We start from the raw sequence: 136,350 nt of genomic DNA, 5'->3' as shown, positions 1-136,350 counted from the left end.
GTTCCGTGGATATTCTCTAATACATTGTCTTGGAGGATAAAACTTTGAGTTCCGTGGATATTCTCTAATACATTGTCTTGGAGGATAAAACTTAGAAAACCAAAAGAAAAAAAATAAAACCATCCAATTGAAAAGAACTATGGAATAATCTTTCAGATAAAACCATACTGTAATAAAGGATGAAATCGACGTGGAGCTGTCAACCAGAGAAGGGCCAGGTTGGTGAAGAAGAGAAGGTAAGATAGAAAAAGAAAGAGAGTAAGATAACAGTGAAGATTCTACAGTACTTCTCACCAGATATTAATTAGATGCACTCTTCACTGTGCTTATCCCAAGACTGATCCTCCTGGTGCATGTGACGCTGGCTGCAAATTAATCTGCCATTAAGAAGAGAAAACAGCATATCATCACTGTGTTACGTCCTTATCTTACAGCTGCTGGCTGGGAAGGTGAGGCTCTCAAGATTTTCGCCAAGCAAAGCCCTGCAGGCCTGCAGCACCTGTCACATGCATGATGCGCATGTTGCTACGACTGTTATATGGCCTAACACCGACGATCCAATCTAATGCGTAGCACGGCGTTACTTGCTTTCCTACAAACCTATACAACCCCGAATTCACGGAGGAGATCGATGATGAATTGATGATCCAGCGGCAAAGCCCGCGTCTGGGCGCAGCGCAGCTAGCGGCCGGCGCGCGCGCGCGCGAGCTGGTCTCGCGTCACGCCCGATCCACTCATCCACCTGTGGATTTCCCGGCCTTTTGAGCGGGCGGGCGCGTGATTCAGGTGGGCGTGCGGGCCTGCAGGTTTTGTTGCCGTTGATTAGGCTGGCCGTCCGCGCGCGCGCGCTGTGGCCAACGGAGCCAGACCGAATTAGCAGATAGAGATAGTACTGTAGTAGCTAGATTGGTGGTGAGTGCATCGTGCGGGCGAGTCGGTAGGTTTCAGACAGCCGGTAGTGCGCGGGCGCACGAGCGAAGGGAAGAAGGGGAGACAGCGCGATAGATGGATACACCACGTGCGCCGGCCGCAACGACGGTGCGAGCGGCGTAAGACGGCAGCAATATGAATATCAAATCAATCATACAGGTGGCAGCAGGCCCAGCATGTACGGTACAGATAGTAAAGCCTGGTTCAGTTTCTAACTTTTTCTTTAAATTTTTAACTTTTTTATTACATTAAAATTTTTCTACACACATAAACTTCTAACTTTTCCGTCACATCGTTTCAATTTCAATCAAACTTCTAATTTTAGCGTGAACTAAACACACCCTAAACTAAATATACACCCGTGGGTTGCAACGAAATTTTACAAAATGAGACCTTATAATCGTTCCGTTCTTACACCATTTCATATAAGATAATACTTTTACATTAATTTAATAGTATTTTTACCATCCTCGAGGAGGTGGCAAATCCGACCTTCGATTTAGTAGGGGCAAGACAGAGATGGAAAAAAGCCTGTTCCAGGTTGATCTAGCTAGCGCCATTCTGTTCCTGTCCTTACCCGATGTCTTCTGTTCACACCTCCGCAATCTCTCATTGCTCCTCCTTTTGATTTGGCGACGAGGTTTTTTGCCAGCGGTTTTCCATGCCGTCTCACCTTTGCTTGCGCCGGAGAGGCCCCTGTAGATGCATCCCATTTTCCTCTCATTTGCGCCCTTTGATTCATGGGGTACATGGTCTTTCCCCCCTGGTCCTCTTGTCCTGGAGGTGACGGTAGTGAGATGGCCCGGCGGCCAACGCGATTCCACGGCCTAGCGCTCTCTCCGTCTTCAACTCCTTTTTGGCCCCTTCTTCCCTTCTAAACCCACCACCAGGCATCCCCCATCTCAACTTCCCCGGCAGACGGCAAAGAAACATGCTGAGGATGCTGAATTCACTATCTCATCTTGTTAAGGTAACTTCTTCACGTGAGGTAAGGGAGAAAAAAGAAGTGGAAAGAAAATTGAGTGTTGAGGATTCAAAGTTCAAACATAACACCAGCACCCATAAATCCGGCTAAGAATTAAAGTTGAAACCACTGAGCTACCGCCCCCGGCTGAAGCGGACTAGGGAGGAGGGACGAGGGGGTGGCGGCGTCGGGAGCGGCTAGATCTCTTGCCTCCCAAGCTTGGGGTGGATGAATCATGTCCCCTGCTAGCGCACGCCGGACGGCGTCGAAGCCACCAAATCTTGCGCTTCCTATGGCTGGCTTTCTTTTGCATTTTTCGTTCTTCCTGCGAGATGGCAAGAAGGACCAAGAAGTAGAATGATACTATATGTGAAAGTATATTTTTGCACTAAATCTTAAGAAAGGAGAGGCGGTACCTGGTGGGGAGCGCTGCTATACCAGTCGGTACCAAATTTCGCCAACCGTTCGATCTCGAGGGATCAACGGCTCATATTTGGTACCTCGTGGTACCTCTATCCTCTTAAGGACTATAAAATTTCTCTTAATCTAATGTTCGAGGTTAGCTTAACATATATGTTATAAAATCATTTCCTAATATCAATCAAAGATACCATATGTGTACCAGTTCTATTTTCCAGTGGTTAGCTTGATATACAATTCACTGACCCTATTTTTTATGGCTCCACATAGGAGTGATGGTGGGTGGTTGGCATAACCACAAATTTTAAAGTACCTCAACTATAGATAGTGGGCAACATGTACCAGCATGTATAGATATGGTAGACACGATATAGGCAAGATAGATAGTGCAGCTGGTTATTGGCTCCAAAATTATCCATATCAAATACTCCCTCCGTTTCAAAATGTTTGACGCCGTTGACTTTTTAGCACATGTTTGATTCTTTTCCTATCATTTGATTCATTGCTAAATATATTTTTATGTAGGCATATAATTTTACATATTTCACAAAAGTTTTTGAATAAGACGAACAGTCAAACATGTGCTAAAAAGTCAACGGTGTCAAACATTTCGAAACGGAGGGAGTATATGAATAGGTAATTTTTACAATAGCTATTGGATTACTGCACACAGATTACTAAAATCCTATCATTTAACTTTTTAGTATGATCAAATTGTGGCGCATCACTTCAACCAACCTTTTATCTCAACCACCAATCCGATAACTATACAAGCCTACAAATCAATCATGCTATCATCTACACATGTTGCATGTAAACGGTACTGTCCCTTTTTTTTCCCTACCGGGCTCCTATATATATATAAGCCCACTTTACCCTCTCTTTTCCATTCTCTTTTATGTAGGATTTATCGACTTAAAAGCTGACTCAGCCTTATTGTCTCTGCTTGTATAGATATGGACCACTACTACAAAACATCAAATAGGTGTCGGCACTATAGATGCCGGAAGTGTTAAAACCGGCACCTATATGCCTTTTCCCACCTCCGCGGTGCAAAACACAAAAAAACCGACATATTTAAGTGATTATAGGTGTCGGTTCTTAAAAAAACCGACAATTAATTATAGGTGTTGTTTTTTTAAAAGAACCGACACCTAACATTTTAAAAACCGAGCCGTGAGCCGAGCCGCCGAGCGGATAAAGTCACCCTTATCCATTTCCGCTCTCTTCTTCTCTCGCTTTCTTCGCACCCTCGGCGGCGGCCCGGAGGAGGGGAGGCAGAGGCAGCGGCGGCAGGAGGGGACTCGACGACAGCTCATGTGTTCTTATGTGTTTTGTGTTCTTGTGTATGACTTGTGTGTTCATCTCATGTTCTTAATGTTCATGTTTCATGTGAAATTGCTCGATGCATCGAGCCGGTCTTTTTTATTTTTTTTGCGTTCCTGAGATCTCAAAGGTGCCGGTTTTAGAACCGGCACCGATGCCGCCTCCGTGGTGCTGGTTGAGAAAACCAGCACCTAAGACCGGTTTTCAACCGGCACCGATTAGCTTTTCTGTTGTAATGGACGGTGCTCGATCGGTCAGCAGTCGAAAATGCGTGCAGCGTTTCATGTTGCACACTTGCACGGACGGATCGACAGACCAATTGATGAGCGACGCACCGCGTGCGCGGACATGCGAATCCAACAATTTCAGGGCGGGCTGATCGACTACTACATTATTCTCCCTGGGTGCCTGCATCGTCCAGTATTTACGCACTCTGGTATAGGGAAATATCTTGTTCGAGAAAACTATCCCTGCATATCTGCCCTTGAGTTAATCATATTACTTATGAACCGAGGCAATATATGTCTTCTAGGTTAATTTTTTGATACATCGCTCAAAATAACATTGCAAACTTAAATAGAGGGATATATGAACCTATCTGCCAAACGAAAGTAATATTTGGGTTTAAATTCCTCTGCTTAGCATGCGTGCTGGTAGATCGTGCGCACGTGTGTATGGACACGAGTGTGACATCTTCCCTTTGAGTACAACAAAATTTTGACCTATTCATTTATCTCAACCAATAACAATTCTCTCTCATTTAGTTTCTCTATATACCTCCTCATTTCAATCAATCATAACCATATCTATTTAACTTCATCTCTCTTTCTATTTATCCTATAAAAATTCTATAAATATTTATATTTTACCAGGGAGTACTGTAAAGAAAACTAGCGTACGGATATATCAACTCATGTTATCGCAAGGACGAATAAGATCACTGCCTGATCTCCCGGAAATGATTATGTCTAGCACTTGTCAATGTATGGCGTCAGATTCAGGTAAGGCTACATTGACGGAGTCAAATTAAGATACCCAAATCAATTCGGATGGGAAATGGAACTTTTAGCTGACCCATTCCTTTTATATGCCCACGTATGCACATGTTTGCTGTCACGTATGTACATGTTTTTTTAGGGCTACATACGTTTGCTGTCACGTATGTACATGTTTTTTTAGCAAGTCCCGCTCCAATGCTTTCTACTTGAAGTAGAAAGTAATCTGAGCCGTTGATCATATTTAATTGTAGGGTTGTGATTTATTTCTACTCCCACCAAAATTAGTGGTAGTAGAAATATGGAAGGATATATTCGTCCAGAGATAATAATTCGTGTAGGGGTATTATTGTAATTTATCAGTATCTAACTCATCTTCGGCGACGTCACCGCCGTCTTCCAGCACTGCGACATCATCATGCGCCTTCCCTCCACGGCCAGCAGAACACCATCACCGCCCAATCCCGCGCCACCGGCTTCTCGTTCCAGTACTGCAGCATCTACGCCGACGATGACCTCCTCCGCGGCGCCCCTGCCGGCAGCAGCATGGAGACCTACCTCAGCCAGCCGTGGCAGCCGATCCCGAACAGCCCGCCGTTCTCCGACATCGTAAAACTGATGGCTGGTTCCTCCGACACAGTGGCAAGAACTTGCCATGAAGCTCAAGAACACCCTCTCAACCTCTTCAGAGGCATCTATGCTAATCAAGCACATGACGTACTCCATCACCAACGCATCGCACGTCAATGTGATCCTGCCATCGTCGCTGGCGAAGCCAAACTCCTCTTGAGACATGGCGAGGAGCTCGCCGAAGACCATCATGCCAAGGTACACCAATGGCACCTCGAACCGCGCCCCGTCGGCGGTGTACACCGCGCTGTGGCCCTTGCCGGCGAGAGACGACGACGCCGTGCTGCAGCAATCGCCGGTGGTGCCTGCCGTGCCCGTCCACCGAACCTGTTGCGATGCGAACCGAACAAAACATCCCATACTAAAATTACCCCTAAACTATATTAGGAGATTACTTACCTGCCCTTTAAAATAAACGGTTGAGATTAATTCTACTTCTAGTAGAATACTGCAAGTAGAGAGCACCGGAGCGTCACCCTTTTTTAGCTGACCTATTGCTTTTATTTTTATATGCCCACCATTCCTTTTTCCCATCAATTATGCCAGCACCTGACCCAATAAAAACATGTAGTACGTGAATCAATAAAAACATGTACATACGTGACAGCAAACCTGTCGTCCTCGTGCCGTTGTGCATCCTCCTGACGGAGTACACCCTACTGACAAATCAATCGACCCACTCGACCACTCCTGGTGCATGTGCCACCGCTACCGACTTTATACTATCTATACCCCTAATAAAAAAAAATACACGAGGTTTCCAATTTTTCTTTCCATCCAATTTTTCTAAGGCTTCTGGGTTTCTGTCTGTTGTTTTTTTCACCCGTTTTTCTTTTCGATCAGTTTTTTTTTCACAGGTGGAAGGGTTATTTTTTGTGTACACTTGGTAAGGCTTCCGTTTTTTTTACATCGCTGTTTTTTTTCCGATCTCATCTGATCCAATCTGCTGCGCCTGCAGCAGGTGCCGGGCTGAATGTGTTGTTGCCACGTCGATCTATATCACCGTGTGTTTTCTTCTCCAATTGACTGAAAAATCGATTATATTTCTCCACTCCTCCCTCATCGTTTTTCACGTGACTTTTCCTTTCAATTCGATTTTATTTTGCTTGATTTAATCTATGTTTAACAGTCGGCGAGCTTCCCCGATTCGCTCCTATTTTGAGAAAAACATGAGGAGGAGATTGAGTAGATTAAAAACCATCAATCAATTTTGGGAGATCAACAACAATCCGGCCAGATTTGAGGGGAGGATTAGCTCCGCATCATACGGGCACCGAACTGTCTTCCGGATGTTGAAGACGGCAGTCTATGTGAGCTGGTCCTGCGGCTCCACTCTTTGGCCGGGCTGAAGAGAGACAAGCCGAGCGAAGGGAGGTAGCGGGCTTGGCTGGGACTGAAAAGGAAAAAGGAATGAGCTTTCGGCCCAAAACGGAATAATTTTTATTAACTTTTTCGATTATAATGTATAGCGATCCCAATGTTTCAATTTAGTACTCAGCTCCTAATAGTTGTTGAATCACAAAAAAAAATGCCTTTATCCGTTGCAACGTACAAACTTTTTTTTTCTAGTCTCAGTTGATTTTTACAATGCATATTTTAATTTTAAAGTTTTCAAGATTAAAACTTTACTTTGATTTTATTAAAAATGGTTTTGATAATCAAGAAACTAATATTGTGTGTAAGCACTTAAAAAATCTAATTAAATTACTCTGTATTATCGATATACGCTAAATGTACTTGTAATTGCTTCAGTTGTTAGTCAAAATCTGCAAAGTTAAAAAATAATTTTAAAATAAAATATACACTATGTAAAAAGTCAAACTAAGGAGAAAACACATATATACATATGTGTAATAGGGTTAGTCTTCACCTATATGTACAACGCAGTTCTTTCCGGAAATGCTACTAGGCGAGTGATCGCCCAGAGCGATCAATTCCCCTCCTCCCCCTCCACCTGGTTTCCTTTTTTGGCACCGTATTACTTTCTTATTTTAGTAAATTTATGCACCTAAAGTTTATACACCTCAAGTTTACACATCTAAAGTTTAGAGACCAAAAGTTTATAAGTCAAAAGTTTATATATATCCGATTCAAATTTGAATTTGAATTCAAATTTTTTTATATATAATATTTCTATACATCTAAAGTTTATACACCTAAAGTTTATAGACCTAAAGTTTATATATCCGATTCAAATTTGAATTTGAATTATATCTGATTCAAATTTGAATTTGAATTCAAATATCCGATTCAAATTTAAATTTGAATTCAAATATTTTTCAGATATAGTATTCCTATACATCTAAAGTTTATACACCTAAAGTTTGACCTAAAGTTTATCTACCCGATTCAAATTTGAATTTGAATTCAAATAATTCAAATATTTTCTATATATAGTATTTCTATACATCTAAAGTTTATACACCTAAAGTTTATAGATCCAAAGTTTATAAGTCAAAAGTTTATATACCCGATTCAAATTTGAATTTGAATTCAAATTTTTTATATATAAATTTTTCTAACTTTTTTTTTAAATTTTTTTTGTGGTGTACTGTGATAGGAAGAGAAGAAGGGGAGGAGGAAGGGGAGAAGTGGGAGGAGTGCCTATAGGAGCGGGGGGCCCGGGACCGATCGCTGGGCGATCGCCCTGGCGATCGATCGCCCCGTTAGCCCCCCCCCCCAGTTCTTCCTCCACCTCACCTCTGCTCTCCTTCTCTCTATGTAGAGATCTCACTACAAGATAATTGAGCTATCGCCACCAATTTGTTACAACGAAAAATAATTCGTGGCAATATATTGTACTATCGCAATGATAATTTTTCTGTGGCAAATAACTATACTTTGTTGCAACGATTTACAATCATTGTTTTATTCAGTATTTTTGTTGCAATAGGAAATGAGCTATCACCACAAAAATATTATTATTGCAAAAAACGTGTTCTATCACCACAAATTTAATTTTTGTGGTAATTTGCATAGTACATGGTACTTTTCACGTTTCTATTGCCATGATCAACAAATTCGTTGCAATAAAAATTTTATCATCTCATAATTTAACTTATTCTTTTCATATGGACATGGATTAGGACAAATTTTATATGAAATTTATACCTCTCGATGAGATCTACAACTTAAATTTTTCATTTGAAATATTTTAAATACTCAAATTAATGATTCAAATCTCAGTTAAGCAATCTCAAATGGAATTATATACATTTTTAAACAAAAGTGATGCGTAGGTGAGTTGGTCTGGAGAGCACACGTGAGGAAGAGATCTTGGGTTCGAATCCTAGCCATGACAAGATATCAAAAGAAAATAGTTAGGATGATAAATTAATACTGAAACATTTAATATGATACGTAGAACTAATGTCACACATAGAGTGGTGGCAATAGTTATTTATCGCAACGATGTGAAGTGTTGCAATATATATTTTTTGCCACATCCATTTTATGGCAATAACAAAATTTATTACAACTAAATAAAAATTGTTGCAATAACCTATTACCACGCTATTTATTACCACGGCTAACAACGATTTTAAGATTATGGCAACATGTATCTATTGCAGTAATTTTAGCATTGATACTACGATTTTTTTCGTGGCAATAAATTATTTTTCTAGTAGTGTCTATGTGTTTGTGTGTTTGAGGGGAGGGAGGCACCTCTGTTCCTGGTCTCATATGTACTCCGTACTCCTCCCTATAACAAGAAAATGAAGAAAGAAAGAAAAGAAAAGAAAAGAAAAGAGAAAAGCATCAACTCACATCAATTTCAGTACCGTCCATCTAATTTCAGGTAAATGTACGTATCAATCTTTCGTGACAGGCCTGTTTTGCTTTCTCAGATCCTTGGCAAAGATCGACAGAACTCAGAGCCAACTTGTTGTCAATTGTCATGAAATAGCATGATGAATAAAAGGACGTATCGAAACCTAAGGATAGCTATATATGCGGGTTTATTGCACACGTCCACTTGAAAACCCAATTGGGTGTAGTACATATATATGTAACCACTATACCACATGTCTAAACCTTTTATGATTTGATTTTGGTCGACACACCATATCGGTCATGCACTGTATCAGATGTACTGCCTCCATTTCATATTATAAGTCGTTTTAACTTTGATAAAAAATCAAACTATTTTAAATTTGATCAAGTTTATTGACAAATATATTAATATTTATAATATCAAAGTAGTTTTATTAAACCTATAATTAAACATATTTTTATATTATATTTGTCTTATGTTGAATATGTTATTATTTTCTCTATAAACTCGGTTAAATTTAGAGCAGTTTAACTTTGATTAAAGTCAGACTTATAATCTAAAATGGAGGGAGTACTTGAACGGATTCCGTGTGACTTGATTCAGAGAACGACTCGGTTGACTCCCTGTACAGATGATAGATCATATACTATCCCGTACCACAAATAGGAAGAGCTACTTCCTATGTCGTAAAATGACCTAACTTTTGGCTATGTTTAGATTTATAATTGTCAGAAATTGGTTTTCTTTCACGAAAGGTGCACGTATGGACTGCTCTAGCATAATAATTATAATATACTATCCATTCAAAAATAATCAAATGGAGATGTTTCGAACAACGTACATCATATACAGGGGTTCTTTGAATTGGCACAACTCCGGTTTAAAATTTTTGGAGCTGGGTAGTTCTAACTTCACAAATTCATGGATCTAGATCCACAATTACGTTAATACCATTTGGATAAATTATTTTGTTCCATTTTAGATGAAATTTAAAATGTAAAAGCAATATAATTTAACATACAAACTTCAAATCTACAGTGGATTTGAGATCTGGGAGCTGTAACAAACAAGACCATAGTACGTGTGCCCAATTCATGCTTCCTAGATCAACAGAAAACTACACTAACAATTAGTAGACCAAAAGAGCTAAAATTATTTTATGACTAAATGTTGCTAATGGAAACCTAACAGTGATGATATTTGTGGGATAAAGGCGGTTGTATGATGGCAATTATAGGAAGTTAGGTTCGTCGATGGTAATGGCATTTCTTCGATTTTCTCTTGTTTCAATACCTACCTGGTGGTATAACATGGTTATTATTTTCTACTTTGAAAATTATTAAGTTAACAAAAATATAAATTGATCACCCAAGCCAAGTATATATAACTTGATGCTTAATGATTCCTAATTTTGTAATTAATAAATTAAGAAAATATAGTTGAAACACCAAAAAAATACAACTTAATATTTATTAATTTCAAGTTTAAGAATTTTAAAATCATAAAAGAGCAACTGTAATAAGACTCTAAACATAGTACAACTCGCTTAAGTAAGCCACCACAACGAGTCCTCTTTTATATTTTCTGACTTACAATTTTAAAAATATTAAGTTAAAAAATACTACCTCCGTAGTAAAATATAACAATCTTTTAGCTTCAAATATAGAGAAGGGTATGTTCAGATTTATTACCAAAAGAGCTAAAATTATTTTAGGACATAAAGATAAGAAAATATGCATATATAAATGAGGCTCTACTCCGAGTTGCGGCTCAAATTAAATGCAAGCATTCCGTACCTGCAGATGTTCTACAATCGATCTAAATGACCTAGCTAGGCTTTGAATTATTCTCACTGTAAAATAAATCTCGGGGCAAATTATTGTGTTGTTGCGTCTAGAAATAAAGTTAGTTTACAGTAAAAATTCAGATACAAACTTCTTTTAATTTTTTAATGATAAATAGATAATTAAATAACCATACGCGTACGTGTATAGTCAATTTTTTTTTACTTTCGTATGTATAATTATTTTTTTAATTTTATTCCAATCCTATTGCTCGCAGATTAGCGCCCATTCTCATGCATGATTAATTAGGGGTCTGAGATGGTTACATGAACTACTGTTAACAAAACAGATCGATATATATATATATATATATATATATATATATATATATATATATATATATATATATATATATATATATATATATATCATCCTCGTCGAAGCTGTTAATAGTGGCTTGTGACGTTCCAGCGCGCGAGTTGCAACTAATACTACTGTAGCCAGAGCCGTGTGTCGGCCACATTTCCCAGCATATCACATCTACCGGCCGGCCGGTCTCATCGCGGCGACAATATTTAGCTCATCACGTACACACACATACGTAGTATATATCACGCTTGATTGACGAGAAAGCTGGTAATATATACACTTCTTATTTGCCGATTGATCACGTAACAAATTAATTATGTAAGTATACGTAGTTCTGAATTACATCGTACTAATCAACTTATTAAAAACTTAATTAACTTGGTGTGCGACGGGTCTCGATCTCTACCAACATCTGGTTGATCAATACATGAATTACCGGCGATAAGCCACTAATTAACGACTTAACTAGGTCACCAAAAGGTTGCAAGCTATCCATCAGAGAGCTAGTTTCTCACACACACACACACACACATATATTACTCCCGAATTGTTCCTAAATACTACGTGCTCTTCCATTTCAAAATATAAGTACTTTTATTCAAAATATATACCACAAATATAAACATTTCTATAATATTGATTCAATCGAATGCATGGAAATAGAAGCATTTTAAAGTTTCAACGAATCAGAAGCTAATTAGGAAGGGAAAATCAGTAATTCAAAATTTTAAAATTTGATCAACGATGTGATCACTGAAGAAATCTTCCCTCTTAGCATCAATCTTTGCTTAACAGCACAAAAATATATATATATTAAAACGAAGGGACTATTTATATTTAAACTTTGACCACACCTATTTTAGAATAATATGATAATATATTCAGTATATATAATCAAAACAATTTAATTAAATTCATTAAAATGTTATATTTTAAAGTTTTTTAGCTGTTAAAATTAACACAACACTTATATATCTCAAGTAAATAGTAACGAAAGTAACCTAGTGGACAGGCCAATAAGGCAAATGAAGGTTTTTGTGAAGGGTCGTTGCAGGTACGTGCATGACTGATTGCATTTGGTAATGAGAGCCCCCATCAAAATAAACATTTCATTAGTATATACGCACACGGTGTTCACGAATTAATCATGCCACCAACAACCGGCCATCTCAGCTAATCTAGACGGTACATGCATGCGACGACACACATCTACTACCGGTGATCCTATATGGAGTATTACAATTGGCTGCGCTCCCTCCGTCCTAAAATAAACCAACATCGTACGGAATATGATATATCCTAGTATGATAAATTTGAAAATCTGAATACAAGTATATTTAGATTTATCGTATTAGGATGTGTCAGTACAATGTTGATTTATTTTGGAACGGAGCGCGGAGTCCATATGCTAATACTGAGTAATTAATTGGATAAGTACGGGCACGTTGTCGATCTCTTTTCCTAAAAGGGTTACAATTGAAAAAAATAAATAACTCAAGAAAAACCAGAAAATTCAACATCTAGCTCGAAAATTATTGGCCCCCTGTAGTTGAGGTCAAAAATTACCCAGAAAGACGCGTACGGCGAATTGATTGGACATGGTCGGAGCTAAGATAAAAACGTGCATGACTGAGACTAATTAGTATATAATATAAGTAAATGAATCACACCACTGCTTAATTTAATCAATTAACGTTTACTGTCTTTGCCAGAGAGACATATACTACTACACTAAATAAAATATAGTAATTAAAGAGACACAATAGAAAGGAAAAAAAAAAGGCAGCATGCAGCCAACTAAAATACTTGCTCATCATCGATCAATCCACGATAACAGTCTTAATGGGATCGATCTATGGTATCCGGGCGGAAGCAAATGATTTCTACACTTGCTGCCTTCTGTTTTCCTCCAGAAGAAAAATTAAATTACTATGACGTCGACGGACGAAACAGGTGACTGGCTAGCTAACACGGCCGGCTCACGCATGATGGTAGACTTTTTTTAGAGGAACCTTTTGATTTTCGATTCTTTCCGTTCTGATCTTAGTTCTGACTATTCTTTCCTTTCCCATTAATTTCCACAATTCACTTCAGCATATCGGTCGTACGAATGACATGTGTACAGTACAACCATTTAACGCACATGTCAGTTGTTGTCCTTAATTTAATTTGTGTAACAAAGATGTACTCCCTCCGGTTCCGTATTTTCTGTAATTAAATTGTTTTATAGATTGGACGAAAATTTCTGTCACACGCAACATTTTACCGAGTTTATCCTTATAGTTAATGTTGTTGTGGTTACTAACGTGGGAGAAACACCGAGTAATATACTGCCTTTTCCCGAAAAAAAAAACTGGGAGAAACACCGAGTTTAAAGATATTTAATATGGGTGTAACAAGAAGTAGTAAACCCCTAATTTAATTCATTTTTCAATAATAAAAATGGATTACATCTCATACTTCTGTCATAAAACACACAACCACCTAATTTAATTAATTAATTGTTGGTAAATGATATTATGTCTAAAACGATATTTCATCCATCCCAAAATATAAGGCACAACCATAACTAACGTAAAGACCCAGAAATTATTATTATTACCTTTTCATTTGGATCACTCGGATAAATTCAATCTATGCATGCATTTAATTAGAATAGAGATATTAAGAGCAGAGGATTTAAAAAACAAATTAAAAGGAGGGAGATGTGCTAATTAATGCATCCATGATGTGTGGCTTATTATAAAACATAGAAAAAAATGGTTTTGTTTTAAGATGGAGGAAACAATAAATATTATATTTTAGGATGCATATAGTATTAGATATGGAACTGGAGAAAGTCAGGGTGTGTTTAGTTTCTGAAAAAGTTGAAAGTTTAAAGAAAGTTGGGAGTTTAAAAAAAATTAAAAGTTTATGTTTGTAGGAAAATTTTTGATGTGATTTGATGTGATGGAAAGTTAGGAATACGAGGGAAACTAAACACGGCCTCAGTTAATATCTATCGTTCTTGTAGAAAAACAAAAGGACACAGTGAATAAAAAACATAAAGGTGCACGATATGTATGCTTTGGTGTACACACACCTCTCAGCTAGTACTACAATTGAAGAATCCCATGTAGAGCATTTTAAATTGGTATAATTATATATACTGCCACCCATCTCATCGATCAGTCCATCATCTAAAATCAAATTAACAAATGATGTACACATGCGTGTCCATATATTAAATTAATACAAGATAAAGTTGGGGGCTAGTACAATATTGCATCCCATATTTTGACACTGAGCAGAACATTGTGCTTCCTCCTTCTCAAAATATAAAATTTTTTTGAATATATGTGAATCTTACTCATACAATGAATTTAGACAAACGTTCGATCTGCCCAGATTCGTTGTGCTAGGAAGTGACACATCCGTTCAAAATCCCTTAAATTTTAGAACAGAGTGAGTATTGGCTCTGTTGTTTCCTATTACAATTGATTATAGATTATCACGGGACTCTTCCCAAATTTTCTAAACCTTGTGATTTTTAAATATTCTACTATAAATTGATTATAAAATCACTACTACAAAACCACATATCAATGTCGGTTGGGAAAACCGGCACAATGAAAGCGAAACTGATTTCTCCGTCGACACCATTGTCAATCTTAAAAACCGGCACCAATATGGAATCAACGAGCCAAAAAAAAAAGCCGGCTCCTCGAGCTGACGTGGGAGCCGATACTTCGAGCCGATGAACTCCACATGAATCCACATGATGAACAAGAACAACACATCAATTCTCATCAATAAATCTCAGATGAACTCACATCGACACATTAATAGATCTCACATCAATTTCAAGAACACATCTCACATGAACAACAAATGAACTGCAATAAGAATAAATAACAAATCACAAAGAGAGAGGGAGGGGGAGAGATGGATCCGCCGACTGTCGACACCGTCGCACCTCCTGCCGCCGCCATCCAACCGCCTCCCGCAGTTGAGGGGCGCGGGCCGCCTACCTCCCGCCGTCTCCCTCCGCAGGCAGCCTGCCTCCCTTACCACCTCCTTCACCATCTCCTGCCATGTCACCGAGAGAGAGAAGAAAGAGAGAGGAGAAGAAAGAGATAAGGAGAGAGATGGAGCGGATGGATGGATAAGAACGGCTCAGTGCGGTCTCGGGCTCTCGGCTCGGCTCAAGTTGTGTGGGGCCCACCAACTATTAAAGGTGCTAGTTTTTGACATATTAAAGGTGCTGGTTTTTATTTAGAACCGACACATATAATTACTTAAAGGTGCCTTTTTTTGCGATTTCAACCCGCAGAGGTAGGAAAATGCCTATAGGTGCTGGTTTTAGCACTTCCGGCACCTATAGTGGCGACATTTATTTGATGTTTTGTAGTAGTGAATGTAACAATCATTATCGATCAAAACATAATTTGTAAGAATGTTTCAACTATATAATAATTAATTTTTTTGTACACTCAAAATATTATTACAAAATCAGATGAAAAGAATTAGGCTTACTAGCTAGAACTAAAGGTCAATTAAATACGTATATAGCATGTGGTTTTTAAGAAGAAAGATAAATCTAACCAAACATGCTTCTATGTATGCATGTAAGTAAAACAATTTCGAGAAGATCACGAAGGCAGCAACCCGCGCGAACAGTTGATGTTATGTCTACCCTGTCTTTAGTCAATCCAGTTGAAAGTTACTCCATCGATCGATAAACATATAGAGGCTATTTTGACTTGACTTGCAGATAGGTTAATTAATTAAGACATCATTGAGATTGAGGAAAGTAATTAAGATTGGAGAATATTTTTTGTGCATGTTCTAGTTAGTAACAGGCCGGTAGTGTTTTCTACTTTTCATTTGTTGCTCTGATCATGTGTATGTAAACAGCAAAATTTGACATATTCCGTTAGATAAGGATAAAGTGCAAAGCGAGATTGACGGCGCGATTGTGGCGTCTGAAATTGGAAGATTGCATCGGCCAGGGCTGGTGAAGTTGTATCGGCTGAAATATTTCGGCAGCATGAATATGGAGATAGCTGGTAATGGCCAGAAGTTGGGTTCTTGTTGGACTCGGTTAGGAAAGTTCGTTGATATTGTAAAGGAGAGACCGAGTTCAAGAGAGACATGTTGTGGTGGTTCATTTATTAATTAGGTAGAGTCCCTTTTTTTTTAAGTTTTAGGAAAGTGTCTTATAGTCCGATTGGAATTGTAATTTTTGCTTTATCCTTGGGGAATTTGAGTCGTGTTTGATAAGAACTAGTATATGCTCATGGGTATAAATAGTACACCTAGCTAGGGTATTCGTAAACAACAACAATTCAATAATCACTTTTTGGCGCATCACCACCATATTTTTACAAGGTTTTCTTCTCGATGAGTTCTTGTCTTCAAGTTGGCTCCGTCGGTTTAGTTCGATCTTTCGCAAGAGGTGAGTTCCATCTATAATTGCTTGTATCGGTGGGGCTAGGGCTTCCATCGGTTAAGTTCAATACAAGCGCTAATTTATCATATACATTATTCAATCTAAGTTCAATAATATTATTTATCCTTATCGGCTGCTTTGATCATCTGAATAAGTCGATACTGTCTAAATCACTCTTGTTAGTTTAGATTGTTTAGACCTTATAATTTCCATTATAGTTTCGTGTTGCATAAATTGGGTTTGACCGACTAAGTTACAGTTGAAATTGTAAGAACTAACTTGCTCTTTGATTGCCGATAGGGACTCGAGGTTATAGCTGATCTTACCTGATATAACTGTTTTGCTTTAAGACTACATGTTGTCTTCTCTTTAACTTTTTTTTAATAAAAATAGTAACTTCTTTAATATGAAATTGTATGAAGAAAACTTAACATCGAAATTATAGAATTCGCTGAGATCTACAACATTGTTGTTGATAATGTTCTTTTTCATTTGAGAACAATACATGCTTTAATATGTGTTTGAATTTCTCAATTCTATTGAATAATATATATATATATATATATATATATATATATATATATATATATATATATATAAAAGTTAAACGACTTTTGATGGAGACAATCTCTATATAAAAATTGTAGATATTGACAGGACATTTATTTTCTTAGTTGACAATACTTTTGTTTGAAAATGTTTACATGCCCAAATGTGCATATACCATTAGACGATGCAAATCGGAATGCTCAGATTCACCGGTTGGATTTAAACAAATCGGACATTTAGGAATGCTCCACACCCCCTAGCCTAACCGTAGTCCTCTCCCAGCACCTTCACAACCTCTTCTCTCCTAACGCTGTCATCCATCTCCTGTGCTAGCGTTGCCGGCGCCCCATTCTTCCCATGTCCTGGAGCCACCTCCACCTCCTCTCCCTACCACAAGCCGAAATGTCTCGGCGGTGGCCAGATCCGACGTACCCAGACCTCCAGGTACCCGGATCTGGTGGTGTGGAAGTAGGAGATCCGCGGCCCTTCTGTGGCAATGGCCATTCCTTTGTTTTCCAAAGGCAGTGGCGGTTCTAACGGATTTGCATCAGCTGCGTACGTTGAGCTCGAGAGGGGAGGGGATGGAACGGGAGTGGCGCTGACGGTAGCTGCAACAGGAGATAACTAAGTATTTTCTCTCTATCCTCTTTCTGCTCTCCCTCTTTCTCTCTAAGCCTTCTCTCTCTCTGATCTAGTTGTCGTGGGAGTGGTGGAGGAGGGAGCTAGGCCAGCCGGTCTCCGGTGGGAGTGGATCTGGGAGCTACCGATCTAGAGGAGGCACTGAAGGCCGATGTCACCGACTCTCTCTCTCTCTCTCTCTCTCTCTGCCGATGTCACCGACACTGTGTGTGTGTTTGAACAAGTTAATTAGTTCTGGATGTTTGTTGCAAAGTTGAATAGCCATGTGAGATATATAGATATTTTATTTGCATAATTGAATTGCAATATCACTTACCAGCAATTGCAAGTTTTGTTTTGAATCTGTGGGATATTTGTATGAATGTTGTGTGTGGGTACGAATGGATGTATACAAATGGGTATGAATATTGTGTATTTGTATGAACAATAGTATCAATTTGCCCTAATCAATTGCAGGTTCTTCTACATTTTCTTTTATGGAATCACTACTACTGCCGATTCAAGAACCGGCAATGATAGCGGTCGGGCATTATTTCCCCTTGCCTATTGCCAGATTGAAAATTGGCAGTGATGCCAGTTTGGAGAGATACAAGTGGGCAATCCTGCTAGCTGAATAAAAACCTGCTTAATATATATAGTTCATTTCTCATATGATAGTGCAAAATTTAGAAGAAAAAATTAATTAGAATTGAGATAAGATGGAAAAGACCCACCTTCCCGTCCCACCTCTAAATCCTTGTGTCACGAACACACGATACATAGCCATGTGGCTGTTCGATCGTTTCATTATGGCATAATATTATTCGCAGGCGTTCTTGGAATTAGTTGTGTGGCAGTTTGAGCTATATCATACTAATTAACTTTTCCTCAAATGCAAGTTAATTACGTTTGAGCTATATATATGTAGTTAAAAAAAGAGAGGAGAAAGAAGATAACTCTCTTGGCCCGGTCGGCCGGTCGTAATTAAGAATGCAAAACAAACTTCCAATTCCTCTCTGATTAACGTCGGTGTGAAACAATCTAAAAATTTCGGCGCTTCATATTTAAAACGGGCAGTAGTTACGGTTCAAAAAAAGCCATACTGGGTTGTTAATGACTTGAGATACAGTCACTTTAATCTAGTGTATGTTCTTGGAGCACGTGTTTTATTTCCTATGTTGCTTTCATGACCTAGCACTAGTAGCTCAATTTTAATTTTGTTATTCAACACTTCAATAATGATCCGCAAAGGCCAGCAGGCAAATTGTCTCTCCTTCCTCCTTATCCTCTCGCTTTTATAAATTAAGGGCTAAGTGAGCTAGCACCGTTCATCTCATCACGGTGCACATATAGCACAGCAAAACGTGTGCGTGTGCGTGTGCATGTGCGAGTGCATGACGTGCTAGCTACTAGCTAAGTACTAGCTAGCCAGTCAGCTCCGACGATGAGCAGCTGCTTCAACGGCGGCGCCGGCTGGCCGGAGCCGGTGGTGCGCGTGCAGGCCGTGTCGGACTCGTGCGGCGCGACGATCCCCGAGCGGTACGTCAAGGCGCCGTCCGAGCGGCCGTCGTCGCTGGACGGCGGCGGCGGCCTGAACAATATCCCGGTGGTGGACATGTCAATGCCGGACGGGGAGGAGACCGCCCGCGCCGTGGCGGCGGCTTGCCGGGAGTGGGGTTTCTTCCAGGCGGTGAACCACGGCGTGCGCCCCGAGCTGCTGCGCCGGGCGCGCGCGGCGTGGCGCGGGTTCTTCGCGCGGCCCGCGGAGGCCCGCGAGGCGTACGCCAACTCGCCGGCGACGTACGAGGGGTACGGCAGCCGCCTCGGCACGGCCAAGGGCGGGCCCCTCGACTGGGGCGACTACTACTTCCTCCACCTCCTCCCGGCGGCGCTCAAGAGCCACGACAAGTGGCCGACGTCGTCCGTCCCCGCGGGCGGCGGCGGCCTGCGGGAGGCGACGGAGGAGTACGCGGAGGAGGTGGTGCGGCTGTGCAGGAGGGTGATGAGGCTACTGTCGAGGGGGCTCGGGCTGGACGACGGGAGGCTGCAGGCGGCGTTCGGCGGGGTCGGCGGCGAGGGCGCGTGCTTGAGGGTCAACTTCTACCCGCGCTGCCCGCAGCCGGAGCTGACGCTCGGCGTCGCGTCCCACTCCGACCCCGGCGGCATGACCATGCTGCTCGTCGACGACCACGTCAGGGGCCTCCAGGTGAAGAACGCCGGCCACTGGATCACCGTCGACCCTGTTCCCGACGCCTTCATCGTCAACATCGGCGACCAGATACAGGTATATATATAAAGCTTAATTACTATACTCCCTCGGTACTCTCTCTCCATCTAAAAATATAATATAAGTGATTTTGGAGGATGTGACACATAAACTGTTTAGATTCGTAGTATCAGTATGTGTCACATTCCACTAAAATCATTTATATTTTTGGACGGATAAAATATTTCACGTTGGTTTCATTTTTGAACAAACAAATTAAAAAGAACTGGAGGTATATATTTATACATATATTTCAGTTTCACCGTGTATATATAACCGCCGCAATTTGTATATGCATCAAAAGAGAACAGCCGGAGAACGTAAGGTGCAGCCGTGGTTGCACCATACCGTATAAGTGCAAACTGCAAAGCAGTGATGAAGCATGGACGATAGAAGAAAGAAAGGCAGAGAAAGAAAGAATGAAAAGGAAAAAAAGAGAGCAAGAGAAACTGTTCTCAGATGTCGACACGTGTCTCTGGCTCTTCGTTGTGTGCGGTGGTACAAGAGACCGTCGCCACAACTTAAACAAAGGAGTCGTCGGCAAATCCTATCGTTTGGTACGGTCCAGGACAAATTGAAGACGAGAAATAATTAAACCATGTTTTTAACATGTGTCGTTTATTTTTAGGATTTTATTTGCACATCCAAGATCTCTTACAAAAACGGTATGAAAGCTAATTAACAGTACAAAAAAAATAGTCATATTATTTTTTTAAAAAAAATATTATTACACATATATTTCATGATGAATAAGTTAACTCATTTTAGCCTTGAATATTTCAAAAGTTGGGTTCTAAGGGCACGTTCTACCTGGATGATTGTATATATTTTAATTTAGACAGAAGAAAATTACTCAAAGAAATGTATTTATGAATTAAATATCATAAAGCTAACAAGTAGTTTAGAAAATGCTATCTAATCAATGCTGATTGTATGTAGCAAGCTTTGGAGACATTTATTTTTGGAAACATGGCACAAATAATCCATACCTATATTACTAGCTGTTTAGAATTTACACTAAGCATATATATTCTGTGTACTCAGTAAATAGCATGAGTGCCACTTGTGGTGTGTATTCTTAAAAACTACATTACATATTGATTACATATATATGTTAAGGACAGAGGGAAAACTTATAAATCGACTAGCTAATTATTACTGAAGTCTTGCAAAATGTTATGAGAAAGAAGTTGCATGTTGTTTTTGTTTTCCTTTTTGAGGTTTCTTCCCTCTAGCTAGTGTAAGGCTTTTTGGAAACTAATTTCTCCGAAACTTTCAAGGATATTCCATCGCACAATAATTACCAACTAATTAAGGTTGCTTAGCTAAGAGTGATTTCGATAAGCAAAATGCTTTCCATTAGCTAAGTGAGCCATTTAATTTGTAGTGGACATCGAGGAAACATGCATTTTTTTTAAAAGGAACACAGCAGCGGAGGCCTGCTGTTAAATGGAGGAAACATGCATGTTGTGCATATGGGATGGGATCGATGAGACAGTAAGAAGCCAGGGCAGATTAAGCCATAGCATGAAATTACCTACAATTAATCAGCATTTCTGAACACTAGTATATACTCCATCCTTTTTTAATATATGACATCATTGATTTTTTGAGATATGTTTGACCATTCGTTTTATTAAAAAAATATAATTATTATTTATTTTATTATGACTTGATTTATCATCGAATGTTCTTTAAGCATCATTTAATTTTTTTTATATTTGTGTAAAAAATTTGAATAATACAAACGATCAAACGTTTGTCAAAAAGTCAACTACGTTATATATTAAAAAAATGGAGGGAATATATCTGGTACGGAAAAGACGATATCATTGTTTTAAATAGTTTACTAATATTTTTTTAAAGTACGCATACAGTGTTCATCTGATATCCATGCGATAATCACAGTAAAATTTGATTAGCGTAATTATTTTCTAATAAGGAAATAATTAATATATCTAGCTAGACTAGTCTAGATACACAGCACATTTATTATATTTCCATATTAATTATTATAGATGTATTATGGGTATAGGCATCAGCTAGCTTAGTGAAAAAAATACGGTTGAATCATATCACATGTTTCCATCCATTCATATAATTTTTCGACAAGAAATGAACCCCACGTGCAGTACTATGTGCCTTTCTGGAATAAATTAAGAGGATATATGATGCATGTTAGAAAAGTCTAGCTAGGTGCCGGTCGCTCCATCTCAAATTAATTAAGGATTTCTTTTTCCCATTCCTAATCTTAGCCAGCTAGTGTTAATTTGACCGTAGCTTGTGTTCACTGTCTAGAGACGTATTCTCTCGGTCTATCTCTAATAGAACTTGCACTTGATGTGTAAGTGCTATTACTGCTGAAGTTACTGATCATTATCAAGTAGGCACCTTAGGTGTTGCGGCCAATCATTCACAAAAGTGACATATATATATGCCGCAAACTTTCCGTCAATGTTGGGTCTGTCCATAGCCTCAATTAATTATATATATTTAGAAATACAATATATATATTCTCTTTCTTAGCTAACAATTATATTTTCTCATTAACAGTTCTGTATATATATACCTATGTCACTCAACGTGCTCCACCTAAGCTGGGCCATCTATGGCATTAAACAACATTTCACGTACGTGTGACAAATCTGAGGTGGCACTAGAACTAAGAAGGAAAGAGACACGGGATAGATCTTTTATGAGATCTGGCTTTGACACGAAATCCAACCACGAAAACTGTACCCCTAAATAAGCATTAGGGCATATGTGTAATTCTAATTTTTAATTGATTGAAATGGTAATTTTGTTAGAAATAATATGAAATCTACTAGATAAGTTACTAATTAATTAATTAACTATCTTAGGCTGAGTTTGAAACACCGGTTTGTATGAAATTTTTGGCATCCCAGGAAACGCTGTAACTCATTAACGCATGATTAATCAAGTATTTATTACTATAAATTTTTAAAAGTATATTTATTTGTTTTTCTAAAAGAAACTTTCATATGAAAGCTTTTGCACGAAAAATATTATTTAGCAGTTTAAAAATGTGCTAGTAGAGAATGAGGAAGTAATTGTTTAGAGAACTCTGCCTTACATTAGATGACATAGATAAAATACTCTAGTTTACAGACTTAGTTTATGTATAGGAGTAGCTCATGATTTAATGATTACCATTTTTTTGGTGTAACAGTTAATGCAAGAATCTATATGTATTTTCGTGGCCAGCAGAGAGAGACAAAGCACAATCAGCGCAGAACGGTCTATTATTAATTATTGGCTCAATTTAAGCATATGTGCATAGTACCCTTGATGCTGCAGCAGTATGCATTTTGTCGAGCTGCACATGCAGTTAATTCACTGTTACAATAATTGACTACTACAGGGAATATGCACATGTTGATTAATTAGCGAATAATGCGCGGATGCAGGTGCTGAGCAACGCGGTGTACAAGAGCGTGGAGCACCGGGTGACGGTGAGCGCGGCGGAGGAGCGGCTGTCGCTGGCCTTCTTCTACAACCCGCGGAGCGACCTGCCGCTGGCGCCCATGCCGGAGCTGGTGGCGCCGCCGGCCCGCCCGGCGCTCTACCCGCCGATGACCTTCGACGAGTACCGCGAGCACATCCGGCGGTGCGGCCTCAGCGGCAAGGCGCAGCTCCAGTCTCAGCAGATGGCAACCGCCATCTGCGGCGCCCCTCCCGCCGCTACTGCGTTTTCTTCTTCTTCCTCCTCAGCGAGCAGTCTAGCTCGCTAGCTAGCTATTCCCTTTGTGCCAAAAAAATAGCCTATATAAGAATGGAATATAACTTAGGACAATGAATATGAACATATTTATTTCGAGATTCGTTGTTATAGGTTATGTCCTATCCTATTTAGGTTAGCTTTTTGGTACAAAGGGAGTAGTTGGCTTCAACTTGCAAGCTCCGATATCCATCCAGAAGGAACATGTTTTTGTGGATAGCGTGCGTTGGCGACCTGTAGATATTATTACTCTCTCCATCTCAAAATATAACAACTTGTCCTCAGGATTTGTCCCAAAATATAATAACTTCTCCACCAACATTTTCTTCCCAACCAATCATAACCCTCCACCATTCACTTTTCCCACCTACCTCCACTACTCATCTAATCACAACCCTCCACCATCCACTTCTACCTACTTTCTTAATAACCGTGTCGAACTCTAAAACTTCTTGTATTTTGGGATGGAGGGAGTAATAAATAATTGATGTTTATTCTACTTTGTGAAGATCATGGTGCAGAGTGAGACGACGTGGTGTATAGTACATAAACTCGTCTCACGCGCCTAAATTGTCACCACATGCATGACAAAGTTACTCGCCTACGTACATATATTATTAAAAAAAGGAACAATCACGTTGTCATATACTTCCACCTTCCATCCAACATAAATTAATCAATCTAATTCGGGATGTGACACATCTAATACTACGAATCTAAATTTGTACTACTAAATGTGTCACATTCCGCATTACGTTGATTTATTTTGAGACGAAAGAACTACGTTAACTGAGCAATTTACTAATTACATACAAGTGATGTTATGTATGGATAGCCTATCTACATGTATCCAAGTCTTTACAAAACATTGAATCATCAGAATAGATATTGCAAACAAAATATCATAAAACTATAGATTTAATACCAAATTATTCATGTAACTATAGACTTAAGATATAGTGTCACAAAGCTACAATCAATTTAATGAAGTTATTACAAAACTAAAAATTAAACGTCAATTTAATCACAAAACTAATGTTACAACCCTAGCAGAACAATAGTACTATAAACTCTAAAGTCTGTAGTTTTATGATACTAAATTCATCCTAAAATATAAGTGATCTTAGCAATATGAATGCATAAATCCCTTATATTTTTTGATAGAGATAGTTACTAGGATCTAAATCTATAGTTTCTAGATATCTAAATAGTGTCGTGGTAAATTTGATGCTAAATTTATTATTTTATTTTGAGATGCATTATTTTCGATCTATAGTTCTATGATGATTTGATCAAAACATCTATAGTTTTGTAAAATTTACTCAACAAAATTTTACCAATAGTGAAAAAAGTAAATGCGGAAAGTGTGGAGTAGTACCATATTTTTAACTTTTTATATTAAATATATGAAAAATTGAGCACTCCAACAGCTTGCTTTTAAAAATAAAAAGAAGAGATATATTTGGTAAGTTAATTAGCGCACTATACACAGCTAGCCGCCATAGACAATTTCGCATGGTTTATGATGTGACTACAATGATTCGCCAGATGAAGGAAGGTGTGGCCGAGAGGTCTAGATGTAGAATAATTTTGGAGCGTTTTTTTCTAAATTAATTTTTTTGGGAAAAAAAAGTATCCCTGCGGTGCGTACTGTGCAGGACAGATACAGGAGTACAGTGGAAATTTGGAACAGCTTGAGCCAATGTGCCTTTGTAGGGCTTTTGTCCTTGTTCCAGGATGTTTGATCGATCGATATTGCCACCCTGCTTTCCATTATTGTGGGAATACAAAGACAAGAGTACATGGGTCATGGGAAAGAAAAAGACTTGTCCACCGTGCAGTTCTAGTCCTTTGGCCCGGTGGCCGTGCAACTTCGTGGGGGCCGCGGTATCTTCCTACTGTTGGCCGCATTTGATAGAGCACCGTCAGAGTGTCAATACTACGGTCCATCACAAATTAATGTTATGGCAAACAGTTCGCGAAAGAAAATGTTTGGGTGCCACATTGGATGTTTGACCGGATATCGGAAGAAGTTTTCGGATACGATTGAAAAAATTAATTTCATAACTCGCCTGGAAACCGTGAGACGAATCTTTTGAGCCTCATTAAGCCGTCATTAGCACATGTAGGTTACTGTAGCCCTTATGGCTAATCATGGACTAATTAGGCTTAAAAGATTCGTCCCGTGATTTCCATACTAACTGTGTAATTTGTTTTTATTTTTATTTATATTTAATGCTTCATACACGTATCTAAAGATTCGATGTGATATTTTTGAGAAAAAAAAATTGGGAACTAAACTAGGCATATGTATGTTCTGGTCCTTCACATTGACATAGAAAGGTCTTTCCCTCTACAAGTGGTGCTCTAGTTTCTTTTTTCCTATGTTGTCATCTGTGACGTCTATAATAGATGGTCTATTTATAAGCAGTATAATATGTGACACGGTCTTGATACATTCATAGTTATCAATATATATGACGCACTAGAATATATTTATGTGTAGCAGTAGTAGTTTTATAGCAAAACATATGGCAATAACAAGAATGATATCGTTGTGAGCCTGTGAAAGTTTGAGTAGTTTATAAGGTTTGTCGTCTCTTAATACTCCTGTTGTCATTGCCTGTGAAAATCTGGCTCATGTGACATCGATTTTAATGGTACAAATTAATTCAAATGCTTATATAAACACACGAATATTCATTCAAATAAATAAAAATGATGCACCCCTCCTGTCTTTATTTCCAAGCCATTCTCAATTATAAAATCAAGGAATGTTCTGTACGTATTTAATGGGTGCAAAGCTATTTAATTCGGACTTGTTTTCTTTTACTAGTAACAAGAGGTTGCAAGCCAAATGAGACCGGCAATCTTCATGTGTCGCGCATACCTGTGCCGTCGTTTTCGGTGGACGCGTCCGAACAGCGTATCTCGCTATGCGCGTCGCTTCTCGTGTGACGGTGATATGTTGGTGCAGGTGGCAACGCGTGCTTGATGGGTGATGGATAGCAATACAAGACATGTTCACTTTGATAAAAAAAACCTTATTAAATTTGGTAACTTGCTAAAATTTTGACATGATTTTTTATATAGTTATCAAAATTTGACAGCAAACTAAATATAGTCACTTTTTTTGCCATTTTTTAGCCAAACGGCGCAGTTGCTAACGAAAAATATTTTATGAATAATACTTTTATAAATATGTTCTTAACAATTTAAAAGTAAATGTTAAAAAACAAAATACGATAAAAAAACCATAAAATCAACACCAAATTTAAGGATGAAAATTTAAATTTTAGCTGACAAGCATATGCGTAAGCGAAAAGATAGCCGTTCTATGATCTTGAGTTCTAATTAACATGCGTGACACGTATGAGATGAACAACCAATTGTCCAAACAACCATGCATCCAATTAGTAGAAGCAAGAGTAAGCTGCAGAGACCATAGAATCTTAGTCTCATTTATTTTTAACCTTTGTCCATCAACCTACTGTAAAACATGTGTTGTTCCAGCCATTTTAATTTAATTATCTTTACTACTATAATATAAAAACGAAGTCGTTCTCCTTAAAATTTCTTTCCTCTGCATGATCTAGTGTTTTATCCCCAATTCACACTCTCATAGCACATCCCAATTATATGAACATAGTTACAATGTACTGCCATGTCTGTCCAAGCGGAGGAAAAAGACGGCTAAAAAAAGCATCGGCTTGAGCCGGCTGGATTTTTTTTTTATGCGAAGCCTTTTTCTGTGCTGGGTATTTTAGCGAGGGACGCAAAAGGACCTATATGCAAAAGAAGTTTCCTGAAGGACCAGGAGGAAGTTTTGCCAATCTCATAATCTGATGCCTTGCAACGCAAGTATCAAACATCGGATGGCCCATGTTCGCTTGATGATGTGGCACAATAGTTCTCCATTTTCGGTTTCACTTTTCATTCATTTAGATTTGTCTTTTCATCTTTGTCAACTTCGTTGATTCATCCTCATGCCTCTACTAACCATCTGGTAAACCACCCCAAACAAAAATATTGCTTGCCTCAACTCGATCCCTCTTCTCACCCCCTCTCCGATGTGTTTTGTTCACGCCAAAATTAGAAGTTTGGTTGAAATTGAAACGATGTGATGGAAAAGTTGAAAGTTTATGTGTGTAGGAAAATTTTGATGTGATAGAAAAGTTGGAAGTTGGCACTACTAGAAAAAGCATTTTTGCAGGCGGACAAAACTAATTTTCACAGGTGGGAGAGAGGTCCGCCTGCACCACAACGACTGCGAAAATCATCCATCTTCGCAGTCGGGGCAATGGCCCGCTTGCGAAAATAGAAGAAACGATCAAAAAAAAAATCGCCGGCCCGCGCCGGGAGCCGCCGCCGCCGCTGCCGGCCTTCCGCCTCCCTCCTCCGGCTAGATCTGGGAGGGAGGGGGGAGGGGAGCCACCGCCGCCGCCTAGCCCGCGCCGTCGCCGCTCCATGCCGTCGGCGCCGCCGCCGGCATCCTCCCTCCCTCCTGCGGTCAGATCTGGGAGGGAGCGGGGGAGAGGAGCCGCCGCCGCCGCCCGGCCCGCGCCGTCATCGCCGCCGCCGGCCTCCCCCCTCCCTCCTTAGGCCAGATCTGGGAGGGAGGGGGAGGGGAGCCGCCGCCGCCGCCTAGCTCGCACCGTCGCCGCTCCACGCTGTCATCGCCGCCGCCGGCCTCCTCGGCCGCGCTGCCTCGCCTCCCTCCTCCGTCGCCCTCCTCGGCGCCGCCCTCCTCCGTCGCCTCCTCGGCCGCGCCACCTCGCCTCCTCGGCGCTGCCGCCCTTCGCCGCCACCGGGGAGAGTAGAAGTGAGGGGAGGGGAGAGGAGGAGAGGAGAGGGGAGGGGCCGGTGGTGAGGAGAGGTGAGGAGGAGAGGTGTGGAGGGGAGGACTGAGGACTTAGAAAAAATTGCCGCCCGCGTGTATTTATATTCAAGTCTATTTTCGCAGTCGGACCAGTTAAGCGGCGCCTGCGCCTGCGAAAAAGGCGCCGCTTAAGTGGTCCGCAGGCGGACATCAAATTTCACCCCGATTTATATTTTCGTAGGCGGTCATTTGGCTCTAAGGGTCATGTCCGCCTGCGAAAATGAGACCCTCCCATCAGAAAAAATACTTTTTCTAGTAGTATGGAAGAAAATTGGAACTAAACTCGCCCTATTAATGCTAAAGAAGAAGGAGAATGATTGAAGCTATACTACTAAATTACCACCATTATTATTTTATTAGTCCTTCTCATTTCGAATTTTTTTTACCCCTTCTCATTTCAAATTAAATACACAAGTTTAAAATTCTTGGCTCACCCTGATTATTAGTCGATCGAAAATTCGTGGAATCTCAATATTTATACACATGTAAAGCAGATATGTTATATCTTCTCGATTATTTGAACAAAGAAACCTCCTGGGACAAGAGCCACATAGATAGCCATAACATGGCAGGTTACCGTGGATCATACTCTAAGGCTACGTTCTTTAGCAGGGGTTCCCAACTCTCCACCATCGTTTTCCGCGCGTACGCTTTTTAACCTGCTAAACGGTGCGTTTTTTAAAAAAAATTTTTATACGAACGTTGTTTTAAAAAAAATATATATTAATCTATTTTTTAAAAAATTAGCAAATATTTAATTAATCTTGCGTTAATCACTGCTATATTTTTTGTGCCAGGACCCGGGACCCGAACACAGCCTAAGTTGTAGCGACAAGTCTAATGATACGGTACAGGATGGCATGCATAGCCCTCGGACCTCATTTCTTTGTTACTCCTTTCGTCCCGTAAAAAATAAATCTAAAACTGGATGTGATATATTCTAGTACAATAAATCTGAATAGTGATATGTCCAGATTCACAATGCTAGAATGTGTCATATCCCCTACTACATTGGTTTTTTATGGGAAGGGAAAGAGGGAGTGCATGCCAAAATCAGGCACGTGGGCGAACAGCGACGCCTGTGTTCCTATGCTTCTCAGGGATACCGGTCAGCTGCCTTTCCTTTTCTGTTACCGAAATTCGCTTATCTCCTCTTTGGTCGTCTCGTCGTGATCATACTAGAAATCAATATAATTAATTGAAATGGGACATAATCACGATGAATATAGACAATCTTTTATTTAGATTTATCGTAGTAGATTGTGTTACATCTGGAATTCCGAAGGGAGTAGCTAGGCTCGACTTCTGTCTGAAAATTCTTTCCTAGCTTAATTACTCGACGGCTGCAATTCGAGTGACGAAGAATGCGTTTTTATACCCTAATTAACATCTAGGTGGTGTTTGAATCTGCTGTAGATGAATATAAAGATTAAATGTTTCACGCAAACCGAGATATTAATAACGTGTGATTAATTGAATTTTAATTATTATAAAATTAAAAAATAGATTAGTCTTATATTTTAGAACAACTTTCATATAGAAAGTTTTCACACGAAACGTACCGTTTAGTAGTTTAAAAAACGTGCCACGAGAAAAAAATGAACCTGGTGACGCAACTATGCAGATGGTCCATGGATGGCGGCACCACTAATATTTGGACAAATTTATCACGTTGGTGTGTATATGTTGCAATCCGAGTCGTCCATTTCGATAGTGACATGTTTCCCTACCACTCGATATCTATATTTTTTTCAACGGAATCATCTCGAGAGTCCTAAACACGTGTTGGAAAAAAACGACCAGAGTAAGTACGTGCTCATGGCGAGCTAGTGACCTAGTGTAGTGCTGACGGTCATACCATTTACTCTAGTGGATATGGAGGACAGGAGAAGCTAGGTTGGTCGAAGGTCACCATTATCTAAAAAAGGTTGGTCCATAAGACATGAACCAACAAAAAAGAATCATCAGGGACTTGAAATTGATGTTCTGAGATCATACAAACGAGATTATCCCTCATGTTACACAAAGCTGTTGATGAGTTGGTCTGAAATTAAATTGCATTGGGATATTAATTGCATATTCTGATATTCCTTTGTATCTGGCTTGTATGTTTACTAATAATCTCTTTGTTTATGAAAACTAGCTGGATCCAAATAATCTCTTTATTTATGAAAACTAGCTTGGTGGACCGTGCATTGAGCGGCTAGCACCCATATAAAATTATATATTTTTAATATGATTTTACTTAAAATTTATTAAATAGTTATCTCGATGTCTTAGGATTTTGCAAGACCAAACCTTATCATCCTCGTGTTTCTAATTTTATAGTTTTTAAAAGTCACACCAGTTGCTACCCCTTACTTCTGTCATATTATTCTTTATTAAGTTTTTTGAGTTTATCGTCCCGTTAGGCTTCTTTTTTATAATTTCTAGAAGACCCGTCAAAAGCTGTCATTATACTCCTCTACAACCGTCCACTGAATCTTCTCTTTATTGTCATTGCCATTTTAAAAATCGAACATAATTATCGTTTAGGTTCATTTTTTTTACTTTCTAGAAGTTCCGCCAAAACGTCAGCGACTTTGTCACCGTACTCCTCTAGGAAAAAGTACGAATTACCCCTGAACAATTGCGGTCGGCCGAATTACCCCCGTAAACACGAAAATCAGTCATTGCTCACCCTGAACTTTCAATACCGGAAGAATTAGTGAATTACCCCCCTCGATCCAATTCAGAGCAGTTTTGTCCTACGTGGTGTACGCGTGGCAATCCAGTCAGCATTTTCTTTCTAAAAAAAATTGTGGGACCCACCTGTCATACCTCTCCTTCCTCTCTCTCTATCTTCACTCTCTCTCTCTCTCACTCTCTCTCTCTGTGCACGGTGACGGGGAGCCGGGAGCGCGAGCGGCGCGTGGGGGCGGACTGGCAGTGGGCGGTGGGCGGCGGCGCGAGCGGCGGAGGACGGCGGTGGGCTGGCGGCGAGCGGCGCGCGGGGGCGGACTGGCGGTGGGCGACGGCGTGAGCTGCGGCGGCGGGCGCGAGCGGCTGGACGGGTTGGTGATGTCCCACACCAGCAGCGACTTGTCGCAGGGAGGAGGAGACGATGAAGGGCGAGTTGTCGATCGGCGCCGCGATCGCCGTCACCATGTCATTGCGGCCGCGCAAGACGCCCGCCAGGGTGAGCGACTCCTGGCCCGCCATCGTCACCGCGGGGGTGGAGAACCGGGACTCTCGACGGCAGATGGCGGCGCGGCGGCGGTGGCGGCGGCGGAAGGGAGGCTAGGAGAGGAGGTGGCGGAGGGGAGAAGCCAGTGCACCCCTGCACGCCGCTAGCGCCGCCTCCCACCGCTAGTCCGACCCCGCGCGCCGCTCGCCGCCAGTCCGCCCCCGCGCGCCGCTCATGCCACCGCCCACCGCCAGTCCACCCTCGCGCCGCCGCTCGCCGCCAGTCCACCGCTGTTCTCCACCGCTCGCGCCGCCGCACACCGCCAGTCCGTCCCCGCGCCGCTCACGCTCCCCGTCACCGTGACAGAGAGAGAGAGTGAAGATAGAAAGAGAAGAAGAGAGGAAGGAGAGGTATGACAGGTGGGTCCCACTATTTTTTTTAGAAAGAAAATGCTGACCGGATTGCTGCGCGTACGCCACGTAGGACAAAACCGCTGCGAATTGGATCGAGGGGGTAATTCATCCGCTATTGAAAGTTCAGGGTGAGCAATGACTGGTTTTCGGGTTTAGGGGGGTAATTCGGCCGACCGCAATTGTTCAGGGGGATAATTCGTACTTTTTCCTACTCCTCTATAGCTCGCCCACTGCCGCCCTTCTTTACTGTTATTGAGATTTTAAAATCAAACATGTTTATCATTAAGGTTTTTTTTTACTTTTTAGAAGCCTGAACCTTTAAAAATTGAACCTTATAGTTTTTAGAGTTTATTATCTCGTTAGGTATCATGTTTTTTATAATTTTTAGAAATCTTGTCAAACGCTACCACTATACTCCTCTACGATCCGTCCGCCGCATACTTTTTATTGTCATTGGGATTATAAAAATCGAACATAATTATCGTTGGAATTCACAAATTCATTTTTTTACTTTCTAGAAGACCCACCAACCATCGGCGGCTCTGCCATTGTACTTCTATACGACCCTCCTGTTGCCTCCAATTTTTATTGTAATTGAGATTTTAAAAATCAAATATGATTATCATTGGGGTTTATTTTTTTACTTTCTACAAGTCCCCGCCAACCGCCTTGACCAATTGCTTCACGACCTGCCTGCCGTCCTTCCTTTTAATCGTCATTAGGATTCTATTTGGAGTTTTATTAATAGTTTTTAGATGTCTCATTAACTGCCACCACTCTGCTCCTTTACAGGCCTGTTACTCATGTAATCTCGTCATATGTTTCAGATGGTCTTTTCTTTCAATAGTCTTTTTTATCACCATTTGTAGTTATTTATAAATTGTATTCCTAGTTGAAATATTATTTTTCTTTTTTCTAATTTCAGAATTTATTTTATTTTTCGTATTGTCTTCTTCTGATATTTTTATTTTTTATTTCATTTTCAGTTGTTTCAAAATTGTATTCCTACTTTAACTCTTTTTTTAATTTACCTAATTTCGGATTTTTATTTTATTTTTTATTTAGAATTTTAATTAATCTACTATTAGGTTCTTATATGTACTCTTATTTTAATATTGCTTATTTTTAATTCCGAATTTCAGTTATTTTTAAATTGTATTTCTACTCGTACTCTTCTTTTTTCTTTCTCTAATTTTGAAATTTATTTTTTATTCCAAATTTTAATTAATCACGTATTGGGTTCCTATATAGACTCCTCTTTCAATATTGCATATTTTTAATTCCGAATTTAAGCTATTTTTATATTGTATTTCTACTTGAACTCTTCTTTTCTTTTTCTCCGATTAATGTGGGAATTTCTATCATCCACAACGACTCCTCTTTCAATATTGCATATTTTTAATTCTGGATTTCAACTATTTTTAGATTGTATTTCTACTTGGACTTTTTTTCTTTTTCTCCGATTAATGTGGGAATTTGAAAATTTCTATCATCCACAGCGAACGTGGTGCCTCCTTTAAAGACTGTTTTAATAATATAATAGATAGATAGATAGATATATTGGTAGAGATATATATATGAATGAGAAGGGCCCAACTCGTCTAGTTAGCCCAGTGAAATTCCTAGGCTTATATTAGGCCCACCAGAAATTCATGAAACTTCGATATCTGTTGGGTCCTCAGCATGTTTCAACATCTTTTCTTAGGCAACAACGACCGGTTCTGAAATGGAGTATAACACATGCAGAACTTTTTTTTTTAGAACAGTAGAACAGAACTTGCTACCGTCTACTTGTCTACCATCACGAACTACCTTGCTACTGGTATCTATATTTATCTATCATCACATTTTTCACGCAAGCACATGAATTCAACGAATTCAATTCAATTATAAGAGAACAAGGCAAGAGGATGGGAGAATATTTGGGACTTGGCAGCATATTCCACTGCAACATTGGTCGGATACTCGGATGCATGTCCTGATGTTACATGATCATCACTTGACTACCCGCAGCAGAAGCAGGATCTGGAGGAAGATGTAGGACACCCCACCCACGGTGGCATACTGCAGCTTGCTCTCCCCCTCCACGTCGGCGAAGTCGCCGTCGACGCACTTGCTGAACCCTCCGGCGAGCCACGCCAGGTTCTTGTACCCGTCGTCGTACAGCATCCTCACCGCGATCAACGACCTGTGTTTGAGGAGGAGGAGATAGAGGAGATTGGGAAGATACGTAAAACGAGGTGAGCCATTAGTACATGATTAATTGAGTATTAATTATTTTAAACTTTAAAAATGGATTAATATGATTTTTTAAAACAACTTTCCTATAGAATTTTTTTACAAAAAACACACCGTTTAGTAGTTCGGAAAGCAGCCCTAGTTCGGATGCATGCAACCGATCCAGAAGCTTAATTGCCACGTTGTATTACACACTAAACAGATAAAAATTCTCAGTAGCTTCAGTGTGATTAGATTAATTACCGGAGGCCTTCGCCGCAGGCGACGAGCAGCTTGGCGTCCTTGCCTTCGCCGGCGGCGGCGGCGACGTCGTCGAGGAAGCGGTCGTTCATCTTGGTGAAGGACTGGCCGGTCCAGAGGCCGATGTAGCCGAAGTGGACCCACTTCTTGAGCAGCGTGACGGGGCCCGTGTCGTCGTCCCCGACGAACAGCGGCGCGTGCGCCGAGCCCCGCACGGCGGCGCGCGCGCGCTCCCACTCCGGCCGGACGTCCAGCAGCCGGAACCCCTCCGCGGACATCGCCCCCGCCGCCTCCCTCGCCCGCACCGCCCGCACCGCGCCCGACCGCACCAGCTCCTCCGCGCCTCCTGCCCACGGCGCCGCCGCCTGCGCCCTCACCCGCGCGCGCCGCGAGCCACCGCCGCCGATGGCGCCGTACCATGGCGCCGCCGCGGCTCCCATCGCCATGGCTCAGCTCAGCTGCTTACCACGGATGATACAAACAACTCCGTATTCCCCCTTATCCACGCGATATTTCAGGTTCAATCCACGCCGTTGGTGCAGCCGGATTACAGCGTCCCTGGCCGTAGGATCTCATATTTCGCAGATGAGGTGTGATTAGTAGAGATGGAACTGTAAAAGATGGAACTGATTCTCCGATCTACATAGAGACCAAAACAAGTTCTTAAATCTAATCAAACCATAATCTAATATTCTAATCTTGCTAGAAAAATGTCCACCGATCTGCAGATCAAAGCAGTCCAAATCTATCTTGCTAGTCCAAAATTCTGGTCACCGATGTCCAAATAATCTGTTTTTTCCTAGAAAAACAGGTAGTCCAAAATTCTGATCTTGCTAGAAAATATCATCATACTACGTATACAACACACATAAGTAAAAATCTAATCTTGCTACTAGAGAAATAGATCATCATGCTAAGTATACAACACACATGAGCGAGTGATATGCCTACTGAATTTGCTAGACGAACTCGAACCGCATGAGGAGCTTGACGCTCTTGAACTTGAGCCCCTTGTGGTCGAAGAGCGGCACGGTGCGGATCCCCGGCCGCAGCTCCGACACCGGGAGCGCCGTCTGCCCGCCGAAGTCGTCCTCGCTCACGTCGTACTCGTGCACCTCCACGCGGAGCAGCGCGATCTCCGGGACGGTCAGCGGGAACACGAACTCCTCCTCCCACACGGGAACCCAGCTGTCCTCCACGGCTTTCGTCTTCTGCATCACCGAGTCCGACGGAACCCCGGCAATGCCCACCTGTTATGATGATGGAACGATGGACTAGTCAATAAGAACGTCGTAGAACTCATGGAGCTCTACAATTTTGATATAAAGTTTGTCTTCATCTCACTCCATATGTAAAAGTTATACATATATACATGTTTTTTCAAAGCTCCGTTTTGCATTTGCAAATTTGTTGGCGTTTGGCATCAGCGTAAAATTCGATGTACCTTTGCGTAGAAGTCTGGAGGGGAATACGTGTCGAAGTATGTCTGCTTGAAGTCGCTCTGCCAACCTTCGCCCATGTATACTTTGACCTGGTAGACAAACAGGCAAGCTGTAAGTAGCTCGATTCCTGAATTTCAGAGATGAAAATGAAAGGAAGAAACATATGCCACAAACCTACCTTGAGTGTTTTCTTCACAGGTAAATCTGCTTTCGGGTCAAAAACATTTCCATCTGGACAAGTTTGCATCATGAAATCTGGCTTCTTCACATAACCGCAGCCACCGTTGGCCTTGTAGAATCCGTGCATTAGCCAAAGAGATCTTCCATACCCCTGCGAAGAAAAATGTATCAGGCATTCAGGCCAATATGATGTAGCAGAGGAGTGTCATGTTAGAAATGTACCTGCATATTAAATGCCACCATTTGTGCACCATGCACCCAACCAAGAAACGGATTATAGTTCGAAGAATTGAAGCGAGTGCCCTTTGGGTATATTCTCAGAAGATTTTTATGTGTAAAGCTGCTTTGAATAAACAGAATGAAGTTAAGGTCAATGGACATAGAGAGCTCTGGTGCAATGATAGAAAATACTTTGCTACGAAATTCAGTATATTTGCTAAACGAACCTCACGATGTTACGACCATGATGCGCTGCCACTTTTGCAAGTTCCTGCTCACTCAAACTGAGGCGTCTAACTTTATCTGGATCACCCTTTAAGGCATCAACTACAGCACCCTTTGGCTTTCCTGCCTTAATAGTAATAAGGTGTTTATACTCTAGTGGGTGATGCTGGCACATTTTCTTCTCATCATCTTCTTCCACATCTCTTTGGGTGTATAGTATATCATTCTCATGCTGCTAGGGAATAAAGCCAATACAACAGTGATGGACATACACCATATGCTAAGAAACAAGAAACAACAAATGTTAAAACCAGTAGAACCTTGTCGGCGGTTTGCATCTCATCCTGAATATCTGGGACTTCTGTTCCCCAGACAGCTTCTTCATTTTGTCCTTTGCTAAACTGAGGCTCAATGTCTCTGTCTTTCATAGTACCACCTTTTGATTCAAGGTACTCCTTTGGGGGTTTTGTTGAGAGGATGACACGTCCCCTCAGTGCTTCGGGTGAAGGAAATTCTTGAAGATGTTTTGACTCGGGATAATATAGGGTATCTCCAAATACTTCAAGAACCATCTAAAGAAAATTTCATAACTAGCTACAACAGAATCAACTGCACCAAATTATTGATCATACGAGGAAAATGCAATTACCTTAGCTACTTTCGCCTGAAGATCAGATGTAAGGTGGTCTTCTAATGTTATAATAACAGGGTAGGGAGACGCAACAAAGGCATATTCTTTGATGGATTTCAAGCATTTGATAAGTGATACTGGGGCAGTCAGTGTCCTACCAAAGAAGCAAATAGTTTGGAATAAGGTCATAGCATATCGAATGGCCTCCAGTGCAGAACAAAAATGTCTTCAAGTGAGCAATTCTCATGCATACCTTCCATGGAGAATATCAACATCATCTTTAGAAGAATTTGGCCACATGTCCAGTTCAATTACACGGACGCCTATTTGCAGTGCCTTAATGATGGGAATATCACTGCAGTCACTGCTAAGTTGATTGCCCGTCAGATACGAGTTGTGTCCAGTGTATATGAAGTAGTGCGATAATGGTGCATTCATGTCGTGATGGACCTGAGAGCACGAGATCTACCATCAACTCACATCTTAGATCATTCAGTACACACTAAGTAATATCAAAATGGAGTTTAGCAATATCCAAGTGAACTTGTAAGCGTAATTTCTTAGGAGAGCAGAATGTTGTATGGAAATTCAATTCATTACCTGCATGTTGACTTCTTTACACCTAGGTGCATATGTGCCAGTTATTTGTATGTGACCCAAATAGTTGTAAAAAAAATTAAACTAAAATTGATAACATACTCCCTCCGTCCAAAAAAAATGGGAGTAGATTACGATAGCATAAGTCTATGTACAAACATACAAAGGCTTGATTCGATCTACAATTGGAGAAAAAAAATTAATAGAACCAGATAGAAAATAGTAATGCCACAACTCAAACATAATCGGTTATATTTTTTCTCTTTGCGTGGATCAAATTTAAACTTGCATGTTTATATAGTGATTTATATCATCGTATTCTACATTTTCAAATTTTAACAAAATTTTATATAACTATGTTAATCACATGTGTGATCCATCTTTAAAAAAATACTTCATAAAGATTTGAATGACGTCCACACTACAGAGCAGTTCCGACCAAAGCCATGTTTAGTTTTAATTTTTTTCTTCAAACTTCCAACTTTTCCATCGCATCAAAACTTTCCTGCACACACAAACTTCTAACTTTTCGTCACATCATTCCAATTTTAACCAAACTTTTAATTTTAATGTGAACTAAACAAACCCCAAGAATCCCCTTCTGAATCCTAGCAAATTACGCCATTTCACCGCATTGTGCAACGGCAGGATTATCACGGAATGACGATGAATCTAACAGCATTTGGGAAATTGGGGATCGAGCGGGTAGTTTGCTTACTTCCTTGGAATGGCAGATGGGCGGGTTGAGGTCCTCGGAGAAGAGGAAGTACTGGAAATCGTCGATGGTGAGCGACGGCTTCCCGAAGCGCGGGGTGCGGCTGCGCTCCTGCAGGACCCGGTCGATGATCCGCTCCGCCGTGTCGGCGTCGACGTGGGCCTCCCCGCTGGCGGCGAGGTAGCGCCGGAGCTCGTCGATGCCCATGTAGGGCGCGCCGCCGGCGTGGCGGGTGAACAGCATGCGCACGTCGCCCGGCGTGGACGCGTCGCTCAGCGCGAACCTGCGGGTGAAGAAGATGCAGCACTTGTACGTCCCCATTTGCGCGTCGCCGGCGCCGGCGCCGCCTTCATGGACCTTCGCCGCGCACACGCTTTTTCCCTGTTTGCCCGCTCGTCCCGGCTCGGCGTCTGGCTCCCGACGGAGGCGTGTGAGGCGGAACGCGCACCGCGCATGCATTCCAAGTTTTTAGGGCGATTTGGAGGTGCCGAGGATGGTTAGGGAAGTCATTTTGCTTTAAGGAAAAATGCATGTACTATAAAAATTGTGAGAGTAGTTTATAACATACTTCAAAATTGTGAAAGTAGGTAATTTAGCGATGTATCACTCCACCAATATTCAAGCTCATATTCAACCCATACAAGTTAAAATAATCTGACTAAATAGTTCTTCTACCACTTTGAGTTTAATTAATTCTTTATCTATTAATTGAATTTGGAATTAAAATTTTACATAATTAATTTATTAATATTGTCAATTTTTAAAGATGATATTGAATTTTGAAGCAAATAAGGGAACATTTTAAGAGAAAGCTACGGATGGATCGCCTGATGGATCAGATGCTCCATGCAACCATCTGTTAACTACTCTATTCATGAATGCACGTGAAAATTTTAAAATAATGCTTCTTCTAAACTACTCCACTTATCAAATCTACGATCTAATCACATCGTTGTATTCGTCATGATTACACTTTTACAACAAAATACCACATGATTATATTCTGATGAAAAAAATATGTTCCAAACCATTCAAACTCAATGTTTCATCGTGATAATGACATGTTTCAACATGTATTTTCACTCCAGTCTGGCTGATTGTGTTGTGTAACTATAACTCTTTTCTTCTAATATATTGACGTGCAATCCTTTTACGCATTCGCGTTTTTTAACGTGTATTTTCACTGTGTTTTGAAAAAATAAATGTTTCAATGGCTGATTTTTTTTCTTGTTTCACCATGTATCATCTCTTACTAATAATCCACTAATCCTAAAGCTCAATATACAGACATGTCACCTCATCATCCGCTAGCAATAATTACATGCAAAACTTATGCAAGCATGCAACATCATCTATAATTCATTGAATTCTACAAATCAACATTCAATCATCTTCCTTCACATTATTTTTCAAAATATTTTTAACATGTTAACAACCAAATTTGGTAATATGAATATTGAAGATAGAGATCAGATCGAAGCGGAATCCAAGTCCAAGATCGTTTCGGGAACAGAGCAAGAATCGGCTAAGTCCGAATCGGCTGCGACCTTAATCAGCAAAGTTCGAGTCGAAAAAGGTCAGCCGATTGAGTTGAATCTGACAATGTGACACGGTATACGTTGTCGGGTTAGGTTGATGAGCTTCATGAGGATTTCCGTGCATGGATAGAGTCCTGAGAAGGCAATTATATCTATTAACTAGGATATTTTATGTAATTTCTTTAGAGATATGTTTAGGCAAAAGTCTGCCGCAAAGACTTATGGTATCTTAGAATTTGTTAGAGATAAGAGTCGTGTCCGATATGGACATGTTTTGTAATCTCGGGTATAAATAGACCCCGAGCCCCATGTAATTATCTAACACACGTTTAATACAATCTCGGCGCATCGCCACCCTTTTTACTTTCGTTTTGTTTCGACGAGTTCTTGATTTCGGATTGAGCTGCATCGGTTTCGATCTTCAACTAGAGGTAAAACTTGTTATGGCAGCTTGCGTTCTCGGGATTAGTGCTTCTATCTTTATGATACTCTAATCTTGTTTATGTAATTCGTTGAATTATCATATATCTTATATAATCTCTGGCAATATCGCTAACTTCTAATCGGCTAACGTCTGTTACTAGAAGGCAGCCGATTAGGTCAAATACTGACGTTGACTTAGATTATATAGGATATCAACCACTCTATGAAACATCCAACGGCTTGATTGTCTAGATATTGTCCTTCTTTTCATACTTATAGCTGCATCAGTTGGGTTTGATCTTATGAGTCGTGATTAGAATCTCAATCTCTAGCCTGCTTTTGGTTGCCGATTAGGGTAGCATCGGAGTTTCAGCCGATCTTACCTGATTTAACTACCTTTTTCTTATATGCTCGATTGACATGTTAAATATGCCCTTTATGTTAAGATCTTGTTGCATTTAAGTATATTAGGCTTTTTGTTTAGTATATTTTATTTGCTTTAATATCTTAATATAGAGTAGTATCGGAGTATTAGCCGATACACGCTAGATCTATCTGATCGGCTATGCTACGAACATATATAGTCTTGTTGTTAATATATATTTTGATCTAAGTGATTCATACTGTCTCGGCACGGCGACCGATCTATCCCAATCACTTGATTTAAGTATATATCGACATGAGGATTATGTATTGTTAATATCTACAGCCGATCGAATAGATTTAGTTCTTTCTTACTTATGCATGATTGCCAATCAATTCACATATGACATCGGCTCAAAAATAAATGATACGTCATCGGCAACTAGCCGATCGGCTATCGTTTATGGATTTAACCGCGGTTTCTTTGTCTTTGTCTCTTGTTGATTACAGGATCAAATCAACTGGAACGCTCACGAACCTAAATGCAAGCTTTTGAACCTGCACTGGAGTTAAGCAGATCTCCCACGCCTCGTGTTTTTACATCAACACATGTATATATCCATCATTTTTATAATCCTTAACATATATTCATCCGTATAATCAAAGTGCGGGACGTTATATTTCATATACAATCTCATACAGAGATTACTAAATGTATTTTTCTCTGAACATAGTTTGACAAATCAGTTTTATTTGTTGTTAATAACAAATATAATTTTTACTTTTAGCTTGATTATTAAAAAAATATTAAAAGTTACTTAGGAATTTCCGCAGCAATATAATGTTTCAATAGCAAAACCGTGTAGCCACCTATAATTACTCTCTTCTGTCATACTAGTTGCTCTCTCTCCCCTCCATCTATGCATGGATGTAACGATCTTCAAAATAGTTTTTCCCCTAAACTATTTATCCTATCACGTCATTGTGTTCGTTGAAATTAAATTTTTACAACAACATATCACTTGATTATATTCTGATTAGAAAAACATATATTTCAAACCGTTAAAACTATGTGTTTCATATGTGATAGTGAAATGTTTCAACTAGAATTTTTTTTAATGTTGAAATTGTTGGGGGTTTTTTTTCACCACATATAACTTAATCTTAATGTATCACCTGGTGGTCAACTAAAATATTTAAAATATTTGACCGCACAATTTTTAAGGAAATTGAGCGTCCGATTTATATTTTCTTCCAACATTTAAGAATAAAAACCAAAGTTGACATGATGAGCTAGGTCCCATTCAAATGTCTCGGATTTATAGGAAGGGGAGATCTCAAACGTAAAATTGGTACTCGCGCAGAACACGATGCAAGTTTACTTTGTCTCAAGGGAGGCCCATAACACTAGTGGATTATTATGCATATTATATATATTGCATATCTCTACTATTATAAAAATTGGAGATGCTTTTACCGCATAGCTTGATACATCTCCGTCCATCTCGCGTGTCGTCAAATCTCCTTCAGGTTCAAAAAGAAAAATCCCAAAATGATTTCATCTGCCCCTCTCGTGTCTAGGCACTTGCAGGTGGCAGCAGGCATGAGAAAGGCAAGGGCAATCGCTGTCCACTGAAGCCAAGTGTTAGGCTAGGGAGAAGCCCAAGTTACGCGAATCACAGCCTCACTTCCCTCCTCTTGGGCCGCTCTTCACTTATGTGCGTTAGCACCTAGATTCAAGATAGAAAAATATTGTCAAAATTTAGAAAGCGTCGGGTTTCCTTCATAGGACCGGCCGCTTTGACCGCCGCTTATGGGCTGATTTGACTAGCATCATCTGGCTGGTCAAATCAGTAAAGTCGGAGTTCGGGTCGAAGAATTTCGTTGGGTCTTGGGTTTCCTTTCATGGGAGGCGTTTTTTGTGTTCTAATTGATCTCTATCCCGAATTTGACGTGAAGAAGAACCTATAAGGCAAAACCAATCGACAAGGACACAATCGTACTTTTCAACACAACTAGCCAATTGAATTTTTTTTTTCAATATCGCCTTTACTTTTTGCCTAGTATTACATATATCTATTGCATATAACTAAACAAATGATAAGATCATACATAACCCATCTTATAATGACAGCTTTCATATTATATATGTATATGTCAACAATACAACGATTGGGTTTAAAATTATAACGAGGCTAGTGATTTGCCGCTGGATATTAATTTTAGCGTATATTAAGGTTTTAGTCTCCGATTCCTTGAGTATATATTAAGGTTCGCATTTACGGTGTGGTTTGTGACATGCATAAAATAAATTATATCAATCTATTGTTAAGCCTCGGCAAAACTTCGTCACTGCGTTTTAAGCTCATGTAACCAACAATTATTAAGCATAGGTTGTTACGGGGGCTATTAAGCATAGGTTGTTACGGGGGCACATTCCTTCTACCGGAACTAGGTAAATGGAATTTTTAAAACATAGTTCAAAATTCTTTCCATTATCTAAGAGAAAAATTCAAAGTTCATACAAAAAAAAATGGCAAATTGGGTGATGAGGGGAACTCGACGGAGGAGTCATTGCAAGTAGTGCATATCAATAATTCAAGCCAGCAATCAGAAAGATTATCCTATCACTTATTAGAGCATGAAGATAATGAAGGTCAGCTTGTAGGTAAAGGAAGGTGGCTATTCCAGCAGCAGAAACTGGTGATTGACCTGTTACCAAGAGAAACATAACTACTTAAGTGACTCATCCAATTTGAGTCAGCAACTAACACATCTCCTAATGATAAAACAATCCTCTCTTATCAAACTGAAACGAAGAAAAGATGGGGGTAAAAACAAAGTAGGCAGAAATGACCCTAAAACAACTAATCGTGGTAAGTAAATACAATGAACAAGTTCGTACAGACCACGAATTAGTTTGAAAGTCGCCAGATTCCATCAATATTCAGCAAAACCTAATTACTTCATATTTTCGGTGTCTTGATCTTGCCTTTCTTTTCTTTACCAAGATCTGTACGATCCCTCTAAAACTACCATGCCACAGGAACTACGGGGTGAAAAAGGAACAGATCATTACACAAAATCTCCCAACTGGCGTGATAATCTGTTGTCCAGCAAAACACACCAAGACCACTCCAGCGACTGGTAGATTGGCAGCTCTCCACTTCATACGGCAAAAGAATCCTGAACATGATCTGCACAGGAAGGAAGAATCAGAATTAGTAATTAGCAGGGAGTAACGAGGCTAACCAATATGAAAGTCTCAAACGATGCGGAAGTTGCAAACATAACAGGGAGAACAGAAAAGGCATTAGAGCCTAATATAATTTCTCAACAGCAAACTGTACTTTTATATATAATGGCTAGTTTTAATGTGGAAGAGAATACGGAATAGAAATAAGCCACTGAACATTATTTGAGAAAAGATGGCATTCGAAATTTCAGACCACTTAGTAATTTTGAGTTCCATGACGCTACATAATAGCTTCCTACATTACTCAACGAGCTTGCGCATGATACAAAACCTTATTTGATTCACAAAACATCATGTACTTGCATTGGAAATAAGATGATAAGATCCACATTGGACGTAACAAGAATCAATTATTATTGCGAAATTCTGGAAAATCAACACAATGATCCAAGTGCTATTTCATTGTCAAAAACACCACTCGGATCCCCCACAACGCCACAAAACATGCTCTCAAAAGATATTCATCAAATCTTTCCACCACATTAAGTAAAGTACTGGTTATCTTGGCATGGAGAAGAAATTTGCCATTCCATGAGTTAATATCACTGGATTCGGCAATAGACAATTTCCAGCTCTAAACGGCACTTGCAGATACAACATGAACACAACAGTAATCAAATTGTTTAAAGGATATACTAGCAAATGTGAACAGATGTACATGATTTCTTGACTATAGAAGTATATACCACCAACAGCATGATTTCCTAATAGTATCCAAGATTTTCTAATTATCAATACATGATTTCCTTGTTTGATCTTGTATACTTCTAGAGAGTACTAAATTTCATCACCATATTTTTTGTTTAGTGAGATCACCATTTGGGGGCTCAATCTTCGCCTCATTCATTTATGAGAGGATTCACACAACTGTGCACTCACTACACGCACGCTGAGAAAACTCAATAAAGTGTGATGTTGTCTCACTATGGTATTTGCATACCATTCATGAATCATGATCACAAAAATTTTTGACATGGTTATAAAAAACAAGTGTCACCCCCACCTAGCAACTAAAACCTTTTAGAGCATTCCATGCTCTCTTTTTTTCACATGTGAGATACCAGCAAGAAAATTAAAAAACACCACCTAACAATTATGGACAATAGTGTAAGCAAGGGGTTAATGAAATTTCCCAGCCATGGGTAATTCAGATTTCAGAATGGCAGCAAGAATCACCAATATCAGAGGACCTAATCATACAAACAAAGAAACACCCATCCACTTTGATGTTTCATGTGCAGCTTTTAGGGCAACATAAAGCTGAACCCGTCAAAAATCAATTTATATGCAAGACTATCAACCACAAAACTGTAAAATCATAAATCAATTCATAAACCATGGTTGTGTTTGCTAAAGGCTTGTCCTAGAGTAAGATACACTCACTAAGATTCACCACAACGCAACTTGTAGTGGTAATGTGGACAAATTGATTACCACACAGCCTCAACAGCAACAATTACCACAACACAATCACAACAATAATGTTCATCAGAGCTGAAATTAACATGATCTAGTGAATTTGTGCAACCATATGCTCCTTACCATAAAAAGGGCATCAGAAGACGACGAGCAGCGAGAAGAGCATGTAGACAAGCCAGCACGCGTAGGCGATGAGCCCCCTATGCTCGTCACCGCTTGATGCAAGCTCAGCGAGCAACCTGGTGCACACCCTGGTGGACCACAGCACGAACCCCATGCCCACCCCAAATATGAGGCCGCCACCCCGAGGCAGGAAGAGGGAGATCGCGGAGAAGATGACCATGGGGAGCATGCAGTATCCGACGAGACTGACGCATCTGTAGAGGTCGAGATCGCCGCGGCGTCCGCCCGAGAGCATGGAGAAGACGAAGTAGAGGAAGAGGGAAGCGACGGTGACCCACCCGAGGACGATCCCGAAGTGGAACTTGCCGGCGAGCAGCTGGAAGAGGCCGAAGGAGAGGAGGAAGAGGAACGGGCCCGAGAGGTCGGCGTCGGCGTGGAGGGAGGGATCGGCGGAGCGGAGCGGGTGGAGGATGGAGAGCGTCTTCCGCCAGATCTGGCGCGTGTTGATGCCGAGCTCCTCGAGGAGCGGCGGCTCGTCCTCGAAGGAGGCCCCGGAGCCGCCGACGCCGATCGGCCCGGCGAACAGCGGCGGCGAGGAGGAGGTGGCCGCGTTGCCGACGTCGAAGGACATGAAGGGGAGAGGGTTCGCGCCGGATGAGGTGGAGGGGCGGGGAGGCGCGAAGGCCGGCGGCGGGGAGGGGCCGGTCCCTGGGGGAGGATGGCGGCGGTGGGTAGGGGTGGAGGGAGTGAAGACCACCGGCGGCACGGGGAACTCCTTCGCCATGGCCGCCGCGACGGTGGAGGAGGAGGAGGGCGGCGACGGCGAGGGTTTCGAGATCTGGGTGGTGGTGGTGGGGAGATCGGGGGAGTTGGGTTTTTTGGCCTTTTGGCGAGGAGAAGGGGGAGGAATCGGGGCGCTCAACTGCAAGATGGGGGAAATCGAAGATGTTGCTTCTGCTTTCCTTCGCCTTGAGGGCTTTTACGGGGGTTTTTTCTTTTTCTTTTGCGCGTTTCATGGTCAAAGTGAAGGGGCAAATATGTGTTGTTGCAGTTTGCTTAAGCGGCAAGAAGCCCAGAACAGAGCTAGTTTTACTCCACGAGAATGTTAAAAATATACTTCGTCCGTTATAAGAATTTTCAGGTTAAGAGTTTATATATCCCAAATACAATGACTTCCCAATTACCATCCCACTCCCAAATTTCCCCCACCGAACCCTCATCTAATTTTTAGTCAAATCTTATTTCAATTATGGGTGTATTTAGTTCACGCCAAAATTGAAAGTTTGGTTGAAATTGGAACGATGTGATGGAAAAATTAGAAGTTTGTATGTGTAGGAAAGTTTTGATGTGATGGAAAAGTTGGAAGTTTGAAGAAAAAGTTTGGAACTAAACTCGGCCTATCACTCCACTTTCGACCATCTATAAGAGCCGGTACAATAGCAGGCTATTAGCCAGCTAAAAACATATTTTAATGAGATAAATGATGAGAGATAAGAGCAGCGGGCTACAGATCTGTAGCCAGCTGTAGCACGGGCTCCAAGACGCAATGTGCGTATGACAGGTGGGATCATATATGAATAGTATAGTAAGCAACTATTGTATTAAATGGCTATTAGATTGACTATAGATGAATTGGAGCTAATAGTGGACTATACTATTAAACTTGCTCTAAGGTATAGAGTCTCATCGTTTCACTCATGATTGATTATATATTATATTATAATACTGCACTCGTCCTAAAATATAAGAACATAGTACTCTGTTCATAGCATTGTGATCGTCCCCTAAGATTTTTGAGGTTTTCCCAAAACGATCCTCATCTAACAGGTATCTATTCGTTTGTTTGTAAAAAAAAAAAGTAAATGTGTATTATTGAATGTGTTACATGCAACCAATGAAGATTAATATTTATTGATTTAATGGTATGCAATATTTAAAACATGAGCAATTCAAAGGACGAAAAGCGATGAAGCAACTTAATCGAAGAGGATTAATTTGAGAATGATGAATATTTTTGGTGTCCTTGGTCTTGGTGCCCTTTGCTTAGGGGACGATTAAACTGGGATGGAGGGAGTACTGAACGGGACACATCCTAGTACTATCAGGACACATCCTAGTACTATGATTTTGTACATACCTCATGTTTATATTCGTAATACTACGATGTCCCATCCAGTACTATATCCATATATTTTGGGACGGAGGGAGCACTTATTAGCGACTGAATAACAATTTGTGGGTATCAACTCAAAATTTTAGTTTTAAAATTTAAATTTTGGTTTCAGTTGATACACGTAAGAGCAAACAATGGAGCTCGATAATATCTCTCATAAATTCCTTCTTGGGATAGAGTGTATATATGATTAGGTGTCATCAAAATTTTGAAAAACACAAATACATATCACATGGAAACTTTCATTAGATTTTTTTTCTGAAATTACTTCCAGTATGGTGCAGTATATAGTTGGTAGGTATTACATCATAGTTATATTTATTTATATGCTATTGTGTCTATATAGGGATCCCACATCATCTACAACGTCAGTGTGGGAGTCAAGGTGGTGAGCCCACTCCCCTAACCCACCCGGAGCAATAGAAGTGGATCATGTACGAAAGGATGTTAAGGGGTATGTAAAAATAACTACCTCATGAAGAAGGGATTCACGGAGGTAGACACATGAGGCCGTACAAGTGTCAAGACTCGCCGCATGGCATTTTTGCTGGGCAACTACCACCCACAGACGCATGGAAGCCCGCCCAGACACTGCCCAAAACTGACGTGTGGCAGTGATCGAGAGCGACCGGGGCTAGTCCCCTTGGTCTCCTTGCTAGGACTTGCCACATGGAATGTGTCAGGGTTATGAATACCACATACCTAATATTAGTTGACAAAATCTCGGCAGGAACCACCACATACCATGTTTTATACGGAAACAACCTTCGGGTATAGAAGGAGTACCGGATAAGGAAAGATAAATAGAGCTCTACATGGAAACGACAAGAACTACTCGGATTGTATCCATATTGGTTTTCCTAGTTCTACTTGGACAAGGGGATATCTATGGGTATAAATACAAGGCCCCCTAGGAGGAGAGGGGACACGGAACAATAGATCAAGACACGGAACAATAGATCAAGACACGAAACAATAGATTAACATACAAGCCAACATACGCCAAGACAAGCCGCCGGATATCAACATTGGAGAAAAGCCTAGTAGTCCCCATACGGTACCTACGACTATCGTCAAGAGGGATCTAACGCTGTCTCTGATCTCGCTGGGCACGGATTCGAGGAGGAAGATTACTATGTTGTCGACTACGGGATGGTTTTATGGCTGCCAAGTCGACAACAGTTAGATAGGCTACCCAAATATTGTACTGGTGTGATTATGGTAAATAAGAGCAACGACCGGCTTCGGCTAACAGGAGTAGGGTTATTACCTAACAATTTAGGAGCCGAACCTGTATAAAAATCTCCGTCTCCATCTTTTTTACTACAATCTCACATATATCCTAGTACCAACGATCCCCATACTATGAAAATACCGCAATCGCACAACCTTCATGCCTCATCACCACGATCAAATATATGGTAAGACATGGTGAGTTGAAAGTCAAAGAGTCTTAAGGAAGTGAGATTCGGAGAATCACACATTCTCTCCCCCATCTATCTATCTATCTCTCCTTCCCTCTCTTACTCCCTCCTTCGGCTATTGCCCCTGACTATGTTGTCTCGTTGAAGGGGTGCTAGTTCACCTTGTTGCCAAAACCGAGAAGGGTGGTAGGGTGTGGTAGGAGATGTGACGAAGAGGCAGAAAGCATGATGATGGATGAAGAAAGCACAGAAGAGCGTGTCAATGTACAAGATTTTTTTTTCTTCACAATGTATAACTTTATATTTCACCGATGGTCAATTGAAATATTATGACAGTGCAATTTCATCAGATTAGTTGTCCAGTGCCTAATCGTCCCTTATATAAATTCTAGCATGGAAAGCAAAATGATCTAAGCTTATCCTTTTGTGATTAATATATACTACCTGTCTAGTACTAATTTACTAAAATAGTGTATATCATGTTGGATGTGTTGCGCTCGTGTTCATAATTGTTTGGGTTCATAGATGTATTGACCCTAGCTTGCCAATGGCAACACCAAGGCTCGACAACTATGGATTTATAGATAAATGTATTCAAAACCCAAATATCTTATAACATGAGACAAAGAAAATATATTCAGATATAATAGAGCAGACAAGGAGGGATGAAAATGAAGAGAGCAATCTAGATGTAGTTTTCACTTGTCGATGTCTTTTTAATGTGTAAATAAATCGTAATAAAGGGTCAAGGATGATTGGGTTCTTGTCCCTTACAATAGTTGGACGTGATATCTCTACTACTTTTTAGAAATGTACTACTCCTATCGTCTTTTTCTTGTATGCTTCTTCGTGTGCACGTAACTACCGTAGAATCCAGTATGTACTATTCTATCAAAAAAATGAATTTCTAGCTACGAATCTAGACATACATCGTAGGTAGGATTGGTATTTTTTTGGACAGAGGGGATACTTTCTTATCAATCCACCCACATAGTCAATCTCTAATTATGTAGACCTAAGTTGTTTCAAATTACGAATAGTTTGATAAAAAAAATATTGGCAGCGTAATGGAAAGGTTTGGTTAAGGAGAGGTAGAAGACTCCATTCATCGTATTTGAGTACAATCAAGTTACTTGACCATACACTTAGTTTGAGCTTAATAGGGTTTATTTGGTCTGGAGCCCATACAAACCTTACCAAAATACTCCATTGGTGAGTCAAAAACATAGGGGCGTTGATAAAATTTTGGTAAAGTTATAGTGTTTGGTTTATTGCCAAAATTTTGCTTGCTCTGGTAGTTACTTGGTTGTTGATAAAATTTTTGTAAAGTTACAGTGTTTGGTTTATTGCCAAAATTTTGCTTGCTTTGGTAGTTACTTGGTTGGAGACCAACTAGAGACCAATTTATATCTTCAAAATTTTGTTAATCACAAATAGCAGCCTAATTACATCCCTTGCCAAAATTTTGGTATGGTTACTAGTGAAAGCAAACCAAACATGCCTAATATTCCCATAGTAATGTGCATGGGACACAAAATATGATAAAATTGCTAATGAACTTAATCGCGCGTAGTTAGCTCCTTAGGACTTAGCATTGCTGAAGTATTCGCAAGAAAATTTATACTCCAAAACAACAAAGCCTACCTCCAGATTAACTGAATTTACTCAAAAAAAATGACAATCCGTTTCTTATAACGAAAACTTTTTTGAAGGTCCTTATGGAGTTATGGTGCACATCGAAATAGTACAAGACAATATGATGAATTCTCTAGTGATGGTATGCACAGCAGCACACGACAAGAGAAAGGATATCTCGATTCTCCATAGGGGGGCATGAGCATGATCATACGACTACATTTGTTGTCATAGAAATATTCCACTAAATTTGCTGTCATCTACATTTATACCACAACCCGGCAGCAAGGGGCTGATATTCTTACTAGCTTCTTCCTAGCAGTAGCAAAATTTCCATGCACACGTATAATAACCGTGTGCAGGAGCAAAAAGAAAAGCTTGTACTGCGGCATCACCAGCAGTATAGCTGCAGCCTGCAAAAATTAGAAATCAAGCATTCGCCCACCCAGATAGCTTATAAAGATCTATATACTATGTAAGTCTGTAACAACCAACATTTTGGTGCTTAACACAACACTAGTCACTCAAACAACAACCTTCGCTGTCTAAGGACTGGGAAGAAAGTCACAGCTGCCTATTTACATGGTGTCCTTTATTCATTATTGCAGTGAAAAACCGCACATGATAAAACCCTAGGTTTGGTTTTTCACTGAAGCCAACACAAGGGTACTATAGAACCCTCAGCTTGGTAAGGAAGTCTGCACAGAAGTCCAGGAAAAGGAGCTGAGGCCCCGTAACTCTCTGCATATCCAGCAGATACTTCTCGTCTCTGGTCTTGTAAAGCTGAAGAAAAGAAACGGAATCAGCAATTCTACAGCCAGATATACAACATATATATAATACATACCAAATACAACAGCTACAACATTCGAATGATACTATACTAGGCTAAAAGTATAATATATATGGCTGACTAGTACTTTTTAGTATTGAAAGTAAAAAAATTGCTGGTTCAAAATGGCATGAACAGAAAATACATATTGACAACAATGCATCAACTCATGATTGAACCTAAAAGGGGATGCATTCTTTAGTCATTCCAATGGGATCTTTAAACCAAGGATTTAACTATGAAGTTGAATATCTAGGGAAAAAATACTGTATCAAACTTTTTAAGTCAGTCCTGCTAGAATTTGAAATTGCACACCTGGATTTCAAACTTGATCACAGCAGGTAGCCTCCCATTTACATCACCGTTATCCATTATGATTGAGTCATCAACAAAGCTGTTGTTAACATCTAACATATCAGTGGCCTGAGTCCCAACGCTCCATCTGCATTTCATGTTGTACTGTCCATTCTTCTTCCAGGAGACATTTAAGTCTTGAAGTGCCTTTAGGACCTCAATCATTATCTCGCGAGGTTGAGCTCGTGACTGTTGGATAATTGATATGTCAGTACAAATTTCGGTGTGTTACAAAAGAAGTAAAAAGGAACATCATGCAAAACCTGAAGTCCAAGAGCCCATTTTCTTTCAACAGGATAATGTGGGCGCAAACCACTGGCATGAGGATCACTGCTTCCTGGAAGATAATGCCTTGTATTTGAACTTGCTGATTCCGATGAAGCAAAGCGATTAAAATTCCTCTCCTAATGAACCATCATGTCAGACAGTTAATTAAACACTTTGCAAATTATGTCAGACAAAGATGCTGTAAATTTGAACTAACCAAAGATTCTTGATAGTCTGCTCCCAAATAGCCACTGGTAGCTCGGAATCGATTGTCCAAGAGTAAATAATATGCAACAGTTGCCTAGAAAATGGTCTAAAATCAGCAATGTGATCATTAAAAAGGATGAACAGTTCATTTGTTTGCATATACCTCATTCTGCAGTCTATTGCGCAGAGATTCACACACATGGTCCTTTCCATAACCCAAGTTTACGACATCTTGAAGGGTATCTTCATCAATCTTCAAAAAAGGCCATATATCAAAACATTATACCATTGCCACGAGAGCTAAACGGAAAGATAACTATAAAAAATCGAACATGTAAATAAGTGATATTGCAAGTGAAAATTTGTCTGCTTCATTTACATCCGAGGGATTTCTGCTAAGATAAACTACCAGTAGCAAGAAAATACTCCATACACCTCATATTATATAATGTTTGACTTTTTACAATATTCAAGATGCCTTTCACCACTGCTTTATATGGTGTTATGTTGACAAAACATTATTTATTATACTCTATAAGTATATCTCAAGAAAATTACATTAGTAGATAAAATTTGATACATAAATGAACAACTCGTTAAGAATGTGACACAAAGGAAGTACCATTTTGGCTTGCTGTGCTGTGTCTGGTGGAGGCACTGCTAAGTAACGAGGAAGGCGAATCTGAAACCACTGATGCTCTCGAATTTCACGAATTGTGATTCTCTTCATTGGATCAACAACAAGCATCCTTGGGATCAAATCTCTGGCCAGAGCAGATAAATGACTTGGGAGAGTATATATACCACCCTGGAACACCAAACAAACAGGTCAAATACTCAAATATACAGAATAATAATAAAAACTTAGATATTTTAAGGACCATCTAGTCAACATAAGAGTTTACAAGGTCTGGCTAGCCTACATAAATCTATCTCACCTTTATCTTTTTGAATAGGTTGGGGATATTCTCATCATCAAATGGAAGAGTACCACAAAGGAGAGCATAAAGGATCACTCCACAGCTCCATACATCAACCTCAGGTCCAGCATATAATTTACCAGAGATCACCTGCAAAGGAACCATAATACTATAATAAGAAAAAATATTGCATGCAAAGGAGCAAGAAGATATAGTCCCACAGTGATACAAAAAAAAAAAAAAAAACCTCTGGAGCAGCATAGTTTGGACTCCCACAGCTTGTCTTCAAAAAATGGCCATCATGCATGACGTTACTCAAACCAAAGTCAGCAAGCTTTACATTATACTTTGAATCCAGTAGCAAGTTTTCTGGCTTCAGATCACGATGAACCACCATGTTTCTGTGGCAGTATTCAACCCCAGATATAATCTGTTCCATAAAATTTTACCTTATAAATATTAAGAGAGATAATGTATACATATTCAACAAATCAGAACAATGAAAAACTCAAGTTCTCCCATAAAATAATGTATGTCCCTCTCTCCATTGTAGGTTAAAATCACATGCCAATGATGACACCAACACAGTGAAGACTTAGGAATTAGTCAACAGTTTGATTTAGTACATCACTTTATCCCACAAATTTAAAACTCAATGATTAGGTTAGAAGCTAAAAGCAGGCCGATTACATGCAAACCTGAGTCAATTAATTATTAACACCACACACAAAATCACCGCACGGCGAATATGAATAGCATGCTTATGCTCCATAGGTTTTGAATGGTGAAAATAAGCAAGCATTAAAGTTGGAAGTAAATGCTAAAAGAGCGTGTTTAACAAGTGAAAGAAATGAGTAAGGTCAAGTACCTGCTGGAAGATTCGGCGAGCCTCATCTTCCTGCAACCTGCCTTTCTCAACAATGTAATCAAACAGTTCTCCAAACTTGCAGTACTCCATCACAACATATATATCCGTAGGAGTGTATATAACCTCATAAAGGCGAATGATATGGGGATGAATGAACAATCTCAGTATCTTGATTTCTCTCTTTGCTGTAAACAAAAAACAATAAAAAAAATTGAAGGTGGCCTTAGCATTTGGCATGCATGAAATTCCAGATTCTAGAATTTCCAGCTCAAAAGCATTCGAAGAAGGTGACTTAACAAACAAAATGTATACTAGAATCAATATATATGTTATCTCAACTATTAGATTAGCTCAAAATTTTGGAAACAGTTCACAGATCAGACCACTACAGGAAGCAAGTAACTTAAGATCATATGAGCACAGAAGATAATAGATTGATTAAAATGGTCTCTTTAGAAAAGGAGGTTACCTTTCTCCTCCATTTCCATATTTCTCATTTGGCGGCGGTTCAGGATCTTTATAGCAACTCTGTGTCCTGTAAGCTTATGCTCTGCAATCTTCACTTTTCCAAATGAGCCAATACCTAAAGTTCTTCCAAGATTGTAGTTCTTCAGTGCCTCAGAATGCCCACCGCCTTTAGCATTTCCATCCATTTTCACTGGTAATATGAAAGAAAATAACTGAGGTCTAGCATTCCACAAACAATTTTACACTTTGGATGGCATATTTATGACATGATGCACACCTTTGAACCAACGCAAAACATGACGCAAGATCCAAGCTGTGCTAAACAGCTTGTTCATAATACTAGGATGATGTATACGGTGTGTCACAGAAACCATGCAATATGTAATTGTTCGAGTTAACATGTTCACCTCAAAGATGAGCTATGTATATCAATTCATAGTAACAACCCTTCATCTCTAACTGGTTGGTTACATTTAGGGAAACACAAGCTTTATGCGCTAGGAGCTGGAGTGCAGTAGAAGCAGAGTTAACGGCACAAGTGGTCCGAATCATCAATGCTCCTCAGAACGTTTAACTTATTCCCTTTCTAGAACCAAAAATCTAACTATAAAGGTTTGCCAAAACCTTATTGTCCAGGTGCGATAAATACCATCCTGCATTGGCACCATCGAATCCTACCAGAACAAACCTAAACATGATCTATAACCCACCGCTGTCCTGTCAAGAGGGTTTGTGCCTAGCCTTCCTTCACCCCCAAAATGCCCCAAGTCATCCCCCTGCCATCAGAACCCCCATCACTAGATGACCTTTACACTCCGTGAACCTCATCTTCTCCACCCATGGTGCTGCTGCAACCAGGATATCAGCTTGGTGCCTTGGTGGTGGAAAGAGATAGACAAATCATGAAATCCTAGTGTGTTAGCCTTAAAAAGGTTCCCTCGATACCATGACTGCACACATGTAGTAAGCATGAAGATACAAGGTAAAAATTCATTCATCAAACTAACGCATAATTAGCACAACACAGGCAAATATTTTTACCACACAAGTTTTTTTTTAAAAAAAATCTTTCGGTGAATGGTAGGATCGGGATATAAATACGGAAATACCATACAAGTTAATCTAGCTTATGTTATTCACATGGATTTGCTAATCCGATACTGCGGCCCGTCCATACAAGGACGGGATGGAATCGAAAAGGAATCAGAATCTCTCGAGCGGAAAGATCTTCCTAACGAGAAATCAAACTTGAGGAAAGTGGGATCGACCAACTGACAAACCAAAAAAAATAACGATTGAGCGACCAATCACAACTCCTATGGAGAAGAGAAACTCTATTCGTAGATCTAAGAGAAACATGAGAAAGGGGAGCCGACAACTCCCCTAGTGTTTAGGCGTCGCCTCTACCAAATCCCCACACCGCCACACGCCCAATCAGCACAAAACACCACTCAATTCCCCATCCCCCACCTCGACCAAGCCCATGAAATCACCCCCGGGGCGCCCTCCTCCCAAAACGAGCCGACCGCGCCACCCGTCCCAAATCTGAGCTCAAAACCACCCTCAGCTCCCGACCGAATCCCCCAAACCCAGCGTATCAGCCAGAGAGGCGACTACACAACAAACAGCAGGAACCACAGCAAGAGCGTACCCAAACGAGGGGAATCAAAAACCTACAAGAGCCGAGCAGCAGCGTGGATGGATGGATGGATGGATTACCTGAGCACGCCGGAGCTCCCCGCCCTCGCCGCCGATCGGGTGGTGGTCAACCGAGGTGGAGCGGAGCGGAGGAGGAAGAGGGAGAGAGCCCGCCCACTGGAGCGGGGACGGGAAGAGACGGGAGGTTTTGGGGGGTTCGGACTTGGAGCTCACACTTCACTTTAATACTAATAATCGCTCGGCGTCGTCGCGGATTATTAAAAAAGTGATGAAGGGGGGGAGTTTTGGGCGGTGTTACCGGAGAAGATGTACACGTCTACGTGGCGGCCGCTTTGCCCGTTCGTAGGCTTCTGTCTCTCCGCTCTTTTATTATTTTTTTTCCTCTCTCTCTCTCACACTTTCTGTTTTGTTCCCTCTCGGTGTGCATCGCTTTGGATGGACGGGCTCGCCGGTGGCGTGGATTTGCTTTCGGTTTCCGTCGCCTTGTTGCCCTCGCGCACGGCCTGATCGATCGCTAGTGCTCGCTCGCGCGCGTGGCGTTGCGATCAGGGTGGGTGGGTGGGTGAGTGGGTGGGATGACTGACACAGCGCTGATGCGGCGCGGCGCGGAGCAGGACGACGGGACGACGTGATGACGCGCGCTACACGGCTTCCCAGATTTGTGTTTGTGTGATGCTGGCTTGCACGCTTTGCGCGGGGCGCGGCTGCTGCTGCGGCTACGGCTGTAGTAGGATGCATCATCGCGTCGGCTTGCGGCTACGGCTGCTAGTGCTAGTGCTAGCGCTACCGTGCTATGCAGTGTGGCACATGGTGCACCCACCGGATGGGCAAAGAGGCTCAAGCGTGGCCCTTGCTCGCCGGGCTTTGGCCAACAGGCCGGCCGAGCATATTCCCCTCAGTAATAATCCGGTCAATCACTTCACTGTACGATGGAAATGGTCGACTGCTGCTTGAAAAGCTCAGATGCGCTGGGCGCATTGTTTATAACACTAAAATAAAAGTCGCCACTTGTACCGGTTGTTCTACTCCTTCAGGAGAGAAAAAAAAAGGAACTCGAGATATTTTTAAAAACTCAACGTCGCATTTCTGTCTCGTTTAAACTAAACAAAACCCGACGGTAACACCAATACTAATAAAACCTTTGGTCTTGATTCTTTGATATTAACCTGCCAACTTGTGCCACTAGCAAGAACTGCACCAGGAAAAAAAAACTGAAAAAAAAACTGCGATGGAAAACGTCGGGCGTCATGGCCCCTGCTAGTCAAAAGGCGATTGTTCGGTAGCGGAGATGCGACACACATGAAACGTAATAAAAAGATTCTGCGTTCCCTGTGTGCCTGGCCGCAGAAATATCGACCGGCCGGCCGAGGCGGGCCAGCGTGCGTGTGTGGCGTGGCCAGTTGGTCACTATCATATGCTACCTGGTCATGCACGCCCATGCAAGATCCGGTCACCACCACCACCACTAGTGCACACTGTCCTGTTCACCGACGGCGACCGCTTCCCGGCTCCACCGGGCCACGCACCGTTAGTTCGTTGTGTAACACGTGACGCGCTCTGCCGCGCGCGGGCTCCAGCCGCACGTACTACGTACGTACGAACCGATGCCATGTCGCTGCCTAGCTCGCTGGCTGGCACCAACTACCAACTCGCGGTTGGCCCGTGTGCTGCACTGCTACACACGCAGCGAAGAACGGTGGGCCGCGCGCGGCACGACGGAATGGCGCGTGCGTGCACACGCCGTGGCGTGCACCGTGAAACGCGCCGACCTCGTCCACGGGAAGGGAAACGCACGCTGCGCGCTGCGCGGTACTACTGGAATTCTGGAAAGGAAAGGAAACGACAACGGTGGTGACTAGACCAGGGAAGTGAGTGAATGAGACGATGGAGTCGGGTCTCGGTCACTCTCGGAGCTCCTGACGTTCTCTCGGCTGCCCCAGCGTAGGAATGGGGATCTTGAAAACGTTGATTAGCTTTGCGGATCTGTTCGGCTTTTTTGTCTCGTATGCTTTGTTTTCTTTCTGATGCGATGGTTGGTGTGGTTTGATTTCCACTAATTGCAAAGGGCCACAACTTTTCTGCCAGTTTTTGTCATTGCCACGGACTTTTGCGAACCAGAAAGCTGCTTTGCTGACACATTTACCAATTACTATACGGTATCATCGCTGATCTGGTCTGGTTCTGTAGACTGTAACTGGAACAGCAGCTTAGATAAACTCTTCGGGTTAACCGCAAACAAATTACTTTTCTCGCTTACCGTTTGAAATTTTGCATCCACTGGAGGACTAATGATTTTATGTTTAATCGCTTCGTGCACGGATGGCAGTAGACAGAATTACGATTAGATTGTACTCCGTATTGTGTTTGATAAAAAAAAGGTTGCTACTACCTCAGTCAAAAAGACTAATTTTCCATGTCTCACGCGTACTAGTATAAAATCAAAAGACTATAATGCTTTTTATTTTTTTCAAACTCCAGGACATTAGCCCCTCATATTTTTAAGCTTTGATATATTTATCTCTCACTTTCTCAAACTTTAATGTAAATAAAAATAAAATTATTTTTTTAAGATGGAAGAAGTACATGCACGACGTTGAAAAGTTAACTTTTGGCAAGACTATTATTAAAGTATTATTTTCAATCGAGTAGGAGAGAGAAATTTAAATAAATAACTTCCTGCTACCTTTTTACAAACTAGCGCCACCCATGTCATCTTCCATCTCTCTTTTGTATTTCCTCTCTCCATCTCTCTCATTCCTCCATTGCACTTGAAACTACGGACGCAAGGATGAGCAAGCTTGTGGACGGTAGGGATGCTGCGGTATGATTCTACACTCTAGATGGACTCAAGGAATGATGACAGGGAGAAATGCCCTAGTTTGGCCAGTCCGCTATATATCAAGGAGTGAAGAGATCGGAGGCCCCAACCCTAAGTTGGTTCTTCTCTCGGAGCTTGAACCGGATGACGATGGCAGCGGATGAGTTCATGATAAGGTTTGAGGTGTTGTTGCGGTTCTTGGAGTCAACATATGTGACATTCAAGGAAAGGGCGTACGAGAGAGGTGGCTGCTAGAGCCCAAGGTTGGCACGAATCTCACGACATAAGTTATTGGTGAGGGGTAGAAAGGGTGGAGAGAGTACATGGTTGTGGCTGGGTTTGAGGAGGTACCATTCGGTAACAATGTGGTGATGCTACAATGAAAAGAGCAGCCAACGTCATTCTACTCACTATGGTGGCGAACAATGGAGTGCTTCATTGTTCAACAAAGTAGCTCCTACCAAAGGGTGAAGTGTTGTAAGGCCAAGGAAGTGTGGAGGGAGAACAAGGATGGTGGAGAGGTGCAATGCAATGGCCTGGTAGGAGAAAAAGGGAAAGATGAAGATGGGGCTATGGACATTCCACTTTATACATACTCCCTTTGAGCTAATAATATTGGTCAAAATTTAAAATCTTTGACTATAAATAAAATCTAAAATGTTTATTTACAAATATAAAACCATATGTATAAATTAGTCTTAAAAAATACCTCAAATAAAATCATATATTTGTTGATGTTTCTATATATATTATAATAGAAACTAGTTGTCAAAGTTACTTTTTGGAGACCATATCTTTGTCGAAAACAAGTATTATCAACCTGAAGAAAGTAATTCCCATAGTGTCCAAAAGCAAATGTTAACAGAATTGGAATATCCAATGACAATGTCTCATTAGCGGTATCCACAAGCAAAGGCCATAATCTTTCAATGGCCTATGACAAATTTTGCCATAATGTTTTGACTGTGCTCAAAAGGTACTCTCTCTATCCCATAAAAACTCAAATCATACAGATGAATCTACAAGGATTTGATATTTTTTTTCGGACAGAGGGAACTAGAAAATTTGCACGGGCATCAACAGTTCACAGTGTTCACTGGCAATCATAAAGAAATCCATATTACATTGACCTCAAATACCGAAGGTACAAGTTATTGCCAAATCAAACAAGAATACCATAACCCTCATTTGTCATGCTAAGCAAGCACACAGAACCTGTCAACTGTCAAGAACACAAAGATCATCCGAGCACGATGATCTTTGCTGAAAACCATGTTCTTGGACTGGTGAGAATAAAACACCACGCGTGAGCAAACACATGTCTGCTCGAGTCCACACCAAAGGCAAACTAGCAATGTGATCAAGTCAGAAATTCAAACTACCGAACATACGCAGACGAGCAAATCTTACATCTAAATTTATATTAGCACCCATTGCAGTTGTACCGCTGTAGTAAGTCCCTCTCCAGAAGCTAGTTGATCTGCAAAGAACGTGTAAGATCTTTAAGTAACTGTTCTTGTAACATAGATCTTTCATCACATATGTAATCTACTTTGTTAGAGTGGTCAGGAAAATGGTTTGGGACTACATTATTTCAAGCGTACAGGGCTGTAATAGCAACAGATGCATCAAAGAGTTTTGGAAGCTCGGTAGATAATACTAGTACTATTGTGCAAACTAACAAATACATGTGTGTGCCTTACTAGTGTAATGAGTTTCTTACTTCGACAAGGCGACAATTTTATTTTACTAGGAACATGAGCACACTACTGTTAAAATTAAGCTATATTTAAATCCATCATATCATTTCTGCAGAACTCCAGAGTGTAAATAAAACCCTTAAACACACCTCAGAATCCCCATGTTCTTTCAGTTCCAGCTGATCATCTGCAAGGTGCTCTCAATCAGAAAATAAGTAATCTTAGGGACAATGTCAAAGTAAAAGCTTTGGACATGTTGAGTTACCTGATGCAGGGCAGTCAAATTCCATATCTGCAATCACTTCGTTAAGATCACCGACTCCAGCAGAAGCATTACCAGATGACATCCGCTTGGATGACAAGGCTTTACTGGAGAAAGATTTCTTAGAAGAAGGGCAACTGGATGAGAGCCTCTTCGACGAGCTGCTACCAAATGGAGACTTTTTGTCAAGCGGGCTAACAGATGATAAGCGCTTTGCAGACAAGCTCCGTGCAGACGGAGACAACTTATCTAATGGACTGTCTGAAGAGAGCTGTCTTTGAGACAATCCGCTTACTACTGGAGACCCTTTCAAGCTTAACCTATCAATGGAGGATCTGCATGCTGACTGCATTGTTTCACTGTCGCTAGGACCATTAACATCAACAATCTTCTCTAGATCAGAATGTCCTCCCACCAGCTTGTCCACAATGACAGCTTCACAATCATCAAATTCAAAACCGTCGTTCAGCTTCCTCTCAAAACTCGGTTGGTCCATGCCTTCCTCAAGTGGTTTCACAATACTGGGAACTGCCACATCGACGATATCACCACCACAGTCACATTCCGAGCATCTCTCATCCACTTGAGTTGTGGTACTATCGAGCCTCTTGTCATCACTATCTGTAGTTAAAGGTGTATCCACCACCTCAAAACCATCGGTTTCAAACTTAGGTTGGTTCACTGGGATGCCACCATGGGCAAGGAGAAGCTCATCGAATAAAGTGGTTAAAGTGCTGGCACTCTCATGGCGCACTGTATAATTCCTTAGCTCACTTTGGATCCTGTGAATTGGCTGTCCACAAAAGTAAACTTTTTCTTTAGGTGAAATCAATAACTATGTAGATTATTGCTAATAAGTAAAGTAAAAAAATAATATAAAAATGAAATGTTTCCTATCAATAGGTTGTGCCTGAAGTCTTGAACAGTCAACGAGTGTTTATGTTCCTATCAATTGGTTATTCAGGTAAAACCCACAAACATAATTTCTTCCAAGAAAAAGAAACAATGTCTAATACATCTACAATAACCAGAACATAAAATGCACGTATACTTACAGTTTAAATTTTAGATTGACTTATCAACTAAAAACCATGTTCATTTAACTCTCACCTGAGCTTGGCACTCGAATGCAAGCTGAAAGAACGCAGCAGCAACCCTGTGCTTCCCAACTGACTCGGCCAGGTGGATATGTGCGAGCCAGTAGGTGGACTCCTCGAGCGGGTCGAGACTGCAATTGCTGCAGTTCTGCGCACTAAAGAACGGCGTCTCCGCGGACGCGACGACACTCACTTTCTTCTCCAGGGCTCTCACGGCCACCATCGGCGTGTGACCAGCCGCGTCATCGGTGGAAACCTTCACCTTCTCTCCGCTTCCAGGGGCCACCGACATCGCCGCGTCCTCCTGGAAGCTCACCCGCTGCGCCTTCTTCCTGGGCTTGGGATCCAGTTCCGGTCCCGGCGCGGCTTTCTTAGGGGGCTTTGCTGCCAGACGAGACGGCTTAGTCGCCTTGGCCAGATTTGGCGGCGACAGCTTCGGAGGCTTCGCCGCAGGCGGCGGAGAAACCTTCGCGGACTTCTGCGGTGGCGGTGGCGGTGGCGACACCTTGGAGGGCTTCTGAGCTGGCGGCGGTGACACCTTATCAGGTTTCTGCGGCGGCGGCGGCGACACCTTTGGAGCCTTCTGCAGCGGCGGCGGCTTCTCGGGGGCATCATGCGCGTTGCTGCTTCGAACGGTGCCGAACGCGCGCCGTGGCCTGGAAAAAAAATTCTACCTCAGTAAGCGAAAGTGCGAAACCATAGTCGCGCTACACATCTTACAGAGGATTTTTCAATATGGATTGCCGGCGATCTCCTTACCGTGGCGGTGGAGGTGCTGGGGGAGACTTCCTCGTCGTCTTCGTGCGCGTGGAGGCGATGGACTTGGGCTTGGGCGCCGCTATCTTCGCCGGCGCGGCGGCAACCGACCGCCGCTTCCCTGCGCAACCCGCGGAATGGATCGATCTCGTCAACAGAGAGAGAGAGAGAGGTAACCATTGGGGGGGTCTTGGTGCGGAAGTTGACGCTTGCTTACCTGCGAACGGGGTGGGGTGGGGATCCATGGCGACGACGACGACGACGAGAGATCGAGGAAGACGAGGAGGTGAGGAGACGAGGCGTTCGATTGGAATGGGAGGAAATTGGGGGAGGGAGACGAATGGATTGGATTGGGATTGGGATGTTGCCGTGGGGAAAGTGGGGGAGGTGGGGGAGTTGCCGTTGGGAGCGTGGGTTTGAAATTTTTTGAACCGGACGCTCCGCTCCGACGACCAGGGCGCGCCTTTCGGTGGGCCGGGCCACCGGCGGCCACAATGGGCTCTGGCCAGATCTGGGCCTCCACTTCTTGCTTCGCCATCCAGCAACCCGCCATCACGGCAGCAGGATGTCATTTTTATTTGTTTTTTCAAAATTCCCTTTCTTCTTTTTCTAACTGACTTGTGATAATGTAAAATGCATTAAATATACTATACATGCCAATCGTTTATATTTTATTGGGTGATGAATTTTTCCGATGTATGACGTGCTAACTTTTGTACACTGATTTTTTCCCCAATAGTTTACCAATTATACTGTTATAGTTTACACGATATTATTTTCTATATATTCACCATATACGCAGGGGTAACTACACCCAGCCTATACAAATACACAACCAACCAAACAAATTCAATTCTTTTGCATACAAGAATTTTAGATACAGGCAACCAAACAATGTATCGGATGATCCAGGCTTACTTATTGCAGACAACCAACCAGATAGACCATGTTGCATGTGGCTAGGCTCAGCTCGGCCAGGATGAGCATACGAGCCAGGCTAAGATCATTCAAGCAGGCAAACATACCCATCTGGTTGGGCTGTGCAGTGGCCCAATTGCTGAATCCATTTGTGTTAAGTGATAATTAAGGAACTTGGACTATGAGCGATTCAAGAAGCAAGATACTAGTACAACCTGGGGCACAAATTCAGCTGTCACTTCACCAGGACAAATCAGATCTAACAGTAGGTTAGTTCGAAGCATGCTGGTGTTAGTTTACATTCAGCAACTGGCTGATCATAATTTATCTCCTCAAAGTACAAACTACAAAACCATCTTTAGCTCCTGCTGATGTGATATCAGGCAAGCAGCACGCAGTCCTTCAGCTTTCCATGTCTGAATCAAGAACTGACAGGATGTTCAAGGCGGAAGAACCTATGTGGATTCCCCTAACTACACCGCCATAACCAACATTTATTTGGTGGCACAGAAGCAAGATAGCATCCCACAATGCCGTTCTTCCCTGGAAAATCCAAGCAGGGGGGAATAACATTAATAATACTGGACTTTTTTTTTTGGAAAAAGTTCTTGCAAGAACAGTGCCATCAAAGAATGAACCCAAGTGTGCGACAAACCAACAATTCACTACAAGTCAAGTCAAACTAATATAATATAATGGATTATATCTTTATGCAAATGTTTTGTGCTTAGCTAGCAGAATGTGTTAAGTTGTCAAAAATATGAGAGGCTATATACTCCAATTAGGTGCACTGCCACCAGACAGTCTGAGCTAAAGTCATCAGACTCAAATCATTTGTTTATTATTAGAAATCACATGTTTGTAGCAAAACAACACAGGCGAAAGGTAAAACAGGTTATGATTGCTGCAGTGTGCCTATTCCCAATCTCTTTTGACATACTATGATGATTACTTCAGATTATCACAAAAATGAACAACACAGGCCACCAAACAACCTTTCTTTTGGGTTTGTTTCTCTCTGACTTATCCTTTAACTGCCTATGGATGGCATCTTATTTTTCTTTTAAAAAGAAAGTTGGTTTATATACAAACGTCAGGAGGAAAAACAAGAATATTGATGCTTTGCCTCAAAAGGAGAAATAAGAATATTGATGCTGATAAAACTAGATAAAGCAATAAATGAATGAAAATTTAAATCACCTGAAGAGAAAACTGCAACTTTTTGTCCCAGTACAGAGCAAAAATCGGAGGACTCTGCTTGCCCACAGCCAGTATAAGAGCACCTGGGTGAATAACTGCTGGAACGCCGGAAATCAAAGCAACATACTTCTCTGGAAACCTCTCTTTTGGTGGAAGAACTCCTAGAAATAAAGGATTTTTGCTAGATTGGGCACCAGAGTAAGAGGTAGGATCAACATGAAGCATCCATTTTGGGTGTTCGAGGAAAGCAGCAAACAAGTACAGAAGAAGGAGCGAGTCAGTTGGCAGTTCACTGATCCACTTTTTCTCCAATTTACCGCAACCATCTCCATGACCCATATAATCATAATTCTTCAAGCATGTTCCTTCAGCAAGTTCTGTATCATGATAGAATGTGAATAGTATGCAAATCATGCCAAAATTTATTCTCAGTCATAATTCGCTCCAACATATGCTAGAAAATATAATACTAGTATATCATTTCAGCTAAAGGCTCCATGATATGCCATTATGAAATAACATGGTGAGTGTAAGACATTCACCTTGAACTCTCTTAACAGTGTAATCAGCATGGACACTACTCTGTGGTAGCAAGCCTTTTATCAGCTCTCCCTTCATCAGTGTGTTAAGCCTCTGGTGCTCCGTAATTGCATCAATACATGCTTGAATAGACGGAAGGAGGGGATTCTGTTGTGGTTGTTGTGGACTGCCAAAGGTTTGTGCTGCACAGAAAAAAAAAAGCATTGCTAACAAGTAACAAGTAGGTAAATCCATGCTAGCCAAACTTGAAAATTAAATCTGGGGGAATCTTAGTGTATCATCTTTAACCACAGTACAAAGTGCTCGGTGCAAAACATTTTGGTAGAATGTGAACATGCAAAACCACAGCAATAAAATGTTTAAGTTACACCAGAAACTCACCAACAGGCGTATCACGGGAATGCAGAAGTGCAGTGCGCAATTGATTAAGAATGCCATCTTCATCAACCGTGATAGTCGGTTGCCAATCTTTAGTCCCACCAAGTGGAGATAAGCCAACCGGCGCTGTTGTGCTTGGAAGATCACTTCCAACCTGGCTAACAGTAACTGAAGCCCCAACAGTAGCGGTTGTTTGCTTAACCTGCAAGGTAGGGCAAAACAAATTTAAAAAATGGTGACAACTGGCCACTGAAATTGGACTAGAGGTATAAGTTCAGCTCAAAATTTGCCAAAAGCAGAGCACCTGAATATGGCTAGTTTTGATCTTTTGGACAAGTGGGTTCATCAAAACAGAAGAGAACCACTGCCTGAGATTATCTCGCCATTGCTCAATCTCAGGGTATACACCCAAATTTTCAAAGGCATTCACTGCCTGCTCTAATGACATTGGAGGTGGAAGCTCACCCTCGCCTTTTTTTGGTGGCGTGCTGTACTTCTGATGGGAGCCAGGAGACATCCTCACAGCCCTCAAAGGTGTGCTTCTTGCAGCACCAGAAGGGGTGGTTGATGTAATGACTGATACAGGGCTTGCAGCACCAAAGCTCGTAATGGTTGCGGGAGGTGTTGCAATCTTACTGGCTGAATCTGTGATTGTGTCAATATTTTCGTCCAAACCAGCCAAGAACTGCTCCAACATCGCCTCTGTCTGTATGCCCTTCGCACTGCCTGAGCTTTTCCTAGACCATGGGGTTGAAGGTGAAGAAATAGGCTTTTGTAGTGGAGTGGAAGGTGATATTTGCACTGATGTGGTCAGTCTCTCACCACCAGGGCTCAAATTGCTGGAACCAATCCTTGATTGCCCTAAAGACCGAGATGGCGTATAGCTGAACGAAGACCTCCTAATCGGAACAATTGGCTCTGACGGAGTCGATGGCTTTGCCTTGGGAGGCCTTTTGGTTTTCTCACTGGTGCCACCTGCTTCTGAACCTGTCATCTTTAACCCGAGAAGCCCCAGTTGGCGTTCAGATAACACAACCTTGTCCTCTTTGGCAAGTGCCCTCTTCCCATTGTAGAGCATCACCGCCCTGAAGAAAGCCGGCAGTGTAAAAAGTGCGACCAGACCCAGCGCTGCCTCAATCAACCTAAAGACAAGCACTGAAACAAACCAGCAAGTTACATTTTGTAGGCACCTCTGGCACAACAAAATCCACCATAATCCAAATGTAAAAACCCAGTCCATGTTAAATGAACTTGAACATGCAAGTTTTTATTTACAACTATTAGAGCTGTTGGAAGAGAAAGCATTTCAGCACACATCTGCCGTGCGATGCACCGTAGTTAGACATGCTTGGCATTTTTACAAGCACCTGACGAGCGACCAAAACAAAGCACAGCGCCGACACGCACACGCCCAACTCGACCCAGCAGGGACACAGGCGAGCTTACCGGCAGCAGCCATGGAGAGGCCCACGCGGCCGGCGACCTTCACGAGCTGCCCTTCCCTAGCATTACAGCCACAAACAAAATGAGTACCCAACGCATCTGCTGCGATCTGGGGGTTTAGGGTTTAGAAGATGGAGAAGCGGCGGCGATGCGGGTCGACGCGTACCAGGAGGAGAGGACGAGGATGGAGGAGGCGGAGGCGATGGGGGACAGCGCCAGGAGGACGAGGACCGGGAGGGAGGGGCGGACGCTGCGGGAGGCGAGCGCGCGGGCGAGGGACGGGTTCCGGTAGACCGAGAACTTGTCCCGCGCCTTGCCGCCACCGCAACCGCCCCCGCCGCCCTGCTGGAACTCCATCGCCGCCGCCGCCGCTGTTGCCGCCTGAGGAGGCGATGCGCCGAGTGTACGGGCAGAGAGAGAGAGAGAGAGAGCGAGGTGTTTGAACTTGGGGCGAAGGGCTATGCGGCCATGGCTGCGTTCGAAATTTTAGGATGGGGGGCAAAGGTGGAGACAGACAGCGGCGGACTCGAGGCCGTCCCAGAAGCCAGAAACCAGAGTAGGAGCCAACCGGTACTTTGCGCTTCAGGTTTTTTGAATTCTTAGGCCCATTTGAATCAAATGAAAATCATTTCAGTTTTAGAGGATTTTATTTTTATATAATTTTTTTCTATATAACCATTTGAATCAAATGAATGAATTCTATGAAATTCCTATGAAATACCTCATTCCATAAAAGTTTTGGAGGAAATTTAAGGTGAGGTAGAACCTCATGAAAAGTTTTCTTTGAGACTTTATTTCTCCTAAAATTCCCGTGTTTTTTTCGTCCAATCAAGCAATCATTTATGTGTTTTGTAAATGTTACACTTACATTCCTATCAAAATTATGTATTTTTCATATTTCTCCGTTTTTTCATTCTTAAATTTCAAAGCGAACCTTATTAGTACCGGTAATTGCGAATTTGCAAGCGACAAAGGATATTTTCGAAAAGTTTGTTGCAGCAATCCATATTCCATTATGCTCGGAGAGGTAAATCAATTTCTGACCTTTTATGGATTTAGCATTGTCAAGAGAAATCCCTGTCACTCCATATACGAAAACATTTAAGCAGAAAATTAAATAAAATAAGTTACATCTTATATCGGATAAAGTACACCATCTTTAGTCCAATACTGCTATAAATACCATTTATATTCTTTTCGTTCTTTTCCTCCGGTCATCATCATCAAATTGATTTGACAGTCCAACTACCTCCTTCAACTCTGGGCACTAACATACATCGCCTTCAATCGTCGTAGTCCCTCACGCATCGAGCTCCATTATGACCATGCACTTGAGCTGCGCCGCTTTGCCTCATGGCTCATGTGCATGAGCTCTATCGCCCACCTCACAAACTCAAACTCTAGCGCCCGTTGTGCACAAGATAGACCATACAACTAAGCTCAAGAAAAAGCTAGTGGTAGTGGTGGAGCTCAGGACAGATAGTGCTACGAGGGAACGAACATGAGGAAATCATCAATGGAGCTTGGCGAGGGAGTTGAATGTGAGATGGTCGTCATAGGACATCGAGCGCACATACGGACAACATCATCGGGAGCATGAAGAATGTGATAACATTGGGTAAGTGCCCGGGTTGGCCACCAATAAAGAAGAGGACAATGGGTACTATTACTTCATATGTATTGGAGCAAAAGAACACTATCAACTCAGATACGAAATAATTTTCCAAGACCAACAACACCTCAACTTTAGAACAATGGAATAATTTACCCATTTATTATTGATCTTTATTCTTTGACCATGTGTTAAAAGAACATGATCACATTTGAGGCTACAACACTTACAACGGCTATAGCTAGCCCCAATAAGCAGATAGAGAACTTGTTTATTTTGACGGTTGTGTGGTTTTAGGCTACAGCCTATGACCGACTAACTTGGCTTTACCGTTACCATCTAAAACGCCGTAACAATCAGAACCAATCATGCTCTATGTGTAGTTGTATACGTGCGTATATATCTGCTAAGCTATTGGATAAAATAGGAGATTAAACTTTTTATAAGAAAAGGTAGTGTTACGATTTTCTACGGTTTTGCCGATTGCCAAAAATGCAAGGACACGTCACCAAGACTGATTCATTCGCCTATTTTCTCAAAGCAACCTGAACCATCCGACTCACCACCGGTATTTCTCGGCCATCTTCCCTCACTTTGCCCCCAGTCCGCGTACCCCACGCGTCCCCGCTCTTCTAGGCTCCGCCAGAGGAGAGGCCTCCCCAAATCCCACAATCCCGCTCCCAATCCCAATCCCCACCACCACCTCGCATCGCACGCGCAAGGCGCAGATCCCCATCCGCGGGGGGGAGGGAGGGGGAAGCCATGGCGGAGTTCCAGGAGATGGCGGCGGAGGTGCCGCCGTCGCTGAAGGCGATCACGCTGACCCACGTCCGGTACCGCCGCGGGGACACGCTCGGCCTCTTCCTCGCCTGGGTCTCCCTCGTCCCGGTCTTCATCAGCCTGGGCGGGTTCGTCTCCCACTTCCTCTTCCGCCGGGAGCTCCAGGGCATCTGCTTCGCCGCGGGCCTCCTCGCCTCCCAGCTCCTCAACGAGCTCATCAAGCACTCCGTCGCGCAGTCGCGCCCGGTCTACTGCGAGCTGCTCGAGGCCTGCGACTCCCACGGCTGGCCCTCCAGCCACTCGCAGTACACCTTCTTCTTCGCCACCTACCTCTCGCTCCTCACGCTCCGCCGCTCCCCGTCGAGCCGGGTGGTCGCCTCCCTGGCCTGGCCGCTCGCCTTCCTCACCATGCTGTCCAGGGTGTACCTCGGCTACCACACCGTCGCGCAGGTGAGAGACCCCCCTGAATCCCGGATCCGATCTGGTGGATGGCCATGGAAATGTTGGTCTGTTTTATAAATTGATAGATTGATGCATTCGTAATTAGTGTATATGTCATAGATTGAGATTGGTTCATAATGATAAAATAATAATCTAAGAATGGTGCCTTAGCTTGATCCCTAACTTGCCCTCCCAGGAAGGCTGATTCATTAGGTGTAAATTTACTCTGGACGTATCTACCTCATTTTTGGTTAGATAGGTGCATTTTATGGTATAATAATGGTTTGAAGATAGTTGCATTATGGTATAATGAAATCCTGACATACATAATCGATATTACTGTTCTGGTCACTAGTCTATGTACTTCTACATACGTTAGCGATCATTCACGTGTTTTCTTTAATGCTAAAAGGAGCTGATAGTGCAATTATTGGTTGGGAGAATTAAGATCAGGAGCAGCATATTTATGTTACTTGCTCAGGAACGCTGCAAATAATTGGCTTTTAGCGTGACTTCACATTAGGTAGCTAGAGGTATGCTATATTACTATGCGCTGGCTGCTGCAACATGTTTGCTCTTCTGAGTTGTTGGTGAAAGCTTTGCACAGTTTTTTCATATGGAGAAGTACATTGGTTGGTTGCATTGTCAAATTATAGCTTCAAAGTCTTGTAGATTGCTAATAGGAACCTAAAATGAACGTGTTCAGCACAAGGTTCATATAAACATTTTCCGTATGCCTTCCACGCAGCTATGCAATTGCTGGTTTCCATAACTGTAAGCTTACTTAAAATCTTAACAAAAAGCACTTCCAGAAACCAAACCATCTATTCACAAAGCCATAGAAAAGTTAGGAAGTCTTGGTGGTGTTTCCATTTCAAAGGATATGATATTTGAAGAATAATGCATTCAAACCTATTGTTCATGACTCAACATCACATACTGCTCCCCTGGTTTTCTGGATGCTTAGGTACACATATTTACCTCATGATCTGTGTTGTAATTTATCGCCCACTTTTAGTAATACTCCTTGGTGTTATCAATCGTTTCTGTATGAAATTTTCATATAGTGCGGTTGCATGTTGTGTACACCCCTTAAAATTGGGTCCTCCTGTTCAGCTGTTCTGCACAGTATACTTAGCTGAATTATGCTCCTCTGGCAATGCTGCTTATTTCTCTGACAGTGTTTGAAATAAAAAGAGCATGTTGTATTGCTGTTCGATTTCTTTTAATTTCAATTTGTTAAATTTACTAGGTATTTGCCGGCGCGGTAGTAGGCCTTGTGTTTGGTGCAATCTGGTATTGGATTGTCAACACCATGCTTGTTGAATATTTTCCAATGATTGAGGAGAGTGCAATAGCGAGGTGGTTGTATATGAAGGATACTTCACACATTCCAGATGTGCTCAAGTTTGAATATGATAACGCAAGGGCTGCCAGGAGGAAAGTTGCTACTGATTGAGCAAGTAAGTCATAACAATTTATCATTTATCAAAGAGTTATTTTTTTCTTTTTTTCCACTCATTGAAATTGCATTTGATCCAAAAGATTGCAAAACGTACTCCATCAATCTTTTACTTAGTCTTGGAAGTCTGGATATTTACTGCTTGTTGAATCCAATTTAGCTATGGATGCAATAGCTATGCTCCATCTATTGTAGGCATATCAAAATGAAACCATACAAAATTTTGGGAGTTATGATTGTTGGCATATCGAAATGAAACCATACAAGATTTTGGGAGTTATGATTGTCCTGCTTATCTCTCATTTATCTCTCAAATCTCTAGTTGTTGCTCATATGTTCCACTCTTGTCAATGCAGGTTCTTTTCGGACACGCTTGCTGTAGTTCAGGGGATAATTGTGTGGCAAGATACCTGTCACTTATAGCTGCATCTTTGTTAGAAGAAATGTCCATTGGAATTTTGGCCCGTGTTCTTGTTGGCCATACGCAATTTTTGTTTTCTTCTTTCTCTCATTTTTTGTTGACAGTTTGGTGACAAACTGATATTTATTTACATGTGTAGAAAAACGACCATAGTGAACATAACTGAATCCACCTGTCATTCAGTGTTTCTTCTGCTTATTTACAACTGAAGTATATTATCACAAGTTGTTGAGAAGTGAAGATTACTGGCGGCACACCTTTTATTTTGGGTTACCTTCCGACGATAACATCTCAAGTGTTTTGTTTTCCCTTCTTTCTAGCAGGTTTCAGAAAACCGAAATAAGCAGTGGCGGTATGTGCTTAGGACGTCGAATGGGATGCCAGATGCACAATTATCAGATTTCGGTGTCATAAAACAAATTAACATTCAAAACACAATTTCCCCCCAATATGCTAAAATTGAATTGCTTCCCATTCCATGCGAGGCCTTAGAAAATCTCTCAGATGGCTCAAATGGCGAGGCATGTAAGCCGCGTAGCCGGATGTGTGATACTCTCATTCAGGACTTACAAAATCGCAAGGAAAATATAAAATGATAAACATCATACATATCCATTTCCCTGTCTTCAAATCCTGGCAATCCACAAAGAACACCGTGAAGCACGGTAGGACTATGATTCTATAGTTGCCAGATTTGTTTCGTTAGAAGTGGCATCAGGAGTACCACCGGACGGGCTTTGTTTCCTTTCTGCCTGTAATGATCGACATAGAGATTCCAGCTTCTCTTTTTGATTCTTGAACTTATCAACTTGCTTCTTCATTAACTCACGCTGCGGAGAAAGCAAACAAGGGTTCAATTAATCATCATGCAAGAAAGAAAGACCTGCACAAGAGCTTCCATTATGCATGTGAAGGTACATGGAAGGTTAGACATTTACCTCCTCAATCAACTTCACTAGAGCAACATCTGAATTCTCACATTTACTCTTCATGAATTCATTATCCTTCTTTAGATCCTTTATAAGCTTCACCATCTGATGCAAAAAGATCATGGAATATTTTTTTTATTTCTGTGGACAAACATTTGATAACTAAGAACAGAATGACATTGTGCGTGAACTCAAATGAGTATGATCACTCGTACCTTTTCCATCTCCTTCTTGTATGTCTCAAAGACTTCATTGCTTTTTGTGAGGGCATCCTGATAAGGTAAAGTAGACAATTTTAAAATTTTAGTACAAGGCAGAGCTATCCACAATTAAAACGGAGAAACTGCTTGAATATTTGCATAGCCATCTGCAAAGGGAAAACCACCATGAGGCATATACTCGTCATTACGAAAAGGGCCTAATCAGCAAAGGTACCTGAAACTGCTGAAATCTTTCTCCATCAGCAGCTAGCTGCAACCTTAAATTCTTCTCGGTAGACATAAGTTGAGAAACTTGATCAGCATATAGCTGCATCTGGGTTTGTTCCTGAGCTGTTTTCTCTTGATGTTGTTGCATTTTCAGATCGGCGAGCTCAAGTTCCAGCATCTTTTCTTTCAACTGTAGAAATATAACATAAGGCAAATAAAAACAAAAGTTCACCACAACGAACAACATATTGAGCTAAGACAAACCCTAAGATAGTCATAAAAACATCCAAGATACCCATAGAGCTATAATAACTGATATAGGTCATAAACATCATACCTGATGAGCATATTTCTGCTGTGTGATATTATATTGATCTGCAAGGTCTTTGAGTTTACTTCTCAGCCTACAAACATAAGCTACCAATCATTATCGAAAACAAAATCTAAGGAAATTAAACATAAGCCTGTAGTAGATTAAGACTGCAATGAACGTAGTCATTAGAAGTGCAATGATGTTGGCAACAAATTCAATCCACTTGAAGAAACTCTTAATACAGAACATAGGCATAACTTCAGTATCTTACAAGTTGTTCTCTTCTAACTGAGCAATGCATTCATTTTTCTGCTCGTCAAGCTTGACGCTCACATCCTATAGAATATCATGGATATCTGATTAGTAAGAGCTCAATAGTTGGCATACAAACAAAATTAAGAACACTGGTCTATATTTTCTGAACCACTATCATATGGCATATAATGACCTTTATAGCATTATTGAATTTGTCGGATAACTCCATCCGCATATTCTGCCCCTCTGTTGACACCCTTCGGCACTCTTCCTGAGTCATCAACGCTAAAAGATATTATAGTTGAACAAAAGTGAAAATAAACAGACACTTCAAAACTCGATACACTTGTTCCATACCTTTAGCATTTTATTTTGACGCTGAAACTCCCTACAAAGAGACTCTAGTTTCTCTTTAACTGCAATAGCTGCAAGAGACCAAACACAAACCACACAGGAATACAAGATACATGTTAGTCTGAATAATTCTAGAAGCATCATGTGGCATGAGCATGCGTAAACCAGTATTCCCCTTCGCAGCCACCTTGTCTGCCTCGGTGGCGCTTAGGGGCTTGGCACTAGGTTGCCGCCAAACACTGGTGCATACAAGATACCAGACAAAATGGCCGAGATTATGTGATATTTCATGATAACGGATTGTTCATTCCAGTCAGACAGGAGTCTAATGAAGAAATTTTAGTTAGAACTAACTAATGGTTCAGATGAATTGAACACTAGAAGATATTTATCCAACCACCCTACAGATGTGTTATTTTAACAGTAAAAATCTGAGTGAATCACCAAGGGATCTATGCACTACATTGAATTATTGGAAACAGGTCAGCCCATAAGTTCACATGATAGAAGCTTGCCTGCATCCCTCTCTGCTACCACCTTGTGGTACGCCTGCGCAAGTTCAAACAGCTCTCTGTCCTTCTCTACCTTGCTCTTTTTCACGACCTTGCGCTTCTGCTCACCACTCCCCTACAAAGTCAAGCAGATCAATCCCGTTTAGCAAGCACTAATCCTTCCTATCAAAAACCAATGCAGCACAATGAGGCAGGTCCAGATCCTATAAACCTCAGCAATGACAACCTTCTGATCGGCCATAGATTCCACCTGCTCCACCACACTGCTCTCCTTCGAGGACTCTTTAGCATCTGCAACAACAGGAACAGCTAAATCTCCTAAAATCAGGTGCGACATTTTACTCCGAACCGCAGCGTGCGATAGAGAGGGGGAAAGAGAGAGATCACCTCCTGCGTCGACGGCGGGTTCGCCGAGAGCACGCTCCGGCTCCGCAGCGGAGCCGCCCACGGTGAGGCTCTGCAGCGCGTCGGCGGCCGAATAGGCGTCCAGGGTGTCCTGAGCGACGGAGGCGAGGGTCGAGGGAGGAGCCCCTAGGGTTTCGTCGCCGCCGCCGCCGCCCACGGTTGCGTCGGCTTGATCGAGGCCGAGGGAGCGGCTCGCGGGATCGCCGGCGTCGGCGGGAGGAGGGGGCGCCTGGTCGGCGGCGGAGCTCTCCACGAAGCCGTCGGGGAGCGAGTCGGCCTCCGGGAGGCGCGTCGCTGGCGAGCCCTCCATTGGTGGCTGCCTACGGGGACCCACCACCCAGGAGAGATAGGAGATCTCCTTCCTTCCTTTCCCCTTCGTTTGGTGTTGCTCTCGCGAGAGGTTTTGGGGAGGCAAAGGGTTGGAGACTTGCAGGGGAAGAGGGAAGAGGGAAGAGGAGATTAGTACTAGTAACTGTTCATTACAATAATAAAGTTCGCCATAATAAGGATTTAAGGGGCTATACAACTGTCAACCAGTCATCCTCACAGATCTTATGAGTGGAGTATGATTCATTCTTTTGAGTACTCCCTCCGATTTATAGCTAAAAATTGCTATATTTTGGGATGGAGGTAGTAATTTATTTTGGCTGCAGGGGCTAAAATATATTCTGTTTAGTACTGAAAATGCCAGCCAGCCTATTTTACTACTTCGAAAAAAAAAACTTGGTTGGATACTTTATCCGTCCTAAAATATTGTCAATCTTATCCTAGACAATGAATCTGAATAAAGGCAAATCTCATCCTAGTAGTATTTTATAACGGAGGTAGTAAATTCTATATTCTTGGAGATGGGTTGCCAACAATGTGCAATGCTTTTTTATAGCCAAAATATTACTCCCTCTAACCCCAAATATATAAAACTAGGACCGCATGGGATATTTCCCAGTACTACGAATCTGAACAAATAGTCCGTCCAGATTCGTAGTACTAGGAAATGTCACATCTAATCCTATGTGCTTATATTTTAGAACGAAAAGAGTACTTACTGAGATCAATTCTTGATTTTGACCATACAATAGAAAATATCAAAATATTATATTAAAAAACTAGCCCTTGGGAGCGTTCAGTGGTTAGCTAGTCGCAAAGCACGCACCCACAGGTGGACAGGAGTATCAATCGGCGTCCATCTCCATGGGTTTTGCAGCAATAGATGGCCATTGCCCAGTACAGAACCTGAAGTTTTCACTTGGTTTTTTTGTTGTATAGGGTGCCCTGCTTCACTGGAGCCTGTGAACTCAAGCTGACCATGAAAATTGAAGGGTTCAACCACCGAGTAGCTTAGCTGTATCTTGCTGTTCCTCTCTAGTCTGTAGGATATGTGGCAGAGGAGCTGTGATTTTGATCATCTGCTAAGAAAATTATGATGAGTGTAAGCTAAGCAAGGAATAGAGCGATTACAATGATTCCAGTCAGGACGCAACATTGAAGGTCACTTTTAGGTTTCTGGATCTTGAGTTGTCCTTTTATAAGTGCTAGTCCTCAATTACATGAATGCTTATCGTTAACCATTATCTTCGGGAATATATTGATGTACAATAGCCAATTCTTAGCGCGTACAGTGTCCAGCATATTGAATATCACCTCCCAACTGCTTTATTCAGGCCCAAGTTTTAATAGAAGGAGCGAGCTGTATTTCCTTTTTTTGGAAAATATATTTTGCAGGCTTGCAACTTAATGAGGCTCACTATTCTACTACAAATTTGGGCCCTACTATCATATTCTAATTATGTCTTTCCACCAATAAACAACGGAATATGTAATTTCCCCACCTTCGATATATGAATTTAACCCCAGTTCCTGGGATTGAAAGCTATTGTACGAGTCAGGTAGAGAATAGCACCCAAATTCAATATGATTCATTTTACAGTACCTCATTTGTAGTTGGATGACAAAGAACTAGCCAATGTGCATGTAGGTGGTACCCACAATCTCCAGGGACAGGTTGCAAAGGTCTCTCATAACCTCTAACAAGAGCAAGAAAGTGAGTTAAACTAAATGCAAAGATATGAATTCATATGCAAATCTTAAACAAAGGCATCAGACGTACTGCCTTAAGCAAAAATGAAGGATGAAGGAATTACCCATCATATGCAAAAGAATCAGCTGTACTAGTAGGTTCTGGTTCATCAAATTTTGGCTGACCACCAATGCCATATAGAGGGTCATCTGTTCGTGGATTCAAGAAAAGAAAAGATCGCATGAGAAACCCTTCACACCTATCCAAAATATATGTTTATTTAAAGAGTAAATTGCATCGGTGGTACACAAACTTGTCAGGTAGGTGCAATCTAGTACATGAACTTGTAAAACGCTCGTTTTGGTGCACGAACTTGTTTGGTGCATGCGAACAAGGTCAAAATCGCACTGCAAGGTTAATCTTGCTGATTTTGTTGTTGATTTAAACTTTATGTAAACATTAGTCTAAGAAGGATAAACATATAATAAGGCATAATGATTGCATAAAAAAATAAAAATCTGAGTAATGATGCAAGGGACAGAAACAAAGAAAGATAAAGTGGAATCTAAGTTTACAAATATAACCTTTATGTACATGCAAGTCATCTACTAATTTGTAATTTATAATGTTCAACATAGAAAAATCGGTCTTGTCGCGCCATTTTAGTCTTAGTTTGCACGTACCAAGTTAAGTTCATGCACCAAAACAAGCATTTTATAAGTTCATACACTAAATTGCACGCACCTGACAAGTTTATGTACCGCTAATGCAATTTACTCTTATTTAAATGAATCTGTGTCTATCATAATGATGATGATGATGATGATAGGTCAATGCTGCAAGTACTATTTTGAGGACGCAGTAATCCAACAAGTGCCTTTCTGACAACATGGCGGACTTTCCAACAGCAACTCAGTGAGCAAGAGGAGCAATTCTATGAGGTACCTCCTCAAGGACCGTAAAATTACTCGAGCAAGAGAGTTACCTACAAGAGGATGCCCAATGTATGCAAGGTGTATCCTAATTTGGTGTGGGCGTCCTGAATGAATTTCAACCTACATCAATCAACGAAACAAATATCAGATGATGACACAGAAAAATGCAATATTTTGTCATGGCATATGCAATCGACCAACATGGATAGTGCTACATATGTTTCAAAAAAGAAAGTAATATATTACCTGGATCAATGTATGATTATGGATTTTAAGTCTCTCAAGAACACGCACTTTGCTCATTGCTGGTTTCCCTGAAAAAAAAAACAGTCCAAAAAATAATGCATATGAAATAATGATTATGCTTTCCTCAGTATGAACTGCATCATCAGAAGTACTAAACTCATCCTTTACTCCTTATTGGCCTTTTCGCCAATTCAATGTTAGACCAGTAATGTGGTAGTGCAATAACCTGAGGAACATGCTGCATAAAGCCCCTCCGCGACACCAGGATAACGAACTAATCCTATAGGTTGGGTAATCATAACCTACAAGGCATTGGAAACAAATTATGCCTTATATAAACAACAATATTACACATGACTGATCTGGAAGGACAAATGGTCACAAACAAAAGAAATGCGAATATAGCTTGATATTGAATAGAACAGAATTCAACGTATTGGAAATTTGGAATTATGTGGTTAGGGAAATTTGATCGTTTTCCAACTCCTCTAGAGTGGCATACTGACTATGTGGCCCTAGGGCACCATGTGTTATAGACAAGGGGTGAAAAAAAAATGCTGAAATGCCCTCTAAGTAATAGCAAACAATAAATTTCCCATAACAAAAATGAGGGGGGAAGGTCAATACCTCATCATTTTCAAGGATACCAGTTACTAGTGCTCGATAGAACTTTGAAATTTTCCGCGCTTTGCAAATATCTGTTTCATCCCTATAAATATCTTAAACAAGATGAAAAAATAGCAAGAATTTTTTTTCGAATTATGAAAAAGAGTAGTTTTATACCTGCTCTTTCCAGCGTTTGTAGCGCCTTCAGCAAAATAAGCTGCAAGCTGAGCTTTGGCAAGCTTTGTTTTTGCACAAAGCAGTAAACCTAGGATACAACACATAGATTGTGAGATAGAAAGTCATCAAAAGGTAAAGTGAAAAATCCATAAACTCCTGATAAGTCACCTGCTGTTTCATTTTGTCTCACTTATCTCATTTTCTATTTAAGCAAAATTTGCTACAGGTTAAGTATGCAGTTTCCACCTCATGACACATGTTCATGCTATTTCTTAATTATGTTGTTATTCAGTGCATGTTTCATTGATACGAATACTTTTTTCAATTATTTCAGTGACTGCAGTGCTTAAACTACATGATTTGAGCCTGAAACATCAAACTGGAAAGATATGCAAACGAGGGAGTGGGGATTATGGATTTTACCCAAAGCTAGAACGAAACGAAGAAAAAAAAGGAAATCATACGAGCTTGTGCAGTTGTGCTGATTCTCAGTAGTGAACAAACATCTTTCTGCAATTCACATTTCACTGCAGAAGTGTTGTTTATAATATTAGAGGAACAAGTCCTATGAGCAGCACTTTATGTTTATATCATATGGTTCAGTCTCTTCTGAGAAACTAGTTTGGTGTCGAAGCGAATTGGCTTTAATGCCCAGGAACAATTTATAAATTTTAGACTAGACCACTAGTTTGACTGATTGATGGTCGGTGAACAAAAATTTACATCCACTGGAACTCAACTGGGTGTCAATGCTCCAAGGTTTCTGAGCATGAACAGAACAAAAACAGAGGAACAAACCTGATGTGCCCCTTCCGAGTCTATGAACAGGTACAGGGTGTGATTGCGCATCTTTTCGCTTTGAGCAGAATGATGAAGGCATCTTCCAGTCTTTCAATTGAAGTTGCGCTAAAACAGTACGCTGTTGGAAAAGTCCTTTAGGAAGAACTTGCAAGCCAGAAGGCTTATTAAGGGCTATCTGAAAAAATTAGGCATGAGTAAAGATTACTTTTATGCATGATTGGTGATGTTGGCTCTTCACAAGTAGACCAAGGTATTAAAACTCTGAGGTCTAACATTTTCATTTTACAAACCATAGACAAGTAACCTTATTCTTGTTTTGTATGCCAAAACCATACAGTATTTTAAATTTCAAACTTGCGAATCAGCTAGGATTGTTAAAACGCCGAAAGATGGAAAGAAATGTCCTAAAAGTTTGCCACACATACTTAGCAAGGATATTATTTTCATTTTACATACCATGTCATCATCCTCATAAAGCACATCAAGTAAATGTGGTGCGAAGGGCTCCTGCCATGGTAAGCGATGATATACCAACTTAGAACCCTCCCTGTAAAATAGAGCATCATAGCATCATGGTCTTCATTTATGAAGGAAACAATGTGTTGCCCAAAAAATTAAGCAAGATAACTATGACAGTACAATCAGTGGATAGAGCTACCTGAGAATCATATCTGGATCAGTGGCAACTTCACCATCTACTGTTATCTGCAAACAAAAAAGCAAAGCTTCAGCCTCTGGTCGTAGTTGGGAAAATATCTAGCCTAATAGTCCAAAACTTTCTCATTTGCCTATACATGTTAATTAAATGAATGCTCATATAAGCATGTGTATAAAAACACACAATAGCTTTAAGAGGACCATAAAAGTTGGTGAGCCATAGCAAATAGATGCATGTTCACTGTAAAACTAAAGGAATTATGTATATAGAAAGACAAAGATAGAAATGAAAAACTTCTGCTTGTTAGTAATGCTAACTCAGCCAAATTATTTAGAACATAATACAAAAAAGAGAACACATGAGCAAACTAGTACTGGCTATTTTACTAGATGACCTACCTGTCCATCACGAATCCTCTTAATCCACCTGCAAAGCGCAACAATACAACATCAAATCAGCACTATATCCCAAGTGAAATCAGATTCACTGAAGGGAAATGAAACGGCTAGCCGCAGTGGCCAACTGGCCACCATCTGATCACGGAGATTTGGGGAAAAGCGTGCTCGTTACCCTGGCAATGGCGCGGAGCTCTTGTAGCTGGTGGAGTAGAACTCGATCAAAGTCGTGGTGGCGCCTGCATCTACTTGTACATGAAAGAAATCAGAAGAAGCGAAGGAAGAGGGCGGAGGCAGAGAAACGCTGAAGAAGGCGGGGGAGCAGGAGAAGCGAACCGGCGCATCGGAACGTGTCGATGTAGGAGATCCCTTCGTTGAACTCCGGCCATGGCGTCCCGAACGAGTAGAGCGCCCCTGGCGGCGGGGCATCTTCCGCCGGAATTTCTCCGGCGGCGGCGGCGGCAGTCATCGCGTCCGGGACAGGGAGTGAATGAGAGGCAGAAAAGGGTACAATTGCATTTTGGTCCAAACCTTTTGTGTTTTGAAGATCTCATGGGAATCTGGGCGATCTGGAACGTCCATTGGCCATCCTACGGCTACGGTGTACATGACTAAACTGGGAATGCCATCTTGACTCTGGATCCAAATTGGATGGATGAACTTTAAATTTAACAATATTTGGAATGATGTACCAATAACTACCAAATATATGAACTTCCCCGCTGTTGTCGAAGATATTTCTAGAACAATAGCTGAGTATATATATACATGAAGTGGGGATTCAAATTCTCTTTGAAGAAGAATAACATACAACAGAGCTGTAGTTCACATGTCAAGAGTAGTCTTGCAATTTATTCACCCATTCCTGGGGCAGTATTCCAACACCAAAAAAATCTCACAAGAGTAGACATACAAAGCTACAGCCAAGTTTATCATGCCTAGTGCCGTCGTTACAAACGCTGATTCGTACAGTTCAAGAATCATCACCTTAATTCTCTACAATGGTGGCAGAAAGAACATAGAGTTCTCATGATAATACTGGAGGTTGTTGCCGGCTACAATGCTGGAATTTCCTCATCTCATTTGGGCAGTCAGCATTAAACAGATGTCACGAAGGAAAAAATGATGAGACTTTTACTTTGCTTCTCAGGGTGGTAAATGATGCTTTACTTCAATTATTTCTCATTGGGTCTGGGAATCCTCTTGTAGTCATAGTTGTTTATGTCCACCTTTTGCTGCAAAGCCTAAATACAGGGATGCAGTTCATGAATTAGATCAATCACTATAAGATGGCACACCACACATCAAATCGGCCACTTTTCACATATCAACACAATAATCACCTTCAGCTCATCCTCTAGTGAAAGCTTCTTAGGCTTGTAGGCTCCTTCCACCGGTCCTGTTCGGCTCAGGGCTTTTGTTGTTTCTACAACCTCCCATTCCATGTCCTCCTTTTCCTTTGTTACTTCTTTGCTGCAAAATGCAAATGAAGCAGCACTTAAAATTGTGAAACACGATGGCTAAATAAAATCACATATATTTATTAAGACAATTGGTTTAGCCAAGTCTAGAAAGGTAAAAATGGTTTACCTGCCCTGTATAAGATGAGCGAGTCCTACTGCACCAAACACTGTCAAAGAGATAAGTGGCAGCCCATATCGAACAAATGGATGTTTCCGTCCCCACCGTTTGAACTGTGAGGTTTGTCGAACAATCTTAGCTGCTGGTTCCACTGGATCAGCTTTCTGAGTTGTTTCCATGGCAGAAATTTACTGAAAAATGTTAAAAGAAAGTTAAAAGAAATGGAGCATCTTCAAACTGAACACTGTCAGTTATAGGCAATGTAAGAGAGAAGCATAAAAGTTCTTGCATGGTAATATTCTATTTTAAAAGTGCAAAACTATTTGACTGTATGTATACAAATAAACATCAAATATTCAAAACATTCAAATAGCCCCTCATGGCCTAGGAGGAACACAATAACATATCAAATGAAAAGATAAATGCATGTCCAAACGTATATGAACTATCCTGATTTATGCAGCAGCATTATAATCAACAGAAAAACCGAAATGCTGCCACACAGCAAGATTTTGCAACAGAATATGATGGACAAAAGCCATTATTGTAGCTTCAAGTTGAGCCATTATTGTACTGAATAGCAGAAGTTGTGCCAAAGAGTATGTTGGCTAAGCATCAGGAGCCAGCAGATGAACCTGCCCCACTCATTCTTGCGGCTAGACGGCTAGTGTGCCCAGCAACAGCAACAAAACAAAACAATATTATGGTCTTCTAATTTAAGTACTAACCAATAACCATGCTAACTCTGCTAAATATGTGCACTGATAAAGTACCAACTCTGATACAAGCCTACCAAGCTTCACAAATCCTTAAAAAAAATGTTCAATCATGAAGTAAGAACCATTCCTGGATTGAAATAAACCAAATCCTAAATCAACTATGAATTAAATCCTAGTTTCCTAATTCATTCCTAAATCCTAAACATAAACCATCTACGGGCAGGGCAGGGAATGAGGGGAAGAGTTACCTTCGTCCCTCGGGCTTCGTCTGGAGCTCCGGAACGGCGCCGCTGGCGCTGGCGCTGGCGCATGGACTGGAGGCGCCGAGACACCTAGAGCGGGCCGCCGGCGCTGGCGCGTGGAGGGGCCGAAGCAGCGAAGCGGCGACCGCGCGACTGGGACAGGGGACGGTGGCAAAGCGCGACGCGGCGACGGGCGACGGGCGACGGGGCGACGGGCGGGCGTGCGCGGGCGCAGGGCGAAGTCGCCGGCGCGGCGCGGCGCGTCGGTCTCCTCCCTGGTGGCCTCGGCCTGGCGGCTGGAACGCTGGATAGGGAACGAGATGAGGGTTTAGGAAGTTTTTGAGCTTTTTTTTTTTGTTATTGGGCCAATGGGCCTCAAATAGTGAGGAGAGGAGGATGGTAAGCCTTATAGTTTGGGCTTCTTTTGAATGGTAGACATTTTTTTATTTTTCTATTTTTTTCTATATAAGTATATACTTTATATATGTATTTTTTTCTTCAAAAATCTTGGATATTCATTTGAATACCTATGAATCATGGTGGGCCCGCCTGAGTCGAACCACCAAGAAAAGTAGCAATAGAAGCAGCTGTATCGGTGTATCGCTCCCTCTACCATTACTGTTGTACTCCCTCCATTCCAAATTAATCATCATAAAATCTTTTTGAGAATATTCCAAAATGATCATCATATTTGTGTTCATTCATTATGTTTATTTGTTATTTGTGCATTGAAGTAAATGAATATTGATGCATGCACCCATGCACAAAGTGTTTTGATTTGCTATTGGCTAAAAAATAGTGGGGAATGTGTATGCATCGAGTTTGTTGCTAGAATAAATGTAGTATGAGAGAGTTATTATATTTTCTTGGTCTTAATACACCCATGTAATATGATTATCAATTTGGAATGGAGGTAATACACATTGTGCTAAACTGAACTACATCTATGCTGTTCAAGAGCATGATATAGAATCTAACATAAAATTGAATGCCTCTAATCGTTTTCTCCATATTCTAATCCGAAAAGGCATGTACTTCCCCTTCCTGCCATATTATCTATTGAAAAATTACTTAAAAATGAGTTTGACAAAATAGGGACAGTAAAAGAATTCCTCAGACAATGTTTGACAAAAATGCTTCGAAATGGATTATTTTTCGAGCCACCGAACTTGACCAATAAAGAACTCCTCAGTAACAAACTGAGGGGTCGTAGAGAGCGGTCAACAGCCGGAGAGGTGAGGAGTGCAGGATCAAATTAACCATGATAACTAATGTACAGCAGACAACGTAATTAACAATTTTTCATCCGTAAATATGGCCAAATTAGCCAGAAAGAGTGAACGACATGTCAGACGAACAGGAACAGCCAAACTGATAGCTTGCCATATTGCTATAGGAACAGAAACGCATGATGCAATGTAATCTAACAAACTGTAACACAAATCAATAATGATTAACCGCACCATATTCTTATGTTAGTTAGCGACCAAGAACACTGGCTGTCCCTGCACAGATGAGTGCTGTGACCCATCATCATAGCAGCGTGAAGAACATAGGAGTATCTAAAAACAACATGCAACGTAGTAAGAAGTTTAATCAAATGTTATATAGCTATCACTGAGCTCTACCAGAGTAGCAGCAGCGCACCCAGCAGGTGACGTGCAGAACTTTTAAATAGCCCTTTTGTACATTGAAATGAGCCGGCACATCAACCGCACCGTAGCATCCTTCTTCAAGAATTTGCCTATACAAATACTAGCGCAAAAGAAGCCAGCTCGGTCCACCCGCTGTCAACAATGTCCGCCGGTGAGAGCCGACGAAAGCTATCTTTCTGTGGTGTCTGTGTTAAGTAGTATCGTCTCGTGTCTATACTGCTTCTGATACTGATTTCCTGAATCTGAATGCTATCAGGCCAAGTCCGATATGTCCTGCTCCTCTTCTTTAGCTTTGTCAGGTACTGTTGTTTCTTCTGTGAGTTCGGAGGCAACTTCAATGGGTTCTGGTACAGGGTTGATAGGGCCCTGAGGAATCCCAAACAGGGTGGAGAAGATCTGCCTGTGGCACTCGTCGCAGAAACAGAAGTACGAGAAGTGGCCTTCATCGAGAAGTTTGTGCACTGTGGCTCCTGGAACCACCCGCCTGACGTATTCAGTAACTGACGGTGGCACCACCCGGTCATCCATCCCCTGTTAAGACAAATTGGTGCGTTATTGCTTCAAGAAGATATTGGTAACATGAATGCAAGATATCGGTAGTATGATCTTGGGAAAGGATGGTGAAGCAAGAAATATACTGGACAATTGTAGTCCACATAGTGGTAACTTGTGTAATTAATAGTGCCTGTTCAGGATTGACTTTTAGCATGTATAAAACTCAAAATCTAGATTCTCAGTGATATGCCTCAGTATTCCTAAATGATGCAACCCAAACCATTACAAGTGGCCTCTCTCCTGAGCTACTGTAATTCGTTTTCTAACAGGTACTCCGTATTACTAAAGCAAGTAGGAAGCCCAGATTAAAGTTGTTTAAATGGGGGAATCATCACATGAATTGAGCACCAGTGTATGTACCTCGACTAATGATGATAATGGACAAAATGCTCATGTTTTATGGAATCACATGGTCCATAGACCAACCCTAAACACACTAAACTCAATTCTGTATGATACCAAACTATGACTTGAGTAATTATAATCTGTTTGTTTTGTCTTCTATGAACAACTGCCATCAAAATGCCAAATCAATTACAAATCAATAAATCATTTTAGAACATATTACAAACCTGCCATATGTGTATTGGGCCCAGAAATCCCACCCACTCCCGTTCAGCCTGACGGAATAGAGATTTGATCAATTCAAAAAAGCTCAGATCCTCTCTCTTCTGCATTTGAATGTCTGACAAGCTGAATCCCCAATCTGATACTTGCAGTACAGCTTCCTCTACAAAAGGCTGTGCATCTCCTTGGCGCACAGACTCTGCAACATCCTTTTCCCAAAATGCATTGAACATAGGACTTTCCAGTGAAGTTTTGTCCTGAGTAATGCACATAAGATTATTATTTGGCATGATGAAGGGTCAATGCTTTTGTAAATCATCATATGTTTCAAAGCTTCATCAACGGGATAAGTGCCAGGGAAAAAGGTTCTAAAATTAGCATCAAGCAGCCATGCATAGATGAATTAATAGCACCATGCATCACAAAATTGTTGAAGGTGCTGCTGTCCTTTGTGGAATTGATGATGCAATTACAGTAGTACTAGAACCAAATAACAGATGTTCGGGGTGAATCTGAGAGCACTTGGCTGTACAGGCGTAAAATAGGAATAGTTGTTAACAGTAGATAAATGATAATTCACACAATAGCTGAAGCCTATGAAGTTGTGTTTATATGATAACAATAACAAAATAAGTTTATTAGCTGATATTGAGTAAGCAAAATCATTGGAAAGTGTGAGGCACAAAATCATTAGAAACAGGTGGTCATAAGTTCTCCATCTTCCTAACCACCACCCTATACCAACTCTACTGTACCATCTTCTGAGGTACAAATGATGCATATGCTACATGCCCTCTCTCCAATGGATAACGACAGAGATATATAGTACAGCAAATATTTATAGGGCAGGCCCATGTCATTTCAAAGTAGTACCGTAAGTTAGCATTGGCACCTTAAGAGTGCAATTAGCATTGATATCAGCGTACCTTCTTCCCCAGTGAAAGTGACAGCCAACTCTCAGGCTGCCCTTGCTTTCCAGAAAGGAAGCTTCGGTGATAAAAGAGAGGTAATAGGGCCGGAAACCTCCGAGCTAAAATGTGCATTAGTTTCCGCTTGGTTGACCACCTCTCCCATGTTTTGCGTCTTTCTTCCTTGGTCATCTTAGAGTCGTATGGATTTGCCATAGGCGCGAACATTGCTGCACCTGGATTCATAACAGTTCATTATGAGCATTCAATCAAAAGAGCAGACTATCATTTGTGTTGTTCTAATACACACCCAAAAAGGGTTTTAACTTTTAACTGAGAAAATAAAGATTGAGAGTATAAGATGAAATTGAGATGAAAATAGAACTTGTCCTGATCAAATAAAAGGTGGTGCTATGTTGTTGTTTGACTGTACCCAAATGTACTCATGCTTGACAAACAAAAAAAAAATCCCTGGACAACTATAGATGTTGCTAATCTGATTCAATAGAACATTTCTGTTCTTATCAAGCCAGCAAGATGATTGCACTTGAAGTACTGAAATATACCTAACCATCATAAGTGCTGCAGGTAACAAGCCTACTAGCATGTATACTTTGTCTGGAATTAGGGTAAAAGTCACAAGTATTTCTAAGGGCGCTCCCAATTCTAGCCATCACATATAAACTACAATAGAAACTATTTGCCCAATCCATAGTTTCTACATAATTATATGGGACCAAATAATAAATTTCTCTATCTTTCTATCCCTATTATTTGTTTTGTCTCTAGTCTTGTGCCATAAACACTACTTCAACCCCCAATGCCATTTGTATAGTGTCTCATGCAAAACATAGTTTCACTTCATTAACTATCTTGCCACATCATATTCGGTCCTATATGGCAAGCTATCTAATGCAATGGACACTAGTTGACATGGACCATTGGGAGTGCTCTAAGTGTTTAAAGTCATAAGCACATGTAATGTAAAGATGGCCTGCCTAGTGTGATAGTGTGAAGTCAGCGCCGTCATCAATTTATAAAATCAAGTAGCGTCTAATATGTACAGGACAAGTCTACAGATAGAGAAAATCAAATAAAGACGGCGAAAGTATCTGAGGCAGGTTACCTGCCACTCGGTCAGGAATGTGGCGAAGAGCACTCCAAGCATGAATGCTACCTGCAGAATATCCCACAACCCAGAACTTGTCCACAATCCTAAGGGCACCAGCCAAGTGAAGCATGTCATGTGCAGATGAATTCAGATCCCGGCCTGGGTGAGGATCACTTTCACCAAAACCAGGAAGATCATAGGTCACAAGTCGTGCCCCAAATTCCTCCAGGAGGGATGGTTTGATTCCTGGGATTCCTGCACACGAACAAACCATGTAGATCAAATATGTGATGTTGTCATGCTGTGATGATACGTTAAACCAAACAATGCAACATTTGGTCTTACCTGCTAACCTCGATGAAAGAAAAGAATGAGGAGCAATCAGTGAAAATCTTGCCCTGTCAGCTGTGACTCCTTGTTCTTTATAAGCCAGATGCCTTCCATCAGGAAGTTGAATTGTTTTGGCACTTGGGGGACCTATGTAGAGTTTCTTTGGCAGTTCTACTGGGGTATCATCAACACTCCCTACACCTAATACTGCATACAAAATATTCCTGTTAATCAAGCGATAAAAAAATGATCCCTTGCATTAAGAAATTGTTTACTTGGATTTTGCATTTTTCGCGAATCAATTAAAGTCCATAGCGCATTGACAAAATGATTGTACAATGTGTAGCAGGTATATAGGAGGGTAAGGCAGCACTTCTGGGTAGAATTCCACATGCTAGCATGCATCGAGTTCGCGTATAAGCAACCAAATGCCATAAATTCAAAAGTAAGAGGGCAAAAAGAATCCACTTGGCGAGCAATCTGTTGGCACCAAAATAGTAACATCTATAAAGCCAAAAAAAAAAGCAGCTTGACTCAATAGTAAACGATTGACTGACCAATGACCACAATATTAGACATTAGGTTGACCCGCCATGAATTTCAAACTGCCCGTAGGCCACTGTGCGTTGTACCCCATGAAGGCATGAACACAAGCGCACTAGGCATGGATCCCACAATAAAAAAAAATCTCCTTGAAATAATTACACGCTTTAACCAATATATATATATGGAGTAACGTTCACAACAGAAACGCCGCATAAAGAGACAGATTGATTCTAAATCCAAACAAAATCTTAGGGGAAAAAAAGGAGCACCAAACGGTTAGTTAGATCCATCCCCTCTAATGACCGAACACTAAGCGTGCACGCTCATATCATACATCGTGATGCGCGACGGCATAAACCAAAACTGCACGCTGAGCCGTAGTCAGAGCCTCTCGCACGCAAGGCCGAGAAGATCGTGGGTGGGGGGGAGAGATCAGCGGGGGATTATACCGATGAGCGTGACGAACGCGACGGCGGCGACGACGACCCAGCACCAGACGGGGTCGCGGTCCTCGGGGAGGTACTCGTTCATGAAGCTGAGGCGCTTCCCCGCGGCCGCGGCGGGGCCCCTGAGCCGCCGCGCGAGCTCGCTGTCCTCGGCGCCGGCGAGGCTCTGCGCGGCGATGTCCCACAGCCCGCGGCCCAGCACCCGCAGCATCTCCGCCGTCGACTCCAAGAACCCCCTCGCCTGCTGCGCCCACCCTTCCTCCTCCACCGCCCTCCCCTCCCCATCCTCCTCCTCCCCCCTGTACCACCCGCCCCCCACCGCCGCCGCCACATTCGCCGCCGATCCCCCGCCCGCGCCGGGGAACCGCACGCCCGTGTCGCCCACCAGCGTGGCCAGCTCCTCGTGCCACGTCATCGTCGCCGCCGCCGCCATCACGCCGCCGCGGCGCCGATCACTTCGGCGAGAGTATCCCCACTCCCGTGTGGCTCTGTGTGTGTGCGCTCGCGTTTGGTGGGTGTAAAAGGAAGTTTCCCCGGCTGAGGAAGAGGGAGAGAGGGTTGAAACGGAGGCGGAACTGGAAAATAAATGAGTGGCTGCTGGGTGGGCCCCACTAGTACTACCGGTATGGATTTTCGTGGGCTTCTCTGGAGTGGGCGAGGGAGTGGCTGCTCCGGGGTTGCTGTCATCCTCCACGTTGGCGTCCACAGATCTACTGCCGTAGGATGTGAGGGTTGAACGGCAACTGCCGTTATTGGACGGTCAGATAGCGGTCCATGGTGATGGGTACTCCTCCATTTGTGTACCAGCAAAGTTGTAAAAACGCCGCCTATCAAACAATCAATGTTGTACCGTAGTAACGTTAACTGTATAGAAATAATTAGGGGTGTTATTTTAGGAAATTTTAAGATACGATAGATATATATACTACTGGCCTATATTTTACATTTTTTTCGTTTTGTATTTTGTAGAAATTGAACCATTAATATCGATGAGAGATACCATATACATAAGATAAGTACTCTTACTACTCATACATATATTATTTGCTATTATGTCATATATGTCTTTTTTTTCTTATAAAGTTTTCTCTTAAATTACTTATCCGATATATAGTCCAATTACACTATTATTTTCATTGCAATTAAATCTTTATAACTTACATGATTATATTTTGATGAAAAATATTTATGTTTGCAAAATACTTTTATTGTATATGTATGTTACTTTGATCATATATATAAATTTACTTTTAGATTTGATTAAATTACTTCTTATACATTCATAATGCTCTTAGTTGATTGATTTTATTATTGTTTTTAGTCAATTTCATAGTTTATGATATTTAAATTAAATTTCTAGATATACTCATATTTTTATATTTTGGATGGAATACAGAGAGTAAGAAGTTTTGATCTAAGAATGGTGGAAATTTTGTAACGACAAAAAAATAATAAGTAATGTAATTATATCAGGAAGCCCAATCGGTAGAGGTAAAGGTGAAAAGAAAATCGGTTTTTTAAGCGTGTTAGCGGGGGGCTAAACGAACACTCCGAAGTCCGAACTACTAGCACATGAATCATCAAGAATTTTGAATTGCGGCACTGTATTTGGTGAGTGGTGTCAGGCAAGCAGAGTGACGGTGCCGTTTGTTTCCGCCCTTCCAATTGCCTGTGTAAAAGGCAGCGTGTTGGTGTAGCAGAATCAGAGACGGCGGCGCAAGCCGACGCGCGGGAGCAGACAGTCGCAACGGGGTGGACCGGGCTGGCGGAGACCGACCCCGACCAGGCCAGCCACACCGCCGCCTTCTCTCAGCCTCAGGTGGTCCCCACCCCCGAGCATCAACAGCACGGGCCACAGGTGCTACCGCCGTATACAGAGGATCCCGACTCCCGAGCCACCCACGCGCGCGTACCGGTTACGCTTCGGGCAGGTGGTGTGTGGGCCGGAAGTGGGCGCCCACCGGCCCCGGTGTGGCTGTTCCGCGGCGCGGGATCCCGTGCGCCGTGGCGCCCCGCCACGCGGCGCCGTCCGGCTACGGTCTCGTGGATCTCCGACGCTGGACGGCGTGGGCGGCGGCCGGTTTGCCCTTTTCTGCGCGAGGATTATTCCGTTTCCGTACCTCGCACCAGCTGCTGCCTGCTGCTGCTGCTGATTCCCTTCGGCGCCGCTGCACCGGCGGGGGCTTAGAGCAAGGTTAATGGTGCAGCCGGCTAATGACGGTAAAAATGACCACGTCAGCTTCTTATAGCTAGTGCCAAAAGTTAACGTATACAATAAGCAGGGTTACACCGACTGCTATCCTTTTTTTTAATCTTAAGTTTCCCCATCCAATTTATCTTCTTGCTTGTTGCGGTACTGTACCTATTTTCCCACCTCCTGCTTGAATGGGTTGCTGCCAGCAACCTAGCGAGGATGTGTTTTCACAAGCTACGAGCATGACACAGATAGATACCAGTTGCTAGCGAATTGACACCGGCGGAGCCGGAGAAGCCGGCGGATGAGTGGAGCAAGGGTGAAGTAGGATGACAGGCAGCTGCACGGGAAACGCTGTACCGCCGTCACTCCAGTCATCGTTCGAGCTCGCAACTTCTCTCTCCGTCGCCACAACCCTCGAGCTAGCTGCTTTCGTCGCCGCCAATGGCACCGTTGTGTGACCTCGGAGCTTTCGTCACCACCAACACAGCCAACGACGTCCTCGAGCTCAGCTTATATCTCGCCATCAACGAGCTCTCTCTGCTATAGTTCTTGTTGCCTCGTCGGCGAGCTTTCCGCTCCATCGTCGTCGAGCACTTCGCACTCAAGCTCACCACGGTGGTCGCCGTTGCGCTGCCTCTGCATTCTCGGCCGGTTGCCGTTGCTTCATCTTGCCATTTCCGCTTCGCCTCAACTCGCGTGGACCCACAACTGTGTGGCCCAATCATAGCTAACCTAGTGTTGCTGCACTGCGTTGGAGCGCGTGTATAGTCGGCGATAATTTACTCGCCGGCTCACGCTCTCTCTCCTGCCCAGCTCATCAACAAATCTGACGTGGCCGTTTTATCGCCGGCTAAAACAGCCTATTATACTTGCTCTTATCGTGCCACGTCACGGCGTGTAGCGGTTAGTCCTGCGTGGACGAACGTGGCACTGCACGACAGCACGAGACAGTCGTGGGAACGTGAGGTAGTACTTGTTCTCAGCTCATGTTGGGAACCCTTCCTCCCCGACACAGAAAACGAAGTTTGTTTATTGCATGATTAATTAAGTATAAACTAATTTTTTTTAAAAAAATGGATTAATATGATTTTTCTAAAAAACTTTCATATAGAAAGTTTTTTATAAATCACATCATTTAGCAGTTTGAAAAACGTGTGCGCGGAAAACGAGAGAGGTGGGTTGAGAAAATGGGGGTAAGGGCATGTACAATGGTTGTCAATAGTGGTCTCTTAGCGTTGCTAATTAGGAATACTTGTTGACATGGAGGAAAGAGAAAGAGGAGAGACAAAACATCGTTGTTATGCATGACAACGGCTTAACAACGACTCTTAGTCACTATAATATGGAAAAATGGTTGCATGAGGATAAACATATGGAAAGAATATTAACAAAAGGAATTTTTTTGAGTTAATGATTAGAGACTTTGTTGTCTCAACTATTGTAAAGACATGGTCTCTAAATAATCTTGTATTATTTAAGAGACCATATCCGTCTCTACCATTGAACATGCCCTAAGAACACAATCCTTTTTCTTTTCTTTCCTAATAAAAGTGTTGATGAGATCGTGTAATACCAAGGTCTCATTATTTTTAAATTAAGATAAAGATCTTATCTTGATTTTCATGTTTTTTCTAAACAGTTAAAGGATGTATTTAGTGTAAAAACTTTTTATATCTCTTGAAAAAAAACTTTTATATAAGTTACTTTAAAGGCAAAATTGGTTATATAGCATCGAAAGTTCACGTTTTTGGTTTTATGGCACCGAAAGTTACCAGTTCACTTTAATAGCACCTAAAGTTCACCATGTTCCCATTTTTAACACTTCCATCAATTCTCGATCGTTTTCCGTCCGTCTTGATCCAGCCACACACGATATGACGTTTGTACCCCTCACAAGTACAAATATAATGCATGTCAATGAGGGGTAGAAATGTCATATCATGTGTGTGGCTGGATCAATAACGATCAAGACGGACGGAAAAAATGACGGAAGTGCTAAAAATGGGAACAGGGTGAACTTTTGATGCTATTAAAGTGAACCGGTAACTTTCGGTACTATAAAACTAAAAACGTGAACTTTCGATGCTATATAACCAATTTTGCCTATTTTAAAATATCAAATAAACATATTCTTCAAATCTATAATAATTAATGACATGGCATAAGGATATATATTTGTTGCATGTGATGTGCTAATAAGATACTCCCTTTATCTCAAAATAAACCAACATCATAGGATGCGACACATCGAGGATTATTCAGATTCGTTGTGGTCATATTTTTATTTAGATTGAGTTTTTTCTTGCAATGGATGGGGTATTTCTGATTCCCAATTTTTTTTTAACGAACAACACTAGACGGTGCGATGATTCGTTGAATAGAGCAGAAAAAAATACAAGACTAGTACCCTGGAAGGCAATATCCTGTGTCAGAGGGTGAACTCCTCAAGCAGGGGATAGTGAGGCCCCCCTTTGTTAGTTCGGTCGGGGGCAGCAGGTGAGAATCGAGGACTCTATGGAATGGCGTGAAGTGGAGGGGGTCTGGCCCCTCAGGAACGAGGAGACAAAAGGGGTTTATACAGGTTCGGCCCGCTGAGAAGCGTAATACCCTAGTCCTGTGATTGGTTGATGAGTGTGAGTTACAAAGTACTTAAGTCGCGAGACCCAAGCATGAGTTCGCCAAAGAATCGCCCCCTCTCCCTCACCAAGCCTGGACCTCCTTTTATATCTCAAGGGGCTGGCACGTGGGCCTAGAAGTCTACCTAGGGATGAGGGAGGACATTCTCTACATTAAATGCATGTCTTGTTGCTTGACTTGGAAGCCACACGCACGGGCGCCATGGCATGGGGCCCATCAAATCCAACCGGCACAAGGGGACACCCGTGTCATTCACCATTTAATGGGTGAAGACTTTTGGGTCCTCACTTGCGCCGGAAAACGGAAACCCTGCTTTGACTGGGTTAGATGAACCGACTCCGGCTAGGATCATCATCATGACGTGACGGATTAGGTCAGACTGCATGCCGCCTGACAAGGGAGTAGTACATAGGCGCAATACTCCGGTCCCATCAATCATTCGGCTGGTCACAAACCGGTCAGGCGCACAACACGCCGCATGCGGCATGGCACGCCCGCTCATGCCGCCTTAAATGTGGTTAGGTGGGTGTTAGGGGCGCCCACCTAACCCCGCACATGCGGCGTCATGCAGAGGGGGTCGGGGCAGCCTGACCCCAGGCATGGAGGGGGCCGCCGCCGCCCTATCCTAGGCCCGACCCTCCCTCGGGGGAGTGCCACGTGGGTACCGGGGACGGCCTCCTCCCTCTGGTCCTAATACCTCTGGGCTCATATCATCGACAGCCTAGAAAGAAAAAAACACCACCACCATACACCGACAACGTCTTTATAGAACCCAAGAAAAAGTTAGCACTGGACCGGCCATCGCTAAGCGTTACCGACTGCTGCTAGATCAACAAAAGAGCTACCGCCGAACCGTCCAAAACCAAAACCTAACAGCGAGCAACGCACTCGACTCTATCCATGCCCAAATTAATGACAAGGATCCCCAAATTAACATGTACAATTTTGTTGCCTACGGAAAGGAAGAATAATAAAGACGCCAAAACGTAAAAGTAAAAACAACAAAGAGGAAAGCTAGAATCATCCACTGTCATGTCATCTGTGTGACCCTATAGAGCCTGGAGTCCTGGATGCGATCGAGATAGCTGCATATTCGGTAAAATGATAGCAAGCTGGCATTTTTGAGACCTTCGCTTTCATAATTGGGCGCAGCCGATTCTTGTGCTAAAGCTAGGAATTCCAACGATAAGGCTTGGAATTTGGGCGAGTGAACAAATGAAAAATCTAGTCGAACTCTTCTGATAGCACGTTTTCTCTACGTATGTACAGTACTCGATCAACAGTAGTGCCGATCGATTTCTGAACTAAAAAAAGCGCTCTCTTTAGATTCTTGATCTGGCGACCCCTCACGGCCATTCCTTTTATCCTGCAACCACCTTCTAGAAGCAAAAGCTGAGCTGTACTGGGCAAACTAAAGAGGAAAAAACCTCTAAAGCACTACTCCTGCTAATCTAAAAACCCTTTGAGATTAACTGCAATTAAGACCTAGCAGCTGGGCCAGAATTCCAGATCGTCATGCATGGGGTCGCCGATGAGGTGGTGATGAGTCATAATCCGGGCAGGAGAGGAGGCCACCACCATCTATCTTATCTTAATCCGGAGAAAATGGACGGGTTAGATAGATGTACATGTCATCCTAATGAAGCCATCGATCCATTTGGGATAAGATGACATGTAACGACAGATAGATCGATCTAGTAAAGAATACTAACCTCCTCGGCAGCCCAACCGACGGCGCAGAACGTGGCCGTGCGTCGGATGGTTGACAAAAGAAGCCAGTACAACCAGTAGCCTATAACGCGGGGCATATGATATGATGGGTTGGGAACATGCGCATGCATACGGCAAGGCCATGTGTTGGGTAGCTAAGAGTCTGTTTGGTTTCCAGCGACTTATTCTAAGTCTCTGTCACATCGAATGTTTGGACACTAATTTAGAGTATTAAACATACACTAATTACAAAACCCATTCCATAAGCTTGGACTAATTCGCGAGACGAATCTTTTGAGTCTAATTACGTCATGATTTTGATAATGTGATGCTACAGTAAACTTTTGATAATTATGGATTAATTAGGCTTAAAAAATCCGTCTCGCGGATTAGCTCTCATTTATGAAATTAGTTTTTTTTATTAGTCCATATTTAATACTCTAAATTAGCGTCCAAACATCCGATGTGATATGGGCTAAAAAGTTTTAGCCCCATCTAAACACCCCCTAAAGCCTCGGACGATATCGATGATTCTGATCCCATTATCCTTCTGGAGCTATGCATGCTAGCTTTGGAGTTGGAAGGGGACAACGCACTTTATGCGTGACCAGTGCCTGGATGGTCATGTGGATCCGATTCTCTCTCGAAGTAGTAGTATATATGCGAATTGAATCGGCCGTGTAAGCACATGGTAGATGATAGAATAGACCATCAGTCCATCACCCAACATTTGCTATCATGGATGGTACTATTTGTGTGGTATTGATTCTAGGTGTACATTCTCAGTACTTTATTAGTTGGTGTGGGAGTCATTGGTAGTTTGGTACCCTTGCGGAATTCGCTGGCGCGCAATACAACAGTAATGAGTAAGTACCTCTGTTTGCACCGTATGTTTTCTTTATTAGCTTTGCAATCTTATGATGGGATCATTGTATTAGTCTCTTAGGCATGCATGTGAGCAAGCAATGAGAAGGATATCACTGTTCGGGGTTAAGAATCAAGTGAGTAAAAATAATTGGGAAACCGACGTGTTTACTTTGTGGTCGACCAGGGGAATATCAGAATATCTGAATATGCGAATGCTGAATAACCGACGAGGAAGAAGCATTCTCGCATTCAGTGCAACGCCGCCGACCACTACCACTAGCTGCTGCAGCTGCACGACGCCGCGGGCCATTTCTCGTGAAGCAACAGCACCGGATTTTAAAACCTGGCCTGGTCCATCTGGGGAGTGGAGACATCACGAGGGAGTAACGTGCTGGCATTCTCGGTTCTCCTACCCAGAGCATTTGTGGTTGTGCATCCGCGCGTGTACGCGCCTAATTTAGGCCTGTTTAGAAGGCCGCGTTCTTTTCATCTAGCCGGTTTGGATGATTAGCTATACGATAAAACGAAATATAATTAACGTACGATTAATTGAGTATTATGAATTTATTTAATGTTTTAAAGCATCTGGCAGTGTAGTTTTGCCCCAAATCCTTAGCTCCCCAGTTCCTGACGATGTATGCTACTACTTATCTTCCTAAACACGATTTTAGATTGGGAAAAGAACAAATTACCCTTGAATTAATAGGTAAGTTCGAGTTATAGACCATAAATCAAACATCTTTCACTCTCAAATATTAATACGGTTTTGGTCCTATATGACAGTCTAGTCAGCAATTCTTCTTTTTTAAATCAGCGAGTCCCACCTGTCAATCTCACCCTCTCTTTCCCTTCATCTTTCTATCTCTTTATATCTCCCTCTTTCCAAAATCATCACTCTCTCTCTTCCCCCTCCCTCACCTCCGTCTCTCTCCATCAAGGACGGTGACGGGGAGAGCTTGGGGCAGCATGCGGAACTTGGGATAGCCGAGGATGGCGAGCGGTGGCCAAGGAGAAGTCACGTGGCATGGAGGAGGCGCGTGCCGGAGGAGGCCAAGGAGGAGCCGCCTACGCCACTCGCTGCTTACCACCCCTAGCTGCCTCCACTGCTCACCGCCTCCATCTCGTTGCTTGCCGCTCGAGCTCCTCCGCCCCGCTGATTTGGGAGAGAATCAGAGGGATAAGAGGGAGGGGTGAGGGAGAGAATATGACAGATGAGTCCCACCGTTCTTTTTAACAAAAATATTGAGTGGACTGCCACGTAAGAACAAAACCACTATGGTATCAGTGGTTGAGGGTGAAAGATATATGGTTTTTGGGTCTAAAAGGTATAATCTGTACTCACCCAATCGTTTAAGGGGTTAATTAAGACTTCCCCTTCTGAATTAGATTTGTTTTTTTCTCCTTGATATATGGGCTGGATTTGGCATTGTCATTCTGTGTATACTTATATCAGGACTAGTAATAATGCACGTGCAAGGCACGTTTTTCCAAATGTATATTTAAATTAAAAAAAGTAAAAGTATGGGAAGAAACAGTGCTTGCAAGGGCATATTTATACATTGACTTCAAAAAAATGGCAACGGTATGTCCACACACTAAATTCAGATACATTTCATGTAATTCTAAAAAAAAGATACATTCCATGTTCAACCTTAAATGATAATAGGAGTATATTGTTTACACACATTGCAATGGCTAAGGTCAGACACTAAACCCACACAAACCTTACATTGACTGGAGAATTTCTAAACTTCCGGTACTTGAGCTATGAGAAATTCATAACATTCATTAGCTCACAGCAAATTAAAACATTGAACAATATTTAGATGCTTGTCGAAGTTCAGATTCTAAATTCAGATGCTCCTACATCATAAGGACAAGTCAGAAACTAATATGCCAAATGCTCAGAAAATAATATATGAAATGTTCAAACACTAATCTGGCAAATGTTAGACATCTAAGGTTCACACATATTGCAAGGACAAAGACTCCAAATACAGAAAATGAATAGCTTGTTTGAGGTATATATAGAGAATTTGTCATCAGCACGACAGAAAATTACAACATTTTTTTTTGGAGGACACAACATGAGATGTGATTGGCAATTTTTTTGCTCCTAGGAAATTTGTAACAAAAAAAAGGAAAGTGTTCCACATTTCTAAAGGCTGTCAGGAATTATTAACTCAGTGCATAACCAATAGTTCACAGGGAAAATATATATGCCTGTTTATGTTTAATAGAAACAATACATTAATTACACTACACAGGATGCCATATAATGCAAGGCCAATTTCAGAATGTTGTCAACCAAGTTCTTGAGCAATGCAAGCCCAAGTTCAGACCATGTAAAACTAAATTCAAATTCATATATAAAGTTGTATGACACACAAAGACCATAAAGCCTCCTAATTTTGGTTGGAGCAACAGCAAACATGGTTGGGTAGAGTTCAGCGAATATAAATTCAATAGGAACTTAACAGTAGATTATAAGGAAAATGACATGTAACTCTTTGAATTGAGATTGAGCAGAGAGAACCATCAGCATACATAAGTAAAATGCAAATTTCAGATAATTCACAAATAGTCAATAGTGTTGTGGTATGCATGTGGCAAACAAGAACATTCAGGTAGATAATTTTGGGATTTCATATGTGTGCAAGCATATGAATGTCAAATATTATTCTGACAGGGAATTATGTGTAAGTAATGGCGTCCTTCAAACCTGCAATCGTGATTAACTTGCTCCATTTAAGTCATGTGCATCACCTTCTCTAATGCCATCCTCCAGACCTACAACCCTGATTAACGCGCTTCATTGAAGTCATGTGCATCACATTGCCTAATTCCATCCTCCAAACATGTGGTCAGAGATGCCACCAGGCTTATATGAAGGTTGCCTCCTCTCACAAAGAAGGAAAAAAGGAACGCCTCTTAGCAGCATGTGACAATGGCTAGGATAATCCCGGATCAAAGCCAATATAAAGATGAAATTATGCATGTTGTAGTAGTGCTAGACTTCTGGAGCATCATGGAATGTGTTTTGGTCGTGTGCCCCTGGGTAGAGGTTGGGTCTATAGCACATACTTGTGCATCAAAATAAAATATCTTATTTTTCTTTAACAAAAGTTCATGTGTTTGGAGAATATATTTGTCCTTGGATCTACCCAAAACAAAATTTGAAGCGTTAGGACAAAATCACCAAAATTTTATCAATTCACCAGCAGCTGCTAGCTAGGAGCATATAAGGCTTGTTAATGAAAAAGTAAACACTCAAATTCCTAGCCCAGAAAAAGGAAGAAGTTATTCCTATTCAGAATCAGAGTTGTTCCATGCCCCCTTGCATACACTAAGCTGAGTTTCTTTAATATGTTTATACTACGCAAATATATGTATGTACCCTTATCTGACCAGTGACCAATAACCATAGTAAAAATTAGTAAAAACTTAAAGCAAAGAAATAATCCTGCATATATGAATATTACCTTTTTGTTGTGCCTATGGAGTATATTAATTCATATATATCAACCAAAGGCCAATCAATGGTAAATAACAGAACAAAATCTCCTTGACCCTTCTCATAGAGCATCTTAAAGCCAAAAGCCATCATCTGACAAGGGCCTATAAAAAATGCCTTCCATCCTGTTCACCCATCCCCAGCATATCTGTATAAGCTAAAGAAATCAAATGGTGGAATGCAGTATAACATTAGATCAGAAATTAAGATTTGCTTTTTATTAGGCTACAAAAATAAAATCTAAACATAAAACATTTCATGTTCCCAGTAATAACCAATGAAACCAACTTTTCAACTTCAACCGCATCCTTGAGTAGCAAAAATGTTGTATCCTTCATTTTTTACGCAAATTAGCTTTCTTTGCCAGAAATACAAAAATAATGGTTTGTTATAACATGGGAAATTGAACCAAAAGGGACAAAGAATTAGAATCGGCAAATACCCATTATACTGATCAGCTGCACGCATGCTCTTGCTTAGCACCTGTCCGGCCAGCCACCGCCTGATGCATCACCGTCTAACCAGTCATGCACTGCTCTACATTAGACAACATGAACACACATGAACTGCTATATTACTGAGTACTCGATTTAGATAATTACTTTGTGAATGACTGAACAAATATATATATAATTTATTCATGGATGAAGGCTCACAATAATCTGTGCTCAAGAACTAAAGTACTAAACAAATGAATCAGAAAGGGAACATATGAATTCTCAAAAGTGAGCCGATCCCTTTAATCTGATCGAACTTGAACAATTCTCAAACCTGCACAATATAATTTCTCTATAAAGTAATCTGGAAGAGGCATGGCAACTACAAGTCTACAATGTTAGTCTGTATGGAGCAACACCAGTCACCTTGATAGGATATAGCCTGCAATGATGCACATATGGATCGATAAGAACCGAATCACACCATTAAGAGGAGAGATTTAATATATGTGCATACCCTTCAGCTGAATAAGAATCCACACAGAAGACTAATGGGGATTCAGAAGAGTCAATTTGAGTCAATGGGGTCTCACTCGATCTCACCAGCAGAAGAAATTTTGGCGCACGGCTGGAAGTACCTATGGCAGACTATGCCCCTCGTAATGGCGGCAAGACCGGAGGCGCGACGGAAGGCTAGACCACCGGAGAACGATGGAGCAGCGGCACTGGCGGAAGGCTGAACCACTGGTCGGCGACGGGGCTGTGGCGCCAACGGAACCCTGGACCAGCAGGCCCAATTGTGGTGGCGAGCGGCACGGAGGCGGGGACCAGGCGGCGGTGGAGGGAGTCACCGGCGTCGTCGGCGAAGACGGGAGCGGCATCGGTGACGACAGGAGCAGCGGAAGCGGCGATAGGAGGCAGGAGCCGATGCGGCAGTGGTGGAGGGAGGCACCGCGCGGAAGGGGAAGGAGGCGGCGATGAAGGCGGAGAAAATTGCGTGGTGGAGGTTGGGAGGAAATCACGTGATTTTGTTTCTGTATCCGAGTCGTGGTATCCCAGTGTGGGCAAGGCGATGGTGGGAGGTGGGACCGTGGGAGTGCCGTGGGACGCTGTGGGTGGGGTATAGTTGATTTGTCAAGGGTTGGAATGGTGAACTCCTCCTTTTTTTTTATTAGTATAGATTAAACGAGTAATCGAATTGTATTTGCGTCCTGGTAATACCATCTGATTGAAGTGGCAAGTGATTAATTTTTTTTCCATCATATTTTACTTGTCTGTAAACTACGGTTACAAGCTAACTGTTCGATGTCTTGGTGCATTTCTGTTCAAAATGGGAATGTACTACTACTTAAATCACTCTTGTGTGCCTTCCGCTAAAAAAAAGATATCTTTGAGCTTTGAACTTTGTTAGAATCCATTTTTCACTCCGAACTACAATTGTTTTGTTTGAAATAGAGATAATTATCGCAATTCATAATCTTATTGTGCATATTAAAAACACCATGGCATATGGTTTAGGATGTTATATATCTAATTTTGGTATGAAACCCCTTCTATCTCTCTCCCCGCGTCGCTCTCGCGCGGGCGGCTCGGGGGGCGAAAAAACCCTAGCCGCCCGCGCCTCTTCTCCATCCCCGCTCCTCAGCCGCCGCTGGAGCTCGCCGGCGGCGAAGCCGGCAGCGAGCAGGGAAGGCGGCGGCGAGGCCTTTTTCTTTGTGGTGTTTACTTCCTCGGTGTGAAGTGGACGGGACGAAGACGACGAAGTCCCCCACCGGCACGGTCCGAGGCGGCGGCGAGGTGGGGAGAGGCGGCGGATCCGGCGCCCCCAAGGCCGGATCCGGCCATCCCCCACCTGGATCTGCACGGCGGCGGCGCGGTGGCGTGCGGTTGTGGTGGCGGCGGCGTGCGGCCGGCGGCGAGACGGCAGGCGGATGCGGCTCGACCGGCCCGGCTCGGGCGCGGAGGCGGCGGCTGGCTGTGGCTCGGCGAGGCCGGCCCGGGCACTGAGGCGGCGGATGGCCGCGGCTCAGCGACGGCTCGGCGTGGCCGACCCGCGCGCAGAGGCGGCGGTGGCGCGGCCGGCTGCCAGAGGCGGCAACGGCAGCTCGGCAGCAGCGCCCAGCGCGGCGACGTGCGGTCGTGGTGGCGGCGGCATGCGGCCGGTGGCGAGGCGGCAGGGCGGCGGCTGGCTGTGGCTTGGCGAGGCCGGCCCGGGCGCTGTGGCGGCGGACGGCCGCAGCTCGGCGTGGCCGACCCGCGCGCGGAGGCGGCGGTGGCGTGCCCGGCTGGCAGCGCAGCCTGCCCGACGCGGCAGCGGTGACCCCGCTCGTCCTGGGCGGGGCAGCCGAGATACCGTCGTGGTGGCTAGGTGAGGCGCGTGGCCGGATAACGGGGGCGCTGGCGGGTGGCGCTGGTCTGGAGCGGCAGCACCACCGGCGGTCAGATGGTAGTGCTAAGGGAGCTGGCGGCGGTGGGTCATCTTCCTCGTTGCCGGTCGGCACCCTCACCCTTCCTGGAGCTCCTCCCCTTCTTTGCGGAGAGTTTCTAGGTTGGATTGAGGCGGCAGCTCGTCAGCGGGGGAAGCTCAGGCTGCCGATGCAATGCCACCTAGTCCCGGGTTCTCCTTTGGCCAAAACTGGCAAGGCGGCCAGCGGGTGGTGGAACAGAGGGGTCTTGGGCCAGCTCTCAGGGGTGGTGGTTCGATGAAGTCGACCGACGAAGGGGCGTCGGTGCGGTGTGGTGGATGCTACGTGTTGCCATTTGTCTGTGTGGTGGTTCTGAGTTGGTGGACGGCGACCTGCGGTCAAGGTTGTAGAGTCCCAGGCGAAAGCCTAGTCCGGTGGTTCACCGGGCCGGCAGCGGCTACGTCTTCGGGCGTCGTAACCTATTTGGGGCATTGTCGAGGGTTCCCCTCTCCCTTTCTCGACGAGCTTCTCTGGGTGAAAACCACATCTTTTTCAGATAGGCGATGGCGGCATCCTGGATGTCGTGACCACCTTGGTGGCATCGTTTTCGGAGCCTCGTCTCTGTGATGTTGCCGTTGGCCTAGCGGCGTTCGGCCACGCTTAGCGGGGGTCGTTTGCTGCTAGGCTTCACCCTCAGCGGTTTGTGCTTGGGTGGTAGTGTGTGGTGTGTGGCATTGCACCTTGGTGCATTTGATGTTTTTCCTTGTAACTTTTACTCCTTCTTAATATACTCGGTTGGCTTCCTTCGGCCTTCCCGGCGAAAAAAATATATCTAATTTTGAAAGTTGTTTGGTGAAAAATTATGGGTTTTGTAATTTCGGGCGAAAAAAAATGAACTTCGACCAATATTTAAGAGTTAACTTGCATGCGGCGGCGCAAGGCTAATTACGATGCAGAAATCCCCTTTTCTTTCAACTGCATATTCCTCACAGTCTGTTCAAGTCACAGAGACAGACAAACAAAATAGCAGCTCGTGAACCAGCAAGCTATAGGTACTAGATAGATACATGCATGGTTTGATATGATACAGATACGATCACACCCACCCACACAAACACACCAGTAAATTAATATACCAGACAGTTTCAGGAGCTACGTGTGCGTATCAGCACAGGGACAGAAACAGCAGATTGATCACACAAACTGCATATGCACTATGCATATGCCAGAGCAGATATGGCTCCTTTATTATTCATTCATCACACGCACGGACACACGATCACACAGATGATAATAGCCAAATAAATGGCTTCTTAGCAGTTGCAAGGGTTGCACTTGCAGCTGGAGCCGCAGCCGCAGCCGTGGGCGGTCTCGCCGGACTCGGCGGCCGCCTCGAAGTGCGCCTTCTCCGGCGCGACGCCGAGCACGACGGTGGCCTGGGCGCTGCTGCTCTTCTCTTCCAGGTCAGGGTACATCTTTCTGCAACCGGCCACAAAATCAAATCAATTAATTAGCATCTAGTGGGATGATCCCGACATCAAAAGGTTGTAAGTAGACGGGCGATTACCGGGTTATTGTTGCATAAGGTCATCGAAAAAGATTTAAATTTTTTTGTAATTGTTAGCTGTGTATATCCACTTGGATATAGAAGCCGGATTTCTATTCATTTTCTTTATCTTATAACAAAAGTTAACGCAAGAAACCATGCGTGTAAACTGACTCATACAATTACATAAATAAACAGGTTTCATGTGTAAAAAGAAGACAGAGAAGTGAAAAGAAAGGAGAAGATAGTTGCCGATCATGCGCATGCTATTTGCAAGAAACCATTAAAGCTAAGCATACCCGCACGTGCAGTTCGAGCCGCAGCCACAGCTTGATCCACAGCTGCAAGACATCTTGTCGAAATCTATAAGCTCAAGCAACTCAAGATGACAAGGAGATGAAGGGCTTTGAGATGATGAGCACAATGCATAGCCTTCCACCCTGACTCCACCATTTATAGGACTGGACGGAGGCAAAGAAGAGTGTATCCCCAAGCTTCTGCGTGCCACGATGCTATACGCTGCCTCGAATTAGTCGCTGCAGATTATTGCTCCTCCTATGGCCATTTCTGGTGATGGAATCATCTATTGACAGAGAAAATTTCTTTAGAGCTTTTGGTTCTGATAATGTTATTTATCATTGGCCACATAAATGATTATACTTAATCCCAACCGATCGTGAGAGTTGGGGTTAAAATGGCACAAGATTTTTCTTAGTTTAGCTCAAATGTTAGAACAACTGAAAGTAACAATAACTGAATGACACAATGGCCAAAACTAAAATTTTCAGTGAATAAATTATCTATTGTGAATTTGAGGCCTAAGAGTAATAGATTACACTCCTAAAACTCCTTTTCTGGCGAACTTATTCTGAAGAGAGTTCTGCACGTCTGTGTATAAAAATGCGGTTGCTTTATGCTAATGTACCAATGCGTAATTGACTTCTCTTCCCTTGTTCTCAGTACACCAGCAACGTTAATTAAGATATATAGAAGATCTAGTAAGGGAATATATTTGACGTCATTTTATATCTATGACTTCTGCAACTGCCTACCTGCAAAGAAATAGGCCTTCTTCTTGCCTTAAAGCAACAAGCTTTCAGATAACATGGCCGGCAAAGAAAATAGCTTTCAGATAATATCTAAAATACTCTTGTATAGTAGATAAATAATCACTTTATCAATATCTTTTGGCATACTTTTTTTTTCTTTTGTCATACTTTAGACAACGTGCAATCTGTACATATGGAATAATTCAATGACATCTAGTTGTTACTATTTTATTTCTGAAAGAGAGTATTTATGAATGGAAGTACTACTTATAAGAAAATGAATAGAAGTACTTTCATTGTGTCATCTTAGTTTCCCCTCCAACGTGCAGGCTGTATAAAATGTTTTGTATGTGTGAGGTGTCTTTTTTGAAACCGAGTATGTGCGAGGTGTAGTTTGGAAAGGTATGGGAAGTTGACAATTTGCATGAATGATGTTTGTAGATGCAGCCTTGAACTCTTGATTACTCATAAATATACAGAAATGCTCATTGTTCATGTCATTTCTGAACAATCGTTTCTATCAAGTATATATTATTTCAGTTTGGAGGCATATGCCTGTCTCAAGCAGGGCGCATAGATCACAGTTAAGAACTCCCAACAAATAATAATTACAGAGACTGCTTACAAGAAACATTTCTTGTAACATTCAACACTAGGCCTGATGCAACAATGCTGATTTGTCAGTTTTAGTTGACCTTGCTGTGGCAACAATAGAACTTCGCAGCCAGTACAAGTGTACAACAACAATGTCGAAAGAGATATCCTTTTTATATACATAGTGATCATAGAGAATGTTATTACAGTACGTTAACAAAGATTAAACTGAATCTACAATCCCAACAAACTTTTTAAACAGTTAATGGAGGTATGGAAATTTGTGACACGTCTCCAAATGTACTACTACATCCGTCCTAAAATAAGTACAGCCATAAATATCCATGTTTAGCGCTTTGACCATCCATCTTATTTGAAAAATTTATGAAAAATATTAAAAAAAATAGTCACACATAAAATACTATTCATATTTTATCATCTAATAATAATAAAAATATTAATCATAATTTTTTTAAATAAGACGAACGGTTAAACGTTGAACATAAATAGTGCTAAAACTGCACTTATTTTGGGACGAAGGGAGTACTCTATACTCTTTAAAAGTCCCCAGTGGTGGTGGCACTGAATCTGGCATCCACTATTGTTTTTTACTTTTTTAGAAATTAGCTCCTGATATCTTCTGATATTATGAAATAGTTCAAATATTCGGTTCAAACAACTAAACAAGTGATACTAATATATTCAATAATATTTTAATATCCATTACATATTATAATATATTTTATTTTATTCATAGCAAAGGAAGGTATTTTGCTAGTCCTTCAAAAACTTTCTAATTGTTGCGAAAGTTCAAGGGTGAATTTTACCTATATGGGCCTCACGTCAGCCTGCAATCGCTTTCTGGGCCCAATAGTACGGGCCGCACGCACCCCGTAATCCCGTTCCGGGCCAGCCCAACCAACGCGGGCCCCACGTCATTCCGAATGGCCCGGCCCAAGTAGAAGACTACATCGACAGACGGGACCCACACCCCCACGCATCCCCCCTCTCTCGTCGTCGTCGTCGCCGCCGCCTCGCCGTCCCCCGCCATTGGAGCCATGGATCTGGCTCCCGGCCGCCGCGCGCGACTGCTGGTGGCGCTGGCCCTCGTCGTCCTCGTGGCCCTAGCCGCGCGATCCGGCGCCGAGGTCATCACCCTCACCGAGGAGACCTTCTCCGACAAGGTGTGCTCCTCTCTCCTCTCTCTCTCTCTCGTCTCCCGCCTTCCCCACCGGCGACGATGCTGTTTTGTTCTGTAGATCACTGAGGTTGATCGAGCTAGGAGAGTCCAGGTCAGTACGGGCTTGCTTTGTTGTAGAATTATGTAATAGATTCCGGAGCACTTCGTACTATAGCGGCGATGCTTGGTTTCAGACCTGTAGCTGTTGTATTGCAGATCTATTGACAATTCAAGTTTGATGGGCGCCTGCGCGTCAGTGTTACTTCGCCTCTGGGATGGAATCATTGGAATGATGGATTATATGAGCGTCGGGGTTTTAATTATCCGGTTTCAATCACGGATTGGGAATTTAGAATCGGGTCACAGTGTAAACTTTTGTCTTGTTAGTTTGTGGAGAATAGATACCATTGCTTTCCAGGTTGCATGTTTGATACTAGTAAAAAAAAAGGGTCATAGAGAGCCACTGCTCGTGTTCCTATGTTTTTGCAAGTCGTTCACCGTTGTGGCGTGATGCTTGTATTTGTTCCAACTAAGCCAGTTTGATCATGAGCAATCCTCTCATTTTTAGATAAAGGAGAAAGACACGGTATGGTTTGTGAAGTTCTGCGTTCCATGGTGCAAACACTGGTAAATCTCACTCTTAGCTCCATGATGAATATTGAATTACCGTATAAATCTTGTCATTAATGGCTTAAGCTAATTTGTTAGATGCTTGTCATTTGCAGTAAGAACCTTGGAACACTTTGGGAGGACTTGGGAAAGGTTATGGAAGGTGCGGATGAAATAGAGATAGGGCAAGTGGACTGTGGTGTTAGCAAACCAGTATGCTCAAAGGTGGATATCCATTCGTACCCCACATTCAAGGTGTTTTATGAAGGTGAAGAGGTTGCAAAATATAAAGGTAATCTTCGTTTATGATGCAAATTATTCTATCTTGCTATTGTGTGGAAAGGTCAGCTTAATCTAGTTTCAACTTTCTAGTCTACAATGAAAATTGAAAAAGAGAAAGGTATGTTTGGATCTGTTAGATTTTCTCCAATTCTCTTGAGGTTTAGGCCATGTGTTGGAAGCCATATCCCCCTGCAGTCTGAATTAAAGACTACAAACCATTTCAACTAATAGAATTGTGATAATGCCAAGCCCCACAAAAAAAAAAATCGAAGACCCTAGTGTTTGTTTCTCAAGTGCCATTTTTGGAGTAGCAAGTAGCATCTTCTGTGAAGATTCTGCCAAATCTGCTGATGAAAACATTTGATTATTTCTAGTATCTGCCAGCACTTGATTCTCCTCTTTATATTTTTCCGTTGCTTGAACTCGTTATATTGTTTTGTTTATGATTTTCTGCTCATGACATGACTTGTTATAGTTGAAGCATGCCAGGATACTGATTGTATCCTACAATTGTACGGCATGAAGAGCATACATTACCTCTAGCTCTAGGAAACTATGCATGTGCTCTAGTATCTCTGTCTTTTCCTGCCATTCCCTATCTTGTGAACATTGGAATGTTACTCATTCTGATACCTATCACTGCAATTCACAACTTAGAGCTTGATCTTCTGCTAACTGTTTGTACTTCAGAAAATATGCAAGTTTTTTTCTGACAGTTATGTGCGTACTAAAATGCAGATTGAATATATTGTCATCTTTTTCATCGCTGTTTCACCCTATCTTTTGTAGCTTTATGCTTTGTTACTGCAGCTTTGAGGGGCAACTTCTGTCTGTCCTTCATCTGACCACCCACCTGCTCGCTGATTTCTGTTGTTAACGTTAGATGCCTCCTAAAGGAAATCCTTGTGATCTTTTGTGCTACTGCAGGCCCAAGAAATGTGGAGTCACTGAAGAATTTTGTTTCGGATGAAGCCGAGAAAGCTGGGGAAGCCAAGCTTCAGGACAGTTGAACTGGAGCTCAAGTGTTCCATCCTACCACAGTTAAGCAACAATGTAGTACTGTTTGACATGCTTAAACTTTTTGATATAGTGAGCTTGTACTTCCTCCTGGCGTTTAGTAGAATGTTAACCACTGCATGAGTCGCATGAAACTATGTAATTTTCTGCTTCATACTGCATTCAATTACAGCATGCTATACTATAAAGAAGAGTTCATGGAAAAAGCGCCTTTTTTTTTAAAAAAAAAGAAGAAGGCATCATAGAAGTTGCATTCCATGCCATTCCTGATTGCCTCACAATTGGTTGGGACTTGGGAGTCCAGAAAGAAATACGTGCTGCGTATATTGCTTATACGTTCATCTTAACGCTAAATTGTTTCTCTCTACTTGGCAGTAAACGCGTAAACCTTTAACCCCACGACGAACCATTGCAACACATAACACAAGCTTAGGCACGACCATTCTCGATCCGTCGACGTCGGCCATCGTTTATGGACGGACTGTAGTGCGTGAGTTTGTGATTTTTTCAATGTCTAAGTTTGCACGAGTACTGTGTAATGATATATTGCTATCGCTACTTCGTTGGCATGCTTTCTTTGTTTCCCCTGTCCTCCGTTCTGCACCATAATCCCATGTTCTTGTTTAACAAAAATCACCAGAGAGAAATCGTCCACCATAAATGTAGTGAGATGCGTGGTCATGGATGAGGCAGATCAAAGTTTCAGGTTCAGTCTGGGGAAAATCACTTCGATATAAGCTGAGATTTGATTTCCTTTTTTGTTCAGCAAAAATAACAAGTGAAAGCAGAAAAAAAGGATGCTGTGTTCTAACAATAGCATGACATTGTAGCGCCGACAATGTGAGCCGTTTAGTAAATCACTAGCATTAAGTACTAAGAATAGAATCAATAGCAAACTAGAGTAAAACTGCTACAGTGCTTCGGAATCACATTCCATTGCCGATAAAACACAACCCAGTCTGAACTCTAAAGCATCGAAATTTTGCCGGAGCTCAAAAGTGAAGACAGTATTTAAAGATGTACTTCCTCCGTTTTACAATGTAAGTCATTCTAGTATTTTTCACATTCATATTGATGTTAATGAATCTAGACAGCGTTGTGAAACGGAGGGAATAGTAGGCAGCAACCGCTGCGATAGACTATGCTGTAACTGTAATATACAGGCAGAAGTCCGGTGTAGATTAGTGGACAGGTGTAGAGATTCAGAATTTTATTTCTGAAACTTAGATTCAGACTTCAGAACAGAATCGATCATGTTCAGGAAACAAATTCCCCGGGGAACGAGATGAGAAGTAAATCTTGCCAGGTGATGCATATTCCCGGGAAGCAAGCAGTTTTTTGTTTTCTCTGAATATTTGCTGATAAATACTCCTACGTATCTATCGTCGTTCAGTTACCTGTCGAGCTTGCTCCTGACATGACCATGCACCGATGCACATGCCCGTAGCAGCTCGTTACTGCAGATCGAAAGCATAGCAGCAGCAAAGCTCGTACTCCCTCCGTCCCAAAAAAAGACAAACCATATTTTCGTGTTCAATGTTTGACCGTTCGTCTTATTTAAAAAAAATTAAAAAGATAAGTCACGCATAAAGTATTAATCATGTTTTATCGTCTAACAACAATGAAAATACTAATTATAAAAAAATTTCATATAAGACGAACAGTCAAACGTTGGCACAGGAATCTACGAGTACAAATGACAAACAGTGCCGGCAAAAAGGAGTACTAGTAGCTAGAAAGTCGTGCCTCAAAACACCTGCAGATTATCGCGAGAAAACCCTACACGACCACGTACTTACATAATGGCTAACGCTGATCGCCAGGTCGCTTCTAATTGCTGAGAGACTGTTCGAAGCTTTGCCTTTTCCAAAAGGCAGTTGTCTACTCCACTGCATTTTCATTGCCTGAAGAAAAAAAATCAGGCCTCATTTAATTCCGCGCACGATTGCGACATGCCAACTACGATGAACGTACTCAAGACCCTTGCTCTTAATGAATATGTTCAGGGACCACCAAGAACACGGCCTCATGTGTTTGTGTGTTTCTGAAGCATGTCTGTACAATTGTCCCAAGCATGAAGGTTTTTTTTCCCTTGGCAAACTGGATAGCTGTGGACCTGTGGTAACTTCTGAAGAGGAAAGAACAGTAATAAGAAGAAAGCACGGTCCTTTTTCATTGTAAGTGGATTTTTGAACTATTCATTTTAGTCTCAAGAGAGACACTCCGAGGGGTTGTTGTGTGTAATCACCTAAACCCTCTTGAAGCAAAAAAAAAAAACAGAGAAGAGATTATACATATATCACAATTTTCAAAGAATAGTAAAAAAAATGTACATTATGATGATATCGCCCATGGGAGATTAATCAATCCCTTGGAAAGAAAACCAAAATTTTTTCCTTCTTTGCAGCTAGTAGGAAATCAGCAGCTTCAAGTTGTAACCATGCATGTACAATGTACACCCTCCTCTCCTCCGGCTCGTCCAGTCTCTTCTACAGCTCATCGTTCTATCACCTCTTGTTCTGAGGAGACGGTTGCGAAGAAGGTAGCGGCGTCGTGTTGACATGCCATACCATAACCTCTGAACAGTCTGAAGGAATTCCTCTCACTTTGCTATAATCTTCAAGGACCACTTGCTGTACGAACTTCACCGAGTCCTGATAAAACAATGGCACCAAAAACATGTTAGGGCAACGGTTCATCATGCAGCACAATCAAGAAAAATGGGTAGACATTTTGGCATCAGAGGAAGCAATGAGCAATGCAGAGAAAGAAGCTCTAACAACCTTGCATGATTGATCTCATAACGAAAGAGGTGCTTGCTTTAGTGGTTAGGTTCAAGTAATAAGATGAACAATCGATTGTACACCTAAAAGAAGGTGTGTTTTCTCATTAAAAACAAGGGCCACTGTACTGCTCTACTACTGCTAACCACCCGCTGGGGCTTGCCTTGCACTGGACTTCATCAAAGCCGTACACTATCCTACTCAGCCACGGGACCCCCCCCCCCCTCTTCCTTACCCTCTCCCACCAAATTAGCACCAGATCAGACTAAACCCACGATTACGCATTTGCAAAAATGCCGCTCAAGATTCGATCCGTTTTTTTGTCGATTGCTGCAGAATAAACAATCTCTCTCTCTCTCTCTCTCTCTCTCTCTCTGTTGGAGAAATGATCACCTAGCGCCATTGCCATTCAGCCATTTAGCTAGAGTGTGATCTTTTTAATGCAGAAAAATCAGGTTGAGACTTGACAGGTGACAAGGATTTGACCGGGGAGAAAAAAAAGTTAGTTAGGGACAGATGGGCCAAAAGACACGGCCAATTTCCCGTCCCCTACCTGTACCACATGCCCGAGCAGAGACGCGCGACGCCGAACGCGCAAACCGACACGGCGAAACGCCACTTTCGTGGCGGAAATGCCTCATTCAATCTTGAACCCCCCCCCCCCCAAAAAAAAAAAAAAACACCGCGACATCGCTAGCGAACAGCATTTCTTTCCTGCCTCTGGCCGCGCGAAAGGCGAGGTGAATTCTTGCCGCTTCTGGTCGTGGGCGACGCCGACCGATCGATCGATCACCCGAGCGGTAGTAACACGTAAAACTTGCGTGATTTGGGGCTCTCTAATAAGTTTGGTACGCGTGAAAGGTGACGGGGTGGAACTGACCTGGGACTTGTCGGGCTCGGAGGTCGGGTACCGGCCCCACCGCTCGGGGTCCCAGAGCACCGAGCTGTTGAACGCGAAGCCGTGGACGTCCAGCTCGCGTGGCCTCGCCGCGGCGGCGCCGTAGCCGGCGCCGCCGACGGCGACGGGGGAGGTGGCGTTGCTGAGGTCCATGGAGAACCAGCCAGCGACGCTGGAGGAGCTGCACGCTGGGCCCTGGACGACCACCTTCCTCTCGTTCTGCGACATCGTTGCCACCGGCCACGCGCCGAATGTCCTGTGGAAAAAACATAATTCTCGGGGTTAGGAAACGGTATTACTCCTAGTACTACAGTAGAATAACATTAGAGCAAGTATAATAGTGAGCTATAAGCCTACTATAAACTTATATGGAGGAGAGATGTGACAAAAAGTTAAGGGTGTTGGCTCTCATGCAAGAGCTAGCTTAACATAAGCTCCTAGACAAATACAATTAATGTATAAGTGAGAGATAGAGAGAGGAGAAGAAAATTGTAGCCAACCTTATAACTAATCTATTATATGTGTTGGCTTTAAGATTGGCTAATAGCATGAAGTCGGCTCTATTATTATCCTTGCTCTTATGGATGCGGGCCATGCAGCATGCAGCTAAAATGTCGTAAACTCGAGCGTCCTCAACTGTCGATGTCACGTTGCCGTTACGATAACGCAGGCCCCTGCGGACTAGAATGTCGCGAAATCGATTACTCGATTGTTCAACTGTCATGAGTTAGTTTTCGATCGAGCTGCATTTTGAAGAAACGGCGAAGGGCACTAACTGGTTAGCATGATAGCACCTAATTAAGTAGTACTATGTGGCACGGATAGGAAAAGGAAAAAACATAAACGGAGGGGCCAAAGCTAAGTTAAATACGCTCAATTCAGAATTTCTGTAGCGTTAGGAATGCTGAAATTTAAGGGTTTGTTCTTTTCTGATTAAGATTCAGATTTTTTTTACCTAATTACCTAAACCTCATCTTGAAAAGGGTACCACTAACTGAACAATCTTCAAGAACACCGAAGTGGTTGATGAGACTACCCTGTCACGAGCCAAATGAACCTAACACAATCCAGAGCGCCGCATTGGTTGATGAAACTGCCCTATCACGTACCAAAACGAACCTAACACGATCCGCTGAAAATCACTGGCGATGTATTATGCGCCAGCCAGCCACACATCCCTGCAGGATGCAGCAGCAAGAGCCCCGTGCACGTACTGAGACCGCCTTCCCTTTTCCCTCCCAGCAAACCGAACAAAGAAAACCATACGCAGATTCGCCCTGCGGCTCATGCAACGGCCCGCAACTTGCAGAGATCGACGCACGCACGCTCGCTGCTGCTGCTGCTGAACTCGTGATTCAAGTTGACAGTAGTACGAACACGCGAGCCCAATCTGCAGGGACGGCTTATGCAGCATCAGCCAGCGACCGACCACGCATTGTGCTATCGCCTCGGGGTCCTGGAGAAAGGACAGCCGCGACGGCCTCCCCTCTTCCGTTAGTTGAGGGGTGCCAATCATTTCTGCCGACACATTTGGACATCTGCTACGCTAAACACCGCCACGGCGGCGCCACACCAACTTAATGCTATTGGCTGAGTACACATGATAGTAGCAGCAGCAGCAGTCAGTTCTAAACTTGTACTAGTACTAGTATCAGTAAAAACATGGCCCCAAAAGGAAAAAATGAGCGGCTGCAAGAAACCAAAGCAGAGAACTGCTGCTGCTTCAGCGGTCCAGGCTGCCTGCTTTGCCTTTCGTCCCTAAGATCTGGCAGGCGCGGCAGGGAGGATAAAAGAAGGAAAAAAAAAAGGACCATGGAATGGCGGATGCGGGGGGAGCGCGACCTCCTCGCGTCACATGGCTTGGATTCTCCTCGCCGGTTAAACTAGCGCGGCGCAGCGACCACCAGGTGGTGCATGAGCTGTAGCTGCCAAGGCAACCTGACAAAGTTGCTTGCAAGTAGCCTCGCTTGTGTGCTTTGGGCGCTAACGTTGTTTACTGGCTAGCGTTTAGTGTGTGCGCGCTACTTGCTTGCATCAGGAGAGATGGTTAAAGAAGAGAACTTTGCATTGTTTAACTCGGCGAAAGATTGCGAGAGAGAGAATTGTTTTTTTACTTTGGGGGTGGTTTGGATGGTTACCTGATCTGCCGGAGCTGGTCGAAGAAGCGGAGGTCGAACGTGTCACCGAGGCCGGCGAAGAGGACGACGCCGGCGAGGCGGTGGTGCTCGATGTGTCCGAGCGCGACGTTGCGCTGGTGGTGGCGCTCCTTGCCCGCGGCGGCGTCGGCGACGGTGAAGTTGTCCTTGTACGTCAGGTGGCGGTACATGAGCCCCGTGGTGCGGAGCAGCCGCGCGGTGGCCGCCACGTCCGGGTTGGCCTCCACCACCACCCACAGCAACGGCGGCGGCACCAGCCGCAGCGTGTGCGCCATCCTCGTCAGCGCCGCCGCGCGCTGCCCGGCCGCCGAGGGCGTCGACTCCGTCGTCGTGACCACCACCAGCAGCGGCTGCGGCCCGGCGTCCACCGCGCCGGCGGCGGCCTGCGCCAGAAGGCTCCGGTTGACGGCCGCCCCGCCCGTGGCGTGCAGCGACCTCACCACGTGGCTGCTCCCCACCCCGCCCGCCGACACGGCCGCGGACGTCCAGTCCGACACGGACGACGGCGCGAACCCCGTGAAGAAGCCCATGACGAAGCACAGGCTGGAATGCAGCAGCGCCTTCTTCCACAGCTGCGACCCCGACCCCTTCTTGCCCCTCCCGCCGGCGCCGCCGTGGTCCGTGGACGAACCCATCGCCCAAGAGACGACCCCCCCCCCCCCCCACCGCCTCCCTTCCTCCGGCGCCGCCGCCCTGCTTGCAGTAGTACTCCTCCCTGAAACAACGCGTGGCGCGGCGTCTCGCGTCGCACCGTGCCGTAGCGAGGTAAGCTAGCTCCGCTGCTCACCTGAGCGCGCGTGGCCGTGTTAGGCGGGGGAGCGGCGGCGGTGGTGTTGGCGTTGGTGGTGGTGGGGAGGCGAAATTGCGAGTGGTGGTGGGTTTAAAAAGGGCGGGAGGTGGCGAGCGAGCGAGCGGCGCGCGGCGCGACCGCGCGCGAGAGAGCGGAAGGCGATCTGGCTCGTTGGTTGTCACGTACGCTTTTGCCCCTCTTTTCCCGGGACGCAGCAATCATTAGGTGGCGCTCGAGCTAGTGACGCACTAATGACTCGCGCACGCACACACGATCGGCTGCGTGCTTGTACTTTGTACCCGTAACCCGTATAGTAAACAGCAATAGTGGTGGTAGGAGGAGTAGAATATCGTATCTACTATATTGGTATCAGTACGTGTGTGTCGTCGCGGTGGACTCGCCGCGTGGTGTTCCCAGTTGGCTCGGGTTGAATGAATGGCTAGTGGGGTGCCATTCATGTCCCCTCGCTCCCCGGAGTGCTCCACCGAGCACAAAAAAAACGTCGGGACTCGGGATCGATCGATCGGTCGACCACTGTGCGGTGCACACATTTAGGAGTAGTCCGTTTTCTCGACCTGTGTGTGTTTACCCTGCACACTAGCGTTGCGTGGGTCCAGCGTTTGGTACTTTGGTGCGTTTATTACTACAGACTGCAGTGGCGGCCACACCAGTGTGTTTGGTTGGGTGGATGAATCTGGATGGGAGATGGCCGCTTGATTTTTCTGTGTTGTTTGGTTGGAGGGCAGGATGAATGGGGCGGCCCAGAATAGGGAATATTCTCTCTATATGCTGGATGAGTGCATCCGGCCGATTTGGCTGGATGAAGCCATCCAGTTTTGGTCTGGGTGATGTGTCCTGTTCTGATTGGCTGTGGTTGGTTTGATTTTCTGTTAAGTAAGCTCCAAATGACTTTTTCTCCTAAACCGTTTATCTAATTTATGATTGATTACACCATTATATTTGTTACAATTAAATCTTTAAAACAAGATCTCAGATGATTATATTTTGATAAAAAAATATATATGACAAATGGGTCGCACTAACTTTTGGCTTTTTCCATCCATGCTATATCCCTCCAATCAAATAAAAAATTGGATTGTCATATCTATACAAACCAAACAAAAAACTGGATCGTCATATCCAACAAAATATAAAATATAGATGGTCATATCCCGTTTATGCATGACCGTGAACCAAACACACCCTAAGCTGCCGCGCTGACGGGCGCCGGGCGGTTCGCTTGGGCCATCGCGGGTAGTGGAATCGAGAAGCCTCTCTCTCTGGCGCTCGGTGGTTGCGCGTTGAGTTGCATGCGGCGCTCGGTCTTTTTCCGGCGCGGGCCGGGGTGATGGGTTCCAGTTGGTGGTGGCTGGCGCGCGTACGTACGCGCGCGTCACCGAGCTACTCCTATTCAATTCCGGTGAGAGCAACACGACACCGGGCAGAGATCGCGGTGGGCAGCTGTTCTCGCTCATCTGACCTCACAAAACAGCCGCCGCCGAAGCCCCGAAGCTGCACCTGCATGCCTGCCACGGCGTCAGAAAGTCAGAGCGTTCGAACTCGATCTGTTCTGTCGTGGCGTTCGTTCGAAGAAGGTGATTGGCAGCCACCGACTCCTCCTGGGTGCTGGTGAATTGGAGATGTTCTGAGCAAGTGGGCCCGGACTGGCAGTCGGTCTTGGTTTAAGCGGCACGTGCGGTTATATTTAGGTGAAAGCTATTAATCTCGTGCTTAATTTAGCGCGACAGGATGGGTCTCTAGCTTGTTTTGTTTATTTATTGTTCGTAGTATGCCTCACTATTGAGTTGTAAGAATCTTTTGTGATTACATGTCGGACGCTCACACATTCACGCATATGTCCCTACCACACGTTTAAAGAGATAAAAACCACTGCGAATCAAATTTCTGGACTCACTATTGAAAACTCACCCGTGTGAATCTTCTCCGTTAGAAACTTGTGCATATATCGGGACCGGATTGACTTTGGTATTGTAGGATTTATTCACTTTGTTGCTATTTTCAAACTTATCAATTTTGGGTAAACTATAAAAAAATACACATGCATTGCAACGGGTAAATGCTATTGTAATTTTATTATTGTTATACAGTTTAGTTAGGGTAAAATTCACTATAGGAATTCGCTTGGATTTTTTTTTCAGAAAATCATGAGCTGCAATAAGAAGTCTGTATTTTATCTCAAGTTAGCATGCGAGTTTTTTCAAAAGATTTCTTATACGACTCCTTTTATACTTCCAAAAGGAAACAAGCTTAAAATCCAACTCAAACACATATATGTATTTTCAAAAGCGAATGCTTAAAAACCGACTCAAATACGGATGACGTACAAAAATACTGGAAAAACATCTTCAATTTTTATTTTTGGTAAATTTAGAAGTTCCCACTCTAAAACTCAACTAACATTTGATTTGAATTAAACACCAACCAACCTCCCTTTTACCTTTTTTTTTAACCTTCAAAGACTAGATTGATATACTATGAGCATCTCTGAAAACTGTTTCTGCATAGCTTGAGTTCTATAAGTTCACACTCAAAACTCAACTAAAATTTGGTTTGAAATTGAACACCACCTAAACTTGCTTTAACTTGCCCATTTTTGACCTCTAACGATTAGAATGATACATTTTAAAATTAACGGAGTCACCACCGTTAGATTATATGGTAGTTAGATATATATTGAGATATGATTAATTTGTGTGGACTCAATCCTTATCTACTCTACATGTATTCCTATATATTCTCTCCATCCTAATATGAGTACACCCTAATACAAATGTGACATGGCGGATGGAGTATATACTTTTTTTTAACGAATCGGCACCAGACTGTGCCCATTTCATTGAATATAGTGGGAAAAAACTGTACAAAGCTAAAACTTTGGAAATTTACATAGGAAAAGGAGAAAAAAATTAAGGGTTTATCTCGGATAGCCTTTTTGTGATGGCTAGGGTCCAGGTCTTGGTCTCCTCCTTTATCTTTGCGCAGAGCGATAGTGTTGAGAGTTCACTGGGTTGGAAAATTCTTTGATTTCTCTCTTTTCAAATCTCCCATGTCACTAGCAACAAAAGGGTGCAAATTCCTTTTCTCGGTGTCCCTGGGTGTGTTGCTATTACAGTCCACCAGTCTTGGGGCGACATAGGCTGAGCCCAATTGCCCGATTTGACGTGCTCTTGCGACGTCCAGGATGCCAGATTCTCCTAAATCCTCCTAGAGTATCTGAGGTTTACTAGGAGGTGGAACACCGTTTCCCGAGTATGTCTACAAAGCGCGCAGAAAGTGTTGTTCGGACATCCACATGTAGTCAGTCAGTCTGCCGTCCATTGAAAGAATAATGAGCTATAAATATGAGCAGCCATGTAAGTCTAGAACTTAAATCCGGATGGATATGTTCCACCACAATAAACCTTATCAGTACTACGATCACTTGTTTGTTAGTTTGACGTACCCATTTTAGCAATACCAAAGTTTCAACAAAGTGAAAATGCCATAAATACAACAAATTTATTTTTTGCGGGTATGCGTGCCATTTTAATCAGGCTCAAACGAGCACCGGTTCTTTCCCTCAATAACTCAATCCATAGGTCAATACTCAATATAGTCATATCACACACCCGATGCTCCATTGCTGTGTCTTGGAAACGAAGCAAGTAATTGGTTAGGATGGAACCCATCACCTAAACAGCCACTTTTCACCCAAAAAGAGCCACAAGAAAAGAACCGAGCCAACAAACAAATAACCAAAGAACAAACGCAACAACATATAATTTCCACGGATCGAATTCATTCACCCATACGGCCCTACGCTTAGCCGTGTTTTAGGATTCAGGCACTGTAGGCCGGCCCCACTGGGTAGTGACCTGTGTGAGGTCAATTCCGATAAAGCACATGGATGCACCAACCAGTTCGTCCTTTTTCCATCTGCCCAAAATTAAAGAAGAAAATAGAAAGTGAAACAGTCCGGCTGGCCATGCAACACGTTAAGAGAAACGTTCCTTTCGCAGCTTCTCTCGCTGCAGAATTTTTCCCCCCTTCTCTCTTCAGTTTCTGTCGGTCGCGACCACCAGCAGCAGGCAGAGAGAGAGAGAGAGAGAGAGAGAGAGAGAGAGAGAGAGAGAGAGAGAGAGAGAGATAGATCGATAGACGATGCCATCGTAGTAGTATTATACTGCTACACAAGTTATATAATTTGACTTGTGTGGTTTGTTTTTTTCTCAAAGACCTCAACGACTTCGAAAACCTTTTCTCTTGGATCGCAACGCGTGTGTGTATGCATATATATGTACGCACATGTGCCCGAGAGCTTAGCTGTTGTTTATGAGGTTTCGTGCTGGTTTGGCCTCGCGGGCGGACTCACCGACGCCGCCGCAAGTTAATTAGCTGGTTTAAGCACACGCAAATGATGCCCGGTTTTTGGGATTAAATTACCGGTTTCGTCTAAGCTTAATCTGCTCCTGCAGCCAGCCAGACAGCCGGTGAGCCGGCCATGCCAGTACGCCGTACGCGCACACATGAGCGGATTACTGCATAATTCTCGCAGATCACACGGCGGGTACAGCGTTTTCCTGTACGCGTATGAGTACGTGTCACGTGTGACAACTTGTCCCCCTTGCGAGAATTCTCTCTCGAGATTATTGGCATTTTGCGAAGGAAAATTGGATGCTCATAATTATATATTTGTTTGGTGATCAGCGAGATATTAGTGGTGGTCGTTCACACGAAGCGGTCGATCTATTCTAAGCATCTTGACTTCTGCATTGGCGAGACGATGTGATGTGAACAGCGGCGAGGGGTTTGGAGCAAATTAAGCTAAGCTCTCCGTCGTTGGGCCATCAATTTTGTGATTTGTTTGTCCGCACTATGCCGTGGCAAGGGTCGTAAATTAGCGTAAGCGTCGTTAGGTGCTGCACCTTCACGCACGCTACGTTTTACCTACTGGTTTCTCCGTAGGTTATTACTGAACTGTTGTGTTGTGGGCGATGGTATTGATAAAAATTTGTTGCAGATTAGGTCCAAAGTTTTTATGCCTTGTTTATTCATGTGTGTATGATGCTCTAACGAATACAGGGACACTTGAAGAGGTCTTTAGGAAAAGAAAAGACTACTACTTTTGCAGAACTTTTCTTTTTTAGAAAAAAAAAGATCGGTCGTTGAACAAATTGATGCGGCACTGTCTCATGTAACAATTGAATGATGTAATACTGTACCATTAGTAAAGTTATATCTCCGTTTGTCAATTGCCAAAGAGAGTTCTACTAAGGGACTACAATAATCACTTGACACCTCTATTTGTTATATAAACGTTTTATCTATTTATAAGTTGGCTAGGAGAAAATATTATTGTTAGGATCAAACAGAGGAAAGTCGTGATGCTGCAGGTGAAAGAGTGATCACTGAAATTAAATCTGTAGATCGAAACAAAAATGTCCTCGGCATCATATGCCAACATCACAACCAGTATTGATTCCACATCAAAACCAGCAGGCATTCGGCATATTACTCTCAACAAATTGACAGTGACAACTTCCTTAATATTTGATAAAATAAAATGAAGCAATCAAATAATGACTAAATAGTACTTAATACGATAATACAACTAAAAAAATACTCCTGGTTACTCCAGAGCGAAATATTAGAGAAGATACACAGCGCAAACTAGGACAAATATATGTGAAGTTACAAGGCATGAAAATACGTTAGTAGTACATCCTAAGGTAAAAGAAAAATTCCCATCATGTAGCAAATCAATGCAACCTAGCTAATGACGCAGGATTAAAAATTGCTTTTTACTGGCAATTTGGTGCACTTATGCATTGTGCCGTAGCTTTTACATCTATTCGCCATACTTACATCAAACATGACAGCAAAGCACCCTGAAAAACTCATTTGGGTAAAAATGAGGGGAAAAAACACGTCAGTTCTTCACCTATTCTCCTGTTTAAATATTTTGCGATTGCAGATTACATACTGAACAAATTACAAGACTTCAGATGTTAGTTTACTCTAAAATGTGCTACACATTTGCCTTAAGATTTTTGAACAGTTTGAAACCCCGATAACAAGCAAAGATATCCTAAAAGATCACATTTCTACACACGTCAAGGTATGTGCATACATCTTTTGTCCCTTCAGACCCTGTATATTAAGGCCCCAAGGTGTAATGAAATGTCAAACAGAGCCTCTATCATATGGACCAGAAAAGGGCAACATATGTGCACTTTGAAACGCTGTTACTGGCACCGAACAATGTGGTTCAAGTTTCTTCAGGCAAAACTCTGGCTTTGCAGTAATGCCATTGAACTCGAGTACTGTTAGTATTGATGTAGCACGAAGTAGAAACTAATTTTCCTCATGAAGCAACACATCCTGAGAGGAACTCCAATATAATTTCATCCAAGAGATCACCATGTAACATCTTGGCTATCTGCTTTCCCACCGTATTGATGTCCTCACCAACTTCCAGCCATTCTGGATCAAGAACTTTGTCATCAGGATGTCCTACTGCAAGCTCTTCCTGCCGCCTGACCATTGTTTGCCAAACCACCTCAACAGGCCCTTCAGGGCCCCAAACAGGACAACACCGTCTACTGGATTTCCATGGTGCAAGGATCTCAGAAAGAACAGTATTTGCAAGATCAAACAGAAGCCTCCTTTCTGGTCTTGGCCATGCAGATATCTTATTGTACTTCCTCTCAAGCCTGTCGAAGACCTGAGGTCCAACAGGGCAACCAGGCGAGTGCCATGACTTGCACAAGAGCTGTGAGTCAGCGACTATCATACCAGAGTTTATAAGCATGTCAAGGAGATACGAGAAGCCCCTTTCCTCCTCAACCTGAAAAGCTTCCAGAGACCGGTAAGAAGAACCACTGTCATCATCACTTGACAAGGATACTTGTTCATATCGGAGCTCACAGTCATCAATTAGTTTCTCGACATCTGAGGTCAACACAGAAGATTCAGTTATTTTAAGCAGACTCAATCTGAATATTTCCAAATATTAAATGGTTAATCCAGCATTGAACATTCCAAGTGAAACTCTCAACTTAAAATTTTGAAACACAAACAAGAACTTTAAAAGTTTTGATTCAAACTTTTAACTAAACTTTACTATCAGTTTAGTGCTCTGAAAGTTCATTGATTAGAGGGCAATAAACATTTCATAGCATGTTGAGCCTTCAGCTGGATGATTGAAAAGTTAGACTAAAAGGATGAATTTTCAAATTTGTAGCTTTTAGCTTAGTGACTTGCAAAAGAAACCGGCCATTAGTTAGTTAACTAGTCATGATTGCTAGACAGCAAATGCCTTTTTAGTGTATGCTAATTACGCATGATGCTCCAGTCAGGTGCTATAGTGATGGTTTAGCTTGAGTTCATAAATATTTGCATATTTGGGACAATTGCTTATTTAACCCTATTTTAAAGTCTAACTACCAATTTGACCCTACTTTTTCTAGTTTGCTTATTTTGACCTTGCTTTTCAAAAATGAATATCCCGTCTGACCCTGTTTCCACTGCACCGTTAAGGTTTCATTTTAAATAAGAAAATAAATATATTTACTTTTCATAATGACCAAAATACCCTCAAAGAAACCCTATCCATTCAGATCCGGTCTCCTCTCATATCCCGTCTCTCTTCTGGTGAGTGGCGGCGGCGACGGTGGGGCCCAGAGGAAGGGATCCGCGCCAGCGCCGGCTCGTGGAGGGAGGGCGCGGCAACAGCGCCGGGGCACGGAGCGATTTGCGGCGGCGCCATGGATGCCGGCCTCTCTTGACTCGCAACCATCGTCGTCGAGACGCGGCGCACGCGGTTCGAGATGGTTCGGCTAGTCGCCGTCCCGGCGGCCTTGCGTGTCCTCGCCACGGAGTAGCACGCCGTGGGCGGCGCTCACGCCCAGGAGCTCCGCGAGCTGGAGGCTGCGGTGGGCTCCACTGGGGTGCTGCGGTGTGCGAGGAGGCGGAGGCGGCAATATTTTAGCAACTCTATAGGAGATTACTGGGTATGCAGGATCTAGTATGCAAATCAACAATGATTCAAATACATCAGTGAACTCTAGGCTTCGTGATGAATCTCCAGTTACCCTTGAGCAGCATTTGGAAAATGTCAAAACCTTTTGCCAACATTGTAAAAGATATGGGATCTTCAACACGTAATACATCAAGCTCTAAAGTACTTGGTAGGAGCAGGGGCTGTAGGTCTTTTACTGGATCTAGTTTGTTTGAAGATTTGGAGAAGGACGATTGCACCCCACCAGCCACCAAACAGAAGTTTCATAGATTTCGCTGTGAGACCTCAAAATTGTCAAAGGGGATCTGCACTGAACTAGTATGATGCAGAGAGTGAGACCCTATCAAGGGCAGGGTTCTGTTGCAGGCGACACAGAATTTACTGTCATAGGTGAATTTGTTGCTGAACTGAAAGAAATGTCACAGGTTCAGTATCGGAAGGTCATGTGAGTCATTGGAAATGTTATCTTATTCCTGTTGAGGCCGCCCATTCTACTTGTTTGAAAACAGCACACGGTTATGGTGCTTCACATTTTTAATAGCTCAGGAGGGCTTATTATAAACTAAATATACTCATTGCACTACTTTAAGATATCATTGACATTTAATTATGATTTTGTTCTTTGTTTTGATTGCCAGAGTGGAAATGGAGACTTAGTGTCAATTAAATAAGCAAGATATAAGGGTCAAATAAGCAAGGGCAAAAGGGACTATTTGCCCCTTACTTAACACCGTTAACTCCCTTTAATGGAATAGGGTCAGATAATAGATTCATTTTTGAAAAGCAGGGTCAAATAAGCAAACTACAAAAAGTAGGGTCATATTGGTAGTTATTCTTCGAAATAGGGTCAGATAAGCAATTGTCCCTAAATATTTGTATCAACTTCTACATTGTTAGGGTAGCTGGTAATGCAGTTCAGACCTCTTTGAAACAAGTAAATTCCTCTATGAATAACAGAATACTCCAGTGTTCCAAATGGGGCCAGTTTGTCTCACTTACTAGGCATGTCTTGTAAGTTACACTTGAAGTATCCGGAACAACAACTGTCTTCATCAGTTGGAGGCTCAAGAATGGACACTGGGCTTGGTTGCCCAACCTCTTTCAAGCTTTTATGAGACTTTGCCACATAACTATGATCAGAAACAGTTATTGATTCATAATCACGGCAATTGAAAGGTGATGCTGAAACCTAAAAAAGGGAACACTTGAGTGAGTGGTACACCAGAAACTAATGCATGAAAATTGATTCTCTCCCAGTGCGTCATTATATTGATAAATGAAGGCAAAGTAAAGCATCCTAGTACTACATAAACCAGGTACTCTAACATACTGGAACAGTACACTTCTGGACTCAAGAAAAGGCTAAAGAAAGAGAACCTACTATTTTCAAAGAAAAAAAAATCAGGAAAAGAGCAATTAGAGGCTGGATTTATTTCCATATAATTATCAAAAAAAGAAGGAAAAGAGCAATTTCGATTTCTGGGTTCTCATTAGAATACCTTCTTAAATGCTTAACACTTTGAGATATATAAGAAATAAATGCTCAAACATTAAACAAAAAACCATAAAATAAGAATACGATTCAGGAACAGTAATTGAAACATTTAAGTTTCTTAACTTTGTAGTAGAGAACTGCATCATTTAGAAATTCATGTTCACAGTATGCAACATTTGAGCAAATTTCCTCAATTAACTCTGTTTCTGTTTTGAATTACAGAAGTTGTTAATATAAGGGCCTACTGACCTTTTCTTCCCCACATGATTCAAATGAAGAATGTACAGTTTCAGCAGGTTTTTTCACCAAGTCCTCATCTGTTGTGAACAATATTTTCTCATTTATGCAGTCAAACGTTGAAAAGTTGTCAGTTGAACACCGCGAATGGTTTCGATTATCATGAGAAGGGGAAGCAGATCTATGTTGCCGCAAGGTCTGATGTTTCGCACAAGCATTCCTCAAGTTATCTTGGCTGGGACTTCCAATTTGCTGCAGTCTTGATATATCGCAGAAAGAGTTGAAGTGAGACTGACCACTGTGGTAAGTATTTGATGTATTTGGGATAAAATTACTGTGAGGGGAATTCTTGTCCAATGAACTGTGAGGATGCAATCGAGGTGCATGCTTTGGCAAAACTATGAAGCATCCTTCCTTGCCATTGCTGTTGCCCCGGTTAAGTTTATTGTGTCGAATCTGCGCATGTGAGTCGGAATCTCTCTTTAGCCTCTCTGAATCAGATAAGGCAAACATCTCTGCAAGAGTTTTCGAACCAACACTGCCTTCCTCATACTTCTGACGGTTTTTCCTGGGTGAGCTATTTGATGATGGCCTGTTGCTTTGTCTGGAGTTAACTTCACCACTAACACAGTTCTGAGATGATCCAGAACTACTCGTATCCGGTACGTTATGATGATCAAATGATGACTCCTTTCCTTCTAACAGTGAATCTACGGCATTCCTACTCAAGTATCTTTCTCGTTTTATTCTAGACACATCAACATCTTCAGTGTCTAAAAGATTTGGTGAAACCCTCCCTCTATTCTGCAAAGAAAAATCAGCCTGCTGCATCTCTCTCCTGAAATTCTTATTGATGTGAGAGGGGTCTGGCGTACAAAAGGCTTTCCCCGACTCTTGGACTTTCCCTAAGCCTGGCTCCAAAACAACAATGCTATTGAAATCTTCAAGCTTTCCTCTTGATGAATTTCTAATATCTTTAAGTGAAGTATTACCTAAGCCAGCAGGGTACTTCCTGAAAGTACTTGAAGTCTCTTTCTCATATTGATGCTTTGCGGAATAATTCATGTCATGGGGGCGCTTCTCAAACAAAGGATTGTTTATCTCTAGCGAGTTTAGGCGATCAAAGCCATCTCGGCACACTACATTGTTATCGAATGGTCCATCGCCATAGGGAGACATCGATGGCATAAGCTTCTTTAACTTTAATGCACTTCGTTTCAAGCTTGGCAATCCTTTAGGGAAATGATGGGACCTCTCTTTCACGATAGCCTCCTGTGGTTCCTCTGACACTTCAAAGACGTCCTTGAAATCTTGGTGCCGATTGTGGGTTACATAAGCAGGTGGCAATACATCAATTCCCATCAGTTTTGCAATCACACTAGGTGACGATCTCCTGTGCTCCAATTCCTTCAATAGATCCTTCCCAACAAGAATTTTGGTTGGGCTGTTATTTCTTCGTGGCCTGCACTCCTTGTACCGATGCCCAAGCTATAGAAGTTGTCCAAAACAAAAAAGGAAGCATATTTCTCAATCTTAACTTTTGACTTTTGGTCATAAGGTAACTGATTTGAAGAACAATACAATGAACAGAAGGAATTAACTCACTGAAATCTGTTCCATCTTGAAGATTACTGTATAGAGAATCAGTTGAGATGAGAGGTTGCTACATCATCTCAGGTGAAGTGCTTTATGCCTACATATATCCACAGAACATTTGTAAAGTTATGTTAGTTCTATGTAGAGCAGATAGAAAATCAGCACAACGCCACTCAAAGTAGATGGTTTAGTACAATGTCACTCAGTTCTCCAATATATTAGTTGACTTAGGCTGCACTGGTATTGTAGGGGTGGTGCTCGGCCTATCAACTATGTGGAACAAGTTGAGAGAAAAAAAAAAGACCCAACAGCTGCTGGTCAGGATGAAGTGATGAACATGAGAGCAGGCTGATTAACACAACACTAAAAATGCAGCAAGCCTGCATATGGTGTATTTTCCATTATGAACTATATGTGATGGCTCAAACAAGGACAGCTTGCGATTCCCGCTACTAATAGACTCAAGGAGCCGAGCAGTCTGTCCTGTAGAATCTCAATAGTAAGTGGAGGCGCATCAAGAAAAGCCCAATAAATTTAACAAAAAAAAATGATCCTTCCTGTGGCATTTCCTCAAATTTATACTTGTTTACAAACCTATCATTTTTCTCCCTTAACAAGTACTCCAGTATGCTAAATGAAAGGATGTCTCCACCCCAAGGTTTGATCTTGGTGTCCACAAATACAGTTGTGTGCAAGTGCGCAAGCCTGGTTGGTGCAGAAGAAAATGAAAGGGGTGACTCGCAGAGTAAGCCAGGGGCGGATCCAACTTGGGACATGGGGGGTTCAGTTGAACCCCCAAACTTTTGGGGGAACAAACAAAACTGTTACAATCTGTATTAAGGGTTAAGAGCTTCTTCCAGATCTAGAAGAGAAGCTAGGGTTAACGCAAGCAAATTCCCAGACAAAACTACTCCCGGTGGGAGAGAGATGAATCAGAAAGAGAATGTGAATGCTCACCAAGATCCCCTCCCCTCCCCAGCTCTCCTCCCCGGATGGAGATCGGCGCCTCTCGTCTTGGCGCAAGGAGCGGACACGACGACGGGAACGGGACGGGAGATTTTCTTTTTCTTTTATACGCATGTACCTTTAGCTAATCTAGTTCTAAACAAATAAAATCACCATGTAGAACAAGAATAAACTACGCAAACCTATACACACGAACAAACCAACTAACCTCCTGTCACCTTCACCGTCCTGAACTCCTGATCTGAACTCTGAAACTCCTTTGAACCAACAGCAGGGAGAGAGGGAGAGCGAGAGCTGCAGCATCAGGGATTCGCTCGCAGCTGAAAAGGAAAACCACCCAGAAAACCAAACCGTCGCCGCCGCCAGAAACGCCCAGCGCGTGGAGGCCAGGAGCAGCACAGGTACAACGGAAAAATGCAATGCGGTGCGAAGCGCGCGCGGTGGAGTTGCTCCTCTCCTCCTCCCACGAAATCGCAGTCTTTTTCTCCCTACTTTTCTATGCCCTTTCCTCTCTTCTCACTGCCCACTGTTCGGTTTTTTGGAGGAAGAAGACGAGCTCAGAGCACAACAATGGTTTGGGACCTCCACGCGACTCCGCTACACGGCCACCGCTCGCGCCTCCCCACCCGCACGCGGCACGTCACCGACATGTGGGTCCCGTAAAAGGTGTGACCCACATGTCGGTCTGTGAGACAAGTGGCAACGCGGGGTACACGCCCTCGCAGGTTGCGAGTACTTCGCCGGATGAGGAATTAAATGGCGGCGTTTAGATGAAACTGATTAAATACCGGGGGTGGCGCCCGCGTGCGTCCCTATGCCCACCCGGAAACGTATACAGATCTGTGGAACACTGACACTGGGCAAGCGGGCCCGAGAGATCCGAGCCATTTCGCGGTACGGCCTCGCCTTGGGCCATGAGGCGCAATGGTGGAGGTGGTGATACCGTGCTAGGAGTGCTAATCGTACCCACTCCCGTGCTCCCCTGCGTGCTACGCGATGTGTCGTACTGCTGTGCATGAGAGGGAATCTTGCTGTGGGCAGTGGGCACACCAGAGTGCACCCCGTCAGTCCCCGTGCCGGGTGTATTTACATGTATGGGTGGATGGAGTAGGGAAAGTAAGTAGGATTGGAGTGCTAGATGGATCGGTATACCGATCTGAATCATTCTCCAGAACGGCTTTAATTTGCGGTGAGGTTGATGAGGTTGGGGGGCCGATTTCCAGGTCAGTTTTATTTGTCTAATTATGTTTATGGTGTTTTGTCAGGTCTCCAGTGGACCAGTTAAGTGCAGTACAGTGCTGTTGGCTGCTGCTGCCTGCTGGTGGTCCCCATTCAGCAAGTGGAGGAATGGATGGAGTCTTGTTGCCGCAAGGGGTAAGGGACGATTGATGAATAGCTTCTGCTCACTAATCTGATAGTGGTATCAGATGGTTGTTTGGATCTCTGAATTTTTTTTGGTACTCGGAGCAAATTAAACACATGTCGTTATGATGCTGTATGGTACAACCTCATATGCCTATGAGATGTTAGACGTAGAATTAATGTCAATAATTTTGTTGTTGAGTAGTACTGGGCTACTGGCAATTACCGTTAAGACATCTTACATAACTCACACGATCAGTACTAATGAATCAGTATAGGGTTTAAATGAACCAGGTATTAGTCAGATATTGTGCAACAATTTCCTAGATTAAGTGCAAATTTTTGCCATGGTAATTGGTAGGAGTAAATACTAAATTTCTCAGGGGAAAAACAACACTAACTCCTTGTTAATTTTACCTTATATGAAATCAGCTCCGACAAAATTTGAATTTTAAAACTTAATTTTGAAGGTTTTTTAATCAAAGCTTATTTTTCAACATTGGCTAGGAACATATATCAAAAGTTTTACAAACAAATTCATTTGCTAATAGTCATACGGCTTGCATATGCCCAACCGATAGGGGCTAAATATAATAGCTCTTCCGCCCTACTATGTTTGTCCTAGCCTCCTCCTAGGTGTCAAGCAAGACCAAGTGAAAATCTAGCAATAGATGGAAGCTAGTGATGCAAGCGTTCAAGTTCACACTGATGATTTTAAGCCCATTTCCTAATAGAAATTATAATAGATTATTGCAAATATTCCTTACAAATGCGAATAAACTTTGAGTTACTTTTTAAGTTACTTTTTCTAAGGATGTGTCTCAAATTCTCAAGTTGATATTGCACAGTAGAACACTTTTTCAAGGATATAATGAGCAATATTAACTAATGGTCTTGCTGTCATCTTATCACATCTTTGAACACATTTGAATCAGTTGACCTTGTCCTTAGATGTGTTATATGTTTTCACGTGCAGCTCAAAACCAGCATCTATTTAACTCTGGTTAGTTCAATTTTGAACCAATATCATCTAAAGAGAAATGGGTTCTCAAAAAAATCTAAAGAGAAATGGAGTATTACGCGAGTGCGCGGAGCAATATACCTTTCCTATTTCCTAAGCACAAACATGTTGGGTACTCGTCAGTTAGCTTCAGCCCAGCGTGTATGCTCCAATCTTAATTAACTCCAACACAAAGTAGAGTATTACCCATGTTGTCTTCTGCCCTTAATTAGTTGCTGACATCCTGGAAACCCATTTGTTTTCTTCTGAATTCTGATGAAGTTTTTCTCGGTACTAAGAAACAAATCTGATCTTTCTTGTCCGCAGCCTGGCATTCACAAGTTTCTTGTGCATGCAGTAGCTGAATGCTGAATTCCGACGACCCACACAGCTTACAGAATGCCCTCACTGGAAAGGTAGCTAAGCTAACAACAAAACAATAACAGTGCCAGTGCCAGTGCAGAAAATGACACAACACATAAGTAAAACAAACACAAAGGCGCTGGATTACTAGCTCATTGAGCTCTGCGCCTCTGCCCCATGTGTGCGTCCAAATTCCTGTGTTGTCCCAACCATGAGATTTGAAATGCTCGCTATGCTTGAAGTTTCCCGGGGTGAAAGTGAACTGTAGCAGTAGAAATGATAGAGAAAAGAGATATGTGCTTTTACCAGTTTATCAGGATTTAAGAGTAACTGTTTCCCTGGACTGAAGGGAGAAAAAGGTGTGCTGTCATGCGCTTTGCATTGATAGATGTCTGCAATGCAGCAATATACGGATTTTTAGTCTTTTCTTCCCGATTAATGTAGAAGTTTATTGTCTTTTTACTCCCTCTGTATTATATATAGTCAAATCATAGCATTCCAAAAGGCACTTAAGAAGAAAGACAAAGGCCCAAATTGTTAGAAATTTGGTCATAATTCGACACATTTTAATCCAAAATATTAAGACAATAAACATGACATACACAATGAGAAGCAATCTAGTGATAAGGCTAAACATAACATATGAGCATGCTTAAGGTAAAATAAGTATAAACATCATTGATATTCACATAGGATTGAAGTCCTATGGATAACATTATGAACATGTAAATAACAAGAAGAAAATCAAATAAAGTTAGAATGTTATACCAGAGAACGGTGCAGAAGATGTTGAGGCATTCGTATTGCCTCCGTTGATGTTGTCTCCTCCGTTCTCTCTAGTAGAAGCCATGGTGAAGCAGAAGCAGGGTGTAACACCCTGAAAATTCGACCAACGAAAATCAAAACTCTAAAACTATGGGCCTTCAAATTTTTTTTAAATAAATTGCATCATGCCGATTTTATTCGCCCATTTCATTGGAATTTGGTTTCGAAGTTTATAGATCGCGAATAGAGAATAATTGATTAGGAAGAAAACCTAAAATTAAACGAGCAAAATAAATAATTGAAATATAATTTGGAATAAAGATTAGGTGATGTTGGAAATGAATAAAATATTATCGCGACCATATTAGTAACAATTGAATTCTAGCGCGATTGAATAAGAATTAATTCTAATTAATTTCAAAGAAAAAAATTATATAAAAATAAAATATGGGTACTATTAATCTAGAGTAAATATTTTGATTGAAATAACACAAGTATTATGTAAACGTCATTTGTGGAAAATTAGGAATTAAAGGATAGGATTTATAAAGAAAAGGTTAAATTAGGCTAGCACTGTTCATTGCACTCTAGGTGCTCGACGAGGTTCCCTAGCCCTTCCCCCTCCCCTACCGTGCGCGCCTCGCGCCCCGCGCCGCTGCCGCGCCGCGTGCCGTCCCGTCGCGTCGCCGCGCCGCCGTCTCGTCGCGCTGCCGCGCCGCGCCATCGTCCCGTCGCCGCCTCGCGTCCCGCGCCGCTGCCGCCTGACGCGCCGCGCGCCGCTCGGCCATCGCCGTCGCGCCTCGCGTCCCGCGCCGCGCCGGCCGCCCGTCGCGTCGCCGCTGCCGTCTGCCGCGCCGCGCGCCGCTCGCCCGTCGCTGTCGCCGCCTCGCGCCTCGCGCCCTGCCACGCCACGTCGTCGTCACGTCGCCGTCGCGCCTCGCGCCCCGCGCCGTGCCGCCCGCCCGTCGCATCGCTATTAGGGCCGGCCGCCCCCTTCCCCGCGCCCTATAAAACCCCGGCCCCTTCCCTTCTCTACTCCACACCCATTCCCCTCCATCTCCCCCCGCGTTCTCCACGCGTCGCCGCCTTCGTGCTGCCGCGCCGTCGCCTCGAAGCCGCCGCGCCGCGCCGAGTGCTGTGCCGTGCATCGCCGCCTTGCGCCGCCACCGCCGCCGCCGCTGGTGAGCCGCCCCCCCCCCTCCCCCCCCCCCCCCCCGCACGTCCGGTCGCCGTCGCCGCCCGGGTAGGCCGTGAGCCGAGAGAGAGAGAGGTGGGGAGAAGCCGAGAGAGAGGAAAAGAAAGGAGGAGAGAAAAAAAAGAAAAGAAAGAGAAGGGTGGAGAAATAGAATAAAAACAACATAGAAATTAGAGGGAGATTAAGGAGGATTAGAAAATTTAAAATAATTAGAAATTAATTATAGATTAATTAAAATGTAGGATTTCAAAATATTACTATAATTATAGGTTATTTTTGGTAATCTCTATAAGTAATCAATTCGCGGTAGGAAATTAGATTTATTTAAAGAATTAAACAATTAGGTTGAATTCTTAGGAATGTACTTCTAAATCACAAAATGACTTAGGTTAAAAGACCCAACAATTCGAATAAAGTGGTTTCGCAAACTTTGTAGTCAATATAGAAAGATCGATTCGCGTTCGACTTTTTGAGTTATTTGGATTTTAATTGAATTCTAATTGAATTCAAATCATTTCCTCGCACGTAATTTTAGAGCCCGAGGGAGTTGCGGATCCGAGCGAGGGTCAAGACCCGCAGGACTACGAGCAAGGCAAGTCATCACTATTCCTTGAACATGTTGATCCCAATTGCGAAATTATTTTGTTTACAAATAAAATTGCATGCAATGATGAACATCATACTTGTGATTATGCCATGCCTTGATTATTGTTTACCCCTTATGTCTTCGTAACCATGTTTACGTATGAGTCCTTAGTCAATTATGACAATTGCTTAGAAATGCTATTCTAGAATCATGCATACTCATATTTATCAAATGCTATATGCTTGGGCAATTACCTTTGGGAAGGTAATTGAGATGCGGCATGTGGAGACATGAGCGCCACATTGCCATGATGTTGATAACATGATTTGTGAAAAGGGAAATAAAATTAAACAACTGTTTTCGACTGGGGCGGACGGAGGATTTGGGTGGTGTCCGGAAAATGCTAGTGCCGTCCCCGGTTAATTAAGGACCGAGCCATGAAGTTAAGCATGAAACGACCCCCGTACAACCGCACTTCTCGTATGGGTATAGACCTAGCGGAGTAGATAGCTGAGCGGAGGCAGTATCCATGCATAGTGGTTTCTTGATGTGTGAGGCAGGGGCACTACAGTGGGGCAGCCATTGGTAGGACCGCGAGGCGGGTGTCTACTGTGGTGTCGCCATCGGTAGGACTGCCATGTGAGAATCTAAACATAATTATAACTTAATGCATGTGTGAGTCTTCCCTTCCTGGGTACGCCAGAACTCCTCTCACTGCTAGAAACCGTGTACGCCTAGAGTGCATGAGGATGTAAAGTTCATGGAGCGGGCACTGCCAATGCGAGGTTATCAAAAAGCTTTGCCGTGACGCGTCTCATGTGTTGGAACGAGGCTCATGTGTTGGGCAGTTGTGGAGTGCGGGTAAAGTGTACATCCACTGCAGTGTGAGTAAACCAAATCTATTCGAATAGCCGTGCTCGCGGTTATTGAGCACCGGGACGTGTATTACACTTGGCTAGACTCTAAATTCTTAACTTGTGTGGGATGAGATAGTGCATGATGATTTTTATACTGATGGAGCCACTTCCTGAGAGGAGGGAAGATGGACGTCCTCAGAAAACCATGACGACTCAATGGCGGGAAGCTATCCTTGGGATTACAATGGATGGTGGACAGAACTGTCATTGTTTAACATGAACACTAAAACTAAAATTTGGTCAGTTTATGCTAGGTCTTAGGCTTGTGAAAAGAATTACAAAACTTGCTTTGCGCAAAAGAACCATAGCCATTCCTTGAATACCCCTATCATGTGCATTGTTGCTGTGGTGGCTTGCTGAGTACGGTTGGTACTCACCCTTGCAATATATAAACTTAATCAGAGGCCGGAGATGAAGCTTCGGAGGATCCCTATGCCTATTACCAGGAGGGTGATGAAGACGATGGCGCTCAGTAGGTCTTAGTTACGGTCGTTGCCTGTGGCAATGGCGTGCCGCTGCCTTAACTCCGCTGCCTTATCTACTTCTGCTTTTGGAATGTATTCCGGACCGCTCGGTCCGATGATCTAAGACTATGCCTGCGGGCTTATGATGTAATAATTCGCACTAGACTCTCGTGTATGTGCATTTGGTATTTCAGCTATAAACTCATGTGTACCAGACTACTTGATCCAGGGAAATGGTACTATTTACATGATTGATTCCTGTTATAAAAACGGGGGTCCACACAGGGAGATGCAACGTTGTCGTCGAAGAACAGGAGTAGTCGCGTTTGAAGCACTACCCAAAAACTTGATCGCCCGCCTACCCGTGTAGACGGAGTTCCGGAGGCACCTGCTCGTCCTGTACACCTGTGCGCGCAGGTGAACAGAACCGGGAAAGGATTATGTAGCTCAGGATAATACGGAATCAATTCGCGTTTTATTTCGGAGCAGACGGAGTTCCAGAGGCACCTGCTCATCTCGTACAC

At 42.6% G+C, this 136,350-nt stretch overlaps 16 protein-coding genes and 3 long non-coding RNA genes across 30 annotated transcripts; 5 read left to right on the top strand and 14 right to left on the bottom strand.

Moving 5' to 3' along the window:
- Positions 1-18,936: 18,936 nt before the first annotated feature.
- On the top strand, positions 18,937-24,295 carry LOC4332499 (jasmonate-induced oxygenase 2). Of its 2 annotated transcripts, none has more exons than XM_015776990.3 (2): positions 18,937-20,075; positions 23,486-24,295. In XM_015776990.3, exons 1-2 carry the CDS (start codon positions 19,236-19,238, stop codon positions 23,807-23,809), a joined length of 1,164 nt encoding a protein of 387 aa, XP_015632476.1. In that variant the 5' UTR covers positions 18,937-19,235; the 3' UTR covers positions 23,810-24,295. The 2 variants fall into 2 exon arrangements, with proteins under 2 accessions (XP_015632476.1, XP_015632477.1); XM_015776991.3 differs by lacking the exon at positions 23,486-24,295 and adding an exon at positions 23,248-23,471.
- Positions 24,296-34,118: 9,823 nt separating this feature from the next.
- Positions 34,119-35,205, bottom strand: LOC4332498 (rhodanese-like domain-containing protein 10). The gene is made up of 2 exons (XM_015773215.3): positions 34,736-35,205; positions 34,119-34,442 (listed from the first exon to the last, which is right to left on the bottom strand). Exons 1-2 carry the CDS (start codon positions 35,176-35,178, stop codon positions 34,250-34,252), a joined length of 636 nt encoding a protein of 211 aa, XP_015628701.1. The 5' UTR covers positions 35,179-35,205; the 3' UTR covers positions 34,119-34,249.
- Positions 35,172-39,236, bottom strand: LOC4332497 (phosphoinositide phospholipase C 4). 3 transcript variants are annotated; one of them, XM_066308983.1, is made up of 10 exons: positions 38,745-39,236; positions 37,683-37,879; positions 37,448-37,583; positions 37,119-37,370; positions 36,801-37,030; positions 36,577-36,694; positions 36,353-36,505; positions 36,177-36,263; positions 35,684-35,982; positions 35,172-35,303 (listed from the first exon to the last, which is right to left on the bottom strand). In XM_066308983.1, exons 1-9 carry the CDS (start codon positions 39,198-39,200, stop codon positions 35,692-35,694), a joined length of 1,920 nt encoding a protein of 639 aa, XP_066165080.1. In that variant the 5' UTR covers positions 39,201-39,236; the 3' UTR covers positions 35,172-35,303; positions 35,684-35,691. The 3 variants fall into 3 exon arrangements, with proteins under 3 accessions (XP_066165080.1, XP_066165079.1, XP_015628700.2); XM_066308982.1 differs by having other exon boundaries at positions 35,235-35,371; XM_015773214.3 differs by lacking the exon at positions 35,172-35,303 and having other exon boundaries at positions 35,396-35,982; positions 38,745-39,235.
- A 4,609-nt stretch (positions 39,237-43,845) lies between these two features.
- On the bottom strand, positions 43,846-46,774 carry LOC4332496 (uncharacterized). The gene is made up of 2 exons (XM_015772286.3): positions 45,864-46,774; positions 43,846-44,262 (listed from the first exon to the last, which is right to left on the bottom strand). The coding sequence occupies exon 1, from the start codon at positions 46,645-46,647 to the stop codon at positions 45,877-45,879; it is 771 nt and encodes a 256-aa protein (XP_015627772.1). The 5' UTR covers positions 46,648-46,774; the 3' UTR covers positions 43,846-44,262; positions 45,864-45,876.
- A 4,745-nt stretch (positions 46,775-51,519) lies between these two features.
- Positions 51,520-56,896, bottom strand: LOC4332495 (serine/threonine protein kinase OSK3-like). Its single transcript, NM_001402138.1, has 11 exons — positions 56,731-56,896; positions 55,013-55,201; positions 54,544-54,728; positions 53,923-54,105; positions 53,694-53,825; positions 53,378-53,563; positions 52,919-53,008; positions 52,766-52,849; positions 52,545-52,685; positions 52,243-52,470; positions 51,520-51,878 (listed from the first exon to the last, which is right to left on the bottom strand). The coding sequence occupies exons 2-11, from the start codon at positions 55,194-55,196 to the stop codon at positions 51,765-51,767; spliced, it is 1,527 nt and encodes a 508-aa protein (NP_001389067.1). The 5' UTR covers positions 55,197-55,201; positions 56,731-56,896; the 3' UTR covers positions 51,520-51,764.
- A 3,656-nt stretch (positions 56,897-60,552) lies between these two features.
- LOC4332494 (uncharacterized) lies at positions 60,553-63,650 on the bottom strand. Its single transcript, XM_015773769.3, has 6 exons — positions 63,521-63,650; positions 63,307-63,424; positions 62,561-63,203; positions 61,454-62,243; positions 61,338-61,375; positions 60,553-60,968 (listed from the first exon to the last, which is right to left on the bottom strand). Exons 1-6 carry the CDS (start codon positions 63,546-63,548, stop codon positions 60,960-60,962), a joined length of 1,626 nt encoding a protein of 541 aa, XP_015629255.1. The 5' UTR covers positions 63,549-63,650; the 3' UTR covers positions 60,553-60,959.
- Positions 63,651-64,375: 725 nt separating this feature from the next.
- Positions 64,376-68,298, bottom strand: LOC4332493 (uncharacterized). The gene is made up of 7 exons (XM_015772597.3): positions 67,949-68,298; positions 67,786-67,841; positions 66,644-67,494; positions 66,343-66,541; positions 65,964-66,143; positions 65,422-65,798; positions 64,376-64,764 (listed from the first exon to the last, which is right to left on the bottom strand). The coding sequence occupies exons 1-7, from the start codon at positions 68,137-68,139 to the stop codon at positions 64,624-64,626; spliced, it is 1,995 nt and encodes a 664-aa protein (XP_015628083.1). The 5' UTR covers positions 68,140-68,298; the 3' UTR covers positions 64,376-64,623.
- A 1,698-nt stretch (positions 68,299-69,996) lies between these two features.
- Positions 69,997-72,722, top strand: LOC4332492 (lipid phosphate phosphatase gamma). The gene is made up of 3 exons (XM_015775669.3): positions 69,997-70,624; positions 71,868-72,078; positions 72,434-72,722. The coding sequence occupies exons 1-2, from the start codon at positions 70,157-70,159 to the stop codon at positions 72,072-72,074; spliced, it is 675 nt and encodes a 224-aa protein (XP_015631155.1). The 5' UTR covers positions 69,997-70,156; the 3' UTR covers positions 72,075-72,078; positions 72,434-72,722.
- Positions 72,723-72,894: 172 nt separating this feature from the next.
- On the bottom strand, positions 72,895-76,125 carry LOC4332491 (beta-taxilin). Of its 5 annotated transcripts, none has more exons than NM_001417567.1 (11): positions 75,677-76,123; positions 75,501-75,598; positions 75,293-75,404; positions 74,781-74,848; positions 74,617-74,694; positions 74,440-74,504; positions 74,193-74,259; positions 73,863-74,045; positions 73,643-73,699; positions 73,437-73,532; positions 72,895-73,328 (listed from the first exon to the last, which is right to left on the bottom strand). In NM_001417567.1, the coding sequence occupies exons 1-11, from the start codon at positions 76,002-76,004 to the stop codon at positions 73,170-73,172; spliced, it is 1,311 nt and encodes a 436-aa protein (NP_001404496.1). In that variant the 5' UTR covers positions 76,005-76,123; the 3' UTR covers positions 72,895-73,169. The 5 variants fall into 5 exon arrangements, 4 of the variants coding, with proteins under 4 accessions (NP_001404496.1, NP_001404498.1, XP_015631150.1 ...); NM_001417569.1 differs by having other exon boundaries at positions 75,501-75,580; XR_010739772.1 differs by having other exon boundaries at positions 72,950-73,328; positions 73,643-73,794; positions 75,677-76,125.
- Positions 76,126-76,607: 482 nt separating this feature from the next.
- Positions 76,608-82,044, bottom strand: LOC4332490 (RNA pseudouridine synthase 5-like). Of its 2 annotated transcripts, none has more exons than NM_001417565.1 (14): positions 81,866-82,042; positions 81,705-81,774; positions 81,533-81,560; positions 81,135-81,181; positions 80,933-81,023; positions 80,474-80,651; positions 79,676-79,763; positions 79,520-79,601; positions 79,119-79,194; positions 78,893-78,960; positions 78,697-78,766; positions 77,836-77,920; positions 77,625-77,718; positions 76,608-77,100 (listed from the first exon to the last, which is right to left on the bottom strand). In NM_001417565.1, the coding sequence occupies exons 1-14, from the start codon at positions 81,996-81,998 to the stop codon at positions 77,017-77,019; spliced, it is 1,194 nt and encodes a 397-aa protein (NP_001404494.1). In that variant the 5' UTR covers positions 81,999-82,042; the 3' UTR covers positions 76,608-77,016. The 2 variants fall into 2 exon arrangements, with proteins under 2 accessions (NP_001404494.1, XP_025879535.1); XM_026023750.2 differs by lacking the exon at positions 76,608-77,100 and adding an exon at positions 77,193-77,564 and having other exon boundaries at positions 81,866-82,044.
- Positions 82,045-82,304: 260 nt separating this feature from the next.
- Positions 82,305-84,377, bottom strand: LOC4332489 (uncharacterized). The gene is made up of 4 exons (NM_001417564.1): positions 84,078-84,377; positions 83,120-83,301; positions 82,873-83,002; positions 82,305-82,773 (listed from the first exon to the last, which is right to left on the bottom strand). The coding sequence occupies exons 2-4, from the start codon at positions 83,287-83,289 to the stop codon at positions 82,705-82,707; spliced, it is 369 nt and encodes a 122-aa protein (NP_001404493.1). The 5' UTR covers positions 83,290-83,301; positions 84,078-84,377; the 3' UTR covers positions 82,305-82,704.
- Positions 84,378-85,518: 1,141 nt separating this feature from the next.
- LOC4332488 (uncharacterized) lies at positions 85,519-90,702 on the bottom strand. The gene is made up of 6 exons (XM_015777378.2): positions 90,193-90,702; positions 89,213-89,404; positions 88,883-89,122; positions 87,775-87,992; positions 86,854-87,105; positions 85,519-86,257 (listed from the first exon to the last, which is right to left on the bottom strand). Exons 1-6 carry the CDS (start codon positions 90,620-90,622, stop codon positions 85,979-85,981), a joined length of 1,611 nt encoding a protein of 536 aa, XP_015632864.1. The 5' UTR covers positions 90,623-90,702; the 3' UTR covers positions 85,519-85,978.
- Positions 90,703-97,430: 6,728 nt separating this feature from the next.
- On the top strand, positions 97,431-98,184 carry LOC112938295 (uncharacterized). The gene is made up of 2 exons (XR_003241419.2): positions 97,431-97,599; positions 97,672-98,184. It is a non-coding gene; the product is annotated as an uncharacterized lncRNA (long non-coding RNA).
- Positions 98,185-99,217: 1,033 nt separating this feature from the next.
- On the bottom strand, positions 99,218-102,550 carry LOC9266572 (uncharacterized). 2 transcript variants are annotated; one of them, XR_010739950.1, is made up of 6 exons: positions 102,069-102,550; positions 101,886-101,993; positions 101,557-101,646; positions 101,083-101,262; positions 100,323-100,497; positions 99,218-99,463 (listed from the first exon to the last, which is right to left on the bottom strand). It is a non-coding gene; the product is annotated as an uncharacterized lncRNA (long non-coding RNA). The 2 variants fall into 2 exon arrangements; XR_010739951.1 differs by lacking the exons at positions 99,218-99,463; positions 100,323-100,497 and having other exon boundaries at positions 100,861-101,262; positions 101,557-101,651.
- Positions 102,551-104,907: 2,357 nt separating this feature from the next.
- On the bottom strand, positions 104,908-106,108 carry LOC4332487 (metallothionein-like protein 1B). The gene is made up of 2 exons (NM_001417563.1): positions 105,802-106,108; positions 104,908-105,435 (listed from the first exon to the last, which is right to left on the bottom strand). Exons 1-2 carry the CDS (start codon positions 105,852-105,854, stop codon positions 105,270-105,272), a joined length of 219 nt encoding a protein of 72 aa, NP_001404492.1. The 5' UTR covers positions 105,855-106,108; the 3' UTR covers positions 104,908-105,269.
- A 2,036-nt stretch (positions 106,109-108,144) lies between these two features.
- LOC4332486 (protein disulfide isomerase-like 5-1) lies at positions 108,145-110,495 on the top strand. The gene is made up of 4 exons (NM_001417562.1): positions 108,145-108,329; positions 108,894-108,952; positions 109,051-109,226; positions 110,144-110,495. Exons 1-4 carry the CDS (start codon positions 108,204-108,206, stop codon positions 110,224-110,226), a joined length of 444 nt encoding a protein of 147 aa, NP_001404491.1. The 5' UTR covers positions 108,145-108,203; the 3' UTR covers positions 110,227-110,495.
- A 1,887-nt stretch (positions 110,496-112,382) lies between these two features.
- On the bottom strand, positions 112,383-117,012 carry LOC4332485 (probable glucuronosyltransferase Os03g0287800). Its single transcript, NM_001417561.1, has 3 exons — positions 116,053-117,012; positions 113,897-114,170; positions 112,383-112,887 (listed from the first exon to the last, which is right to left on the bottom strand). The coding sequence occupies exons 1-3, from the start codon at positions 116,703-116,705 to the stop codon at positions 112,741-112,743; spliced, it is 1,074 nt and encodes a 357-aa protein (NP_001404490.1). The 5' UTR covers positions 116,706-117,012; the 3' UTR covers positions 112,383-112,740.
- A 5,760-nt stretch (positions 117,013-122,772) lies between these two features.
- Positions 122,773-129,695, bottom strand: LOC4332484 (uncharacterized). 3 transcript variants are annotated; one of them, XM_015772539.3, is made up of 6 exons: positions 129,383-129,695; positions 129,166-129,309; positions 128,218-128,305; positions 126,625-128,100; positions 125,880-126,069; positions 122,773-123,811 (listed from the first exon to the last, which is right to left on the bottom strand). In XM_015772539.3, exons 3-6 carry the CDS (start codon positions 128,230-128,232, stop codon positions 123,225-123,227), a joined length of 2,268 nt encoding a protein of 755 aa, XP_015628025.1. In that variant the 5' UTR covers positions 128,233-128,305; positions 129,166-129,309; positions 129,383-129,695; the 3' UTR covers positions 122,773-123,224. The 3 variants fall into 3 exon arrangements, with proteins under 3 accessions (XP_015628025.1, XP_066164646.1, XP_015628024.1); XM_066308549.1 differs by having other exon boundaries at positions 129,166-129,303; XM_015772538.3 differs by lacking the exon at positions 129,166-129,309.
- Positions 129,696-129,985: 290 nt separating this feature from the next.
- On the top strand, positions 129,986-130,672 carry LOC136355712 (uncharacterized). The gene is made up of 2 exons (XR_010739997.1): positions 129,986-130,363; positions 130,440-130,672. It is a non-coding gene; the product is annotated as an uncharacterized lncRNA (long non-coding RNA).
- Positions 130,673-136,350: the final 5,678 nt, after the last annotated feature.

This window comes from Oryza sativa, chromosome 3 (assembly GCF_034140825.1).
Source record: "Oryza sativa Japonica Group chromosome 3, ASM3414082v1".
In the NCBI taxonomy this organism is placed as follows: domain Eukaryota; kingdom Viridiplantae; phylum Streptophyta; class Magnoliopsida; order Poales; family Poaceae; genus Oryza; species Oryza sativa.
Note: the sequence above shows the minus strand (reverse complement) of the source record. Positions and strands in the feature narration are given on the sequence as shown.

What these genes read in the sequence shown, in the direction of transcription:
- LOC4332499 (XM_015776990.3), top strand. Translation starts at nt 19,236, where the DNA reads ATGAGCAGCTGCTTCAACGGCGGCGCCGGCTGGCCGGAGCCGGTGGTG. An exon ending in ACATCGGCGACCAGATACAG is followed by an intron (nt 20,076 to 23,485) that starts GTATATATATAA and finishes GCGCGGATGCAG; the next exon opens with GTGCTGAGCAACGCGGTGTA.
- LOC4332493 (XM_015772597.3), bottom strand. Translation starts at nt 68,139, where the DNA reads ATGGAGTTCCAGCAGGGCGGCGGGGGCGGTTGCGGTGGCGGCAAGGCG. An exon ending in CCTCTCCATGGCTGCTGCCG is followed by an intron (nt 67,495 to 67,785) that starts GTAAGCTCGCCT and finishes GGTTTGTTTCAG; the next exon opens with TGCTTGTCTTTAGGTTGATT. An exon ending in TTCCCGTGATACGCCTGTTG is followed by an intron (nt 66,144 to 66,342) that starts GTGAGTTTCTGG and finishes TTTTCTGTGCAG; the next exon opens with CACAAACCTTTGGCAGTCCA.
- LOC4332490 (XM_026023750.2), bottom strand. Translation starts at nt 81,998, where the DNA reads ATGACTGCCGCCGCCGCCGCCGGAGAAATTCCGGCGGAAGATGCCCCG. An exon ending in ACTCGGAAGGGGCACATCAG is followed by an intron (nt 79,764 to 80,473) that starts GTTTGTTCCTCT and finishes GTTGTATCCTAG; the next exon opens with GTTTACTGCTTTGTGCAAAA. An exon ending in GTATCCTTGAAAATGATGAG is followed by an intron (nt 79,195 to 79,519) that starts GTATTGACCTTC and finishes AATGCCTTGTAG; the next exon opens with GTTATGATTACCCAACCTAT.
- LOC4332496 (XM_015772286.3), bottom strand. Translation starts at nt 46,647, where the DNA reads ATGGCGAAGGAGTTCCCCGTGCCGCCGGTGGTCTTCACTCCCTCCACC.
- LOC4332494 (XM_015773769.3), bottom strand. Translation starts at nt 63,548, where the DNA reads ATGGATCCCCACCCCACCCCGTTCGCAG. An exon ending in CCACCCCACCCCGTTCGCAG is followed by an intron (nt 63,425 to 63,520) that starts GTAAGCAAGCGT and finishes CGGGTTGCGCAG; the next exon opens with GGAAGCGGCGGTCGGTTGCC. An exon ending in CCAGCACCTCCACCGCCACG is followed by an intron (nt 63,204 to 63,306) that starts GTAAGGAGATCG and finishes TTTTTTTTCCAG; the next exon opens with GCCACGGCGCGCGTTCGGCA.
- LOC4332489 (NM_001417564.1), bottom strand. Translation starts at nt 83,289, where the DNA reads ATGGAAACAACTCAGAAAGCTGATCCAGTGGAACCAGCAGCTAAGATT. An exon ending in GCTCATCTTATACAGGGCAG is followed by an intron (nt 83,003 to 83,119) that starts GTAAACCATTTT and finishes TGCATTTTGCAG; the next exon opens with CAAAGAAGTAACAAAGGAAA. An exon ending in CACTAGAGGATGAGCTGAAG is followed by an intron (nt 82,774 to 82,872) that starts GTGATTATTGTG and finishes CCCTGTATTTAG; the next exon opens with GCTTTGCAGCAAAAGGTGGA.
- LOC4332488 (XM_015777378.2), bottom strand. Translation starts at nt 90,622, where the DNA reads ATGGCGGCGGCGGCGACGATGACGTGGCACGAGGAGCTGGCCACGCTG. An exon ending in CACTTTCACTGGGGAAGAAG is followed by an intron (nt 87,106 to 87,774) that starts GTACGCTGATAT and finishes TGCATTACTCAG; the next exon opens with GACAAAACTTCACTGGAAAG. An exon ending in GCCCAATACACATATGGCAG is followed by an intron (nt 86,258 to 86,853) that starts GTTTGTAATATG and finishes TTGTCTTAACAG; the next exon opens with GGGATGGATGACCGGGTGGT.
- LOC4332487 (NM_001417563.1), bottom strand. Translation starts at nt 105,854, where the DNA reads ATGTCTTGCAGCTGTGGATCAAGCTGTGGCTGCGGCTCGAACTGCACG. An exon ending in GGCTCGAACTGCACGTGCGG is followed by an intron (nt 105,436 to 105,801) that starts GTATGCTTAGCT and finishes GGCCGGTTGCAG; the next exon opens with AAAGATGTACCCTGACCTGG.
- LOC4332498 (XM_015773215.3), bottom strand. Translation starts at nt 35,178, where the DNA reads ATGGCGATGGGAGCCGCGGCGGCGCCATGGTACGGCGCCATCGGCGGC. An exon ending in GCCTGCGGCGAAGGCCTCCG is followed by an intron (nt 34,443 to 34,735) that starts GTAATTAATCTA and finishes CCTCAAACACAG; the next exon opens with GTCGTTGATCGCGGTGAGGA.
- LOC4332485 (NM_001417561.1), bottom strand. Translation starts at nt 116,705, where the DNA reads ATGGGTTCGTCCACGGACCACGGCGGCGCCGGCGGGAGGGGCAAGAAG. An exon ending in GACCAGCTCCGGCAGATCAG is followed by an intron (nt 114,171 to 116,052) that starts GTAACCATCCAA and finishes TTTTTTCCACAG; the next exon opens with GACATTCGGCGCGTGGCCGG. An exon ending in CCGAGCCCGACAAGTCCCAG is followed by an intron (nt 112,888 to 113,896) that starts GTCAGTTCCACC and finishes TTGTTTTATCAG; the next exon opens with GACTCGGTGAAGTTCGTACA.
- LOC4332492 (XM_015775669.3), top strand. Translation starts at nt 70,157, where the DNA reads ATGGCGGAGTTCCAGGAGATGGCGGCGGAGGTGCCGCCGTCGCTGAAG. An exon ending in GCTACCACACCGTCGCGCAG is followed by an intron (nt 70,625 to 71,867) that starts GTGAGAGACCCC and finishes TAAATTTACTAG; the next exon opens with GTATTTGCCGGCGCGGTAGT.
- LOC4332497 (XM_066308983.1), bottom strand. Translation starts at nt 39,200, where the DNA reads ATGCATGCGCGGTGCGCGTTCCGCCTCACACGCCTCCGTCGGGAGCCA. An exon ending in TTCAGGCGAAAGTAGCTAAG is followed by an intron (nt 37,371 to 37,447) that starts GTAATTGCATTT and finishes AATTTTCTTTAG; the next exon opens with ATGGTTCTTGAAGTATTTGG. An exon ending in TGGTGGCATTTAATATGCAG is followed by an intron (nt 36,506 to 36,576) that starts GTACATTTCTAA and finishes TTTTCTTCGCAG; the next exon opens with GGGTATGGAAGATCTCTTTG.
- LOC4332491 (NM_001417567.1), bottom strand. Translation starts at nt 76,004, where the DNA reads ATGGAGGGCTCGCCAGCGACGCGCCTCCCGGAGGCCGACTCGCTCCCC. An exon ending in GGTAGCAGAGAGGGATGCAG is followed by an intron (nt 74,849 to 75,292) that starts GCAAGCTTCTAT and finishes GGTCTCTTGCAG; the next exon opens with CTATTGCAGTTAAAGAGAAA. An exon ending in AAAGATTTCAGCAGTTTCAG is followed by an intron (nt 73,700 to 73,862) that starts GTACCTTTGCTG and finishes TTACCTTATCAG; the next exon opens with GATGCCCTCACAAAAAGCAA.
- LOC4332495 (NM_001402138.1), bottom strand. Translation starts at nt 55,196, where the DNA reads ATGGATGGAAATGCTAAAGGCGGTGGGCATTCTGAGGCACTGAAGAAC. An exon ending in CAAACTATGCTGCTCCAGAG is followed by an intron (nt 53,826 to 53,922) that starts GTTTTTTTTTTT and finishes GTTCCTTTGCAG; the next exon opens with GTGATCTCTGGTAAATTATA. An exon ending in AATGGGCTCTTGGACTTCAG is followed by an intron (nt 52,471 to 52,544) that starts GTTTTGCATGAT and finishes ATTATCCAACAG; the next exon opens with TCACGAGCTCAACCTCGCGA.
- LOC4332486 (NM_001417562.1), top strand. Translation starts at nt 108,204, where the DNA reads ATGGATCTGGCTCCCGGCCGCCGCGCGCGACTGCTGGTGGCGCTGGCC. An exon ending in AGGAGACCTTCTCCGACAAG is followed by an intron (nt 108,330 to 108,893) that starts GTGTGCTCCTCT and finishes TCTCATTTTTAG; the next exon opens with ATAAAGGAGAAAGACACGGT. An exon ending in GTTCCATGGTGCAAACACTG is followed by an intron (nt 108,953 to 109,050) that starts GTAAATCTCACT and finishes TGTCATTTGCAG; the next exon opens with TAAGAACCTTGGAACACTTT.
- LOC4332484 (XM_015772539.3), bottom strand. An exon ending in AATCATGTGGGGAAGAAAAG is followed by an intron (nt 126,070 to 126,624) that starts GTCAGTAGGCCC and finishes TCCCTTTTTTAG; the next exon opens with GTTTCAGCATCACCTTTCAA. An exon ending in TAACTTACAAGACATGCCTA is followed by an intron (nt 123,812 to 125,879) that starts GTAAGTGAGACA and finishes TGTTGACCTCAG; the next exon opens with ATGTCGAGAAACTAATTGAT.